This window comes from Alosa sapidissima, chromosome 1 (genome assembly GCF_018492685.1).
Source record: "Alosa sapidissima isolate fAloSap1 chromosome 1, fAloSap1.pri, whole genome shotgun sequence".
Lineage (NCBI taxonomy): Eukaryota > Metazoa > Chordata > Actinopteri > Clupeiformes > Clupeidae > Alosa > Alosa sapidissima.
This window is the reverse complement of record NC_055957.1, coordinates 31,748,282-31,892,460: the sequence shown is the minus strand read 5'-3', so window position 1 is coordinate 31,892,460 and position 144,179 is coordinate 31,748,282. Positions and strand designations below refer to the sequence as shown.

Sequence of the window (144,179 nt, the reverse complement as noted above, 5' to 3'; positions counted from 1 at the left end):
TGTTTGAGTGCACGTACCGACACGGGAGAGGTATGACTCAACTCGTGAAAGTTAAGGTAAGAACATATATTACTACTGACATTGGGTGGCGTGTTCCTTTAACAACCGACAGGTGAGCGTGCATTTTCTGGTGGCTGACATTGCTGATGAAGAGAGGCCCTCCTCGGCCATCCATTCCTCACTCCGGGCCAAGCACGCCTTGATTTTGGAAATAACCGCATCATACTGTTTGGAGAAGAGGTGCCATATTTCCACACAATGAGCAGACCAAGGATGAACGTGGAGAGAGTGGCCTGGACTGTGGTGGTTGAGGCTGGATTGGAGTATGTTGTAAGAGGTAACACCCATATAAAAAAGGAGCGGCTCCAGCTAGCCCAGCTGCTGCGCACCTACAGCATGTGTTCTCGACTGGACCCAGCGATCTTGACCGCACAAACCTGGTGCAATAGTGATGCGCAGGCTGACCCAGAACCCGCAGAGCGGAAAATGGAAAATGCGGGTAGCGGGCGGGTTGGGTCAAAATCGCAATAATCCCAGCTCTAATATGTATCCGTTCATTGGCTTGTCTTTAGTGTAAGGATAAAAGGTAATTTTCTCCCTCTCTTCCCTGCTCTGTCTCACATGCACAGCACACAGGCAGCACATCAGAAGTTATACAGCAGCGAGCTGTGAGCTATCACCCCTTGTCAATCATTTGTTTAGCGAAAATAATAGCCTGCTTCGCATCTCCTCACAATTATCCTGCATCTGTCTTTTACAACAAAGTGCAATAAACAAGTAAAACAGGATACAATTAGGTAGCCTAATACAGTGTTTCTCAAAGTGTGGTCCAGGGACCACTGGCGGTCCGCAAGCTATCCCAAGTGGTCCGCGAGCAGACATGGTAAAATATAGTATAGATGCAATATTGAACCAACTTGTAAATCCAAACAGTTCTGCAATATTGCCTATGTAAGCTATCCCAGTTTAAATCATATTAATCCTCTGACACAATAAGCAAGGTGCAAAGACAATAAGCAAGGTGTGTTCAGTGAGTAGGCCTATTGTGTAATATACTTTTGAAGTAGGTACTACTCTTTTTTTGGTCCGTGAGGGTTTTTTTTATTGGTTAAGTGGTCCATGGTCTGAAAAGGTTTGAGAAACAATGGCCTAATAGACTGTTTTCCCTCTCTCTTCCTCTCCCTCTCTCACAAGTGGGGTACAACCTGGATGATTAAAACAGGGACGAATGAAACATCCAGTTTTCTCCAAGTGTAACAACGATAGACAGACATCATTTGCAGAGGCGGACAGAGTACACCGCTTCATTACTTGAGTAAAAGTAAAAATACCCTTTGCAGTCAGATGTCTACTTAAGTAAAAGTACTGAAGTACTTGTTTTTAAAAGTACTTGAGTATCAAGAGTACAAGAGTACATTTTCTAAATATTGCATTACTACTGCCACAGTGCTTACATGTATGTACAGAAACGTCCTACATGGAGTTATATAAAAAAAATGTTCATGTTAATACCTTGGAGAATGTAAAAGGAATTGAAAGTAAAATCAAGTCATTTTCATCTTTTTACCATATTGCCAGGGATGGGCAGTATTTCTAATACATGTATTTAAAATACGTATTTCAAATACAAAATACTATTTTGTAATTGAAACACTTGAAGCGAACACCATCATTAACTTGTTCAGAAAATTGAAATAGTCTGGTGAGGTGGGGCCACGGGTTGGCACATTCCCGGGATGGACCTGCTGCGTCTTCATTGTTTCGTCCATGGTTTCGTCTCTTATCTAAATCTGACCATGGAGTTGACTTTGGCGGAAAGCTGAAGGTGATTGCTGATAGGCTGTCCCAATCAGTGGTGCCTGCACAATCCAATCATGTTTGAGAGGGAAACAACAAATTGAGGGTTTCCGAGATTTTTCTTTTTTCCTTTTTTTTTTTTTAGAAGAAGTAACGGGTACTCACGGTTATGGATAGAAATGTAGTGGAGTAAAGAGTACAATATTTGCCTCTTAAATGTACTTGAGTAAAGTCATGAGTACTCCCCAAAAATGATACTCGAGTAAAGTACAGATCCCTCAAAATTGTACTCAAGTACTGTACTCAAGTAAATGTACTCCGTTACTGTCCGGCTCTGATCATTTGGACAAAACTTAGAACATATTAACCTCCGTTGCTCAGCCAAATACCTTATCATTTGGACAAAGCATAGAACATATTAGGGACCGTTCGGTATTTATGGAATGGACCACCGGAGGAAAATAGGGGAGGGCCATGTCTTTATATGGCCTCGCACCTGGCCAAAGATGACAAAGTGTTAAAACAACGTTTGTCCTAAAACAGTCCTAAAAGTCCTAAAACAACGATCAGTGATCACATATTTCTCTCATATTGTTCCTAATGATCATTAAGAACCTTCAAAAAATCTAGCCCGAAGTTTTTTTTTCTTTTTGAGCACGTCTGAATCCCAGGACATAACGCACTGGACCAATAGGCTCGATATATAATTCCAAAGGGGACAGATAGGCTACTGCACAACTTACGTAAAAAGACTGAATGAACCTACCCGAATTTTGAAATTGCGATCAGTGACTGGCATTGGGTGAACAAAGCTTTTTGAAGTTGAATTGGCTATTAAAAACTATTTGCGCACCGTCACAGGAGAGATTGGGCTCGCCATTCTATGAATAAGAATGGCGAGAAAAGAGAGAAATAAGAAAGAGAGAGGCCCATGGGTAACAGGGGCGAGGAAAAACTCCCTAGAATTGGAGATATATATATATATATATATATATAGGAAGAAACCTCGAGCAGATCCACGACTCAAGGGCCTGACCCATCTGCCTAGGGTCAGTACAGGACAGTAAGGTCTGTATACATGACAAATGCATATGATAGTCAGGTGTAAAGAATAAGACATGGTGTTATAAGCACTTGAGCTGAAAGTTACAAGAGGTGGGATGATTACGTATCCGGTATGATTTAGTGACAGAAAGTTCAAATTTCAAAATTTCAGACCAGTTCCATAGTGCACATCTTATCAATAGTTTGAAGGTTGTGTGTTTCTGCACATTGACAAATAGCCTAGCGTTCAGCACAATGATTCACACTCAATTAATTACCCCTGTTAAAATCAGGGCTCCGAACCGGTTCAAGGAACAAAAATGAAAACCGAAAACGAACGGAATTTTACAGAATTTTACGAGGAGCAGAAACGGAAACGAAAACAAAATGGTCTTCAACTGTTCCGGAACAGAAACGTTATTCTGAAATCCACAAAACCGGTTAATAACGTTTTTTTTCGTTCTCTATATATTTTATACAATTTCACACAAGCATATCCTATGTCAGGGAGAATATTTCAGGTTGTGCGAAAAACAAGCCCGCCTATGCGTAAAAAATAGCCTATTTTTCCTGTCCACGCCTTGTCGTTTTAAAGTCGGAATTTGAAATGTTTGCGCAATTATAGCCTATTCTATGTAGAAGAGTTAAATGGGAAATTTGAGATAGGCCTTGTCAGCAACAGACAGGTTCGTTTATAAACAGGGTTGGAATTATAGCGCAAGCCTTTGAAGATCTCCATATGGATAAAACTTAGGCTACAACCAGGTAAGGAGTTTAGCACGTATCCAGAAATATTTTTGATAAGAAATTATTTATAGGCATAGGTTAGGCCTACAGGCTAATCTGTAGGCTATGGGATGGATAGCCCATCTGAATGTTTTTGGATGCCGCCTGTGATTTATTATTTTTAGGCATAGCTACGGTATCTAGGCTAAATCAAAGGGAAATAATGAGTAAGTCTATTCTAAGGTAAAGTCCACAAAAATAGACTTGAAAGGCCCGCCAAACACTGCCGGATCTTTAAGAACGAACGATATTTTGCGTTCCGAACCGGTTCAGGACCGATATGTTGGTGGCGGAACGCATGCAAGAACGAAAACGTTAAACATAGGCCTACCTGAACCGTTCGGAACGGAACGTTTGAAAAATAATTTCGTTTTCAAGCCCTGGTTAAAATGTTCGCCTTTGTTACACTAGTTTGGTTTCGTGATGTAGCTAAACGGCTTATGGCCAAATATGTGACTCAGCTAATAGGCTATAGCCTACAATTTTCCGTCTTAAAGACAAGGTGGTGTAGCCTATTAGCCTCCTATTAAAATGCACCGACAGTAGGCTACGTGTAGGCTATCCCATGATTTCATGCACCTAAGTGAAAAGGGCCTCGCACCTGTCAAGTTCGCACAGGGCCTCGCACCCCCTTGACAGCGGGAAAAGACAGCCAGAAAAAGTTAAAATAGTATGTGATAAACCCGGAAAAAGTTGACAGGTATGTTTCAGTCCCAGTGATTATTTGTAAAATTGTGCAAACGACAGCCTTTTCAAGGCATTTCAAAGAAGGAGTGGTAGCATGCAAGCTCCCAAACTGACCCAGTAGGTCTTCAGAAGGCATCAATAAATTGTTGGGGAGGGTCATGCGTTTTTTCTCAATCACTTTGGAGGGTCATAGAAAAATGTCTTGCTGCCGAGGGAGGGTCACGTCTTTTTTGACTAACGCTCCCAAAACTTCTCCGGTAGCCCCTTAAATAAATAACTAACAGTCCCTAAGGAGATCTGCAGATGCACAGAGAAGTTTGTGAGTTGTTATTGAGAGATATGAAACCTCATACCCTCAACCCAATCAAGAACATTATAGATCTATATGCACAAAATGTCATTGAATGACTTTTTTCAGTACAGATGGAATGTATTGAAGATGGTGCAGTTTTCACTCGAACAGGGGCAGGAGGGGGAGACTCAGTCAGTGATGCCTAATGTTCACCTCATCATAAGGACTCTCCTCAGTTACAGATGACTTTACATCCTGCACAGTGCAGTATATAAATGCTACTGGATCACAGTTGAGCAGAAGTCACCTGCCAACAGACACAGAAATACAGCAGCACTGTTACTGACCAAAAGAGAGTCAAAACAATGGAGCTAAAATCAGACAGTGCAGAGAGTCACTATGTGGATTAGTGTTGTCAAATTCTAGAGATATTGTATTTTGGGGAAGCAGTTTGATTACCGTGGTTTTTACAAAGTCTGTGTGAGCTCCACCTGTACAGAATGAGAACCGTAATCAGTTGTTTTTCCAGCCGTGGTGCTGTTACGTCATGTCTTGGTGAAAGTCATATGATGTTGATGTAATAGGAGTCTCTTTACCTGCTCCCATTTGTTTTCTTTTCCTGATGCACCAGAATAAACCAGCACAACAAGCACCGAAGCCACAATAGAGCCACACTATCCAAACTGGGTTTCCAACAATAGTGGACAGTGTGAGGATAAAGAAATAACAGCATTGTCATACACAAATGAAAAAACACACATACACTTTCCTTAGTTCAAATTCTTTTGACTCTAATACGTAAGGGATAATGTATAGAACGCCGGTCTTTATTGGGAAAATAAGTCCCGACAGGGCGAACCGGACCCCGACGCGCAGTGGAGGGGTCTTGTTCCGCCCTGAAGGGACTTATTTTTCCAATAATGACCGGCGTTCTATACATTATCCCGCTTATTACACGGCTACTTGCCAAAACGAAACAATAAACTCTCCACGATGTGACTCTTTAGCCTACATAGCCTAGGCTATAGCCTATTTGTTACCGTTTCATCGTGGCTTTTGGTGAGAAACAAATAGTTCGACAACAGCACACGCTGAACTTGAATCAAACATTCTTTAGAACACAGCTACTCAACCGTCTGCTTTCACTTTTGAATGAAGTTCCAGACCTTGCGCAGTAATATGAAAGACGTGAAATAGAAGCACAAAGCCCATTTTCCTTGACAGCGGTCTGTTATACTTAGCAACGGTCTGTTATTTATAATTAGCAGACCGCCGAACGTTGGGAAGGCCCATTCAAGTGAATGGAGCATTCTGCAGCATTATGAAGAGCCGTGTAATAATACTTTAGATATTTACTGTCTCATGTGGTTAGTGACAGAGATAGCCAGGTTCACTTCACAATTAATATTAATCATCAATCAACCCAAATGTAATACTGTAACAATGGTGTGAGTTTGTAAGTGTCTGATTGTGAATTCTTCCCTTTCTTACCTAAATACAACGGACACAAGTGATTGATCTCCATGGTAACATTTCTCCAGCTGACTCGGTTCTTATGGTCACAGATAATTCTATCTCTGACAGAGAAGGTGAGGGTGGAGTCATTGAAGGCTCTTCGCTCTGGACAGCAGGTGATAGTGTTACAGGTGGAGTTTAGAGAGTGGTCACGACCTCTACAGATCACTGTCACATTACAGGAGTCACTGCTGGACCAGTTAGAGACAACAGACAGGACAGGGGCCTCTACAGGATCTGAAACACAAATACACACACACACACGTACACACATTGCACCTTTTGATAGAGTGGAGAGTGCTAGGCCTATTTGTCAGTATTAGAGTAAAGTAACTAAATATAATTGTAATTTGTGTATTATTTAATACAGCATCAGACACTCACCCAGAACAGACAGTATGTGCTCAATTTTAACGTCTGATCTCTCCTCTGTAGAGTCCACTGTCATTCTTCTGCAGGTTCTTCAGCTCCAGAGAGAAGGTCTCATTATTAAACTCCACTCTGCCTTTATGGGTGAATACTGTAACAGTGTCTTTGTGAGTAACATATTTCATTATTTTATGTTGGCCAAAGTACCACTGGATGAGATCCATACTCCCTCTCCAGCTGCTGGTGTTGTTGGAACTCAGGGGCGCCTGCAGAAATTAATGCTATGGTACGTGCACCCTTTTGTATGCACATCGTTGCTGAGAGGACAGCACCTCTGACACACCCACTATACAGTAGAACATATATCCCAAAGCCTGTTCCATCATACAATAGAACATATATCCCAAAGCCTGTTACACCATACGATAGAACATATCCTAAGCCACACAATATCCTACCAAACATGTTATGCAACCTGGAAAGCATAGCAAAACACTGTGAAATGTTTTGTGTTCTCACAGTGCTCAGAGTGTGTTATATGATTTTTTTACTGAACCTAATCAGGATCGAGTTAAATTAAAAGTCTAAAAGTAAGCAAATGAGGGACCTGCTGTATATTTTATCTGATCTATTGTTGGAGTACAATTGCTCCAGTTCATGCAAATTAAGTCAAAGTCCAAGTCAAAGAAATAAAATTGAACATTACATTTCTATAATACTGAGAACTTCTGACCACTTATTGTCACCAGAGGGAGCTATTTCATGAGTACTTTTAGTGACATTTTCTTGTGTGATGTAATGCAGCGTATGTTATGTAATTAGGGCCTGAGCACTGGAGGTTGATACTGTTATTATTTGTTGTTTTTCTGTCAGACATTGACTTTTTAGATGCCGAAATCTCTTGAAATGTTGCATCACCCCTTACACTCATTACTCACTCAGGGACAAAGGCTTGGCTGCAGGATGTTGCCCAGGGACTAGTGTCCCCTTATATTACCGAGTCTCGTGGGAGACATGCTATTTCATTGTAAATACATACACACTTGCAAATATTTAAAAAATGGATTACACTTTCCTTGAAGGTATCTACATAAGAGTGACATGACAGTCATGAACGTGTCATAAACATTATAAATAAGTCATAAACATTTATGACATAGCGCTTGTAACTCGCTTCTGTCCAGTGTCATTCGGTTTTTGTCATGACAAGTTAGGGTTATGGTTAGTATTAGGGTTATGACAGCCTACACAATAGGCCTACTCACTGAACCACCTTGCTTATTGTCTTTGCACTTTGCTTATTGTGTCCCAAGAGGATTCATATGATTTAAACTGGCATATCTTACATAGACAGTGTTGCAGAACTGTTTGGATTTACATACAAGTTGGTTCAATATTGCAAACAACTCATCTATATCATATTTTACCACGTCTGCTCGCGGACTACTTGGGATAGCTTGCGGACCACCAGTGGTCCCCGGACCACACTTTGAGAAACACTGCACTAGAGGTTCACTATCACTCAAGTGCTGCAGCACACACACACACACACACACACACACACACACACACACACACACACACACACACATTTGTGTAATTAATATAGGCTTATGGAAAGGGAGATGTGTAAACAATATAGGCTTACTGTATGGAAACAGAGATGTGTAAATAATATAGGCTTATGGAAAGGGAGATGTGTAAATAATATAGGCTTATCATGGAAAGGGAGATGTGTAAATAATATTAATCAGATAAGGTTGTTGCTGCACCGTCTCCGATTTTGTTCAGACCTTGTCTATATCAAGAATGGTTCCCAAAACCAAGTCCTGTAAAATATTTCTATGTCTTCATATTATTTCCAGCCCTTGGAATTACTTCAGTTTTGCAGCCTGTATCACATTATCTGGGAAGCAATGTTTGGGCATTACAATAATGAAAAGTATCATTCAAAGGCAGCCCAAAATTTAAAGGTGGAAGACAAACATGTTCTCAGTATGACTGAACCATTACCAGTTTGTACACCATGCTCATTGATTTTCTACAAGGCCATAGACTTGGAAAAAAAGTGCAAAAACAGTGACATTAAGGGTAGTATAAACTTGTTTGTGTACGCATTTGGTATCAATCATTTTTTTCTTTACATACTGTATTTCATTAATGTTGTGCCAATATCTGAGCTCTCCACATAGGACTTGACAATTTTAAGGATTGAACAAGGGAAGGTTGTGTTTTTTTGTCATTTTCATAAGATTAAAAGTAGGGTAGCTTGTAGGCACTTGCAAATGTAGGTGAAAGTAGCTCAGTGTATAGACATATAGTGTTGATGTGGATACAATTTTAATTAGTTTATAAGACCCTCAAACATCACCAGTATCACCAGTTTTGCACTATATTCCATATCTAGGGCCTTATATAAAACTAATGGGCAAGCAGTACCATTTTTTAATCCGATCTCACCTTACTGAGAACATGTCTATCTTCATCCTACAAAGTTTGTGCAGGCTAGGGAGATATTAATGCCCAAACATGGCCTCCAAGATAAGGTATTTCTTGAGTGTAAAAATGCTACAAACAAGGGCCTAAATATTAGGTAGACAAAGTTGAGCAGAATCTGTGACGGTGCAGGAATTTTCATTGCATGGATCGACAAAGCATGCCACAGAGCCTAGCTCAACGATGAACACTTGAGCTCTGTCCTACGAATTGGCAAAACTAAAATGACTTTTTTTTACTTTTTAAGAAATAGATTTCACATATAATAGAGGCCTATTTCAGTTTTTTTTGTGTGTGCCTCATCTACTAGTGGCCCAGTCCATCTGTCAATTTTTAAATCCCAATGTGGCCCTTGAGCCAAAATGGTTGCCCACCCCTGCTCTAGCAAATCAAAATAACTCCTACCTGTCTGGAGGAGTTTGACCAGGATGAGTAGCACAACAGAGACACATCTTGATCTCACTGAGTGACAATCGACTTACTCGATGTAAGACAGACAGACACTACTCTAATCTCTAACTTACTGTTTCACCGCAAAAGAGGAACAACACATGATCACCAGATGACTTCATCATCTTCTTGTTGTTTTGTCTTTAGAGAGAAGAAAACACATAAAAAGTAATGCAATATCCCAATGTTTGAAATTGCTATTGAACTGATCAGTTTTATTTTTCTCCATTCAGAAAAAGTGTAGTGTTATTTTGCACATACATACATACATACATACTGTACTGACATACATACATACATACACAAACATATGAAAACAGACAAAAGAGTACATAAGTTCTAACCATCTGAACTGTATAGAATGATATTAGTCATTGGAATCGAGTAGAGTTGAGTAGCCAAACAGCTAATGGCTGCCCCCAGCGTATCTGTGCAGCAGAAGCTCCTGGGGAGGCGGATACTGCAGTGATGAGTGATCAGGGCTTCAATTTGGGTCTGGTTCATATCACTTACACCACACTGAATATCTAGACTGCACATCCACACTGAATATCCAGCACATTCATACTGAATATCTAGACTTCACATCCACACTGAATATCTAGACAGCACATCCACACTGAATATCTAGACTGCACATCCATACTGAATATCCATACAGCACATCCACACTAAATATCTAGACAGCACATCCATACTGAATATCTAGACTGCACATCTACACTGAATATCTAGACTGCACATCCATACTGAATATCCATACAGCACATCCACACTAAATATCTAGACAGCACATCCATACTGAATATCTAGACTGCACATCTACACTGAATATCTAGACTGCACATCCATACTGAATATCCATACAGCACATCCACACTAAATATCTAGACAGCACATCCACACTGAATATCTAGACAGCACATCCAGACAATACATCCTCGCTTTCTGAAAATACTTCATATCCGTCTATATCTATTCATTCACAGGGTTCAAAGCAGGAGATCTCAATCATAACTGAGGTTTAGGTCTACATATCCATGCATGTGTGTGTGTGTGTGTGTATGTGTGTCCTTGTTGTGTGTGTATGTGTGTCCTTGTTGTGTGTGTATGTGTGTCCTTGTTGTGTGTGTGTGTATTGTGTGTCCTTGTTGTGTGTGCGTGTATGTGTGTCCTTGTTGTGTGTGCGTGTATGTGTGTCCTTGTTGTGTGTGTGTGTGTATGTGTGTCCTTGTTGTGTGTGTGTGTGTGTGTGTGTCCTTGTTGTGTGTGCGTGTGTTGTGTGTATCAGCAATGTAATGACTTGATTTGCTTCACCTGAGCTTGATGATGGTTGGTAAAGGCACAAGGTCTAAACACACACACACATACAAACAAAAAGTCTACAGCTCCAGGTGTAGACTATGCAAACAGCAGCACTAGTACCAGGCACACAGACAGAGTGCCCATCGTCGCCGCCCTGGTGTTGGGTCTGAGCTGCGCCCCCGAGACCCCCGCTGTCCTGCTCAGGTTCCGGGGCTGCTGCGGCATGCTGGGAAACAGAGTCTTTAGGTCCTGTGAGGCCCAGAGAGCGGCCCTGGAGAAGCCTGAGTCTGCCGAGGCCTGCAGGTCGAACACACACGCCTGGAAGTAGAAGTCCTCTCGGGGCAACAGCAGGCTGCACTCCAGCCTGGCCCTCTCAGTGCTGTAGCCCCGCTCTGGAGTGGCTGGACGGGGCAGGAGGGGTACTAGAGTGCTGGGGTTGCCCCCCCTGCCTCCGTGACCCCCCCAGACGTACTCCTGCAGCAGCTCGGCGCGAGGGCATCCGTGCAGGCAGAGCTGCATCCCCCCCGCCGCCTCCTCCCCCAGCTCCCCCCGCCGCTCCTGCCCCAGCGAAGACTCAGGGAGGCGGGCGGAGAACCCCAGCGACCGGCCCGTCCGGCGCACCAGGATGGACGCTCCGGCGTGGGTCGCCCGCAACTGAACCACATGGACGGGGCCGTCGCCGGGGGAAGTTGCTGCGTCGACACGTAGGCTGTGGCCATCTGTGCTGGAGCGGCTGCCGTCGGTGAAGGCGAGGGGGAGGTCATCTCCGTCTGCGTCCACGTCTGCGGTGGCCTGGTAGACCTTCTGTTCCGTGCAGCCGCTGAAAGCCTTAAAGATCACCGTGATCTGGACCACAGAGGAAACAAACACACAACATCAGTAAGGCCACAGCATCCTGACACAGCAGATTGTGACACAGAACAGCCGTTCTAAAGGATATCATTAGAACCTCGACTCTAACCTCCACTTTGGCTAAAAACAATGTGCTTCACAAATGGATATTACTTATTACCATAATAATAGGATTAGAACTCATTAATTTCAAATAGTCCTTCAAAATGTTCTGGCCAGCCTGTGCAGAAGCACAGAAGCCTCACAATGCCCTGACACATGCACTGGCCACAGACTCTACAGTAGCCACCTCATGATGCCCTGAGAGACGCTCTGGCCACAGAATCTAGCCACCTGTGACGCTCTGGACACAGACTCTAGCCACCTCATGATACCCTGAGAGACACACAGGACACAGACTCTGGCCACCTGTGACGCACTCGAGCCACCTGTGACACTCTCGAGCCACCTCTGACGCACTCGAGCCACCTGTGACGCACTGGCCACCTGTGACACTCTCGAGCCACCTGTGACGCACTGGCCACCTGTGACGCTCTCGAGCCACCTGTGACGGTCTCGAGCCACCTGTGATGCACTGGCCACCTGTGACGCTCTCGAGCCACCTGTGACGCACTGGCCACCTGTGATGCTCTGGCCACAGACTCTGGCCACAGACTCTAGCCACCTGTGCGTTTTAGAAGCCTCATGATGCCCTGAGAGACACGCAGGCTGAACCACACAGTCAAACACAACGCAAGTCACACACAGAAAACATTTATTTTCTTTTGCCAACAGATCCATCAAGGTGCCAGACTGTGAGGGTGAGCTGGAGGGCTTGAAGTCTGCATGCCCTCAGAACCACATACCCTCATGTTTTCACTTCCTTAGCCTTGTATCAAAGATCCTTCTTGACCTCAAGACAAGACAAGGCAAGTGGGACGCTTCCCTTCATCAGAGCCATTTCATTTTAGAGCATAACACAAGAAGACATACACACTGGTAGGGGTGGAAATCCAGAACTGAGAATTGAGCTCAACCGGTTCCAAAATGTTCAATTCATCTGAATCGTACGCCTCCAGAGTTATCAATTCTTCTTATCAATGCTGACATGTGTTGCAGTTAAGCTATATTTGCTGAACTTAGTAGGCTGGAATACAACTATCAAGCTGAGGGGTGAACAAGAGTAGGCTACTAATGCAGGCCATGCTGCCAGGTATACATGTCTACTTTTAAAGATAAAGTGTTACTTTACTAATCCGCTTTGTAACTCTTTTCCAAGCTAACTGACACAAGGCAAAGGCACACAGGAATCAACAATCCAGCACCTCAGGTCGATGCCATCACACTAACTACAGAGATGCAGTAGCACGAAATCACCAGCAGGTGGAGACATTGTACAGCTTGTAGGACAGTATAGTAATCTATTCTATAGTATAAATTATAACCTCAGTCACATAAAATTAAAACGTTTTTCAGAGATCAGAATATCACATTGAACTGGGCGATGTCCACTTAATTAGCATTTGACGATCATGACGGTAGTCTCACTTACGGCTCCCACACACAGCTGCGTTCCGTCAACGCATTCCAGTGGGTGTTCCCGACGGTAGCTATGCAAATGACGAAGTAAAACAGTAATGTGATTGGTTGGTGCCGTCCGTAGTTTGGCTTGATTGGCCGGTGCCGTCTGTCGGTGCAGCAACAGCTGAACTCCTCAACGCGAGCAGCGGGAGAAACGCGACGCGACGGACCCACAATTCAGTTCGGCAACGGATCACGTGAGCCCATTTAAAGTGAATGGGATGCGTCTCCAGCAACGCGATGCACGCAGCTGTGTGTAGGAGCCGATAGACTAATAAACCTTTTATTTTTGCACTGTTTGGCTGGAAGCCTCTAAAGTACCCTACACATGCATCAGTTCTAGGCTCAATTTCATTTCAGCAGGAATTAGTGCCTGGCATGTGGGGGCGTGGCATCACGATGGTTGTTTCCCATCGTGATGTCTGTCAACCATCACGATAGGCGATGATATCGTCCATCGGCACAACCCTACCTGAAATTCCTCCTTTTGACAATACTGTACAAAGACATGTTATTTGTTTATCTATCTATTATATTGGAAATATTTTTGTAAACTGGTCAATAAAGAATTTAAATTTCAATCAATGCACAAAAAAGATATCACCACACCACCACACTTCGTCACCACTCGTTACCTTGGTGAGGCCAGTGGGGCCCAGGCCCCGTAGCACAGGTGTGTTGGTCACCTGGACGGTCAGGTACGGGTTATCCAGGAGAGGCCAAGCCCCTTCCACTTTACAGGTCTGGAACTGGTCCCTGACGGTGCGCAGGTGAGGGTCCCCAAACATCCCACAGTGGACGTTCATCCCTGTGTAGCCCTCAGCGTCCGGCCTGACTGAGTGGACATCACCCTCCACTCGCCTCCAGTAGTCACATAGGGTAGCGCCCCCTGGAGGCCCTAGGGGTGAGTTGCGGCTGGGGTCCGCCCCAGGAGGAGGGGGAGGGGGGTACCCGGGACCCTCCCTGGAGCAGTTGAGCTGGGAGAACAGCTCCCGGATGCGGTACAGCGCCGAGTGGAACAGCAGGTTTCCACGGCATCTGCGAGCCGTGCGCTTGGTGCAGTCCGAGTAACCGCGCAGAACCTCACACGCGTCCAGCAGGGGGAGTAGGGGGGCCGTGGGACCCCAGTGGGCGGCGGTGGAGGAGGAGGAGGAAGGTGGTGGTGAAGACAAGGCCAGGTACTCAGCATTGCAGTGTTGGATCTGGCAGGGCTGCTGACACTGGGCTGCGCTCAGAGGAGACACTGGGGTTAGACAAGACCACTACAGCCGCTACAAGACCACTAGTGCACAACAAGACCACTACAGCCACAACAAGACCACTACAGCCACAACACGACCACTACAGCCACAACAAGGCCACTACAAGATCACTACAGCCACAAGAGTGGCTCCTTCACAGCAAGCGCGCACACACACACACACGTGCACATACTCGCACACGTACTCGCGCGCACACACACAAGCACACACAGGTTAGTGTTGAAGGTCTTGTAAGATCTTCATGCCTAAAATTACCATTCTGAAAATGTGGTTTTATCATGAGCAAATTATACTGTAATTTCAAATCTCTGAGAAAGGACTTTTTTCACATTTTGGAAATGTAACAAAACAATGCACAGCACAATACCATCACTTCATGGAAAGAATCTGGGTAAACAGTGGGGCCAAATTCAAACAGCCGTCATGCTATCCAACATTTCTTTCTTCAGTCACCGTTAGTCTTTGATTTACAGTGTTCATTAACTACCATTCAGTCTGTGTCATGCTGTCAATCATTTTACTTTGATAATACACAATTCCAAATGCAAAGACCTACAGAAAGAATAAGCCAAATCTATGGAATGGATTTTGAGAACATTATAACGTTATAATACACACTTTATAATGACGTTATATGATTTCCTTATAATGAGGTTTGGGGCAGAGTTGTAATTGGGAGAACTATGTGCCCACTGCTGGCATGCTCCCAAACATCAGGATGTCCATGTTGTCTCACTCAGAGCCAGACGGTGGTCAACAGTGAGAGGAAGAGGTGAGAGGAGTGCAGCCCTCATGGGGACATGGCAGACTCTGAGTGGTAAAGCACAGATATCCCGCTGATTTGCAGCATGTCAGCAATGGACAGGTAGTTCTCCCAATTACAGATGTAGGCTACCTCTAATCTATTTTATTCTATTATATTCTTAGTGTGGTTCGATATGAATAGTCCATGAGCCAGCAGAGAAGTCGGTTCCAAAAGAGGGCATCAAACCAAATCTTCTATTCTTTGTTTGTCTATGCCCCACATGACAAAAATGTGTGATGGACTTTCCAAACTCACAGCTGAAGATTTCTACAGCCTCTTGGAAGCAAATTTCCCATTGAAATGAATGAGATTGTATCAATTTAGGTGTAAAAAGTGTACACCTAATACATTTTGCTCTGTACCATGAAGGAAAGGAAAAATGATTCAACCATATAAACTATTATTTTCTGAAAGTGTATACCCTTAGGATTATAACATCTAATCCTGTGTATTAATGTAATGACATGAGACATGTCCCACCCTCTTCATTAGTATGCTGCCCATGCATAACACTTTGGGTATTGGTAAATAGAGTATATAGCTGATACCTTTTTGGGATGTACCATTTAGGGAAAACTGATTCAACCACCTAAAGCATATATTTTCTAAAAGCATATACCCTCAGGATGTGATCAAACATAGGTTTTGACATTTCTGACCCTGCCCTTTACTTTGCTGCCCCTTCATAATACATATGGTATGAATAAATCAGGAATTTGGCTGATACCTTTGGGTCTGTGCCTTTAAGAGAAAACTAGTTCAACCACCCAAACCATATTCTGAAAGCGTATAACTTCAGGATGAGATCTAACATGGGTTTTGACATGTCCCACTGCCAATGCATAAAACATTGTATTAGTAGGCCTACATCAAACATATTAGTGAATCAAGTGTATGGCTGATACATTTTGGGCTGTACCAGGGAAAACTAAAAAATCAACTTAACCTATGAACTGACATGGGTTTTGACATGTCCCACCCTCATCATGACTTTTCTGCCCATGCATAATACATACAGGCATACATTTTAGCCATTTTTGTCATACATTAACTCTATATTGAATTGCTCTACTAAGCCTCAGCTGGCACCGATCGGCCCAAAATGGGTCATTCAGATCAACTCAAAATCAACAGGTTTCCTGGGTGCTGACGTATGGGGTATCATAATAAATGGAAAACTAATTGGCGAGAGAAGAAATGATTTAGATTGTAGCAGAGACGGCTGATAAAGTGTTCTAAAGGATATTTGATTGTAGCGCACCAGCACAGTGAGATGTGTTTTGCTATTCCAGGATCAAATGAGTTTGCAAAAATAGATATTTTTGTCACGTCTTTATGAACATTACAAACAAATTCCTTACTTTCTTTGCCTATGTTAAGAAGCATTAGACTTTTGACAATCATAGCCTATAGTCGCTAGAACAAGGTATAGTTTTTAATCAACCACTTGCTTGAGATCACTTTAGAAAAGATGTTTCCTGGGTGCTGCTAACATGATTAGGGCTAATTGATACATAATTGGAAAATGACAATATTAGAGGAAAATGAGCTCACAAAGAACATCAGCATGTCAGTGAGGTAATCAAATTTAACCGTTTAATTCTAGTTTTCAATAATATTTTTATGAATATCTGCCGATTGCTGCTGCCGCTGCTGTGGTGAACACAGCGCCTCTACACGCAGATTTAGAAACCAGTTGGCGTAGAAATCAGAGGGCACACAACACCGCTTAAATTACCCAGGTCCAAATTTGTATTCTTATTCAGCAAAATGTCCGTTCTTCCAAGACTGGATCACGGCCATCCACCCACCCCGTCATAAAATGCCCTGCTAGTATCCCATCCACCCAACTCTGTTGGTATCCCTGCATGCCTTCGGAACGTTGTCCATGACTGAACATTGATTGTTTTACACGCGAAGGCAGAGACTTCACTTCACGTAGTGCCAAAAGTTTGTAAACAGTTACCGCATTCGAATTTGTAACCTGCAATTATGACTTATTTTGCATTGAAAAGAGACACATAAATCAACATTACTTTTTACACTTGGCATAATGAGTTAGCAAGTCAGCTAACACCATAAACAAAGAAATGGGGCAACTTCAGCTAGCTAGTAGCATATTCAGACGCACTCACCTTGTCGCGTAAAGCTGGCAGTGAGCATGATAACGAAGATGCACCATAGCTGTTGTTTAGCCAGGTTTGTAAATAGACTTTCCCCCATGCCAATCCATTAAGGTGATCTATTTTGAGCTAAAACCGAAGATCTCTTAGGGTATTCCATGGATGCTACTCACTACTCTTTGCAGTCGAAGGCAGCATTCTTCGGAGTTGAGTTTGCACAAAAGCGCCTTCTGTGGAGGCAGCGGAGTTGCGCAACCGCCTAAGCACGCGCTGAAACGCAATGAGCGATTTCCCATAGTAAGGTTTTTCATCATACAGAGCGAATGTAGCGGTGTGGGTCTATAGACTGACATACGAAAATGGTGCGATATGCTTTTCAAAGTTTCTTCGTTTATTTTACCAGTAAGAAAACATCCATATACCCTACAAAATGACTGCTGTCATGGGACAAAAAGCCTAGTAGCCTAGGCCAGGGGTTCCCAAACTTTTCCACGACAAGGCCCCCCAAATACCACTAGATTCTGGCCAAGGACCCCCTTGATGTGTTATTAAACCCATCGACAACACTACGGCAAAAACACATTAAGCTAATCCTAATAATTATTTTAGCCACAAGCACTTCGCAATGGAGCGTACAGTGTGAAAAAACTGCATTTGGGGCTTTCTGCTATATGAGAGCTATCACTCTACTATTATTCTCAGTCATTATCATGGAAAATATAATGTTCAGATATGCCAGACATTATTTTAATGGCATTGTATAACAACCCTCATAGTAATAGGTATATTTAAACAATTTCAAATGTATTTATTTGTTGCTTTTATTTTTCCTTCCAACTTGCTGAGGCCCCCCCATGACACCCCCACCCGGCCCCCACTTTGAAAACCACTGGCCTAGGCTATAGGCCTATTGCAGAGTTCTGAAGTATGGTCTACAATAATTTCATGTCCAGAGAATATTGAATTTCTACAGGGAAGTGTAGAACAACTATGTAGTGTAATTATTTTGTCATTTCCTGCACATGAACTGCAAATAATTCCTGCAGTTTTTTGTAAGGGATATGTTGTGACTAATCAGATTTTCTTTGTATTTTGATTTCGTGCTCTAATGTAGCCTAACTTTTTTATGTTGCTAATTGCCCTTAATTCAGCCTTCATTTTAATGTTTGTGAATGTATAATGTTGAGATGGGCTACCGCATGGTAAAAACAGTGCTTCAAACAATTTCCTGTAAAATAGTTTGTGTGAGAAACAGGCCTGCATGTTTGCAGTCAATGGTGGAGTAAGATAGTGACCAATGACAACAATGACAACATCTACCCCTAAACATTTTCCGAATTACATTCTCAGCCTCCACTGGTACTCTACACACACACACACACACACACACACACAGAGAGAGAGAGAGATAGGGAGAAAAACAGAGAGAGAAAGCCCTCATAAAGGCTGTAGGCTTCTTAAAGGCTGCAGAATGAGCCTGTGTGTGTGCCTGGGCTGCTCTCAGTGTGTGCAGGCATGCTCAGTCTGCACAAGGGATGTAAAACAGCCATTCTGTCTGTTTTTACAGCTGCCACACTCAACGAGTAAACCCTAATACCTTTCCCACCTGTTAGAGCTGTCTGTGTGTGTATGTGTGTGTGTGTGTGTGAGAGAGAGAGAGAGAGAGAGAGAGAGAGAGAGAGAGAGAAAGGAATTGGGGGAAAGTGAGACTTAAGGCAAGTTTGTGGAAGAGTTTGTGGAAGAGAGAGAGAGTCTTTTCAACAAACTACTAGAAGGGAGTATAGGAGTTGGTGTGAGTGTGCATATCATGTTGATGTATGATAGATTGTATGTGTGTGTACGTGTGTGTGTGTTGAGGATTAAAACATACACACACACACTCCTTAAACACCACACACACACACACACACACACACACACACACACACACACACACACACACACAATGTTCTCCTGAATACCACACACATATATATACGATGATACAGATATACAAATAAAGAGAGACATTCTGTCTCACACACACACAGAGAGAGAGAGAAAGAGAGAGAGAGAGACAGACAGAGGCAGACAGCTAAAGAAAAACACATCCACACTCAGACGACATCAAAGGTGTTGCCTGTGAAAAAACTCTCTCATCCATCAGCTCGGCATGATTGAAGTGACAGATTAATAGCCAGCACATGGATCCTGCTGGATGTTTGGGGAGCCACGTCACTGGTGCTGCTCTCCAGCCTCTCCCTCTCCACAGCAGCAGGAGAGCTCATTCTTTTCTCATTCTTCTCCAATCACACACTTCTCATCTGCGGGCTTTCTCTGGAAAAGGACAGGCTGTGTGAGGGATTATTTGTATACGCGCAGGCAGATGTAGGCACACCATAAGCCTGAAAGAGCAGTGAGTCGACAAAGCAAATCTGATCCTGCTTTATTAAAAGGTTAGGGATTTGGAAATGAAAAGCCCTGATTATCTTGCCATATGTGAAACATCTTCACTGCTCGGGTTGAACATGAGCAGTTGAACATGCAACCCTAGCATGATAGCAACAAGGCTAAAACTCTCCCTGCCACAACACTGGAGGCTATGGTCGAGTGAGGTGTAGCTTACACAGTATGCATTTATATGTTAACTAGAAAAGCATTTCCTGAAGGAAATACAGTGCATGAAAATGCAAAAATATGATGTAAAATATCATACAGAGTAAAAACAAACTATATTGGTTGCTAGGTAGATGAGGTTTAATATAGTTGGAATGACTGAACAGTTAAATAAGTGGATAGTTTAAATGGTTAAATTATTTAGGTAGATAGTTGACGATAACTGACACTTGGAATGGCTCTAATATTTGCTAGCAGTTATGCTAACTATGTTAACAAAGATAATAATGTTAACCAAGTATGCTAACTAGCATGCTAACAATGTTAAAATGCTAAGTATGCTAACCATGTGACTTAGCTAACTTAGCTAATCATTTTTAGCAGTTATGCTAACTATGCTAACTAGGATGCTAACATGTTAGCATGCTAACTTTGTTAACCATGTGACTTAGCTTACTTAGCTAATCATTATAAGTAGTTTTGCGAAAAATGCTAACTAACATGCTAACATGCTAACTATGCTAACCATGTGACTTAGCTAACTTAGCTAATCATTTTTAGCAGTTTTGCTTAAAATGCTAACTAGCATGGTAACATGCTAACTATGTTAACCATGTTACTTAGCTGACTTAGCTCATCATTTTAAGCAGTTTTGCTAAAAATGCTAACTAGCATGCTAACATGCTAGCATGCTAACTATGCTAACCATGTGACTTAGCTAACTTAGCTAATCATTTTTAGCAGTTTTGCTAAAAATGCTAACTAACATGCTAACATGCTAGCATGCTAACTATGCTAACCATGTGACTTAGCTAACTTAGCTAATCATTTTTAGCAGTTTTGCTAAAAATGCTAACTAGCATGCTAACATGCTAGCATGCTAACTATGCTAACAATGTTACTTAGCTAACTTAGCTAACTAGCTACAGTGGGTAGGAGTCATAGTTGATGACAAGTAACAGTTACAATGGCTGAACAGTTAAAAAGTTCAGTAGTTTAAAGGGTTAAATTGTTTAACAGTGAAATATTGTAGTGAGGACTTTTATTTTGAAACAGTTTTTGGCAGAGGAAGCAGTTGAACAGGATGTGTAGTCTTAATAGGGCCAGTTTGTATGCTTAAAGCCTGAGACTGGCAGTTGGTCCAAGTGGCCCGAACACCTGCCATAGGATTCTAATTGCTTAACGGCCGTATTGTGATGTCATAATCATAATGTTAAGTCAATGGGGAAATTTTGATAGTTTTTAATTAATAGTTTAAAAAGTATAAAAGTTACAAAGCTGAAAAATACATAGCACCCATGTCCTAAGTAAGACCTACGTAACATAGTTTGAATGAAGTTTCTACGTTAAACGGTTGAAGCTGCATTAAGTGCGTTAGAAGAAGAAGAATAACTAGAAAAGCATTTCCTGAAGGAAATACAGTGCATGAAAATGCAAAAATATGATGTAAAATATCATACAGAGTAAAAACAAACTATATTGGTTGCTAAGTAGATGAGGTTTAATATAGTTGGAATGACTGAACAGTTAAATAGGTGGATAGTTTAAATGGTTAAATTATTTAGGTAGATAGTTGACGATAACTGACAGTTGGAATGGCTCTAATGTTTGCTAGCAGTTATGCTAACTATGTTAACAAAGTTACTATGCTAACTAGCATGCTAACTATGTTAACCATGTTACTTAGCTAATCGTTTTTAGCAATTTTGCTAAAAATGCTAACTAGCATGCTAACATGCTAGCGCTAGCATGCTAACTATGCTAACCACGTTACTTAGCTGACTTAGCTAATCGTTTTTAGTAGTTTTGCTAAAAATGCTAATTAGCATGCTAACATGCTAACTATGCTAACCATGTGACTTAGCTAACTTAGCTAATCATTTTTAGCAGTTTTGCTTAAAATGCTAACTAACATGCTAACATGCTAGCATGCTAACTATGCTAACCATGTGACTTAGCTAATCATTTTTAGCAGTTTTGCTTAAAATGCTAACTAGCATGCTAACATGCTAGCATGCTAACTATGCTAACCATGTGACTTAGCTAACTTAGCTAATCATTTTTAGCAGTTTTGTTAAAAATGCTAACTAGCATGCTAACATGCTAGCATGCTAACTATGCTAACCACGTGACTTAGCTGACTTAGCTAATCGTTTTTAGTAGTTTTGCTAAAAATGCTAATTAACATGCTAGCATGCTAACTATGCTAACCATGTGACTTAGCTAACTTAGCTAATTGTTTTTAGCAGTTATGCTAACTATGCTAACTAACATGCTAACTATGCTAACCATGTGACTTAGCTAACTTAGCTAATCATTTTAAGCAGTTTTGCTAAAAAATGCTAACTAGCATGCTAACATGCTAGCATGCTAACTATGCTAACCATGTGACTTAGCTAACTTAGCTAATCATTTTAAGCAGTTTTGCTAAAAATGCTAACTAGCATGCTAACATGCTAGCATGCTAACTATGCTAACCATGTGACTTAGCTAACTAGCTACAGTGGGTAGGAGTCATAGTTGATGACAAGTAACAGTTACAATGGCTAAACAGTTAAAAAGTTCAGTAGTTTAAAGGGTTAAATTGTTTAACAGTAAAATATTATAGTGAGGACTTTTATTTTGAAACAGTTTTTGGCAGAGGAAGCAGTTGAACAGGATGTGTAGTCTTAATAGGGCCAGTTTGTATGCTTAAAGCCTGAGACTGGCAGTTGGTCCAGGTGGCCCGAACACCTGCCATAGGATTCTAATTGCTTAACGGCTCTATTGTGATGTCATCAGCCCATGTTAAGTCTATGGGGAAATTTTGACTAGTTTTTAATTAATAGTTTAAAAAGTATAAAAGTTACAAAGTTGAAAAATACAAAGCCCACATGTCCTAAGTAAGACCTACGTAACATAGTTTGAATGAAGTTTCTACGTTAAACGGTTTAAGCTGCATTAACTGCGTTAGAAGAAGAAGAATAAGAAGAAGAAAAAGCCTTGGAAGAACAGTACAGTGCATTTTCATGCACTGTAAAAAGCCTTGGAAGAACAGTACAGTGCATTTTCATGCACTGTAATAAGAACTAGAAAAGCATTTCCTGAAGGAAATACAGTGCATGAAAATGCAAAAATATGATGTAAAATATCATACAGAGTAAAAACAAACTATATTGGTTGCTAAGTAGATGAGGTTTAATATAGTTGGAATGACTGAACAGTTAAATAAGTGGATAGTTTAAATGGTTAAATTATTTAGGTAGATAGTTGACGATAACTGACAGTTGGAATGGCTCTAATGTTTGCTAGCAGTTATGCTAACTATGTTAACAAAGATAATAATGTTAACAAAGTTACTATGCTAACTAGCATGCTAACTATGCTAACCATGTTACTTAGCTAACTTAGCTAATCATTTTAAGCAATTTTGCTAAAAATGCTAACTAGCATGCTAACATGCTAGCATGCTAACTATGCTAACCACGTTACTTAGCTAACTTAGCTAATCATTTTAAGCAATTTTGCTAAAAATGCTAACTAGCATGCTAACATGCTAACTATGCTAACCATGTTACTTAGCTAACTTAGCTAATCATTTTTAGCAGTTTTGCTAAAAATGCTAACTAGCATGCTAACATGCTAGCATGCTAACTATGCTAACCATGTGACTTAGCTAACTTAGCTAATCATTTTAAGCAGTTTTGCTAAAAATGCTAATTAGCATGCTAACTATGCTAGCATGCTAACTATGCTAACCATGCTACTTAGCTAACTAGCTACAGTGGGTAGGAGTCATAGTTGATGACAAGTAACAGTTACAATGGCTGAACAGTTAAAAAGTTCAGTAGTTTAAAGGGTTAAATTGTTTAACAGTAAAATATTATAGTGAGGACTTTTATTTTGAAACAGTTTTTGGCAGAGGAAGCAGTTGAACAGGATGTGTAGTCTTAATAGGGCCAGTTTGTATGCTTAAAGCCTGAGACTGGCAGTTGGTCCAGGTGGCCCGAACACCTGCCATAGGATTCTAATTGCTTAACGGCTCTATTGTGATGTCATCAGCCCATGTTAAGTCTATGGGGAAATTTTGAACAGTTTTTAATTAATAGTTTAAAAAGTATAAAAGTTACAAAGCTGAAAAATACATAGCACCCATGTCCCAAGTAAGACCTACGTAACATAGTTTGAATGAAGTTTCTACGTTAAACGGTTGAAGCTGCATTAAATGCGTTAGCGGAAGAATAAGAATAAGAAGCCTAGGAAGAACAGTACAGTGCATTTTCATGCACTGTAATAAGAACTAGAAAAGCATTTCCTGAAGGAAATACAGTGCATGAAAATGCAAAAATATGATGTAAAATATCATACAGAGTAAAAACAAACTATATTGGTTGCTAAGTAGATGAGGTTTAATATAGTTGGAATGACTGAACAGTTAAATAGGTGGATAGTTTAAATGGTTAAATTATTTAGGTAGATAGTTGACGATAACTGACAGTTGGAATGGCTCTAATGTTTGCTAGCAGTTATGCTAACTATGTTAACAAAGATAATAATGTTAACAAAGTTACTATGCTAACTAGCATGCTAACATTCTAGCATGCTAACTATGCTAACCATGTTACTTAGCTGACTTAGCTAATCGTTTTTAGCGGTTTTGCTAAAAATGCTAACTAGCATGCTAACATGCTAGTGCTAGCATGCTAACTATGCTAACCACGTTACTTAGCTGACTTAGCTAATCGTTTTTAGCGGTTTTGCTAAAAATGCTAACTAGCATGCTAGCATGCTAACTATGCTAACCACGTTACTTAGCTGACTTAGCTAATCGTTTTTAGCAGTTTTGCTAAAAATGCTAACTAGCATGCTAACATGCTAACTATGCTAACCATGTGACTTAGCTAACTTAGCTAATCATTTTAAGCAGTTTTGTTAAAAATGCTAACTAGCATGCTAACATGCTAGCATGCTGACTATGCTAACCATGTGACTTAGCTAACTTAGCTAATCATTTTAAGCAGTTTTGCTAAAAATGCTAACTAGCATGTTAACATGCTAGCATGCTAACTATGCTAACCATGTTACTTAGCTAACTTAGCTAACTAGCTACAGTGGGTAGGAGTCATAGTTGATGACAAGTAACAGTTACAATGGCTGAACAGTTAAAAAGTTCAGTAGTTTAAAGGGTTGAATTGTTTAACAGTGAAAAAGTTTTTGGCAGAGGAAGCAGTTGAACAGGATGTGTAGTCTTAATAGGGCCAGTTTGTATGCTTAAAGCCTGAGACTAGCAGTTGGTCTAGGTGGCCCGAACACCTGCCATAGGATTCTAATTGCTTAACGGCCGTATTGTGATGTCATAATCATAATGTTAAGTCAATGGGGAAATTTTGATTAGTTTTTAATTAATAGTTTAAAAAGTATAAAAGTTACAAAGTTGAAAAATACATAGCACCCATGTCCTAAGTAAGACCTACGTAACATAGTTTGAATGAAGTTTCTACGTTAAACGGTTGAAGCTGCATTAAATGCGTTAGAAGAAGAAGAAGAACTAGAAAAGCATTTCCTGAAGGAAATACAGTGCATGAAAATGCAAAAAATATGATGTAAAATATCATACAGAGTAAAAACAAACTATATTGGTTGCTAAGTAGATGAGGTTTAATATAGTTGGAATGACTGAACAGTTAAATAGGTGGATAGTTTAAATGGTTAAATTATTTAGGTAGATAGTTGACGATAACTGACAGTTGGAATGGCTCTAATGTTTGCTAGCAGTTATGCTAACTATGTTAACAAAGATAATAATGTTAACAAAGTTACTATGCTAACTAGCATGCTAACATGCTAGCATGCTAACTATGCTAACCATGTTACTTAGCTAATCGTTTTTAGTAGTTTTGCTAAAAATGCTAACTAGCATGCTAACATGCTAGCGCTAGCATGCTAACTATGCTAACCACGTTACTTAGCTGACTTAGCTAATCGTTTTTAGCGGTTTTGCTAAAAATGCTAACTAGCATGCTAGCATGCTAACTATGCTAACCACGTTACTTAGCTGACTTAGCTAATCGTTTTTAGCAGTTTTGCTAAAAATGCTAACTAGCATGCTAACATGCTAGCATGCTAACTATGCTAACCATGTGACTTAGCTAACTTTAACAAAGATAATAATGTTAACCAAGTTACTATGCTAACTAGCATGCTAACAATGTTAAAATGCTAAGTATGTTAACCATGTTACTTAGCTGACTTAGCTCATCATTTTAAGCAGTTTTGCTAAAAATGCTAACTAGCATGCTAACATGCTAACTATGCTAACCATGTTACTTAGCTAATCATTTTAAGCAGTTTTGCTTAAAATGCTAACTAGCATGCTAACATGCTAGCATGCTAACTATGCTAACCATGTGACTTAGCTAACTTAGCTAATCATTTTTAGCAGTTTTGCTAAAAATGCTAACTAGCATGCTAACATGCTAGCATGCTAACTATGCTAACCATGTGACTTAGCTAACTTAGCTAATCATTTTTAGCAGTTTTGCTAAAAATGCTAACTAGCATGCTAACTATGCTAACCATGTGACTTAGCTAACTTAGCTAACTAGCTACAGTGGGTAGGAGTCATAGTTGATGACAAGTAACAGTTACAATGGCTGAACAGTTAAAAAGTTCAGTAGTTTAAAGGGTTAAATTGTTTAACAGTAAAATATTATAGTGAGGACTTTTATTTTGAAACAGTTTTTGGCAGAGGAAGCTGTTCAACAGGATGTGTAGTCTTAATAGGGCCAGTTTGTATGCTTAAAGCCTGAGAGTGGCAGTTGGTCCAGGTGGCCCGAACACCTGCCATAGGATTCTAATTGCTTAACGGCCGTATTGTGATGTCATAATCATAATGTTAAGTCAATGGGGAAATTTTGATAGTTTTTAATTAATAGTTTAAAAAGTATAAAAGTTACAAAGCTGAAAAATACATAGCACCCATGTCCTAAGTAAGACCTACGTAACATAGTTTGAATGAAGTTTCTACGTTAAACGGTTGAAGCTGCATTAAATGCGTTAGAAGAAGAATAAGAACTAGAAAAGCATTTCCTGAAGGAAATACAGTGCATGAAAATGCAAAAATATGATGTAAAATATCATACAGAGTAAAAACAAACTATATTGGTTGCTAGGTAGATGAGGTTTAATATAGTTGGAATGACTGAACAGTTAAATAAGTGGATAGTTTAAATGGTTAAATTCTTTAGGTAGATAGTTGACGATAACTGACACTTGGAATGGCTCTAATGTTTGCTAGCAGTTATGCTAACTATATTAACAAAGATAATAATGCTAACCAAGTTACTATGCTAACTAGCATGCTAACAATGTTAAAATGCTTAGTATGCTAACCATGTGACTTAGCTAACTTAGTTAATCATGTTTAGCAGTTATGCTAACTATGCTAACTAACATGCTAACAATGTTAACCATGTTACTTAGCTGACTTAGCTCATCATTTTAAGCAGTTTTGCTAAAAATACTAACTAGCATGCTAACATGCTAGCATGCTAACCATGTGACTTAGCTAACTTAGCTAATCATTTTAAGCAGTTTTGCTAAAAATGCTAACTAGCATGCTAACATGCTAGCATGCTAACTATGCTAACCATGTGACTTAGCTAACTTAGCTAATCATTTTTAGCAGTTTTGCTAAAAATGCTAACTAGCATGCTAACATGCTAGCATGCTAACTATGCTAACCATGTGACTTAGCTAACTTAGCTAATCATTTTTAGCAGTTTTGCTAAAAATGCTAACTAGCATGCTAACTATGCTAACCATGTGACTTAGCTAACTTAGCTAACTAGCTACAGTGGGTAGGAGTCATAGTTGATGACAAGTAACAGTTACAATGGCTGAACAGTTAAAAAGTTCAGTAGTTTAAAGGGTTAAATTGTTTAACAGTAAAATATTATAGTGAGGACTTTTATTTTGAAACAGTTTTTGGCAGAGGAAGCTGTTCAACAGGATGTGTAGTCTTAATAGGGCCAGTTTGTATGCTTAAAGCCTGAGAGTGGCAGTTGGTCCAGGTGGCCCGAACACCTGCCATAGGATTCTAATTGCTTAACGGCCGTATTGTGATGTCATAATCATAATGTTAAGTCAATGGGGAAATTTTGATAGTTTTTAATTAATAGTTTAAAAAGTATAAAAGTTACAAAGCTGAAAAATACATAGCACCCATGTCCTAAGTAAGACCTACGTAACATAGTTTGAATGAAGTTTCTACGTTAAACGGTTGAAGCTGCATTAAATGCGTTAGAAGAAGAATAAGAACTAGAAAAGCATTTCCTGAAGGAAATACAGTGCATGAAAATGCAAAAATATGATGTAAAATATCATACAGAGTAAAAACAAACTATATTGGTTGCTAGGTAGATGAGGTTTAATATAGTTGGAATGACTGAACAGTTAAATAAGTGGATAGTTTAAATGGTTAAATTCTTTAGGTAGATAGTTGACGATAACTGACACTTGGAATGGCTCTAATGTTTGCTAGCAGTTATGCTAACTATATTAACAAAGATAATAATGCTAACCAAGTTACTATGCTAACTAGCATGCTAACAATGTTAAAATGCTTAGTATGCTAACCATGTGACTTAGCTAACTTAGTTAATCATGTTTAGCAGTTATGCTAACTATGCTAACTAACATGCTAACAATGTTAACCATGTTACTTAGCTGACTTAGCTCATCATTTTAAGCAGTTTTGCTAAAAATACTAACTAGCATGCTAACATGCTAGCATGCTAACCATGTGACTTAGCTAACTTAGCTAATCATTTTAAGCAGTTTTGCTAAAAATGCTAACTAGCATGCTAACATGCTAGCATGCTAACTATGCTAACCATGTGACTTAGCTAACTTAGCTAATCATTTTAAGCAGTTTTGCTAAAAATGCTAACTAGCATGCTAACATGCTAGCATGCTAACTATGCTAACCATGTTACTTAGCTAACTTAGCTAACTAGCTACAGTGGGTAGGAGTCATAGTTGATGACAAGTAACAGTTACAATGGCTGAACAGTTAAAAAGTTCAGTAGTTTAAAGGGTTGAATTGTTTAACAGTGAAATATTGTAGTGAGGACTTTTATTTTGAAACAGTTTTTGGCAGAGGAAGCAGTTGAACAGGATGTGTAGTCTTAATAGGGCCAGTTTGTATGCTTAAAGCCTGAGACTGGCAGTTGGTCCAGGTGGCCCGAACACCTGCCATAGGATTCGAATTGCTTAACGGCCGTATTGTGATGTCATAATCATAATGTTAAGTCAATGGGGAAATTTTGATTAGTTTTTAATTAATAGTTTAAAAAGTATAAAAGTTACAAAGTTGAAAAATACATAGCACCCATGTCCTAAGTAAGACCTACGTAACATAGTTTGAATGAAGTTTCTACGTTAAACGGTTGAAGCTGCATTAAATGCGTTAGAAGAAGAAGAAGAACTAGAAAAGCATTTCCTGAAGGAAATACAGTGCATGAAAATGCAAAAATATGATGTAAAATATCATACAGAGTAAAAGCAAACTATATTGGTTGCTAGGTAGATGAGGTTTAATATAGTTGGAATGACTGAACAGTTAAATAAGTGGATAGTTTAAATGGTTAAATTATTTAGGTAGATAGTTGACGATAACTGACACTTGGAATGGCTCTAATGTTTGCTAGCAGTTATGCTAACTATGTTAACAAAGATAATAATGTTAACCAAGTATGCTAACTAGCATGCTAACAATGTTAAAATGCTAAGTATGCTAACCATGTGACTTAGCTAACTTAGCTAATCATTTTTAGCAGTTTTGCTAAAAATGCTAACTAGCATGCTAACATGCCAACTTTGCTAACCATGTGACTTAGCTAACTTAGCTAATCATTATAAGTAGTTTTGCTAAAAATGCTAACTAGCATGCTAACATGCTATCATGCTAACTATGCTAACCATGTGACTTAGCTAACTTAGCTAATCATTTTAAGCAGTTTTGCTAAAAATGCTAACTAGCATGCTAACATGTTAGCATGCTAACTATGCTAACCACGTTACTTAGCTAACTTAGCTAATTGTTTTTAGCAGTTATGCTAACTATGTTAACTAGCATGCTAACTATGCTAACCATGTGACTTAGCTAACTTAGCTAATCATTTTAAGCAGTTTTGCTAAAAATGCTAACATGCTAGCATGCTAACTATGTTAACCATGTGACTTAGCTAACTTAGCTAACTAGCTACAGTAGGTAGGAGTCATAGTTGATGACAAGTAACAGTTACAATGGCTAAACAGTTAAAAAGTTCAGTAGTTTAAAGGGTTAAATTGTTTAACAGTAAAATATTATAGTGAGGACTTTTATTTTGAAACAGTTTTTGGCAGAGGAAGCAGTTGAACAGGATGTGTAGTCTTAATAGGGCCAGTTTGTATGCTTAAAGCCTGAGACTGGCAGTTGATCCAGGTGGCCCGAACACCTGCCATAGGATTCTAATTGCTTAACGGCTCTATTGTGATGTCATCAGCCCATGTTAAGTCTATGGGGAAATTTTGACTAGTTTTTAATTAATAGTTTAAAAAGTATAAAAGTTACAAAGCTGAAAAATACATAGCACCCATGTCCTAAGTAAGACCTACGTAACATAGTTTGAATGAAGTTTCTACGTTAAACGGTTGAAGCTGCATTAAACGCGTTAGAAGAAGAAGAAGAACTAGAAAAGCATTTCCTGAAGGAAATACAGTGCATGAAAATGCAAAAAATATGATGTAAAATATCATACAGAGTAAAAGCAAACTATATTGGTTGCTAGGTAGATGAGGTTTAATATAGTTGGAATGACTGAACAGTTAAATAAGTGGATAGTTTATATAGTTAAATGATTTGCTTGGTAGATAAGGTTTAATATAGTTGGAATGATTGAACAGTTAAACAGGTGGATAATTTAAATGGTTAAATTATTTAGGTAGATAATTGACGATAACTGACAGTTGGAATGGCTCTAATGTTTGCTAGCAGTTATGCTAACCATGTTATCAAAGATAATATTGTTAACTAAGTTACTTAACTTAGTTAACTTAGCTAATGTTTTCATTTTTAGCAGTTATGCTAACTATGCTAACTAGCAAGCTAGCATGCTAACTATGCTAACCATGTTACTTAGCTAACTTAGCTAATCGTTTTTAGCAGTTTTGCTAAAAATGCTAACTAGCATGCTAACATGCTAGCATGCTAACTATGCTAACCATGTTACTTAGCTAACTTAGCTAACTAGCTACAGTGGGTAGGAGTCATAGTTGATGACAAGTAACAGTTACAATGGCTGAACAGTTAAAAAGTTCTGTAGTTTAAAGGGTTAAATTGTTTAACAGTGAAATATTGTAGTGAGGACTTTTATTTTGAAACAGTTTTTGGCAGAGGAAGCAGTTGAACAGGATGTGTAGTCTTAATAGGGCCAGTTTGTATGCTTAAAGCCTGAGACTGGCAGTTGATCCAGGTGGCCTGAACACCTGCCATAGGATTCTAATTGCTGTGATGTCATAAAGGCCCAATGTTAAGTCAATGGGGAAATTTTGAGTAGTTTTTAATTAATAGTTTAAAAAGTATAAAAGTTACAAAGGTGAAAAATACAAAGCCCACATGTCATAAGTAAGACCTACGTAACATAGTTTGAATGAAGTTTCTACGTTAAACGGTTGAAGCTGCATTAAGTGCGTTAGAAGAAGAATAATAAGAAGAAGAAGCCTAGGAAGAACAGTACAGTGCATTTCCATGCACTGTAATAAGAAGAAGCCTAGGAAGAACAGTACAGTGCATTTTCATGCACTGTAATAAGCAGAAGAATAAGAAGCCTAGGAAGAACAGTACAGTGCATTTTCATGCACTGTAATAAGAAGAAGCCTAGGAAGAACAGTACAGTGCATTTTCATGCACTGTAATTACAGTGCATGAAAATGCACTGTTCTGTTATCCGAAGTCTTCTTCTTCTTCTTCTTCCCACCAAATTTCTGCGTCTAATTCAGCTTCAACCGTTTAACGTAGAAACTTCGTTCAAACTTTGAAACGTAGGTCTTGAAAAGGACACTTGAGGAATGTATTTTTCACTTTTGTAAACTTTATACTTTTTGAGATATTAACAAAAAACAAGCTTATTTTTCCTCATAGACTTTACAGTAGCACTATGACATCACAATGGACTAATTAACTTGATTTGCACCTGTATCAACTTCCAGCTGCTCAACTAGGACCCATCAAAGGGCCAGTTAAACTGATTGCACTTGTATCAACTGCTTTCTGCTTAACTAGGCCAACTCTCTGTGTCTCCCCATTCTACAAGGATATAAGGCACATTCCATCCAACTTTCTATCCATTCATCCTCTTCAAACCGTTCACTCATCTACCCATTAAACTATCCATCAACATCCATTAAACAATCTGCCTATCAACATCCATTCAACTTTCTGTCTATCAACATCCATTACACTATCTACATTCAACTTTTAAACTATATACTCTGTCTCAGGCTTTAAGCATACAATCTGGCTCTCTTAAGACTACTATTTCCTCTGCCCACAACTGTTTCAAAATAAATGTCCTCACTACAATAATTCACTATTAAATAATTTAACTATTTAAACTACTCAACTATTTAACTGTTCAGCCATTTCAACTGTCAGTTGTTATCAACTATGACTCCTGCCAACTGTTTCCAAATAAAAGTTTGTTTGGCATTTTATGTTAATATACAGTATGTTTATATTTTCATGCACTGGTAATTTCCTCGAAATTACATTTTCTAGTTTAAATTTGTATTCTCTACACTTGCATTATATTAGAGACCTGGCTAGTTTGCTGTTTGTAACATAACAGAGAAGGTCCGCACATTGCTCTCCATTTACTTTAATTTATTTGAGAGCAAGAGAACAGAGAGCAAGAGAACAAGAGAACAGAGAGCAAGAGAACAGAGAGCAAGAGAACAAGAGAACAGAGAGCAAGAGAGCAAGAGAACAGAGAGCAAGAGAACAGAGAGCAAGCGAGCAAGAGAACAGAGAGCAAGAGAACAGAGAGCAAGAGAGCAAGAGAACAGAGAGCAAGCGAGCAAGAGAACAGAGAGCAAGAGAACAGAGAGCAAGCGAGCAAGAGAACAGAGAGCAAGAGAACAGAGAGCAAGAGAGCAAGAGAACAGAGAGCAAGAGAACAGAGAGCAAGAGAACAGAGAGCAAGAGAACGAAAAGTGAAAGATGGAGAAACATGGAGAAACATGGAAGAATCTGAAAGAACGAAACTGAAAGATGGAGAAACATGGAAGAATTACTTTGAAAAACTTTACAGCAAAATCCCATCAAATAACCTTACAATTGGCCAACAAGTCATTCAAAAGTTATACTCCCTTGAAAAAATCATAAAAGACAGTCAAAACCCACTTGACTATGAAATCACTCAGGAAGAATTAACACTCACACTCCACAAACCAAAAAAAGCATGTGAACCTGACAGCATCAGGACTGAAATGCTGAAACACAGCACCCCTGAGCTGGAAAAGGCCCTTTTAAAGCTGTTCAATCTCATTCTTCAAGCTGGCTGCTTTCCTGAAGTCTGGAACAGGGGGCTTATATCCCCTATCTTTAAGAGTGGACACAAATTCGATCCCAATAACTATCAAGGCATCTGTGTGAACAGTAACCTGGGGAAGGTCTTCTGCTGTATTCTAAACGCCCGTCTACAGGCCTTCCTTACCGAACACAATGTCTTGAGTAAAGGTCAGATTGGCAAAAACAAAGATTGTAATCTTCCAAAAGAAAGCCAGATCCCAGGCAACCAGACACCTTTTCACTCTAGGAAACACCGCTCCAGAGCACTCACAATGTTACGATTACCTAGGCCTGAAACTCAGTGCCTCATGAAGCTTTGACTTTGCAGTGAATGCGCTAAAAGATAAAGCTCGCAGAGCTCTCTATGCCATCAAAAATAATTTTAATAAAATACAAATTCCAATTAACATCTGGTGCAAAATCTTTGACAGTGTCATCATGCCAATTGCACTGTATGGATGTATGCATCACTGTAATCCCTGCATGCAGAATTTATTCAGAATATTCTCAGGGTCCAAAGGAAAACACCCACAAATGCATGCAGGGCAGAATTAGGCAGATTCCCATTAGCTTTAAATGTACAAAAAGATCACTAAAATTCTGGATACATCTGAAATCTAGCCCAGAAAATACCATAAAGTTTCAAGCAATCAAAACCCAAGAGGTCAGCCCTGAAACCAGTCCCCTCTGTCAGTTGGTTCTGAAGTTAACTAATACACTAACCCATCAATCTCAGACCAGCACTGCTTTTCAAAATCAGATCAAAGTAAAAGAAATAATGAATCAAAGTAAGAAAAAATATCTGGAACATTGGGATGATCAAACAAAATCACAATCCAAATTAGAATGTTACTTGTCACTAAAACGAGATTATGAATTGGCAGAGTACCTCTCCACCGTCAGAGATACAAAGCAGAGACAGATTCTTACCAAGTACAGGCTAAGTGACCACAGCCTTGCCATAGAGAAAGGCCGGTACAAACAAGTATGGCTTCCTAAAGAGCAGCGGCTCTGTGGTCACTGTACGACTGGTGAGGTTGAGACAGAGATGCACTTTCTCCTACACTGTCCAAAGTTTGAACAAATTAGAAAAAGATATTTTTTACAATTCTCAAAGAAACCTTGCTATAATGCCCAACTTAATGTCTGTACTTAATCCAATGTGTTATAATGTGTATGCTGTCTGTGTGTGTGTGTGTGTGTGTGGGTGCAGTATGTGTGTGTGTGTGACCACATGCCTACGTGTGTGTGCGTGTGCGTGTGTGTGAAAGAGAGAGAAAGTGAGGGTATACACATAATTTTTCATGTTACATGTTACTGTTTCCCTTAATGCTGTCAATGTTCTAATTGTTATGCTGTTTTAATTGTGCTTTGGCAACACTGTACTTACAGTCATGCTAATAAAGCAACCTTGAATTGAAATTGAATTGAATTGAGAACAGAGAGCAAGAAAGCAAGAGAACAGAGAGCAAGAGAACAGAGAGCAAGAGAACAGAGAGCAAGTGTGCGGACCTTCTCTGTTATGTTGGATCTTTGACTTTTAGCTCCTGCACCTTAATTTGGATGTGCACACGTTCCCAAACTAAAATAGTTTGCTGTTTGTGAAATGTTCATGCATTGATTTCTTGGAAATTGCAAAGAGATATGTGTGCAGCTTCAACTTCTTCAGCTGTGCTACAGAATGTCTGGGACACTTCCTGGTCCCCATGCCCGTTGCCATAGCACATGTTGGCGTGCTGGTGGTCTGTGTGGGCATGTGTGTGTGTGTGAGGAGGGGCGGGAGGGGAGAGAGATCTCAAGAGAGCGCAGCCACAGTGTCCTACAGAGTGACTCATGAGGGGGAAAAAAGTTTGTGTGTGTGTGAGAGAGAGAGCGCATGTGAGTGAGTGAAAGAGTGTGTGTGTGTGTGTGTGTGTGTGAGAGAGAGAGAGAGAGCGCATGTGAGTGAGTGAGAGTGTGTGTGTGTGAGAGAGAGAGAGAGCGCATGTGAGTGAGTGAGAGTGTGTGTGTGTGTGTGAGAGAGAGAGCGCATGTGAGTGAGTGAAAGAGTGTGTGTGTGTGAGAGAGAGAGAGAGCGCATGTGAGTGAGTGAGAGTGTGTGTGTGTGAGAGAGAGAGAGAGCGCATGTGAGCGAGTGAGAGAGTGTGTGTGTGTGTATGTGAGAGAGACAGATAGTTCAAGCAGATGATGACTTGTTAGTCTGGGTTTGAACTATCCCTTCACTCTCTGGACTCAAGCCAAATGTGAACAGTTATCAGGGCATCAGTGGACCAACATTCAGACTGTTTTAGTCTGTATGTGGTGACACCGGAGTAGGCAACCGCTCTAAAACGCACCGGACAAATTCCGGTTCTGGCACTCTCCGAGCCAAGATCGCCCGCTGTTGCTCCAATTCAAAGGTGCCTTTCTTTCCATTTATCTCTGTCTCTTCTTCTCTCTCTCTCTCTAGTGGCTGTGCTGTCCTCTCTGAGATGTGGGGTGTGTGCTATATACAAGGCCTATGTTCTCACTGTTGTCTGTTATCAGAAGTGACGGGTGTATGTGTATTGTGTGATACGTGGTTGTGACTTTGGCAGAATGTCCTGTTGTGTATGTGTGTAAATGTTTACCATGTTGCTTGTTGGTTGTTTATGCATCATTGTGTGATGTGGTTAAAAAGAAGCCATCTACCAGGCCTAAAGTCTGTCAGTTATACACAGACCACCATCTTGTGGACAGAACGGGAATTGCAACTTAATTAGGCCTATATGTCGGTAAAACACTGGGTTTTATTAAAACAGCACCTATTGACAATACACAATTAATATACAATGTTTTAAAATGTGTAAAGCAAAATCTTGAGGTCTGAGTGTACATAGCATGACACCAAATGATAAACACTCTGGAACTTGACCCGTGTTCCAGTTGGTCCAGGAAAAATGTGACAGCCCTGTGACCTGTGTGACATGTGACCTGTCTTAACCTCTCTAGGTTGAGCAGACTGAGGGAAAAGAGTTCCTGCTGCTGCCGCAGTGCAATGGCTGCACATTAACTCACAGCGGTAAAAACACTTCTTATTTCAGGAACCGCCCCCTTCAGAGCCTTCTAGGGATGATGGTTGTTGTTATATTGAAAGTAATTCTGCTCATCCATGGCTAAATGTTTCATTCTGTGGATTTCTACACTGAAAGGTGTGTGTGTGTGTGTGTGTGTGTGTGTGTGTGTGTGTGTGTGTGTCAAGCAATTAGCCTAGTCTGTTAAATGGTCCACCTCTGCAGTAAAGCAGCCTACATAAACATGTACACTTATAGTACTGTTCAAAAGTTTGGGGTCACTTATAAATGTCCTTGTTTTCATCATTAATGTTGTAAATGACTGTTGTAGAAAGAAATGGCTGATCTTTAATGCAATATCTACATAAGTATATAGATGCCCATTATCAGCAACCATTCATCCAATGTTTCAGACACATTCTGTTTACTAATCTGATATCATTTTAAAAGGCTAACTGAGAAGACATTGGAGAACCCTTTTGCAATTATGTAAGCACGTGTAAGCACAATGTAATCTGAAAACTGCTGCCCTGATTAAAAAAACAATACAACTGATCTCAGCTGGTATACTGTCTATAATGTAGTGGAATGGACATTTCTAACTGACCCCAAACTTTTGAACGGCAGTGTATAAGATCTGAAAGGTCACTGAGTTGAATTTAAGGGTCATTTGAGAAGTCCTGGGAAAGTTCTGAGATGTGGTCCATGTTTGAAACGTTTTGAGATGTGGTCCGTGTTTGAAACGTTTTGAGATGTGGTCCGTGTTTGAAACGTTTTGAGATGTGGTCTGTGTCAGTGGGTGGGGATGGTGAAGGAGCTCTGGATGCAGATGTCCCTGAAGTAGGGGAACCAGTCGCGGAAGAAGCAGGTGAACCAGTGGAACCATGGGAAATGAGACTCCTTCTGACGCGTGGCTCCGGCCTTGATGATGTGCAGCGCCGCGTCACTCGCCGGGTAAGGAGTGACATTGGTATAACCCCTGGAGGTAAACAATAAATAAACAAACAAACAAACAAACTAACAAACAAACAAAAAACATTACACTGATAAATGGATGCTGGTCAGCTGATTTGGAAAAAAAAATAGTCGTATTTCTGTTAAACAAGTGTTGGTAATTTGATCTCAGTGGACGTGCTGGCTGCAAGTGAGGTATTTATGGTGTGCCATAACACACATGCACCAGAATCAGATAATCTCTGGACAGCTCCTGCTTCAGCTCTGTGTGCTGCTTTGGCATTCTTCCTGAATGCAGATCACTGCAATCAACCCTGGGCGTCTCTGACCCAAATTTGCCTCAGACCTGGGTCTGATAAAACTCGGTTCTGGGTTCCTGTTGCTGGATTATTAGATTGGCTGAGGTTGTGAATGTCGGTTAGAACGGCTGATGTTATTTTAGTGTTAATTGATGGTGAACCATATACGCAGGATTAGCGGCTGCCAAAAACAAAAAAACTATCCTGAAACACTGATCTGGCCCTCAACTACTCATGGCATTCTGACTTTAAAACCGTTCTATTACAAGAACACTCTTAAGCCAGAATCAAAAGTCTAAAAATCACAGAATCATAGAAGAGAAGCTGATGTTGCATGTCTGTTTAACCATATGGACTACAGGGGCTCTGGGCTGTGGGTCTGTAACACAATCTGCAATCTGCAGGTTTTAAACATAATAATCCTGCCAACGTAATAATTTCCCACCAACGTAATAACTGTTGCCTGCTGCCAACGTAATAACCCAATTTCCCACCAATGTAATCATTTGCAAGATTTTATTACATTGGTGGGAAGGATAAAAAATATATTACATTAACTTCCAAGCAATGTAATAAATCACTGATTTAGTCATATTATATCTATTTTATCAGTTGTAAGGGAATAGTTGTCAAAAAATGTCACCATCTAAACCATCTTATGACCATAAAACAAAACACAATGCCAGAGCAACTTTGCATAAAGTGTCTGGGACCTGTCCCTATAAATATATACTAAATTTTAAACTATATGGTTCTAGGGCTGCCACAGACTGCATAATGGCATTTATTTAAGTGAAATAATAACAAAAGAACACAAGGGGTGTCTATGTTGCTTTGCTTGGCTCCTGGTAAAGGTGATGCATAATACGTAAAGGTATAAGTATGTGAGAGGGAGGGATTATTTATTACGTTTAAAACCTGTAGATTTTGTGCAGATTTTTATTACATTGGTGGTTTATTATGTTGGTGGAAAGGAAAGTTATTCCATTGGTGGTGTTCCATGGGTCTGTCTCTGTTCTCACCTTATCTTGTCCAAGGCGGTGGGCGTGTCGATGAGGCCCAGGACACTGATGGTGATGGACACGTTGCTGCCCTGCATGGCCAGCTCATGCTGCAACGTTCCGAAGAAGCCATGCAGGGCAAACTTGGTGGAGGCGTAGGCTGCTGCAAATGGCGTGGTCATCTTACCTGGGGTTAGATAGAGGTCGAAATTGATGTCAATCAGTGTTTCTGAAAGCCCAAGATTCCTCAAATGCCTTGTTTAATCCACACTCTATTTACTTTACTGTGTTAGAGGAGTAAGTAAAGCTGAAATATTCAACCTTAAAGGCTCGTTATCATAGTAAGCACATTCAAAATCCATTTTACACCGGATTTCCCCTTTAAGAAGCTGCATGAGAATTTTGAATAAATTCCTCAGTAGAGACGACACCACCAGAACAGCCCCTACATTCTGCTCCAGCGCAGGTACTCACCCAGGAGAGAGGACACCACCACTACAACCTCCCCACTCACCGAGGAGAGAGGACACCACCACTACCCCCCCCCACTCACCGAGGAGAGAGGACACCACCACTACCCCCCCCCCCCCCCCCCCACTCACCCAGGAGAGAGGACACCACCACTACAACCCCCCCCTCCACTCACCCAGGAGAGAGGACACCACCACTACAACCCCCCCCCTCCACTCACCCAGGAGAGAGGACACCACCACAACAGCCCCTCCACTCTGCTCCAGTGTAGGTAGAGCAGTGGCAGCCATCTGCACGTAGCTCACATAGTTTATCTGCAGACGAGAGTTGCACCATAAACATACAGATACAACATACAGGTGTGCATTATACCTGGATAAGTGTCCTCAATACAGGTGTGTGCACTATACCTGAATAAGTGTCCTGAATACAGGTGTGCACTATACCTGGATAAGTGACGGACTGGTAATCTGGAATTTGGGCGGATGCCAGAAGGCCCAAGGTCCCTCGTGGGCTGTTTAGGCCGTCCGGCCAATCAGAGTGTGGTATGATTGACCTTATGACTCCTTAAGTGTAATCAACGGGCCCAAGATAATTTCTCTCAGCCCCCTTCCAAGCATCAATAATGTATGATAGTCAAGTGTTAGCCAATCTTCTCTAAATCAAACTTCTCTAAATCCTTCACACGTATGAGATAAGGAATCTGATCAGTATTTATACCACACAAGTCTTTATATTACAGTCATGGTTACCCTCTACTGTCTACAGTCGCACACTTTTACATCAGTCTGCATTGTTTCATAGCGAAAATGTCTCATTCAGATGTTCAAAAACTTGCATGGTTTGAAATAAAACAAATCCACATTAATTTTTTATTTGATTATTTGTTGCAAAAGTTTAAATGAAGCAATGCCTTTTGGGAATTTCAAGAGAGAATTCAGTAGAACCTGTCTGCGTCTGTGTGGTTGTTGGAAGTTAAAAATTAGAAGTTGGAAATTGGAAGCTATACTGTTGACTGAGATTAGCAACAAAACAAATGAATGGAGGCATCATGCGACACAAGGGGGGAGCGGAGAAAAAGGGAGAGAAATCTAAGAATGCACTTTTGACTGACGGTGAAAAATGCGGCAAACTGACTGATTTGTTTTTAAAATCAAGTGCAGATTCAGCTAGCACTAGCACTGATACTGATACTCAAGGATAATTTGGAGGCTCTAATGCTGATGGCGACAGGGAAAGAGGTCCTAATGAACTTGGATTCAGATGACGTAATAGACAGGGTTGCGGAGAAAAACAAACTCCTTCGTACATTGTTAAAGGGATATTCCACCATTTGGGAAAATACACTCGTTTTCCACCTCCCCTTGAGTTAACAATTGAGTTTTACCTTTCCCCAATTCATCCAGCCGTTCTCTGAGTCTGACAGTAGCACTTTTAGCTCCAGCTCATTGAATCAGATTAGACCGTTAGCATCTCTCCTATAAGCTAACGGTCTAATCTGATTCAATTAGCTGGAGCTAAAAGTGTTACTGTCAGACTCAGAGAGGTGGGAAACGAGTGTATTTCCCCAAATGGTGGAATATCCCTTTAACTGCATGATGATAAGACATGTTTTTATTATGGAGCGGCTGGCTCTGGTGATTTATTCATTTTTTATGCATTGGGGTTGTGCATTGATGTGTCCATGTTTTGGTACAGTTGTTTCCCGTTCACTATCACGTTCAAGTTCACCATTACTGGCTGGGGCTATCAAATGTGCGTGTTCTTTCCGTGTGTCAAAAGTCCTATCTACTAGTTGCTGTTGTTTATGGCATGGCAGTTTACGTTCACCATCATTGGGGCTATCAAAAGTGTGTGTTATTTCCTATACCTGCATGAGTGTCCTGATGCATAGGTGTGCGCTATACCTGCATGAGCGTCCTGATGTACTCCACATCCCTGTCCCACAGCCCATAGGGGCTGTTCCCAATGTGGTTCAGCACCAGGTAGTCTAGGCCTCCTGCAGAGAGGGCAATGGTCATCGCAGGTCAAAAGCTCACCTAACTACGACCCCAAATCAGAAAAAATTGGGACGTCTGCAAAACTTGTAAACTCATATGTAGTTGCCAAAAGGACACAGAAACATATCAAATATTGAAAATGACAAATTTTACTATTTCATGGAAAATAGTATGTTAATTTTGAATTTGATACCAGCAACACGTTTCAAAAAAAGTTGGGACGGGGGTGACAAAATGCTGAAAAAGTTGTGTAATGATTATGGTTGGGCACCGAAACACGGTTCTAATATGGCACCGGTGCCGACACAAACGGTAGTAACTACATCAAATAACAACATGGATTTCGGTGCCTCATTTCGGTGCTTAAATAGCGTTTTTTTTATTTATTTTTTTTATACGAGGCATCACTGCATGTCATGCGCCATCTCTAACGTCTTGCTCTGATAGCAACACATCCAGATACAGTTAGCTAACATATTGTAACAAACTGCACAGTTGTCTCAGAATGGTTTTTATTGGTTACGCACCAAAACACACGAACACATAATTCCGGGCCAGACCTGGCCCTTATGCTCCAGCACTAAACATCTATATGAGGCTGTATCTAAAACACACACCAATCAACCCTAGATATGAACACTGAAACCAGCTGCAAACCTAAACACAACAGACAGGACATACAACGTTGTCAACCAACATGGTTTAGAACATGAACATTACACACATACACACACTGCACATCATCATGGGAGCACAGTCATGAACAGCTAGGCTCAGATCATTACAATATGATAAACACTGGATAGAGGGGTGCACCACATAGGCGAGTGGACGGTGTTTGACAGCTTGCGTGAGCCCAAATAGCTTACTTTAAAGCGATATTGCTAGCTTCTGTCAAAATCTAGCATTGGGCCTAACTACACACAAGCAAAAGGCTATGAAACAACATCAACAGTAGGCTAGCCTATACGTTACACAATATCCTTGCTAATACGCTAACTGACATTTATTTGAAATGTTATCAGCAAAGTTGTAAGGTGAAAACTTTATTTCACGGTGTTAAACAACATAATGGCATGATATTAATCTTTCATGTGCATGAGGCCCATATAGCATCACAATGAATATGAAGATCATGTTAAAAGTTAGCTGGCAAAAACATAAATATGTAGGTTACAGCTGTCAAAGAGGCTTTGAAACCATCTTAGTACGTTATCGCTAATTAAACTCATCTGACTGGTGTTAGCACATAGCCATAGTTGCTGTTAAAATGCCTACTAGGCTAGTGCTGGGAATCTAAACACTTCAACACCGACATGTAGCCTAACATGTTCAAAACTACTGCCTGTTATGGGTTAAGACATGAAATTTCTTGAAGCATTTGGGAACACACTGAATTAACTGGAAAGTAGAGTCCCTGTTAGATTAGCTTGCTTGCAAATGCCTTTGTCCATGACCTGGCAGTTTTATGGCAAGCGGTTTTAACATTGCCTACCGTATGGCAAACCGCCTACACTGGGTAAACTTGAAAGCAGAGCTTACCATTGTGTGTGCATGCATGGCAAGCTGTTTTAACATTTAAATGTATTATTCGTAGTAGCAATGAGATATTGATAGTAAATTGAATATAACAGTTCAATTTCATGTTCAAATTTGTTCCATCAATTAAAAAAAAGCAATTCATGCTTTAGACCATTTTAATTTAAAACATTTTAAAAACAAGGCACCGGCACCGTTGTAAAAGTATCAATTTAGCACCGGTATCGGATAAAACCCAAACGATACCCAACCCTAGTAATGATAAAGAAAACAAAAGAAGGAATGTTTCACAACTAATTAGGGTAACTGGCAACATGATTGGGTATGAAAAAGAGCATCCCAAAAAGGCAGAGTCTCTTAGAAGTAAAGATGTGGCGGTATTCATCGCTTTGTGTAAACCTGTGTGGACAAATGATGAAGCAATGTCATTTCAATGCTTCTTAACGTGAAATTTTGAAGTATTTGGGGAGTTCATCATCTACAGTACATAATATCATTAAAATATTCAGAGAATCCAGAGAAATCTTTGTAAACTAGGGATAGAGTTGAAAAACAATATTGGATGGCTGTGGTCCTTTTGGACCTCAGATGGCACTGCATTAAAACCAGACCTGTTTCTGTAAAGAAAATCATTATATGGGCTCAGGAAAACCTCTGATAACCATTGTCTATGAGCATAGTTTGACACTCAATTCATGAATGCTAGTGTAAACTTTACCATGCAACAGCCAAAACTGTATTTAGACATGACACAGAAACCACCGTCTTATCTAGGCCTGAGATTGTTTAAAATAAACTGATGTAACATGGAAAAAGGTCCTGTGGTTAGACCAATCAAAATGTGCAATTATTTTTGGAAATCATGGACTGATATGGGCTAAAGAGGAGAGGGCCTATCCAAGTATCCAACCTATCCAGCTCAGTTTGAAACCCAACATCTATGACGGTGTAGAGGTGCATTTGTGCCTACAGCATGGGCATCTTGCCAGGGGAGCTGCTAGATAATTTGGGCCCTATGACAGACAATAATTCTGGGCCCCCTGATAATATATAGTATTATTGGGGGACTCTTTAGAGGCCCCCTGTCAGTGCTGGACCCTTAGAATCATCCTAACACCCTTTAAGTGTGTGTCGCAGATATCAGTCCTGTGTGTGTGTGTGTGTGTGTGTGTTATGGATATCAGTCCTCTGTGTGTGTGTGCGCGCATGCTCCTACCCAGCAGGTCCACGGCCTGTCTGAGGACTCTCTCGGGGTCTGCGGGGTCCGACATGTCTCCCACCACGTACAGCGCCTTCTGGGCCCCAAGCTCCACACAGCGCTCCACCACCTGACAGGTAGTAAACACACACAGAGAGTAAACACCACCACAACAACAACATCAACATACTACATCATTCATTCAGGTCAACAACAACAACAAACTATCGGAACTCCCCCTATTACCGTCGGTCCCGTATTTCCGCCATCTTGTGTATGTGTCACCTAATATCCATTTCTATACAAACCAAGATGGCTGATTCCTAAAGAAACGCAAGCACCCACACCAGGTGTATCTAAATTAGCTATGTACCAAAAATTACATTTTACCGTGACTCGAAGAGCTGTAAACAGTGTTGTAAGGCCGCGTGTACACATCCGCTTGGAGTTCCAGTGGAATTTTAATTTCATGACGAGAATTCTCGGTTCATGTGCCGTTGAAACGGCATAAATAGGCGACCCATCAGGCCAGCACTATAACTCCGAGCGTGGTAAACAAAATCGGATATTTCAGGCAGTAAATGCTCGTGTTAAGAACCAAACCAGATTTTGTTCAAATCTACACACCTATGGCTACTGAAAAATGTAAGGTTCATTTAGCAAATGTTATTTTGAAGTGTTAAAAAACATCGTTGTTTTACAATTTCTGAACAAAAGTGGTGATAATTGGGGGTGTTACGATACAGCATTCATTCAGGTAAACATCACCACCATCACCAAAACAACAACAAAACAACTACATTAACATACTACAGCATTCATTGAGGTAAACACCTCCTTCACCGACCACCACCACAACAACATTAGCATACTACGGCATTCGGGTAACATTTTATTTTAAGGTGTCCTTATTCCTCTAGGCCTACATAATGAAGAACAGTCTAACAACCTATGTAATAGTATGTAATATCACATACTTGTTGTCCAGACATTATGTATTTTTTGTACCTACTGATCATTAGTACACGTGTAATAAAAAGTGATTGTTACGATACTTTGCCAAAGTGGCCTTTTACTTTCTGAAGCTAGACTTTCCACTTCTGCCACCACCACCACAACAACAGTCACATACTTAAGCATTAATTCAGGTAAACACCACAACAACAACATTAACATTCGGTTGGGCACCGAAACACGGTTCTAATATGGCACCGGTGCCGACACAAACGGTAGTAACTACATCGAATAACAACGTGGATTTCGGTGCCTCATTTCGGTGCTTAAATAGCGTTTTTTTTTTTTTTTATGCGAGGCATCACTGCATGTCATGCGCCATCTCTAACGTCTTGCTCTGATAGCAACACATCCAGATACAGTTAGCTAACATATGATAAACACTGGATAAACCAGAGGGGTGCACCACATAGGCGAGTGGACAGTGTTTGACAGCTTGCGTGAGCCAAAATAGCTTACTTTAAAGCGATATCGCGAGCTCCTGTCAAAATCTAGCAGTGGGCCTAACTACACACAAGCAAAAGGCTATGAAACAACATCAACAGTAGGCTAGCCTATACGTTACACAATATCCTTGCTAATACGCTAACTGACATTTATTTGAAATGTTATCAGCAAAGTTGTAAGGTGAAAACTTTATTTCACGGTGTTAAACAACATAATGGCGTGATATTAATCTTTCATGTGCATGAGGCCCATATAGCATCACAATGAATATGAAGATCATGTTAAAAGTTAGCTGGCAAAAACATAAATATGTAGGTTACAGCTGTCAAAGAGGCTACGAAACCATCTCAGTACGTTATCGCTAAGCATTTGGGAACACACTGAATTAACTGGAAAGTAGAGTCCCTGTTAGATTAGCTTGCTTGCAAATGCCGTTGTCCATGACCTGGCAGTTTTATGGCAAGCGGTTTTAACATAGCCTACCTTATGGCAAATCGCCTATGTAACGGATGCCAGCTAGCTTAGCTGTGCTTGTGGAACGTTGGTAAACCTCACTCCCCGATGCCTCAAGAGTGCTGCTGGCATGCGAGCCAGTAGCCTGGGCTATTGGCTCAATTGTTAGCGCGCTCGCCTCCCGATCCGAGGTGCTGCTGTTTCGCAGTATATTAGACGAAACAGTGCATGGCAGACACATTTAGAATGACAGCAAAGTGCATACAGGGGGTAGTTTTTAGGCTACCCAAACAAAATACATGGCAAACTACATAAAAGTTAGTCAACTTTGCAGCATGAGGATCTGTGCTGAATTGTATCGTCTGTTTTGGCGAAAGCAGTTCAAATTTAGTGACTGTGGGAGGGGCCAAGGGAGGAGAAATGATCATATGAGGAAAACGCCGTCTTCGACGCCGCTTTGTGCACACAAATACGGCGTAAAAGACGGCGTAATGAATGCACACAACAGCGTATTATACGGCACTCTTGAATAGCTTCAGAACGGCGTAAAAAGCGGCGCATTTTCACGCATTTTACGGCGCATTTCACGGCGTCACCTCCAATCGCGCCGTAAAAAGTGGCGTAAAAGCTGTAAAAACGCCGTTATTAACGCCATTTGTGTCTTAAAACGTGCAAGAACCAGACGTAATTGTGGCACTCTTGGCTTGCCATAGAATCGTGCAGGTTCAACACAACGCAGGTTACACTAGTGCCGTTTGACCCTTCGTCAGTTCAGCTGTAGCCGAACAACGGGGTTGCTTCATGTGACGCCCCAACTGGACCGGACCTCTTGCTGCTGTGCTGCTGCCTCTGTCTGCGATCGTCGGCTGTTTTTGCCTTTATCATCGGAAACGTCAGTGTCGTCTGACGTGTATCTTTTGCTACTGTCCTGAGGCAGAGGAGCTGTGACGCGACTGGCTCGCTCCCTGCCTGATTTGTGTTTGTTTTGTCATATATTTCAGAGAGCAATAAACAGTAAAATCAAGGTTGGTTGTGGCGTCCATCCTTTATACACAACGCAGAGTGATCGAGGGAGGGGAGAGACGACCTCTGTTACACCTACACTGGGTAAACTTGAAAGCAGAGCTTACCATTGTGTGTGCATGCATGGCAAGCTGTTTTAACATTTAAATGTATTATTCGTAGTAGCAATGAGATATTGATAGTAAATTGAATATAACAGTTCAATTTCATGTTCAAATTTGTTCAATCAATTAAAAAAAAGCAATTCATGCTTTAGACCATTTTAATTTAAAACATTTTAAAAACAAAGTACCGGTTCAGGCACTGTTTCGGCACCAGCACCATTTTAAAAGTATAAATTTAGCACCGATATCGGATAAAACCCAAACGATACCCAACCCTAATTAACATCAACATAAACAGCATTAGTTTACTGACCTCTGTAATATGTTGTGACACTACAGGTGAATGGGGTAAAAAAAATAAATAGATATCACCATGAAACGTTATCAGTTGATTACTCATGTCAAGCTAAGAAAAAAAATATTGAAAGTTTTATATATTTTAATGTTTAAATATGCAAATTAGGCCTTATCTCATTAAAAATGCACTAATTTGCATACATTTTAAAAAACAAAATCAGATTGTCTGATAAAGTCAGGCTCAAAATATGTTTTTCATTTTGTTGTCATATGAGATGGGAAAAGAATTACTGAGGGGTTTATGGACTTCTACTTCTATTATCCTCTAATTCACCTGTACCTCTGTGATATGAAATTTCTAGGCCCGAAATTAGAAATGGTTGTATCTTAGGATCTAAATGTGATAGAAATGTAAACTAAATATGTTTTTCCATGTTTCTGGGCATGAGGAACTCATATAATGAGAAGGCCTAATTTGCATATTTAAACATTAAAATATAAAAAGTTTTCAATAATTTTTTTTCTTAGCATAACATGAGTAATCAACTGAGAAAGTTTCATGGTGATATCTATTATTTAAATTTTTTTACCCCATTCACCTGTAGTGTCACAACATATTACAGAGGTCAATGACCTTTATCTGACCTCAGAGGTCAAACTGAGAATGCCTCCAGATCTAAAATTAAAGCTTAGGTCATCAAGAACAAACCCTGAAAGTTTCATGCTTCTTTCATAAAAAGCAAGATTGCTGAGCTTAACAGCACCACTAGTGTGCGTTGATGAACAAAGTAAGTTAGCCGTAAACCTGTTAATAACGTACAGTAGGCTTACCAGTTGTACTTCAATGAAGAGTTTAATGTTCCTGCCAACGAGGTAAGGGAATGAATGTTAGCATACGTTTACTTCGTTTTTTGCCTGCTGGAAGCTATGTCTGACAACAAACTTTTTTCTTTAGTTTCCACTATGTATTTGATACCCAGTATGATTGTCAGTATAGCGGTGAATATTGATATCAGGTTATAGTTTATTTAGTATGTTTCTATGCATGTTAATGTCATTAGGAGTTAACTATCTCCTAGTGGGCATTGGACTTGGGAGAAGGATGTCCCCCCACTTGGAGCATTGTTTTGACCATTTGAATAGGCGTTTAATAATAGGCTATAATAAGCGTTGTTACCAGTGATAACAAGTGCATGCATCACGCAAATATCTCCAATTAGGCCTCTTTGTCATACAAGTTGTTACAAGATTGACCGTCATGCTGTAGCACTCCACCATGCATTAGGAAACTATGCAGCTCATCGTTTCACGTTACCCGTGGCTAGAATAGATTATGCCTGTATCCGAAGCTAGCAAGCATCTTCATGGCCCAAGACTGTTGCAATTCCATCAATTGTGTTTTGCAGAAAGCAGGAAGGCTAGTCCAGTAGTCAAAATGACTAAATGATTAAAAATGATTAAATATCTAAAATTGTATTAGGCCTATTTGTAATGGAAATGACTGACATATAGTTGGCTAAACCTATATAAGTAATATGGCTATTTAACCATAAGTAATGACCAACGGTGAACCTGCGCACGAAACAACTTTAAGAAAAACTTAGATTGGTGCGCTACTTTCATCCAAACAAAGAACTTTTCAAAGACAGCAATAACTGGCACTTGCCTGCCTAATGTATTTCTTTCTTTTATTTTTGTTTTGTTTTATTGACTCTGCACCTCTGCTTTTTAATAATAAGCAATGACATTGATATGACGCCCCCTCAAATTGAGCTACACTGCCCACAGCATATTGAACGCTGCTATTCTTATTGCCACGATTTACGTGTGGTAATAAATAACGCCATGCCACATGTTATGCGTCAATGAGATTAGACTAGATTACATAGGCAACTCTACATTATGGTTTGTCTGTTCATTGTATGATACAACAACATGAAAAGCTACAGGGCCAATATTCATGAACTATGGCTGTAAAGTGTAGTTTGGGTGAAGACATTACATTTTGAAGCTAATCCAAATCATTGAATGGATTTGTGAATTCCGTTTCATGTTCACAAAAGCTGGTAACATTTTGGCTTTGGCCTTACGGCCTCAGCCAAGGGTCCCTTGAGCTGAAAAACCGCTTGGAATACATCAACGAGCTTATACTTATGAAATCTTTGAGCAAATGTGAATAAAAGGCGCAAATAAGGTTGGTGTGAGTTATTTTAGCTCTTTCTAGTTTAGCCTATTAACAGGAGTGTCACGAACTAAGTCACAGTGGAGTAGGATTTTATATCGTCAGCTAAACTTTAGCCATAGATTGTCACTTGAACAGTGAGCAGAAAAAACAAGTGAGTTGTTCAAAACCTTTCTTTTAGTAAACTCTGTGTACACCAACAATGTTCTCAATGCTCGAGTTCATGTGTAGAGACATTGATGATACTTCGATCAAAGTTTCATGTTGTGTCGAGCCTTTGTAGTGTTTGAAAAATAGCGATTTTGACGCGATTGTATCAAAAAAGTAGTGGCCCTATAGGATTCCCATTCAAAAGGTCATTTCGCCCGAAAACGACAACGCATACAAGCTTAAAAGTGGCGCTTTGGACGTACTTTATGCATTTATATGAAAGTTTGACTTGAGTACATTCACAAAACACTATATGATGCATTTTCATGTAGTTCATATCTCAGGAACGCTTTCACGTATCGAAACCAAACTTGGTACATAGACTCGGGACCCCATCCTGAGGACGCACGATACATTTGGTGTATTTTGACCACTAGGAGGCGTTATAATCACAGGAAGTAGGCTCATATCTAAGCAACACTTTCATTTTTCAAAACAAAACTTGGTAGAGGGACTTGGGACATTGTGAGGCCACACATATAATTTGGTGCCCTTTGACCTAGTGGTCGCTGAAACTATCAAAAATGTGTTTTGGCATTTTGGATGTATGTTAATGTACGTAACCTTTGACCTCTACGCCACTGTTAGAATTCTTTGATCACGCCAGGTTCATCGTAGCATATTCCACTGTCTGCTCACGTTAGTGACCGCACTAGAGCATGCACACTTTCTCAGTTCCTCGGAAATGCATTCTAGGCCCCAGACTGGCTGGGGCACCTGCACCGTACGCCGGCGACCCAGGTTCGATATTCCCGCCCCGTGGTCCTTTCCGGATCCCACCCCGACTCTCTCTCTCATTCACTTCCTGTCATTATCCTATCTGCAATAAAGGCATAAAAGCCCCAAAAATATATACTTTAAGGAAATGCATTCTAGTTTAGGTTGATATCAAAACGTGGAATGTGGACTTTCTCATTGACCTTCTGAATGCCATTTAAATCCAGAAAGAACACAAACCAGTCTTTGATTTTGAAAACGTAAGCATGGTGAGGTGAATAGCGAAGGCCTACTGTAAAATTGTGTGCCAACACATAGCCTAACATACGGAGCCCCTAAGGGGACATGAGCAAAAAAAATCTAAAGTTTAGTTTCATGTGCTCCCGCGAAACTTTCAGTGCGCACGTGAAACTTTCATGTGAGCACATGAAAGTTCTGTGTGCGCACGCAAAACCTTTTCACATGAAACTTTCACTTTACATTCATGTGCGCACATAAAACTTTTGCGTGCGCACATGAAAGTTTCACGTGAGCACATGAAACTAAACTTTAGATTTTATTTTGCTCATGACCCTTAGGGGCTCCGTACTAACAAAAAATTTACTTCAAGAAATTTCACTTTTGCTTTGAGGTTCAGGACGTGGTTGAGGCATGTAGATCCATAAAAAACTCACTGTTGAAAGAAAGTAAAATCTCACTGTTGAAAAAAAGTTTCAATGGCAGCTGATTCTCATAATATCAATTTATCTATGCTAACCATGCTGTAGACTGACACCTGCAGTTTCGAATACAGTATAACAATACCAGCCTCTATTACCATTGAATCAAGAGACAGGCGAATATAAACGCTGCTCAACAATAGTGCAGACGTCTGTGCAAATGTATGGATGACTTCAGTGAAATTGAAAAGAAATGGACAGATTCGAACGAAGTAGGCTATGGGATTATGACTTCACGTCAAACTGAAGATGCACAGTTGGTAAGCTAAGCTTCAATATCCAAAGTTGGTGATTGTAACAGGTTTTTTACTGTTTAACAATGTAGCCTCATGGATAAGGTAATGTCGGGGAGTATGCCACTGTGTGACACTGTAATGGGGAAAACATAAAGTTAAGCACCAAAATTGATACTGTAATGTTAATTTGTAACATTCTGTGTAACCTACATGTATTTAGAACTACCGGCATCGAGCAATATGCTGTTTCACCTTATAGTGACGCTTGACATTAATACAGCCCTCCGGAGCGCGTAGCTGGAAAGGTGCTTAAGTCAGTGGCAGAATGCGCGCAAGAGTTGTATATATTTGGGAGAATTCGCGCAGAGTGAAATGTGTGTATTTCCGTTTCCGCTTATTTACTTATACGCACCCTGACACACATGGGAGAATTCCCCCCATTGACCCCAGGCCCCAGGCAGTAGTGGTCGAATAAAGTAGTCCTTGAGCTAGACCCCCTAATTTTGGTTAATCTATACCTTTCAAGAGGAATAATAGTGAATTTTGACAAGGTACCACCCTAGAATTAGAAAATATGTGACAGCATTGCATTTAGGGTAGCTTTTTGTGTTTTATCAGCTGGTTTATGTCCATTGTATGACTATGGAGGAATTTCTTACTGGTGAATGGGCTAAAAAAAAAAAAATCCAATGTTAGGATTTCTGTACTTGAAATGTAGGCAAATTATTGCATATTTCTAGCCCGGTTGAAACCAGACCCTTATCAGCCGTAACTGAGAGTGGGTCTGGGGAAGGTTCGTTCACAACCCATTTCCAAAGGGCGTTCCCTAGGGATGGGAAGTCTGACACCAAGGCACCGAAGCTCGTATCACTTCCGCGAAGCAATCTGCTTCGGCACAATGTATCGGAGCGCGTATCAAAGTTGTAAGGTCACGTGACTGATGACGTAGGAAGCTTCGGACGTCACTGAAAAGTTTAAATGGGACATTTAACACAGGGGCACCGGTGCTTGTATCAAGCCCCTAAAGCGTTACGAGTTCGATAAACACATATGTTTTGTTGCACAAGCACCCTTCTAAAATTGTAGCCCTACACAAGCACTTCACAATCCCCACTGTACACAATGTCCCATGTTTTCACAATGCCCTTTATATGTTTTCTGTTATCTGACACTGCTGTGGTCATCTGCAGCAATTAGCCTACATTATTTTGCCATTAGTTTTTGCAAAACAAATGAAGTCTTAAACACAACCACTATAGAGAAGCATGCAATATCAAATAATGCTAACTCATGGCAATTATGAACATGGCGGGATTTGAACCGCAGTCGCGCGCGCGGTATACGAACACGCCACCCTCCCAAGGCCATTTTAAGATATTCACGGAAACATAGCATTTTTTAAAACCAAGCGCATTACATTTTCAATTCGAATTATTAGAAGCATATCAAAAGGCCTAATAGTTTTTACTCACAAGGGAACAGAACAGTTTGTGACGTCTGTGATTGTTTAATCGCTAATGAGAGCCGCCGTTATGTCTGCTAACCACCAGATGTCACTGTTTTGTATTCGATGCTTTGACACTTCGAAACACCAGAGCCCGTCTACGGAGAGCCTGGCCACTCTGTATTAAGTCCCATTGTACCGAATTTTGGTTGCAGTTCCACCAGATTTCCACTGGGGGCGATCACCATGCGTGCAGAATGAATGGGAGTCAATGGAGCTATACGGCTAAATTTGTCTCTTTCACCTGATTGTCGTTGACAAATCTCAGATTTGATTGTAGTTTGTATAACTTCAACATGGGTTATAGGTCAAAAGTTGAATGAACGAGTACTTATGTCCTTTTGTTTTCTTACAGGTTGGGTCGTTGTTGCCCATAACACGCTAGCATTGTTCTAATGAGTGACGTCATTGACATGTTTGAAAGGCTTTTTAGAACAATTAAGTGACTTTAAAAAATATAATACTCAACCAAGTGTATTTTCCATGTCTCCCCTTTCGAATACAATATTCAAATGACTTGAAAAATTATATCCCGAGAAAAGTGGATTTTGAGGGGTACCGCTCCATAGACCTCCATGCATTCTGCAATCGTGGACGAGTGCCCTCATGTGGAACCACAGAAGGAACTGCAACCAGTTCAGAAACCGGAAGTTTTCCGAGAGTGGCAGTTCTCCCCTTATTAGACATTCTCTGGAAACACTTACGATACAATCAGGAAGAATCTTCCAAAGCCTCATGGGGCTTCATTCGCCCAACCCTAGCGTTCCCATTTGAATTATTAGAAGCATATCAAAACGCCGATCAAAATGCCTCGGACGCAGTAGGAGAGGCCAAAAACCAGAGCAACGAAAGAAGCAGGAAGAATTAACCACTTTTTAATTAAACTTAAACTAATTTACAAAGACATCGTGCCACACTGAAAGCTAATATTTTGTCACTAGAAATTTACATCTGTCCTCGGTCAAACACAATTGCATTTTCAGCTCTGAACAAAACCGTTCACGTTCAAACGAGCATTTTGTTTCATTTGTCCTTTCTGGCTGACCGGGACATATAAAGCAGGAATGGGGGACAAGAGACTGAAACGTTCAAAGCAATTATGCCCGAATTGTTTCAAGGCAAACACTGAAGTGTTAGCCTGGGTGTTCCCAAGCTGCCTTGCGCGCGATTTGATTCACGCTGCTAAGGCAGCCTGGAGACCATGGAGCAAATTTTCGCCTGAGATAGGGAACCAATCACAGAACAGGTGGGAAAGCAAGACGATGATGAGCTATGCACAGACGCATTTGATAGACATCCGTGGCACCCAATAATCGGATCTGGGCATTTTTTTCAAATACGAGAAAATGAACGTTTGGTTCCCAGACCACGTCTCATTGAGAAGTGGTGGCGCTAGCCAGGCTACTGAACTGTAGCATTCGAGTTATGCTCGCATAGCACACCAATTCCAAAGTAGCCTATGTGTTTTCTGTCGGCTACATGTCCAGCTACTGTAGGCCTACATGAACAGAATATCAAACCGTTTTCAGTAGCCTACCACTGTTGCAGATATCACATAGGTACCCTTTACATGTTTGTACAATGTTGCGTTATTCCAACATAGAGAAGCAGTTCAGAAACGTCTAACTCCCTGTCTTAAACCAACGTGATAGCAGCTTCAAACAAGCGGCAGCAGCCATCGTTGAAGTTATTTTTTAAAAACCACGGCTTCTTCAACATGGTGCGCTATCGTCATCGTGTAAAGCCCGCCTCAAGGGTTCTGATTGGTGCCTAGATCTAGGAAAATTGGAAATGGTCTAGAATGGGTTCTACTGTCTATGGTTCTTGGCCAGACGGACTTTTAGAGTGAATCTCGAATTTGCCGGAAGTACGTCTGGGTTTTTCCCAGGCTAGCATATTTCATTAGATAATAGCTAACTTACATATGCCTACATAATATTCCAGAAAACATCCAATACCAAAAAGTATTGACATAATGTAAATAATCATCTACGGAAGTTTTGTGGGGATATCTATAAGTTAAGATGTTTGGCCTACTCACCTGTAACATATCCCCTCATAAATGGGTGGTTGACGTTTTAGGCCGAAAAAAAGTTTTTGAAAAAAAAAAAAACCAGATATTAGGCATGGAAATCACTTAGTCCTGTTGTACTGACCCTTCCATTCCCAAAAATATGTATGGTCTTTTAGATTTTGTGTTGAAATTCATATTTATTCACTAATTAGTTGTGGTAGTGACTAAAATTGTCATATGGTGTGACATGAAAGTTATTGTTTGTAAAATTACAATGGGGCATTTTGTTTTTATTATGAGCAATGTATTATAATCTTCTATCATTACTTCATCAAGATCTAGGATTTCCTTGCGCAAATGTATTACATTTTACACTATATTTCTTATCAATACACAGAGTAAGGCATATGTCCTCAATCTTTTAATAAACGTCATATTCATTTTGACATACCTTGATATAAAAGAAAGAAAATGCTTGTGACTTTTGCTGACCCCATTTTCTATCTGTTGATATTTGTATGATTTAGACCCCAAAAGCCTTTTTATTTTCATAATTTCTTGATGTCACACCAAATGATATGGTGTCACGCCATATGATAAATAACACCACAAAACAATCTGTTAATACAAAAATGTGTATTATATGTATTTATTATATGTGTTTATTATATGTATACAAGCAACAAAAGACAGTTTAAGACAGGCATATCATGTAAAGATTCACTTTTAGAAATCACAACTATGCAAAACAGAATGCCACCAAATATTGTATAGCTCTTGGGTTCCCTGAGTTTTTCTCTTCTCAATAGTGGGCTTCAATCTGAATGTTTGTAGTTCCCCTTTGAGTTTATTCTCTTTATATCTGTTAAAAGACAAATTCAACAATTTATTCAGATAATTTAAAAAGTTTTTCTGCATTATAATCAGATTAAATTGTTGCAATTTCTTATAGTGCTAAAGACAACATTAATATTACTGTTTTCTTTAACACCAGAATTTATTTTCTCAGACTACTATTGATATTTAGAATGTAAAATATGTATATTTTGTATCCAAGGCTGTAGAGTGAGTGAGTGAGTGTGTGTGGGGGTGATTTCTGTATTTTATGTGTGTGTGATTCGCAATACATTCAATATTTGCACATCTTAAATAATAAATGTTAAATCATGTTAAATATGTCAAAATATATATTACACTTAATTATGAGTTAAACATATGTATGAAAAAAAACATTATTTATGCAGGAAAATGCAGTTTCTATCATACAGTGTGACAAATAAATCATATGGTGTGACGAGAAAACCCGGTCACACTATATGATATGGGGTCACACCATATGAGGTTTCATGTAGCCTACTTAGCATGACATTAAGCAATTTGCTTTTATGCCAACATCCTAAAAACATGCTAACTGCAATATGACAATATAGTTTTAAAGGTAATATTGACTGAAAAGTAATTTTATTTGGGCATTTTTGCGTAAAATGCGTCACACCAAAAGACAGTGCAAAAGGGAACTGAAGCAGGAGTGCCGGATATACTTGATTTTTTTGAAAACATGAAGAGAGAAAACTCACCTTGTAACTTTCAGTGTCCTTCTGAGGTGCTGTTCTTCCTCCTGAAAGAAGGAGGACCCCTACTCCCCAAAGGTCTCCAAACAATTGCCCGTTTAAAAAAAGTAATATTGCGTCACACCATATGATATCCATTTCTAGGACAAAGTGTTTTAGTTAAGGGTGGCTTCACAATATTATGCCTGAACTTTTAGTCAAGCAGACTCACAAGTAGGCATCTGGGTTATCAATATATGATTGAATAAACAGAAAATAAATAAATTTTCTTGTTTTTATTCAAAATCAAAATTTGTGAAATGTGACTGGGACAGTCACGCCATATGAGCTTTTTCTGGTTTGGCTGAAAATTGTGAAAAAATGGAAGATTAATCCCATGAATGCTCTGCATGTTCATATAAAACAGCATTTTCTGAACAATATCACCATAGTTTTTGATATATTTTTTTTATAATTTACCTATCTTTGACACATTGGACCAAAAAAAGGCCATGTCATGTCAACCACCCACATGCATAATAGACACAAACAGGGTGATAACACAAAGCTACTACCAATGCTATCACTTATTTTCTAATTCAAGGGTGCAATACCTTGCCAAAAATTAATATGAGACTTAATTCCCCTCTGATCGTACCAATCTGTCTCTCTGGCTCAAGGAGTGTGTGTGTGTGTGTGTGTGTGTGTTCACACTGACTTTCTGTAAGGCACTCTCTCTCCTGGCAGTGATGATGAGCTGGGCACCCAAGCGGGCGTAGTGGTACGCCATTTGCTCACCAATGCCCATACTGGCGCCAGTCACCAACACTCTGGCCCCCCGCACACTCTCTGCAACACACACACACACACACACACACAGCTTAATAATTTGCATTGAGACCAGCATATAATGACTTGAGTTGGTAACTTTTAGTAGGTCATTGAGACAGGACGTAGTAGTTCACCCAGATAGGACGAAGGAGAAAGAACTCCAGAGAATATGCCGAGGGCAGGCATAGGTTGAACCTTTGTAAACTTTGTTAACCTTTCTGCCATTTTGCACTGGAATAAACCACTTGCTGTATCAATCCAAAGAAGAGAAAACCTTTCCTATTTTTTCTTACAGTGTAATGAGCTTACACAAGTCACATACTTTCACATGATTAAAAACCATTGGCAGTTATGTAAATAATAGTGCATATGTAGGCTACAATCACATATTGCACAATCGTCATTAAAACATTGTAGGCCTAAAACATCACACCATGCAACCATGACCAACAGGCCCTAAAGGCTTTAGTTACCTGATACCTTGAGACACACCCTGTTCTGTTATCTGTTGCCATTCATCTGTCATCACTGTTGTTTATCAACAGTCTAATAAACCAATTAGCATCAGCTAACGCTTCAGCACTGGAGTCTTCATCAAGATGTGATGCCTATAGCCTACCGTGTGTTTGTTAATCACCTCATTCTCATTATGCTGCAACCATTTTAACAAAATACTGTACATTATACAGGAACAGCAAGCTTTACTTAACCCTTACAAAAATGAAAGTCATCCCTAGCCTACCACCACCACCACTCCTAATCGTATTGAACTCAATGGCACCTATGATAAACCTTAAAGCAACACCAAAGAACTTTTCCTCTGTCGCACGCACGCTATTTGTTTATCCAGCAGCGGCTTTGCAAATAAAGATGTCCACAGACAAGGTAGAATATGTTGCATGATTTTATGAAAGTACGATGTATTGCGACATCATGCAAGTCAAATTTGTAGTTTCTTTTGTCTCATTCCATCGAACTACAGATCCGCTACCCGATCTGACAAACTTACATAGTGCGGTTCGATAAAGGGCTGCGAAGCGAGTGCAGAAGTGCCGTTCACCCTGTTAAGAGTTGATGAACCACTGAAACAATTTTGGAAAAATCGTTTTAAGGTACAAAAAAAAAATGTATTGAAAGATCCAGCCAGATCTGCGCAACACTGCAAGGTTACACTTTAAATGTTTCAGTTTGCTCAAATGTTTTTACTTCATTGAACATGCCTGGGTTGGGTAGACTGAGTACAGTTGAGACACTTTTTGCCCACACAAAATCAAACAAAAAATAGATACTAAAAAGAAGTGATTTTCCACATGACATTCCACATGCCATTTCCTTAGCTTGTAGACTAAAATATTATCAATCAATAATACCCATAAGTAGTTTATATTTTCCACAATTAGCTCATAAACATAAGGTGTATTTTTGTCTTGACTGTGTCTCAACTGTACCCTATAGAGTACAGTTGAGACACCTACCTGGTACAGTTGAGACACCTATTTTTAATGATGTATAGTTAACTAACCGTTCGTTGGAAAGTTGAATAAATAAAAACATAGCAATTGCAGTATTGTAGTTCAAATTCATTAATTTCATTTAAATTAGCGTTGGTTAAAAGGAATACATCATGAACAAAATGTGACACAGGAACAGATATGGCGAACAGTAACCTAGCCTACAAATGGAATGTTCAAGTAATAACACAATCCAATGTGTGTCTCAACTGTCCCCCGCTGACCACCTCACAGATTTCTCTAGATTTTGCAACAACCTTACATGACACAATGCCATAAAATATTGGCCATGCCATAAAATATGGGATGGGAGATACTTGTGTCGTTCAAATTTTCCATGATCAAAGAGGGCACTAATATGCATGTGCATAGCAAAAATCACAACTTGGGCTTGCTGTGCAAGCAAGATACTGTATGTACTCAGTCTACATGATAGAGTTGTGTAAAGCTTTCCGTTGTGCAAGTAAGTAATACAGTTATGCAATGCTTTAGGGTGTGCAAGTTAGAGCATGCATTTGATCTCATTCACATGTTACATGCATCCGTTCACTCTCTTTGATAAAAATGAGCTCACACCTACCAGGGTCAAACGTGTCTCTCCATATGTACGCCGTCACCACCGCAGTCAGCACAGCCAGCTTCACCTTCAACATGATGGCAGCTGTAACTAATCACGTATGCGGCTACCGGATGCCGTGCTTAGCCTTTTCCCTGTTAAAGAAATGTCAGAGAATGGGGAAGCTGACCTACTTGTTGGACGTGTAGCCTAGTCCTGCGAGCCCAGATATGCCCCTCTGGCGTGAGTTTTATAGGCTGAAGAGGGAGGGGCATTGAAGAGAGATAAAACAATGGACCCTGGCCTGAACACATCAAATAGCAGGCCAAGTGCCTCATGCACATCTGGACCGTGACCTACTGGTTAGGGAAGCGGACTTGAATCCGAAGGGTGGCCACTTAATTCCCTGACTGTAAACCACTTGCTGTATCAATCCAAAGAAGAGAAAACCTTTCCTATTTTTTCTTACAGTGTAATGAGCTTACACAAGTCACATACTTTCACATGATTAAAAACCATTGGCAGTTATGTAAATAATAGTGCATATGTAGGCTACAATCACATATTGCACAATCGTCATTAAAACATTGTAGGCCTAAAACATCACACCATGCAACCATGACCAACAGGCCCTAAAGGCTTTAGTTACCTGATACCTTGAGACACACCCTGTTCTGTTATCTGTTGCCATTCATCTGTTATCACTGTTGTTTATCAACAGTCTAATAAACCAATTAGCATCAGCTAACGCTTCAGCACTGGAGTCTTCATCAAGATGTGATGCCTATAGCCTACCGTGTGTTTGTTAATCACCTCATTCTCATTATGCTGCAACCATTTTAACAAAATACTGTACATTATACAGGAACAGCAAGCTTTACTTAACCCTTACAAAAATGAAAGTCATCCCTAGCCTACCACCACCACCACTCCTAATCGTATTGAACTCAATGGCACCTATGATAAACCTTAAAGCAACACCAAAGAACTTTTCCTCTGTCGCACGCACGCTATTTGTTTATCCAGCAGCGGCTTTGCAAATAACGATGTCCACAGACAAGGTAGAATATGTTGCATGATTTTATGAAAGTACGATGTATTGCGACATCATGCAAGTCAAATTTGTAGTTTCTTTTGTCTCATTCCATCGAACTACAGATCCGCTACCCGATCTGACAAACTTACATAGTGCGGTTCAATAAAGGGCTGCGAAGCGAGTGCAGAAGTGCCGTTCACCCTGTTAAGAGTTGATGAACCACTGAAACAATTTTGGAAACATCGTTTTAAGGTACAAAAAAAAATGTATTGAAAGATTCAGCCAGATCTGCGCAACACTGCAAGGTTACACTTTAAATGTTTCAGTTTGCTCAAATGTTTTTACTTCATTGAACATGCCTGGGTTGGGTAGACTGAGTACAGTTGAGACACTTTGTGCCCACACAAAATCAAACAAAAAATAGATACTAAAAATAAGTGATTTTCCACATGACATTCCACATGCCATTTCCTTAGCTTGTAGACTAAAATATTATCAATCAATAATACCCATAAGTAGTTTATATTTTCCACAATTAGCTCATAAACATAAGGTGTATTTTTGTCTTGACTGTGTCTCAACTGTACCCTAGAGTACAGTTGAGACACCTACCTGGTACAGTTGAGACACCTATTTTTTAATGATGTATAGTTAACTAACCGTTCGTTGGAAAGTTGAATAAATAAAAACATAGCAATTGCAGTATTGTAGTTCAAATTCATTAATTTCATTTAAATTAGCGTTGGTTAAAAGGAATACATCCTGAACAAAATGTGACACAGGAACAGATATGGCGAACAGTAACCTAGCCTACAAATGGAATGTTCAAGTAATAACACAATCCAATGTGTGTCTCAACTGTCCCCCGCTGACCACCTCACAGATTTCTCTAGATTTTGCAACAACCTTACATGACACAATGCCATAAAATATTGGCCATGCCATAAAATATGGGATGGGAGATACTTGTGTCGTTCAAATTTTCCATGATCAAAGAGGGCACTAATATGCATGTGCATAGCAAAAATCACAACTTGGGCTTGCTGTGCAAGCAATATATGTACCCAGTCTACATGATAGAGTTGTGTAAAGCTTTCCGTTGTGCAAGTAAGTAATAAAGTTATGCAATGCTTTAGGGTGTGCAAGTTAGAGCATGCATTTGATCTCATTCACATGTTACATGCATCCTTTCACTCTCTTTGATAAAAATGAGCTCACACCTACCAGGGTCAAACGTGTCTCTCCATATGTACGCTGTCACCACCGCAGTCAGCACAGCCAGCTTCACCTTCAACATCATGGCAGCTGTAACTAAACACGTATGCGGCTACCAGATGCCGTGCTTAGCCTTTTCCCTGTTAAAGAAATGTCAGAGAATGGGGAAGCTGACCTACTTGTTGGACGTGTAGCCTAGTCCTGCGAGCCCAGATATGCCCCTCTGGCGTGAGTTTTATAGGCTGAAGAGGGAGGGGCATTGAAGAGAGATAAAACAATGGACCCTGGCCTGAACACATCAAATAGCAGGCCAAGTGCCTCATGCACATCTGGACCGTGACCTACTGGTTAGGGAAGCGGACTTGAATCCGAAGGGTGGCCACTTAATTCCCTGACTGGTAGGATAAATGAGTGGGGGAGTAACTAAACGGCACTCTACCATCAACGGGTGAGGTGCCCACCTAACCCCCTGCTCCTGAGCTCTGCTTCTAGTGTGTCTGTGTGTGTGTACACTAATTCCGCATGGGTTAAATGCAGAGGACATATTTCCTTCAAGGAGAAATAAAGTCACTTAACATCTCTAAGTTGCACGCTCTGTATAGCTATTTGCAATGCAAAGTGGTGACTGGGTACAGCTGTAACATCTTTTGCCTTTTAGTATTTTCTCCTCTCTTAATTTCACCTTTAATTCTAACATGTGCACTAAACCAATTCTTTCCTCTGTATTTACTTCAAACAGATATGCTTTACTTTTTCTGCCATTTTCATTTGCAGCGAGTGTTTCGTGGGACAGTTGTCAGTAAACATGCTTTCTCCCGACCACAATGGTGAAGTTTAAGGCGGCTGTAAGTTGTAGTCTTCACAGTATTTGATTTCAGGATTCCAGAAAGATAATAGTTTACGCTAACATAGTTGCAACCAACTGCAATGTGTTTAACTTTAACCAATTTGTAATATTTACACCAGATAACAAAAATAGAGAACAACAGAAAAGTTAAAAGTTACTGTCTACCAAAATCAGTGATGATAACGATGTGTTGCTTATGTTCCTGTCAAGTCCCATCAAGACTGTAGTCAAAATCTTAACAACTAGCAGAGGATGAGAGTTTAGAAGTTTAAGTACTAGTCAAATGAATTGCAGGAGATGGCAGTGGAGGGAGAATGAGGTTGAGGTTGAGGAAGTTAAGTCTATGGTAATTGGTAAGTGCATGTTAAGTGCATGTTGTGTTGGATTGTTAGAAGTGTGAGGAGGTACACTTGTACTCTTCTTGTTTATTAATTTCATTCATTCACATTTGATCAACTCTGTGCAAATGCACAGTGTAGTGGTAAAGACAGCAGGTTTTATCAGAACATCTGCAAACAGTTAAACACATTTGTCACCAGTGCAAAAAAATATCGTCTTTATTTTATTTCATGGTAGCATTGTTACAGAAACATGATGGGTGTGGATTTGACACTCCTTGATGTAGTCGCCTACAGAAAAGTGAACTTTGGTAATAAGCAGCGAAAATGGATTCAAACACACAAGCACAAGTGTGTCATCAACGTATACATGGGCAGCTGTGCATTACCAGAAGCCAGCAGACGGCACAAGAGTAAACACAAACAAACAAACACACAGGAGCAAGAGAGAGAGTTATTCACAAAGGAGCCGTGTGGCTAAACAAACCGCCAATCAAAAGAGTACAACATAGGTAAGCCTATGCCATCAATCTCTGCTTTGACAGCCAAGGAGAAAACTAAATAGCTCAAAGACGTCCTCAAATTTAAGCATTGGCTTGGTTTGTTTGGAACAATAGAACATCTTCAGGAACTTAAGAGTCTGTCTTTTTGGGGGGGAAAAATATTGTGTGCTTTTAAAGAAGGAAAAACATTTTTGTACAGACCTTGATGATATATCTGTATTTATTACAAACATGGTCATTTTGATTCAAAGGGGATAAGTGCAATATATAGTTTCCATGAGCTTCACCCAAGATCCAGGGTCACTCACAGTTTATATCTCACTTATTAATATCTTAAAACACAGTTTTTAACTCCTGGTTTAAAACCCAAAACTGAACCATACAAGTTCATTACAAGTACAACTCTAGTGCAGGTCTTAGCCAAGCCAAGTTAGCAGGAGGTGCTGGTGTGCTGGCAGCGTTCTCTAAAAGTAGGCTACCACCTGGACAAGTGCTGGCAGCTTTAAAGTTCCTTCCCCGATTTCACAGCTGTGCTGTATCAGGACTGAATTATTACTTAATATTACACCTAGCGACTGGGCTTCCCAGTCTAAAAAATATCACATCAGTACAGCCAAATGGTGGATTGTGTCCAGTCAAGCACAACACACACACACACACACACACTCCTCTGGTGTGTTTTTAAGACTACCCTGCCCTGCACGCTCGTTGGCACTCCTGTGGTAAGAGCTTGGCCACGGCCGGTTCTGGGCCAGCAGAGGCTCCCAATCAGAACCAGAACCAGACACAGGCCTGTTCCACTCGCAGCTCCTGCCTGGCTAAGACCCGCTCCAGCACCTTGGCACTTATGCAGACACTCCTCCACAACTTCAGACAGACAGACAGACAGACAGATAGGCATGCAGAGCCAGAAGAGGCAGCGGAACCCTAACAGGGCAGAGACCAATAAGGAGAATGTCCCCCACTGGTCAAATCTGTACAGTGTACACACACAGGACAACAGCAACACTGGGAATATATAGACTCAAAGACGTGTGTCCAGAATAAGAAGAAGGAAGAAGAAGAAAAAAGCCAGCAAAGAAGTATGAGACAAAGTCTTGGGGTCTGTACAATTCACAAGCCCACACAGCAGCTGGATAAAACTGATTCAAGCCAAATCAGAGCCAGGTTGGCATGAACAGGGCCAGTTGCTGTTAGGGCTGCTTCACATCTGTCTGTCTCTCTAGGAGAAGTCATCCTTTTCAATGGGGTGTTTTAACACCAGGTCCCTGGGTCGCCCTCAGCTACTGTGCATGAAGGGCAACCAGAGAAACCCGAGGATTTCACTGAGGGAGGGGATACACTTCACCATTCAAAGTTGTGGCGACAATCTCCGCAGCACAAGACAAATAACTCCGTAACAAACTGTGACACATTCTTATTCTAAATTTCCTTTTGCTTTTTTTTCCCAGACTGATGTTTTCTACAATACAACTCAGTCATCAATTAATCTGATCTATGCTCCGCCAATTAGCATGATGATGCTAAGCTACTTCAGCATGCACTCTGGCTTGAGTGTGTGGGATTAGGCCAAGAGTCTGTTTAAGAAGAGCAAGAGAGAACCAAAGCCCAGAATTAAAGTGCATTTGCTACAAGTGTAATAGGCCAAATCATTACGTCACTACTAATCCCCTTACCTACCCATCCCTCCCTCAACAACAAAAAAAGTCATCAGTTCAAGCTTTTATTTTTGTTTGCAATATTTACAACAAACCAGGAAAGTTTGAGCAGAGTCTAAACATATGGGGGCGAGGCTGCCACGATAGCACAACTCCCAGAGCAGAGCCGAGCTAAGCTAACATGGCGTAACTGTCGGAGGGAGAGGGACACGCATGCCCAACTCCTCCAATCACGGTGAAGAACACAGCCTGGCCTAACTAACGGCACAGCTGAAACAGAACATGAATGTCCCAGTCCAATTCGGTAAAGCTGTGTAGCACTTTGAGGGAAAATGCCATGAGTTAATTTCGAGTTGATGCTCAAATGATCATCAAAAGCCACACCTTAAATTATCATATATCAAGTACAATAATGTGTCCGAATTTTATTTTTTTATTTTTATTTTTTTTATTTTTTAGGAACCAGCAGCAGTGCCAGCCTGCTGGAAGACCACATCTTAGATGCTTTAGTCGCCCAAATCTAAAACCATGTGCTTCTCTAGGTGGCCAAGAGCGTTAGCTACAGCGCTATATGTTAGCTTCAGCTTTTCGATGGCTTTTGAATTTAACTACTATTAGCTTTATTTTGGCGTAAATAGGAGACTTAAATGGGGACTATGCTACGTTAAGAAGCCAGTAAGTACTTGTTTAAAAGTGCATTGTTATCGGTCAGATGAATTGGAGATAAATTAATGTTAGGAGCCCTGTAGCTTCATTCTTAGCCGTTTCACAGCTATGCTACATAGACACACATTAGGAAAATTTTTCAATAATTACAAACGATCTCATTCATGTTCCAAGATTCACGGCAGATTCACACTGCCATTCCCCCCCCCCCCCCCCCCCCCCCACCACCACATGTCGTATAATATACTGGTAATGTAGATATTCTCCATACGTGTGCTTCCCTCAGGTGATTTCTGTAGATTTCACTGAACAAGGCAGACAGTTATGATGCCATAGTAACGAAATGGCTTGACTGTACGTACAGCTGAGTGACTGCTTGCCACTGACTGGAAACATCTTAGCTCAAGATCCAGCTAAAACCATCTCACTTAGTTTTAATTGCTTTCTGCTGGCTGTCTCATTCCAGCCAGGCTCTGATTCATTAGGGAAACCTGTCTATGAGTGTATTTCTAATTGTATCTCTTTAGTAACTGTATGCAGTTTAATAACTTATGTGTGTGATTAGTGCCATGACAGCCTGATAATATAAGGTTGTGTTGAGATCTGAATGTGAAGTTCATGTTTTCTTTGTGTAGTTGACACCTTAAAAGAAAAAGGTGCGGCAAAGCACGATGAACATCATTAACGAAAACGAATCAGGGTGGTCAGTCATTTCAAACCCTGCCCAAAACAATTAGCAAAACACACTGGTAGAAATATATTTTGAAATACACATACGAATCACAAATTTGACCTAATCAAAGCACAAACTCATATTGAACAAACACAAGTATTCACACGATCAGTTGTTCCCCAACATATAACTACTCATGAACATGTGAGCTGAACCACCCCCCCCACCACCACTTGGTTTAGTCCTTGTATGTGTGTGTGTATGTATGTATATGTGTGTGTGTGTGTGTGTGTATATATATATATATATATATATATATATATCTGTGTGTGGTGGTACGCTAACTGAAGCCGGCTACACTACGCTGGAGAACACGATTACAGCTGACAGACAAGTTGGGGGCGCTATGGAGCTGTGGGGGCGAGTTTGAATTTGAGTCATCATAAATACATTACTTTTAGTTTTTTCCATTTTCATGTTGTTGTTGTTGTTGATGTTGATGATGTTGTTGTTGCTGTTGTTGTTGTTGTGATGTGTCTTCATTGACTGGCCTTAGGTGGTCTTGACAAGGTCATAGACGTGGATGTGGAAGTCGTCGTCATACTTGATGTAGTAGACCGAGGGTTTGGCGGGCACCTGGTAGATGACCAGGCCCGTGCGCTTCACGCCCTTATCTGTCACATACTCCACCTGCTTCCCCACCAGGCTCTCCGACTCTTCCCCTGGCTTCCTGTCCGCAGGCAGCAGGTGCTTATTCTCTATGGAGGGAAAGAGAGAGAGTTATTATTGTTATTATTAGAGAGAGGGAGTTATTATTTTAGTCTATCTAGTTATTATTATCTAATAACTACTTTGGCAATATGAGTGACCTTGTCATGCCAATAAAGCAATAAAGAAGAGAGATGGATGAAAAAGGAGAGAAAGAGAGAGAGAGAGAGTCTACAGATATACATTGTACAACAATTGCTCCGTTGCTAGCTTAGCTGCTTTTAAGCCCCATTACTACGTCACTGGGGTTTACCCTTACAGCTGTGGTTTAGCTTGATCTCAGTTGCTGAGAGATGGAGACAGAGATAGTCTGTACACACACACACTGACATTTAGATTTCTTGTTCCTTTAGTGGGAGGACAAGCCAGATACCCACAGTCATATTCCCCAACTTAACACTAAATCATACTATGTTAAGTCCTAATTATTGATCTTGTGTCTCTTAATCATGGTGATAACTATACACACTGAGGTCAGAATACAGTAATACAGCCATTATTTGGGAGATGCCAAAATACTTTCACTGTACTGGGCCATATGATTATTCTAGTGAACTAGTAAGCAGCCACTAGACTTCACAAAGAGCTAGCACTAGGCTTCACAAATTTCGACTCATGATCTTGGATCGTGGTACACCAGTTATCTTCCAGTCCCAAGCACATTATCTGTGGTAAAGACAAGATGTGCTGTGTCCCTTGACCACCTACAGATGATCTTGACTCCTCATTCCTGCCTTATGTGAATGTGTGGTGTGTGTGTGTCTATAAGTAGCAGTGTTGGGGAAGTTACTTTTAAAAAGTAGGGTTTGCTCGTTACTCGTTACTTCTCAAAAAAGTAACCCGTTACTTCACTTAGTTACCCTCTATGGAAAGTAACTTATTACGTTACTCGTTACTTTTACGTTACTTTTGTTGCTCGACTTTGGGCAGAACCCAATATCTGTTCCTAAATGTGTAGGCCTACATAAAGTTCTACTATGGAGGACATAACAGGTATTTATTTTGTGCTCTTTATTATAAAAAATGCCACAAACAGAGCACAAGAAAACATTGGGCTTATAGGCTTCAACACCACCACTAAAGCCCTATGAAACAATATCAAATAACATAGCCTCGCTACATCTTGGGCATATAGGTGAACACAAAATATATGAGGGCTTATTTTATAGCCTTATACTCCTTCATTAAACAGGCGCTCCTCCGAAATTTGGTGCAAAGCTTGTGCAAATCGTATCAATAGGCTGGCAGTTGAGTTAACGGCAGTAGACAAAATCAAGGGACAGGCTAGGCTACAACTAACACTCACATTCCTCCCCTTAGTTTCAATGAGTTCGAAGTACTAGGCTACCTCCATCCCTCAGAAGTTAGCGTTGGCTGCGTCTCGCTTGCTATGATTGCTCTTCATTGCCACCAGCCTGTCACGTACCGTGTGGAGCTATAATTGCACTTCATGCTACCAGCCTCTGTCACGTAGGCTGCCATGTGGAGCTAGTGCCTATTGCGCAAGCGGGCAAACTGAGAAAGCAGCGTTGCTGTCAAATCTGTCCCTGGGAAAAGTAACGTTGCGCCGATATGAAAAAGGAACTACGTTAAGTTAACAAATTTTCAGTAGTAACGCGTTACACTACTTTTTACTCAAAAAAGTAGTTATGTTACTGTAACTTGTTACTTTGTAACTCGTTACACACAACACTGATAAGTAGTAAGTATAAGTATATAAGTATACTCTTTTGATCCTGTGAGGGAAATTTGGTCTGCATTTATCCCAATCTGAATTAATGAAACACATACAGCACACAGTGAACACACAGTGAGGTGAAGCACACACTAACCCGGAGCAGTGAGCTGCCTGCTACAGTGGCGCTCGGGGAGTAGTGAGGGGTTAGGTGCCTTGCTCAAGGGCACTTCAGCCGTGGATGTGGGCATGGGAGAGCAGTGCTCAACCACTTCCCCCGCCCACATTTTTCCTACTGGTCAGGGATCGAACCGTCAACCCTTCGATTACAGGCCCGAAGCCCTAACCAGTAGGCCACGGCTGTCTCTACGGCTCACGGCTATATCTACTGTATACGTAACACTTGACAACTTCTATCAGGATGAGTATCTGGACTTTACCCTGGGCTTGTTTCCTGTCTGTTCCGTCCTGCACACACCTGATATGGGAGGCCTCAGCGCATACAGTAGCCTCGGCAGCAGTGTGTGTGTGAGTGTGTGTGTCAGAGAGTATGTGTGAGAGAGTGTGTGTGCGCGCGTGTGTGCATGTGTGTCTCAGTAGAGGCATCAGCTCTACAAGTCTTCATCACTTCCTCAGGGCACCGGTCACATACACTTGACCTCGGAGATGCATTAAGACTTATCACAGCCAACATCACATCATAGACTTCTGCTTCACAGAGCGCAGATGACAGGAGATCAACATTGTACAATAATTCCCACTGCAAGTCAACATTCCACATTCTAGAGCAGTGCTAGTGCCACACATGCACAAATGGACAGAGGTCTGGCCAGCAGCTAACATCACATCCTAGACTAGATGATTGGTGATCATCATTTCACAGTGAGTCCCATTAGAAGTCTGCATTCTACATTCTAGAAAAAGACATTTTGGGCCAGACAGAAACTGTATGATTTTTCTCATTTGTGTATGACATGGTAACTGGCACTACATTTTTCAATCGTTCACCGTTGCTCTTGCTCTGCTAACACTGCAAGTTCGAACAGCTCACACTAAAAGACCAACAGAAATGTCTGACATGCCAGAAATCTGATCAGATCGGACCAGAGCTGGAATGGTGATTGTTACACGTTCTACTTGGGCATCCTGAGCCTGCTCAAACTACATGACAAATAAGAAGAGAATTTTTCCAATTCTTAAGTTAGTCTGGTCCGACTGAATCGGGGCTAAAATCGAGCCAAGCTTCAAATATGCTATAACATAGCCAAATGAGCTCTAGAACATTGCTGAAGTACACTGAAGTACAACCACTCCACCCAACAGAGATAACATGACTAACCATAACAATTTTTGAATACTAGCATCCTCTAACCGTCAAATGATACACACTCACTGCCAATTTTCTCTCATTACATACATCTGCTTGCAATTTTCATTAGTTGACTGTCCAACTCAGAGTAAATAAGAACAAAATAAACAACCATTCGAAGCAAGCCTCTCTTCAGAAGAAAGCCCTCCAATCTCAGCCGTATCAGCCCAGCTCAACTTCTATCAGTGCAGGGCAGGACACCACTCGCTCACTACCAATCACACAGAGTGACCGTCGCCTTCACTAGAAATCACACAGAGTGAATGAATGCCAAGGCCAGCTCACGGTCTCGACCTCCATAAAGGACCGCCTTAGGCCTCCATAACGGCCACTCGGACAGCCTGGTCTCGGCCTCCATAACGGACAGCCTTAGCTTCCATAATAATAATAATAATAATAATAATAAGAAGAAGAATCTTTATTTGTATAGCACCTTTCATACACAGAATGCAGCTCAAATAGCTTTACATTTGGAACATTCATACAACACAAACACAATAATAGAGAAGAAAATAATAATAACAATAATACATTTTGAGGCTAACGCAGCAAGTTGTTGTGGTAGCATATATATAGGCTTTGCTAACAAATGCTCAGGCTAACAAATGTTTAGGCCATAAAGGACAGCCCACGGTCTCGGCCTCCATAAAGGACAGCCCAAGGTCTCGGCATCCATAAAGGACAGTCATCAGCCTCCATAATGGACAGCTCACTTACTCTGCCTCCATAACGAACAACCCAATGTCTCGGCCTCCATATAGGACAGCTCAGAACTAGAGATGCACCGATTACAATTTTCCAGGCCAATTCCGATTTCCGATTTTTCATTGAGTGTGACCTGCTGATACCGATTTTAGCCGATTTCATTTTTTCTAACCACTTTACAGCACACAAAGATTTTTTTTTTTTTATCTTTTCTTTAATAGAATATTTTTGAACAGATAATCGCTATCGCTATAAAAATAGAACTATATAAATTATTCCTGGTGTGGGAAGTTCACACACATCTAAAGTGCAGTGTTATGGAAGAACCATTTTCTTCTTTTCATATCAATATCCAACTAAAAAAATATGTGATCTATTTAGCAAACTAAACTTCTGTATGAAAACAGGGAAAACAGGTAATGTCAATAAAATAATACATAAATAACAAATAAAAAATTAAATAAATATAGCCTTGCAATATAAAGATTCTTTATAAAAACACACACACACAAATCTATTGCAATCACATCAATGGCAAGTTTTTCTTCGCAAACAGAAGCATTTCTGCTTTGTCACCAGCTAGTCTGTTTCTTCTCTCATCTACCACATGTTCTGCCAGGCTAAACAAACGCTCACTGTCAACGCTTGTAGATGGTGCAGATAGGTAAGCTCGGGCAAGTGGAGCAAGTGCAGGGAAACGATCTTTGTTGTCCTCCAGTAGGTCATTTTCTTGTCTTCAGGTTGTGTTCTGAGTAGAGATGCACCGATTTATCAATGCATATTTTCACTTCTGCCAATGGGCGCCTCTGACAGGTAGCTCTGTACCTGCACAGACAAGGGGCTGGCCAGTTGTTGCTCCACCTCAGTATTTTCCTTAAGGATTACGTCATGAACTGAAAACAGTAAGCTACGTGGCTTTTTGGCTGCAGATGCTTCCTCTGGGTCAGGTCCACGAGCCGTGGATGCCTCAGCAGCTGGTTCCTCTGGTGGGCATCTGGTCTACCTCTGCAGTGCAGTCTGAAGCTCCTGTTTTACTGGATCTTTCACTTCATCGGAAAAGTAGCGATTCTTGTACCTTTTGCACAAACAAAAAAAATAAGGATTTAAGAAAGTATTGTTTCAGAATCAGATATTAACAGGCTATATGATAGGCCTATGTATATTCATTCATTCATTAATTCATTAATAAAATAGTCTAAATAAATACATAAATAATTGTTAATTAATAATAACCAACCAACCAACCTCGGGTCAAGAACTGTTGCCAACGCGTAAAGGGGCTCCTTCTCAACGTCACTAAACCTTCTCTGAACTGCCTCCAAAAACGTGGCTTTTGTAGTGCCCACTCCGAAGTCAGCTCTTTTCTCCAAAAGCCGTTTCAGCACGGTGATGGCTGGAATGACATCTGCAGCTGTTGCTGTCGATGAGCTTATTTCTTTTGTAAGTAGGGTTGGGCACCGAAACACGGTTCTAATATTGGCACCCGTGCCGACACAAACGGTAGTAACTGCATCGAATAATAACGTGGATTTCGGTGCCTCATTTCAGTGCTTAAATAGCGTTTTTTAATTTATTTATTTTTTATACGAGGCATCACTGCATGTCATGTGCCTTCTCTAACGTCTTGCCCAGATACAGTTAGCCAAAGTCCTTTTAGGCAAGTCCCTCCACTCGGCGGCCATATACCAACATTTTATGGGCACTCATCGGGCACAGTCTTTGGGTCGAACTGCGCATGCGCAAGGCTTCACGACACCAATCTTGCTCCAGCGGCGAGATCACAACACATGATTGGCACGATGTCTTCACAACACACCATATGATTGGCTCAATGTATTCACATGTCGACGTTTTGCCGAGGAAGGGGTGGGATATGTGTAGACAACGGCCATATTGGCGTGACAAACTAGCCCCATGCATTTCTATGGAGTATTTTTTGAGTGCTGTGTCTCTTCATTAGAAAGTCTCTGAGTTAGCTAACATATGATAAACACTGGATAAACCAGAGGGGTGCACCACATAGGCGAGTGGACAGTGTTTGACAGCTTGCGTGAGCCCAAATAGCTTACTTTAAAGCGATATCGCGAGCTCCTGTCAAAATCTAGCAGTGGGCCTAACTACACACAAGCAAAAGGCTATGAAACAACATCAACAATAGGCTAGCCTATACGTTACACAATATCCTTGCTAATACGCTAACTGACATTTATTTGAAATGTTATCAGCAAAGTTGTAAGGTAAAAACTTTATTTCACGGTGTTAAACAACATAATGGCATGATATTAATCTTTCATGTGCATGAGGCCCATATAGCATCACAATAAATATGAAGATCATGTTAAAAGTTAGCTGGCAAAAACATAAATATGTAGGTTACAGCTGTCAAAGAGGCTGCGAAACCATCTCAGTACGTTATCGCTAATTAAACTCAGCTGAATGGTGTTAGCACATAGCCATAGTTGCTGTTAAAATGCTTACTAGGCTAGTGCTGGGAATCTAAACACTTCAACACCGACATGTAGCCTAACATGTTCAAAACTACTGCGTGTTATGGGTTAAGACATGAAATTTCTTGAAGCATTTGGGAACACACTGAATTAACTGGAAAGTAGAGTCCCTGTTAGATTAGCTTGCTTGCAAATGCCGTTGTCCATGACCTGGCAGTTTTATGGCAAGCGGTTTTAACATAGCCTACCTTATGCAAACCGCCTACACTGGGGAAACTTGAAAGCAGAGCTTACCATTGTGTGTGCATGCATGGCAAGCTGTTTTAACATTTAAATGTATTATTCGTAGTAGCAATGAGATATTGATAGTAAATTGAATATAACAGTTCAATTTCATGTTCAAATTTGTTCCATCAATTAAAAAAAAAAGCAATTTATGCTTTAGACCATTTTAATTTAAAACATTTTAAAAACAAAGTACCGGTTCAGGCACCGGCACCGTTTTAAAAGTATCAATTTAGCACCGGTATCGGATAAAACCCAAACGATACCCAACCCTATTTGTAAGTTATTCGAAAAGAAGTGAGAAGAGTGAGCACATTCTCAATTAACCCCCACTGGTACATAGTGAGAGTGACCGGTAGGTCATTCGCCTTAGCGAATGCCCCAAGCGCACCTCTCTGCTCAATCAGCGATTCTAGCATGTAGAAAGTACTGTTCCATCTTGTGATGACATCTTGCTGCAGGCACTTGGTTGGCCGAGCTGTTCGTGGATGTTACAGCACCTGGATATTCCTGGATATCGCGAGTAGGCCTGTGGTGAGTGTTTAAAATGTCCAACAATTTTCCTCCCAGTTTTCACCATGTCAATGATGCTTCGTTGGGATAGCAGACCCTCATTCACTGCCAACTGTAATGTGTGCGCCATGCAGGGCAAACTAGCCAAGTTGGCATCATTCAGTGCTTTCACCATGTTCCTTGCATTGTCTCGCAACACTACATGCACCCTACTCCTGTCGATTCTCCAATGTTGTAACATTCTCTCGAATGTAAAGGCCAGATTGGCAGCAGTGTGGGACCTCTTGACATTGTGACATGACTCGGTGTAGTTAGAAAGTCATCATCCACCCACTGTGCATTTTGGCTTAGCACGGACATCAAGCTCAAATTTGACGTCCAAATGTCAGTTGTAAAACTAATCGCTGCATTGGAATTGGCATGTAAGATGCTGCGAGTGTGTTTTGACACATTGTCAAACATTTCTTTTAGTGCAAAATCTGAGAAATACCGTCGACTTGGTATGACATATTTTGGGCTCAGATAGTTTTTGAGATTTCTGAAACCTAGATTTTCCACCTCAGAATATGGCTGGTCATCCAGCACAATGAATTCCATGATCTTTCCAGTTATGCCTTTACTCTTTTCCTTGGTAAACAAAGCTAACAGAGGTTGCGGATTTGTGGATGCCCCAGTGCTAGTTCGAGCTAGATGTTTTTTACCTTTAGCCCCTGAGTGTTGGCCTTTGCTAGCTTCGTCAAACTTTGCAAATTCAGCTACGAATACTACGAATACGAATACTTTACTTTATTGTCCACAAAGTGGAAATTTGTCTTCAGTTTCACCACAGACATATAAACATAAACAATAATCCCACAGTACACAATCAAGCATTCAAGCACTGCACTTGTACAAAGCAGAAGAGGAGAACACTAAGTTATGATAAAAAATCAATTTAAAATAGCCTACTAAGTTAATATGAAAGTACATTAGCACCCAGTAGAGTGTTTAGATTAATAAAGTAGCTGAGGAGTAGTAAATATAACACAATACAATACAATAATAAATAAAATAAGTAATAAGACCAATAAAGAACTGGGGGTGGATTAAGTGTAGAATCCTGTATTATTAATCGCCCTTATTCCTTTAGGGACAAAGGAATTCTTAAAGATGTTTTTAATAGCGTTGGGCACCCTAAAACGCCTCCCAGAGGGTAGGAGCTCAAATTCACAGTACAGAGGATGGGAGGGGTCATTTATGATTTTCCTGGTTTTATTTAAAATCTGTTCATCATACATCACACTTAGTTGGTTTTGCTGCTTTCCTATGATCTTTGAGGCCATGTTCACTATTCTCTGTAATTTATTTTTTCGCTGCATGTTCAGGTTGCCATACCACATTATCATATTAAATGATAAAATGCTTTCGACAAGATTTTTATACACTGTTTGCAGGATGTCCCTGTTCACGCCAAAGTTTCTGAGTCTACGTAGAAGGTAAAGCCGTTGTGAGCACTTTTTATAAATCAAATCTGTGTTTTTTTTTTAAAGCTGAGGTTGCTGTCTAAAAGAGTGCCAAGATATTTAAAAACATTTACCACTTCCACTCTCTGTCCCTTTATAATTATTGGCGGTAACAGGTCCATATCATTCTGAATGATAAGTTCTTTCGTCTTACATTCATTTCTAAGAAGCTATTTTGGCACCATTGCTGAAGAGATGATGTGTGGCCGGCATAGGCATGTTCTCTTTCCACATCACCTTTCTGCATTAAACCAACCAGGGCCATGTCATCAGCATATTTAAGTAAACTAAAATGTTGTTCTTGAATTTTAAATTCGTTCGTGTATATAGAGAACAGTAAGGGAGATAAAATGGTACCCTGCGGTGCTCCAGTGTTTAGCACAGTGGGCTCTGACTTGATGTTCCCCAAAACAACCTGTTGAGGGCGGTCTGAGAGAAAATACCTAACCCAATGAATTACCCCACCATTAACCCCTAAATCAAGTCTTTGCAGCAGTACATGAATTTGCATAGAATTAAAAGCAGATGCAAAATCTATGAACAAAACTCTAGCATAATGAGAGGGAACCTGTAGATGTTTGGCTAAGACATTGAACAGTGTTGTAGTTGCATCATCTGTACCCCTTTGACATTTATATGCAAATTGAAGTTGGTCTAAGGTGTTGGACACACTGGATGTTATATGTTTACTCACTACTCTCTCCATGCATTTGCATAGAAAGGAAGTGAGAGCAATGGGTCTAAAGTCATTCAGTTCAGTTGCACCAGGTTTTTTTGGAACTGGCACAATATTTGACTGCTTCCATGTATTGGGAACTGTGGATGTCTGCAGCAGAATCTGAAACAAGTTGGTGAGCACACCCTTTAGCTGGTGAGAGCAAAACTTGAGGACTTTACCACTTAAGCCATCAGGCTTAATGATGTCGACATGATGATGTCACAAGTGTCATCCCTCCACGCCCTACTTTTTCCTTACATGTGTTTTGTTATTTTCTTCACACACGCTAAAGAATTTCCAAACAGCTGACATCCGGAGAGGTCACACCCAACACCTGCCACTGACCATCGACAGTGCTGTGGTGGAGAGAGTGAGCAGCACCAAATTCCTGGGGGGGCTGCACTGAATACAACAGGAAAGCCCTGCAGCGCATAGTGAACACAGCTGGAAGGATTATTGGAGCTTCACTCCCCTCCCTGAAGGACATTTACACCACCCACCTCACCCGCAAGGCGACCACAATTGTGAGTGATGCAAGTCACCCCGCTCACAATTTGTTTGATCTACTGCCCTCTGGGAAGAGGTACAGAAGCCTGCGCTCCCGCACCACCAGACTCACCAACAGCTTCATACACCAGGCTGTTAGGATGCTGAATTCTCTCCCCCCTCTCCCCCTCCACCCTCAGCTACATAACATCCTGGACTTTGCACCCACAATGGCTGCCTTGCACTACTCCACTTGTACACTTTACAACTTGTTGTTGTTGTCCTGTTGTCCTAAAAACACTTCTGAACACACTTCTGCTGCTCTTACATAACGTGCACCACTATGCCACTTTCATACTTAGGTCAAACAGAACTACCTCAGCCATTTATTGGCCTGACTTTTGCACTATTATGCTGACTGTCTACTGTATGCACAATTGCACAATTTCAACCCAAATTTTGCTGCTCTTATTTCTTCATTGTATGTGCCTTCTTATTTACTTTTTATATTGTTTACTTGAATGTTATGTTTGTCTGTGGACTATGTCTTGTCTCCACCGTGGGATAGTGGGAAACGTAATTTCGATCTCTTTGTATGTCTTGACATGTGAAGAAATTGACAATAAAGCAGACTTTGACATGTTAATTCGCAAAGTTTCCTACATGTGCGTTTCGTACGTGCACGTGTGATGCTGATGTTGCGCAATGTTAATCATGCGGCGCCCAAGTGCATTCAGGGTTCTTGCAGGTTTCAGTAAGTCAAATTTAAGACCTTTTTAAGACATTTTAAGACCATAAAGATTGAAATTTAAGACCTACACAACGGATTACCAAAAAATATTCAAATCAAAGAAATTCCGAAAAAATCATTGAAAAGTCATTGAAAAAGCATTAATTTAATTTACAGATAAAGCAATTACAGTAGTAACCTTCCACACCCAACTGCTTTTGACATTGCTCACTTGTAGTATACTCAAGAAAAAAATATCCGTGTCACGTGCCAAATGCCCTAAACCTTAAGCCCTAGATTACAAGTTACTTTATTAGTTACTTTCAGCAGCTGCCGACACCCCCCGCAGCCTCAACATAAAAATGACAACCGGTTTTGCCAATATTCACTTTATTGGAAATGCATTTTAACAGTAATGTCAACAATGTATAGCAGACATCCCAACCTGAAAAAAAGTAAATTTTAGGGAGGTAGCCCTTTAGCCTACTTAGATACTGAAATTCAGATGTTTGTTCAATAATGTCTAGTCAGTACACAAAATAAGGAAGGCCTATAGATAGAAATTGTGATGATAAAATATGTAGATTTTGGTAGTTTGGGCTTTTCATTTTCAACAAGAGAACAAACAGGAGAGCACGGTGTTTGCAAAGAAAAGGCTTTTCATGTAGCCTTGGCAACTAGCGATCTAGTATAGGCCTGATATAGCAAATTAAATGACACTTGTTAAACTCACCTCAACAAGTCTTTTGCAGCCATGGGCAATGCTACAAACAGTGCAGTGTGCAAAAATATCATTATGTTTTACTCTTACTGTATGAGACAAGGGTACACTTTTGTGTAGTCTGATGTGAAATGGGTCAATGTTCCTTTTTGGGGGCCACTGACTCTGCCATGACGCTCCTGTTCCTAGATACACTGAACTGATTCATTTAGTTCGGGAGAAAAAAGATAAAAGCCCACCTACACTGAAAATTGATTGGTTGATTTAGCAAAACAGGCCAGGATGCTCTCTGTCTTGGATGCGTTTCAGGCACACACGCACCACCCAGCTCATCCAACTCAGATGCACACACGATTTGAATTCCCGGTCTGGCTTGCGCGCTCTTGTTCGTTCTAGATTCCGGGAGATTTTATCTGATTTGCGGGCGTCAGGAAGCCGCTATCGGGAGACTCCCAGAACTTCGGGAGACTTGGGATGTCTAGCTAGACAGCACTTTGTCACCAGCACAGAGTGTACAACATACCTTGATGTTATCATGTTTAGCAGACACAAACTCAAAATAATGACTGTACAGCTAAAATGCGCATCCTCCCTCTATTGTTGTTTATGTTTGTGTTGCTGCGTGGTATTACACGTGAGTCATCATGCTGAAAACGTGAGCTTTAATCCCCGAGACAAGAAAAAAGCAAAGAATATATATTTTACTAAGATAAATGACAAAAATAGTAGGCCTAATGCACAGTGACTTGGATAGGTAACTTTAATCTGATTGCTAGAAATAGTAGCGCGTTAGACTCGTTACCGAAAAAAGTGGACAAAATAGAGTAACGCGTTATTGGCATCACTGGATCTAGCCATGTCTCGTTGGAAGTAGGCCTACACTTTCCCATTTTCCATACGTAGCCGAACTTGAACAAATTCTGAGGAGACGCAGACGTATTTTGCGGGCAGGTATTGCATTTATCACAGGATTTGTAGATTTATCACTGCCTAGGCTACGTACCAACACCAATATCCCCCAGAAAGAACTACAACACACTGAACCAATGTTTTGAGAGCAGCATTCTGCTGGTTTTGTTACAATTGTAGCAAAGACGCTAGAGCTCTGCTTTGCAAGCTACGACTCAATACTTTTTTGCTATTTTGTAATAACTTTCTGCGGCCAGCGTTTCTGGAAATGAACGATGGTAAAATATTTTTTAGACCTGACTAAATTAATTTTAAGACCTTGGAATGAAAATCTGACCGTTTTTAAGATGTTTTAAGGCCTTAAATTTAAAGTTCTGAATTTTAGGCTTTTTAAGACCCCGCGGAAACCCTGTGCATTTAACCGGCATAAAATCGGCATATGTCAGACTGACCGGCCGTTCTCCGGTCATGGCCAATCAAGTGAAAATCGGCCGATTCTGGTCACCAGCCGATAAATCGGTGCATCTCTACTCCGAACACAACCTGAAGACAAGTCTGCAAAACTCAGCTTGTGTGTCAGTGACATGACTGTCATGTCTTCTGTGTGGATTAGTGGACATATGTGTTTACGTAAGTATGTGTATATGGTTTAACTCAGCACTCAGGGTGTGTGTGTGATTGGGTGTGTGGTTTGCCGTCTCTCTTACTCTCTTGTCTGTGTTATTCCCCTCCACAGGAATTTGTACTGGAAATGATTATCCCCTGGGGACATTAAGGAATCTATCTAGTCATCTATCCATCTAGACACAGGCATGCTAGCTCCATCAACTATAACAGTGACCAGTGTGTGCAGAAGGAAGCTGCACACACACACACACTCTGCTCCCTCACACTAATAAACACACACAACAAGGAAGTGTAATGACAGGGCCTCACACAGCTGAGACTCCTCCACAGCCCAGACTGGAAACTGCTAACTGACGCAGAGAAAATACAACTGGCAACAGAAAATAATATATGAAAATAAGTTCTGGGCTCCAGACTAACTCTTTTTCCACTAGAAGCACAGTGGCCCCCAACGGAAAATTTTAGGGGTGCAATCACCGTAAATCAACATGCTAACCAAATATTGTTTGTCACATTTTTATTGTGCACTTTTTTAACATGTCACAGCATACTCTCTTCTTGAGACTACGATTCTGTTTAACTAGTATATTGTGTTTAAACTGCGAAGTGCCTGCCCTGTTGGCAAACTTTGTGTTGCCCGCAGTTCTGGGATAGCAACTGCAACATCGCAGTTCATTGAGTTTGTCTCCTTACAGTACCTTAACCAGCTGAATTCTCGCAGCCAGTCATCATCCAACTGTGATACTGAGTGTAGACTCTGGTACTAGCACACTAGCCGTAGGTCGGAAGAATGAGTCAATAGTTTGCTTGCTCATTGTTAAAACGCACGTACAGTAGCAGGTTGTGATGTCTTTCTCCTTGCCACAGACGTTTACGTGCACTCAATTATCTCTAGAACCCTCCCCCTCCACACATTAGCCACTTACAGTGACCATTCCCTATCCTTCTCACACTCATTGGCCTGCCACAGATTCCAGATTCATTGACGCGCCCCTTCCACGTTTAACGTGTAAAAAAAGGGGGCAAATTTACTGGTCACATGTGTGTGCGACTGGATGTAAAATGCAGTCGCTCACTCTCAAATTTTGGTCGCAGTCTGAAGCCCTGAAGTCGTCACAACATACAGAAATATGCCAATGAAAAAGTGTGTGAAACTACTTCACTGCCATGCAGTAAAACAAATAATCTAGCCTTGAGCTGAACCTCACCTGCATCAGATAGAATGCACACATGTCCCAACCTCTCCTGATTCACTTAGGTCTCCCTCCTTCCCTATCTCACCTGCTTCAGGTAGGATGCATAGGTGTCTCACCTGCTTCAGGTAGGATGCATAGGTGTCTCACCTGCTTCAGGTAGGATGTGTACATCTCCCCATTCCCTATCTCACCTGCTTCAGGTAGGATGCGTAGGTGTCTCACCTGCTTCAGGTAGGATGTGTACATCTCCCCATTCCCCCTTCCCTATCTCACCTGCTTCAGGTAGGATGCGTAGGTGTCTCACCTGCTTCAGGTAGGATGCGTAGGTCCCCATCCTTGTAGTCGTCCCAGAGCTGATACATGTAGAGCACGGGGTCCTTCTCGTAGGTGATGTAGTACCAGTTGGTCATGATGGGCGCACGGGAGAGCACCATGCCGCGCCACTCGTTCTTCTCGCCGTCCTCCTTCTCAAACAGGTGCTCCACGGCCTTCCCCACCAGCTCCTCCGCATCATGAGGCACCTTGATCTTATTATTCACTACAGGGACACACGGACCAGTGTTACATAGGAACAACTATACATCACAGCTTCATCACTGTCTAACATACACAATGATGACATCATAACTACAGTATATAAACTAGGTATAGGAGCTGTGCAAATTTGTTCAAAACCGCTGCATTGAAGTTAACTCTGCTAAGGTCTTATCACAACATAGTAGGCTACATTGAGGAGACTAAACTAAGTTAAGTTATGCAATCAAGCAGCATCTCAAAGCTAATGTTCGAATACTGTTTGGATGTCGAATTTAGCATGCTTAGCCTACTTACAGCTGCTTGTCAATTTCGTTGAAGGGCTCATTTTATTGACTCTGACACTGAATGTTTGCAAAATCCCCATGTAAATGGAAAAGTGTTTTCCAAAATTGCTTGTCCCAAGGAGAAGTACGAACCTTTATTTTAACTAACTATGTAGAAAACGTTATGAATTGCATCCACACATCAGCAGCCCTTTAAAGCAACACCAAAGAACTTTCCTCTGTCGCACGCACGCTGTACGCACGCTATTTGTTTATCCAGCACTGGCTTTTCAAATAACGATGTCCACAGACAAGGTAGTCCAAGTTGTCCCCCGTTGTCCAAGTCAGCTACCGCCACAAATTGAATCCAATTCTGTGGGAAACACTGTACTTGCTTCTAGACTTACATATGCCCACTACTCGCTGAACACACAACACTGCACTCTTTTCGCTGCATAGTCTGTAGTCTTCCTTCATCATCACTGCCTGTAAACTGTGCCGAAGATCCGACAAATCCTCTGTGACCTCAGACGACCCCGCAGGCACTAGCCCGTCATGGCCATTGCATCCACACACACTGATGGCCGCCTGTGTCTTCAGCTTAAAAAGCAATCTCCTCGCATCCACAGCCATGGAGCCAGATTAGCACATCTGAGAGGTGCGAGGGTTCAGTGCAGCATTTGTCTGCTATGCAGTGTAGGCACTGGAGCATAACAAGCTACGCCATTTGCATGGAGAGGTAGACAGGGAGTTTTGTCCACCTCCATAAAAAATGCTATGTTATTTAGTATTTAGTCAGTTATGCTTGAATTCTCCATCCAGTGCCATGTCACTGTTCCCCGAGTCCTCTGCATCTTTCTGTATCCAACCAAACTTCTCACACATAATCATCTTTTTCTCCTGAAATATATTATGTGTATGACCCATGTATGATTAATCATCACTGTGGTTTACACACAACAACGCAATTTTAGTTGCACTTGAGTTGTTCAGTGCTAGAGGAATTAATTTTTCATAAATTAGTAATAGTAAAAGAGCAAATTTGTTCTAGAGACACGACACCTTTTTTTCTCAAATGTTGTACACAAATTTGTTCAAATCCGTGTTAGTGGGCAATTTACCCTTGCCAAGATAATACAGCACCTAACAGATGTGGCATATCAAAAGATGATGATCAAATAGCATGATCAAGGATGCAAAGAGGTAAGGGGTGAATAAGGAGAGGAGGAGAGGATGGGGATGCAAAGAGGTAAGGGGTGAATAAGGAGAGGAGGAGAGGATGGGGATGCAAAGAGGTAAGGGGTGAATAAGGAGAGGATGGTGAGGCCGGAGCACAGTGGTAGCGTTGGTGTTCCTACTGGGAAGCTTTGGATCTTTGCAAAACAAATAGCAGGCTCTAGGTGGAGGTAGAAGTGCGGGTTTTTTTCTAAAACCGGCTGATTTATGTTGCTCTGTCGGCATAGTGTCGGTTTCAGTGAATATGATCAAAAAAACCTTGCCAACTGCAGCTTTAAAGGAGATTTGGCTTAATGAAGTTTGAATAAATTGGGGGGGGGGGGGGGGTGACTTTGAATTAATGTGTCTCCCTCAATTTTAGTCACAGACAAATGGTTTTCACATCGTTGTAAAGCTCTTTTCCAGCTTTACATTTAATGGAAATGCTAGAAAATATAAATAAATGAAAATAAAGGGGTATCACAACATGCCTGAATCTTAAAGAAAGTGGTTCTTAATAAACACAAGGAGGAACAGGGGAAGCAATGACCAGACTAATAATCAGATTCAGGTGAGGGGTGGAGACAGAGACACAAGGAACAGAAAGACATGGCTATGTAAACACAACAGCACATGGTATAACTAAACAAAAAGTCAAAAGCAACCATGCGAAAGAAAACAATCACCCAGCCATGAAAACCATAAGTAGTGATATATCGGCAATAAAACGAAAACCAAAGACCAAACTTTCTGGAGATGTTGATGATAGTACAAACTAACCTAAAATATATTTTTTTTTGCTATTGAATTTGTAAACTTATAATCACTTATAATATGGTATGGTTACTGTTAATTTTTGGTAAACATAGAATTTCCATTAAGTTTGCATGGATTCCAGTTGCTGCTACTGGAAGATGTCAGGGCCCTCGGAAGTCTACCAATGAAGTGTGGAGCTACTTTGAGCCTCGTGCATGGCTAGGCCGATGCCCGAGGCTCCCCCTTTAAAAACCTGTTGGTAGCATCGGCTAACTAGCACCAGTTTTCAGAGTGCAGGGGACAAGCCGAGATGAGCTATGAGACATATGTTCACACTCAGTATCATGTTTCAACACACTTTAGGTCAATATCACACCGGAATTCTCCTTTAATATTGATCCAAAACACATGCAATTTCATTTTCATGGCTTTCTTATATGTCCGAATCAGCATTCCAAGTTTCATTCAAATCCGTGGCAATGCGGTCCAAAAGTGTGATTTCACACAGAATGACCCGTGTGTGTGTGTGTGTCCACATATGTGTGTGTGTGTGTGTGTGTGTGTGTTTTACACCTCATCTTTAACTGTCCATTTCTCTTTCTGCTCTGAGCTCACTAGCACCATTCTCATTGTGAACCTGTTGCCATGCCAATATCATGCAGTGACATCAGCACCCTAGCATAGGTGAGAAAATAGAACCACTTCCTGTTTACACACCGTAGCGTTACACTGTGCGGTGGGGAAGCCAGTAGAGTGTCAAAGTCTACATGTAGATCTTGTACCCAGGGTTACAACTGTTTGACCATTAACCTCAAAACTGGACTCATTCCAACACTGCAAACTACAGTAATGCTACCCCCGGTGCCTAGACAGGAAGTTAATACTACTAAATATGGAGTTGGGAGACAACGCACCATGTCCTGCCCAGAGAGAGTCCGTGAATCCCCCCCCCCGACCTTATGTCCTTCTATAGAAGAGAGTCTCAACCCTGACCTCACCCAAATTGGATAGCAGGGCAAGATGGCTGCTATGGAAAATCAACAAAACCTTGTTGAACCAGCATATTCTAAAGACATTTCGTCACATCCCAAGATAGAACCCCTTCTCAGTGAACACTTTGAACACTACTCTTTGCAGCCATCTACAACCATGTCCCTAACCCTCAGAACCATGTTCCTAAACCTCAGAACCATGCCCCTAAACCTCAGAACCATGTCCCTAACCCCTTAAGAACCATGTTCCTAAACCTCAGGACCATGCATGCCCCAAAACCTCAGAGCCACGCTCATAAACCTCAGAACCATGCTTATAAACCTCACTGTTAGAACCATCTAAAACAATTTACAAGAGACAATCTGATTGCCCTCTGGCTGGATATTTCCTTCCTCTTTTGCATAGGACTTCACCATCACTGCTGCCTGTTACCAACAGAAAGGTGGTTGCCTGTTACCACAGAACTTAGCTTCGCTGGAATAAATCCAAACTGTAACTGTCTGAGGGAAGTTTCTCCCTCTCTCTGTTGCCCGCATTTTTGTTGCTGTTTAATGTCTTTTACTGACACTTTTATCCAAAGTGACCTACAGAGACCAATTGCAGGGACAGTCCCAGTGGGCCGTCACGTTTTAAGTGCCTTGCTCAAGGACACAACAGTGGCAGCTCCTAGCCCAGCTCCTTAGGCATCCGCACTGCATGCTAACCCAGCTCCTTAGTCATCTGAGCTGCATGCTAACCCAGCTCCTTAGGCATCCGCGCTGCATGCTAGCCCAGCTCCTTAGGCATCCGCGCTGCATGCTAGCCCAGCTCCTTAGGCATCCGCGCTGCATGCTAACCCAGCTCCTTAGTCATCCGCGCTGCATGCTAACCCAGCTCCTTAGGCATCAGCGCTGCATGCTAACCCAGCTCCTTAGGCATCCGCGCTGCATGCTAACCCAGCTCCTTAGGCATCCGCGCTGCATGCTAACCCAGCTCCTTAGTCATCTGCGCTGCATGCTAACCCAGCTCCTTAGGCATCCGCGCTGTGTTCCAGTGTGCTCACTCACCCACTTTCTCGGTGAGGACCTGGAGGTTGGACACCCTGTCGTCCTTGAAGAGCTCAATTCCGTAGACACAGTCAAAGCCGTCATATTTGACCATGAAGAGTGAAGGGTTGACGCTGAGGCGGTCCAGTACTGTGCCTTTCCACTTGGTGAGCGCGCCCTTCTCACGCCAGCTGTGCTGGATGCGCTTGCCCAGCAGGCTGCTGGGGTCTGGGGACAGGCCGTCGCTCAGCTCCCCGCTGCTACGCTTCCTACCGGGGCGGGTAGGGTGAGCGTGAGGAGAGGGAGAGGAAAGAGGAGGGGAGGAAAAGAGAAGAAAAGAGAAGTGGTGAGGAGACAGGGGGAAAGATAAGGCAAGGAGGAGAATGGAGCAGAGGGAAATGAAGAGGGAGAAGAGAGGAGGAGAGATGAGGGGAGAAGAGAGGAGGAGAGAAGAGAGGAGGAGAGAGGAGAGGAGGGGAGAGGAGAGGAGGAGAGAGGAGAGGAGGAGAGAGGAGGGGAGAGGAGAGGAGGAGAGATGAGGGGAGAGGAGAGGAAATGGAGGGGAGAGGGAGAAAAGGGGGAGCAGTAGGGGGGATTGTAGGGGGGTAGTGTTTAATAGAGGAGGACCATGGATGAGGGGAAAGCATCAGAGGAATTAGAGAGATGGATAAAGGGTGGAGGAATTGGTGAGATGGAGAAAGGGTGGAGGAATTGGTGAGATGGAGAAAAGCATGTGATGAGCAGCAGAGGGAGCGGTGGGAGAATGAGAAAATAATGTCTGAATTAGAGAAGGCAACTAACAAGACGAGCCCTGGCCATTCTAATTAGGTTGTGGCATGACGCACGCATAGGCCTATGTACTACCACTAACCTACATAACTCACAGTTTGTGAATATCTACCTGTGTGCACTTTGATGGCATGGTCATACTCAGATTTGATCACATGCTGGTCCACAAAACAACACTTCAATTAGGCAGCAGCATCTTACTTGCTTAACCATGGCATCTTTATACCTAGCCTACCACTAGGCTATATCATGACAACTGCTCTAGAATAAGGATACGATTTTAATGTGTGGATAAGGTGATAAAGAGATAGGCTGTGTCTCCCAAAGCTACTAATGTTACTATTAAACAGTCCATCTCATAATTTACTGCAGCTTTTCTAAGAGTCAGACAGACAGATTTGTAGGCTACACAGATGTGGGTGGCGTAATGTTAAGGAATTGACACCTACCTCCCCCTTTTTTTGGACATCTTTCCATCAATTCAAAACCTGGGGTGAGAGGAAAAGAGAAAGGTAAACATTCTGATTACGAGCTAGGTTTTTACTCTAAAACAGTGAGGCAGCTTCAGATGGTAGTAATTAGGGATTGCTGCAAATCTGCTGCCAATGGCATGGCAGCTACAGATCTTAGCAAACATGATCATCATTTTAAGAAACAAACTGGGACAAATGCTGGTGAAAAGCGGCATGAGAAGGTCTTAACAAAGCATTTCCGAACATGTGACAGAAGGCATACAGAAACGCGAATCAGTTAGCTAGGGCCTAGGCTAGGACTAGGGAGACCCCGGGACACAGCTTGGCATTGAGAGGAATTTACTGCTGTCACTGCTGCGCTGAATGCTTCAACTAGCCACGCTGGCTAACGTTGCAGGACTATTGTATGATTGGTAGTGGCAGCGTACTAACCCCGCTCTCTGCTGCTTTGTCAACAACAACTGCTCCCGTTTATATAACCAGTCTTTATAATATAGTCCTAGTCGCAGATTTCAAAAATACATGTCCATGTCACGTTTCTGCCTTTCTACTTTATTCTGCGCTCAAGGAAGTGACATCCGTAATGTTGCGGCATTCTTGTGGCTAGCTAGTCTTTTTCCAGAAATGAAGGTGTCTTCTTGCATGCCTGCGAACAGGGTTGTAACGTTAGCAGACTATCCTCCCCGAAACATCGATTTTACCTTTATTTGTTTCTCACCATACAATTGACACCCCTTTAAACGTTCACTGCCATGTAATCGAGATAAATCGCAGTTAATGTTACCAATACATCAGTAAACGTCAACGACAACCAGAATATTGCAGCCGTATTGTGTCAATTCCAGACATAAAACGACTAACCTAACGCAGCTAATGCTGTCCTTGCATTATAGTAGCATGCGCGCAACAGGCAAAACGGTATTTTTTAAAGGACTCGGTGTTGATTGACAATCATTATCTTCATATGCAAACTGTTAGACAGGAAATCTTTACAAAATGAAAATTACCTGGCTAATATTTTCATGTCTAAGGTGCACTTCCCCCTGCAAAGAATTGTCTACCTCATGGACTGTGTAGGCTCCGAGACGTAATGAAGGAAACAGTGAAGCTACATAAGAACTACAAGTTCCAGAGCCCTATAAAACAAAGGGTAATTCTAGAGTGCGCAATCTTATTCGTAAGTCTGACTGGGAAATGTAGTTCACGATGTATCAGTCCCTCTATTTAAAGCTACCGTAGATGATGGGTGTGTGAACTTGAGAATGCGTGGTTCGTGTTGTTGTGTTTTTTGGTGTAGGTTATTTTACCGACATGGTATGGTTGTGCACTCTATGCGTAATAGTGAATATCATTACAATAAACCTAAAGCAAATTACTCCACTATGAGACTTTTATTTGTGTTAATATATTAGGCTATATTGTGTCAATCATGTTGTCAATTCAATACGCCTACATTTCCCAGATGGCATTGTAGAACGAGTGTAGCCTATACTGTTTGTGACTGTAAATGCAAAGGGCCAAGAAAGGTCATAGTGTCAAATCTCCTGGACTTTTCAGAACATCTCTTTTTCAGTTGTTTTGTTATGTTATTTTTTGACATGGAGTATCTAATACCTATCTAAAGCTTATCTAGGCCTACATGGAAACCACCAGAGTGGGAATGGTCTGCATCGTTTAGCAACCAACCAGAAGTTGGCAGTGGCATATAGTAGGCTACTGTGATGAATTCATATGATACTGTTACAAACAGTCAGTTTCAGACAATAGAAGGCAAGTTAGGCTAGACTTGTGTATGTGGAGGCAGCTGTATTCTCTTGCTGGTGTTTGGTTGTTTTAAAATACTGGGATGAAAGCACTCACAACAGTTTGTAAAGTGACACTCTTCCGCTTAATTTTCTTGTGACTCGGTTCGGACTCACTCGAACTGGGCACACCGGTCAGACTAGATTGTTGACTGACTGACACCTGCCAATCATTCAGGTACTGAATCCAGCACCTGATAGAAATTAACAGGGTCGCCATTCCACACGTGGAGCAAGCCTGGCTCAGATTTGACTCTATATTGTATGAGCTTCCAACTTGAAATCTTCAGTTAGTGAGGCCTCTTTCTTTCTTTCTTTCTTTCTAAACATATAGGATTGTAGCCAATGAATTGCTTGAAATGGGAGGAAGTTACATTTAGCCCAATGTGTTAGCCATGCACAGTAAAGTTTATTATGACCATTTTATTTTATTTTATCTGAGGCTAGCATGCAACTCAGTTAAACCAACAAAAGGCCATTTGTGTGTTGTTTGCACCTTTCACCACAAGGTGGCAGACGCTGCCTCTTGTTGTGTTAGGAAGCTGTATAATATAAGGTATGTAGGATTGCTGCTGCTCTCTTCATTCTTAAAAAAACATTTTTGGGAACTGAACTCTCTGAACTTGTCATCTTTCACTTATTAACTCTCATGCTTTTCTCTGCTATGCTTTGCTGCATTTCTCAGATCAGAATTGAAATTCTCAAACTTGTTCAAACACATCGTCCTACACATCATCTAGTCAAAGCAATTTCTCATATTTCAGACAACAAAATGATTTTGCACATCCATGCAATTGACTGTGCACAATGCCTGCTCTTTTTTACATTATCAGTATCTCATGTCATGTTGGTTTTGCATTATTGGTTTTCCGCTGAATAGTCCTACCCGTCTTAGCATTTGTTCATAGCTTGAGTCATTACATGCAATAGTGTTGAAACAGTTGTCATATGCAATCTGTCAAGTTAATATAAAAGATAATGGCGAAAAGACTATAACTACTACTAATTGCTACTGCTACTACTAACATGTTCATTGGCATAAATACTTTCGATACATATGTAATCTAAGCATGTTGAGCATGTTATGAGCTTGCAGGTAATCCATTGTGTGGTGCAGTAAAAATAGTTTTGAGAGAAGTTGTGCAAATGGTAATGAAATTATATGAAATTTATCATGGTGTCTGATAAAAACTGGGCTCAGGGACGGAGGAAGCTCCATGGTTGAAAGCGATATATATATATATATATATATATATATATATATATACAGAGAGAGAGAGAGAGAGAGAGAGAGAGAGACGTACAGAACAAGGAATTATACATTCGGGATGAGCAATCTGATGTGCGGTGCTGACGCCAGGAGTTTCTGACCGCCGCATGACTGCTGGGATTAGGTTTCACCTGGGCACTCCACACGGACATGAAGCTGCGTTATAGTCCATGGGCCAGATGAGATGTCGGTACCACTCAAGGTGGCAAAGGTTGCTTATACTTTTTGAAAAGATACATGTCTGTAGTTAGATTTTTTGTCTGATAACCCTTCTGGAGTCACAGCTAAATTAGTGTTATCAGCTGTTAAAGTTACCCTCCCCCATTGAAAAAACACATTTTTGATGCAGGTGCCTATCTTGCTATTGGCCTTTGTTAAAGACATATTTGCATATTTGATTTTGTTATGTTTGGTAACATTTTAAAGGGGACAACAACTGAGCTTTCATTCAAGCCCTTTTGTGAACATTTTGGACAAATACAGCCGACCCTGGAGCTCTTCAGACTTTTAATCACACAATTTTTTTTTAAATCATCTTTTTTCTTTTAATCCTGTGGCATCGGGGAGCATCAGAGATACAACATACAAACACTGCATTACTGGCATAACTCTAAGGATTCAGAAAATGTATAATTTACCCATATTATCTCATTCTGAGGTGGTGATTTTCAGCTTTATATCAGGCATGCCGTTTTTTCGAAGAAAGATAGTTTTGCCAACCTCTGAGGTTTCCTTTGCTATTGGACTCTGACTTTAATTTATACTCAACCATCTTCTGGGCTTTGTGATTTTGTAGTTTATTTTGCTATTCCTGTCCTGTCCGTACTGTCTGACCACTTCTATTTGATTTGACCTTCAGACAGTGACAAATGTATGCTTGTTTGTGCGAGGCCAAAACAAGTGCTTGAACATAATTTCTTGTCCATGAAGGAGTTGAGACCAGACCAGGGTCAAACTTGAAACCAAATCTGATCGGGCCAATGAGGGGCTATCAGAATCACCATGATGGAGTGGCATAATGCTGTCCAGAAAATAGCCGACCTGGAAAGACGAAGACATCACGGAGCTACATGAGGGCAGACAGCGTCGCGATAGAATACATTAAGGGAACGGCAAGAGACACGTTGATGTAGGCCTACAACCGCATCGCAAGGCCAAAGGAATTCAAAAGACCGAATCATCATAAGCAGAAGGCGTTGAAAAGGCAGTACAACGACTTCATTGATGACAATAACAGTATTACAGTAAAATATAAGAGTATTTAATAAATTGTTAGCCAACACGGTCGGTTTTCTGTTCATTGATAGCCTTCTCATGACCTCACTGCTGAGCCCAATATTTGTTGAGAATGAATAATGCCTAGCTAGAGAAAATGAAAAGAAGAAAACCCAACTTTATTCCAAGCTCCTTACGTAAATGCAATAGACACAGAGTCATGCGAGTATTGTAGTGTTTGTATTTTGTATCTCTGATTCTGATTCAGATTAAAAGAAAAAAGATGATTTAGGCGGAAATGGCAGGAAAATGTGTGTGATTAAAAGTTTGAAGAGCTCAAGGGCGGCTGTATTTGTCCAAAGTGTTCACAAAAGGACTTGAATGAAAGCTCAGATTGTCTGACTGACCAAACATAATAAAATCAAATATGCTTTAACAAAGGCCAATAGCAAGATAGGCACTTGCATCGAAAATGTGTTTGGGAGGGTAACTTTAACAGCTGATAACACTAATTTAGCTGTGACTCCAGAAGGGTTATCATACAAAAATGCAAACTACAGACATGTATCTTTTCAAAAAGTATAAGCAACCTTTGCCACCTTGAGTTACCGACATCTCATCTGGCCCATGGACTATTAGAGTTGGATGCCTGACACAGATCCAAAATGGAGTTCCAAAGTTCAAAGGGCAGGTCATGATGATCAGCTGTCACATATTACTTGTATCTTGTATCACTAAGGACAACCTTCTCTATACTCTTCATTAATGCACCCAACACACACACACACACACACACACACAGAGAGAGACATAAGCATTTCCACATATACTGAGTGCACACACAGACGAGTGGACAGACTCACAGAAATATGCGGTAACTGCGTAGCTCAGACTGCTGAATGAAAGAGGTGGAGGAAATGAGAGAGCAAATATCACAAAAGGGAAAAAGCTTGGTACTTCTTCCTGTGACTCATGGCCTCAGTGTGTGTGTCTGTGTGTGTGTGTGTTAGTCTGAGTCTGTGTGTGTTAGTTTGTGTGTGTGTTTCTGCTTTGTGTGAGTATGTGTCTGTGTGTGTGTGTGTGTGTGTGTGTGTGTGTGTGTGTGTTTTCAAGGACAGCCGTCACAGTTGTCACAGCAACGTCATTGTGAAGGGTGGGAGATTGTGCATTGTTCGTCCCCGCTGACAGGAGAGAAATAAATGTCAGAAGAAAGTTTCTGAAGGCCTGATGGGGCCACAACTCATTTCCGCCCAAATCACTGGGCTCCTCACTGTGCCTCAATGGGCACGTCGTTCAACAGCCTCCGGCTCGGGGAACACAAAGGGCCTCCTGTGCTTCAGGCTCTCTCACTGGCCACAAGGCACCGGCTTCTTACACAGTACAGGGCTGCACACATGTGGGAAATGACAGTAGACATATCAAATACAGTATTACAATACAATACACAATATATAGATTACAGTGCTGTACAGCTGTCACACTAGCAGGCCATGTGCTTGAGCTCTAAGATTTAGTTTAATGGTGTTAAATTATCTTTGTCATTGTTATCTGCCAATGTCTTAGTTGCAGGTACAGGAATGCCTCATTAAAGACTGTAACAGCCTTGTGACTGTATGACTGGACCATTCAGAGGTCACTAGTGCTGATTCTGACTCAGATGAGTCCTTGTCCAGTCCAGAAGCTGACTAATCCTGCCAATATCTTCTCCTAACACTTCTAACAACCTCACACACCTAACATGCACTTCCTGCTCTTCCCTCCTCCTCCTCACTAACATGCACTTCCTGCTCTTCCCTCCTCCTCCTCACTAACATGCACTTCCTCTCTTCCTCCTCCACCTCACTAACATGCACTTCCTCTCTTCCTCCTCCTCACTAACATGCACTTCCTGCTCTTCCCTCCTCCTCCTCACTAACATGCACTTCCTCTCTTCTCTCCTCCTCCTCCTCCTCACTAACATGCACTTCTTCTCTTCCCTCCTCCACCTACTTCTTACGTACTTAAAACTTCTGCACGCTCATCCTCTGCTGATTGTATTGATGGGTGTTGTGTTAAGGTATCTGCATAATTGCTTGAATGTAATTCTTCATTTTTGTAAGTTGCTTTGGATAAAAGTGTTTGCTAAATGTTTAAATGTAAATGTAAATATCCAAGCACACGGTCTGCTGTGGTCCTGAGCTCTGTGTTAGGGGAGGATGATGTTTCATTTACTCTCTTATTCCTCTCTCTGTCCCTTCTTCACTCTCTCTCTTTCCTTCACCTGTCTCTCTGCCCCCCCCCCCTCTCTCTTCTTCACCTGTCCCTTCTCCCCTCTCTCGCACTCTCTTTTCTTCACCTGTCTTTCTGTCCCTTCTCCCTTCACTTTTTTCTCTCTTTCCTTCCTTCTCTCTATTCTTGGTCCCAACCCTCATTCTTGCTAACTCTCACACTCTTTCTTCCTCTAGCTGTCTCTCTTCTCATTCCTCTATCACTCTCTTTCCTTTCTCTCCTCTCTTCCTCCTCTCCTCCTCCTTCTCTCATCTGTCAGTTTTAGTAATGGGTAGAGGTGAAGCCTGTTGCCAGTTCCCTCCTGCCAGTCAACATTCAGCGTGGGCTTCATGGGGGACTTAAGCGCAAGCTAGATTGGCTTCACTGTCAAGTTAAGTCGCATTTAACTTTAGACACGTTCAAAAATAACTGACATTGATTAATCAAAGGCTTCGAAGAGCTGCATCATGGGTAAAAGAGAATAGGGCTTACAAGCAACACTCTAAACATATAAACAGACAATCTGTTATTATCAAACTCAAAGGAATTCTGGCTCAAAAAACTCATTAAAAATGCATTGTTTAAAAAGGTGTTCTTTTCTGCAGGCTACTGAATTGAATTGAGGAAATGGAAGAATTGATAAAATACTAAAATGCACTTGAGGTTTAGCTGATAAGTGTAGTACTGCCCACCACAGTCTCACAGAGCTGGATGCTCTGCTGACTAGACACATTTCCTCTATGGTACACGGACTGAGGCACAACTGGAATTAAAGGAAAAATCCAGCAAGTTATCACATAGATCTCCTGAGCGTCCCTGCAGCCTTAAAGCTGCAGGGCATAGCTTTGAGTCTCACTAAAGCATGCTGTAATGTGCTAACATGCTGATGTGTCTACGAATCCCCACTGGCTTTAGTGAAGCAGACTCATTGACCACACTGGGCAGTTAGTAAATGTCATTGACCAGACAGGCATTGGGTAGCACCACAGTGAGGGAGGCTCATTGACCATACTGGGCAGTGCGGCACTGGGCAAAGCGAATTAAGCAATAAGCCCCGAGAGGCCGTAGGTTACACTGATTCTACAACAGCTAGAGTGCCTAACAACGCCCCTTAGCTGTTGTAGAATCAGTGTAGGCCTAACCTACGGCCTCTCGGGGCTTATTGCTTTTCTAAAACTGCTATAAATACCTGGCAAAGTTTCATAAAGTAAAGGCAAAGCAACGAGAAATGTAGCGATTTATTCATAGATAATCATTCTTCCGCCAAGAAATATATGTCCTCTATCTGAATGGTTGCTAAGCAACATTGAGACACTATACTTTAACTTTTGTATCAAGTTATGGTAGCGCAGTAATATAGAACGGAATGCGATCAAGGTGGATGTTTGTGCTGGATTTTACAACGGCATCGAACGTGATTCAGCCAATCACAATAAAGGACCGGAACTATCAGTTTTAGAATCCTCAGTCAGTGAGCCTCTGCTCTTGACCCTCTCAAATGAGGGGAACTCACTGGGCGCTGCAGAGCAAGACTAAACGAGACGGATCAGAAAATCATTGACATTCAGACACTTCAGAAGACATAAAATGTGACAGTCTGAAGTTGTCAGGTTCTTAGGTGACGGTCAGCTTCTTAGGTTCTTTGTCAGGTTGTCCAAGGTTTTTATGCTGCTATTAGACTGAACTCAGCAGCCAATCAAAATGCATCACACAAATAATTCAAACATTTAGTGCACATATCCATGTTCTTACTTGTCTTCTTTTAATCAAGTGTACAAAATATTAAAAATGTACAGATATAAAAGAAATAACTCAAACTTCCATAGAAATATGATTCACACAAGCATATTCAATTACTCCATAGAAATAGCTCTAAAAAATACACAGTATTTTTTTATCTCTTTAATAAGGTTGGTAAGGTTGGTATCAAAGGGATCAAATAATAGGTGGATATTTGGAAATAGGTAAGAAAGACATAACACACACTCCTGACACATGCACATCAGTAACAGGTGGCAACTTGCTCCTCCTCAATCTCAGCATGGCTGACTGCATGTCCTGTATCTCCTCTGGCCTTACAACTGAGAGCCTCTGCAGTAACTGTATACAAGGTGAGGACGCTAGGGCTGTTAAGACTCCTGAGCTGATGACCACATCGACTACCTGCTATTAAGCTCGTCACCACCGGTCATCCTCTATCTACAACAGCATCTCTGCCCTCGCCTGTGCGTTGCAGCCATCAGTCTTGGCACGTGATAACTCACGCGCGGGGGGGGGGGCCGATAACGCAAGGCAGTGCTGTTCCGGAAGTCTCCACGCTGGTCAGCCCCTACAAGGTCACAGTGGGGCAGATAGATAGCCATTGATCGCCTGTATTATTAGCGCACAGCTCAGAAACATGAGCCAGCCAGGGACATGGGTATGTATGTATGTGTATATGTGTGTGTGTGTACAGTGCTGTGCAAAGGTCTTAGTGCATCCATTAGATTACAGTGTTTCCCCTAGAATTTTTTCCAGCAGCGGTGCTGTTGATCGTAGGAAGCACCACCCCCCCCCCCCCCCATTTGAAAAAATTACTCCTTAAATGGTGACTTCTGGTGGATTTTGTGAAACAAATGGACAGATTAAGTTACAAATTATGACATTATGACATAACCATCAACACAAGCATGATTATTGCAGTACTTGAACAGGATTATTCATGTTTTTCTTTCACCTTTTTCATTTACATTATTAGTATTAGCCACTGTACAACTGTACACTGTAGGCCACTGTACAAACTATATACTATTTAGAATATACAGTGCTGTGCATAAGTTAAGACATTTATATATAATGTATTTATTTACGATACATGATGCATTAAAAAATAATTGATGTCCTATTTCTTTTTTAATTAAGGCATTAAGACAAAAGGCAAAATATGTTTTTTATTCCTCCCTTTAGTCAATTTCAGCATGGGGGTCTTAACTTTTGCACAGCACTATATAAACTATATAGACTTCTCTTTCATGCCATTATACTGTATTGGTGCTGTGCAAGTCGAATTGAGTGCCTGTCACTTTAATGCCGTGACAGCCCGTGACGCTGGCTTGATTCTCACGGTTTTAAGCACAGTGTTTATGTTTAGGAGAGATGGCACAGTGTTTATCCTATGAGATCGATGGCACAGTGTTTATCCTATGTGAAAGATGGCACAGTGTTTATCCTATGGGAGAGATGGCACAGTGTTTATCCTATGAGATCGATGGCACAGTGTTTATCCTATGTGAGAGATGGCACAGTGTTTATCCTATGGGAGAGATGGCACAGTGTTTATCCTATGGGAGAGATGGCACAGTGTTTATCCTATGAGAGCAATAGCACAGTGTTTATCCTATGGGAGAGATGACACAGTGTTTATCCTATGAGATCGATGGCACAGTGTTTATCCTATGAGAGCAATAGCACAGTGTTTATCCTATGTGAGAGATGGCACAGTGTTTATCCTATGGGAGAGATGGCACAGTGTTTATCCTATGAGATCGATGGCACAGTGTTTATCCTATGGGAGAGATGGCACAGTGTTTATCCTATGAGAGCAATAGCACAGTGTTTATCCTATGGGAGAGATGGCACAGTTAGTTATCTGGTCAGTGCACTGAAGTGTAGGTGGCCCATCAGGACACAATGAATGGTCATTAATCCAGCAGGGCCACACATTTAGCACCCATGAAGAAGATTGTCCCTCCGCTAGAGTTGATTAAACTCCACCACTCTCATCTATCACACAGGTGCAGCTACCAGATTCTCTCTCTCTCTCTGTGTGTGTGTGAGTGAGAGAGTTTGTGAGAGAAAGAGAGAGTGTCTGAGAGAGAGTGTGTGTGTGCATCGTTTTGGCAGTAAAAGTGCTGTATCATCTTTCTGCAGAGTACATGTGTATGTCATCTCACAAACACAGCATGCACATGTGAGCTAGCAAGTGAGCCAGTATGTGTGTGTGTGTGTGTGTGTGTGTTTGTGCCACTCTCTGCTGAGTAATCTGACTCTGCCCACCCTATCTCTTTCCTCTCTCTCTCCATCCCTCCTGGATGTGATGCTGCTAAAATGGGATGTGCTGATTATTTTTTTTCACTCGCACTAATCACAAGGCGTTCTCTGAGACAAATGTTGCACCTCTTTTTTAGAAGGTGTCCGTACATGTGTGTGTGTGTGTGTGTGTGTATACACTTGGCAAACCTGTATCACACCTGTATCAAGATATATTTTGACTGGGCCCATATTTGGAGTATGTAGAGATGCCCAAATTTGGAGTATGTAGAGATGTCGATTACGAATTTGGCGAGGTGAGATGATGACTAAAATAAAAAAGGCAGATTTGAGAGTGTGTGTTGCAGGTTTTTTGTCTGAACAGAGCTCTCTACAGATGTCTGTGCCAAACTAACTATAGCCTCCCATATCACAAGATAGAGTGCTCGATAAAGGCATCATTGTCTGTTTCGAAACTAATAGGAACAGGCAGGCTCATCATGAAAAGGGATATATATAATTAATTTTCTTTTCATTTTCATGGTTTTCATTCATTTTGTTACCTCATATGACTCATGCAATAGCATTCGTCTGCCAAAATGCACACACTCACACAGCAGAAGTCATCTCACACGTTTCATTGGGTTCACACATTTCTCACACCCTTTTGCAAAACAGTTAACACAGATGTCATTCAAAGACCCCAAACGTAACTATTGGTTTCCCCGTGCTAAACAAAAGGAAAACATCTATTCACAGGTGGTAGAGATTCCTTGCATAAGTCTGAATCTTTACATCTGTGTGAAACTCCTTTGCACAATTATTCAATCAGCAATGATTCATTATACATAAGAGATACTGTCTGTTCTGTGTTGCTATTTGCAAGTATGGATCAAAGGCACATTTAGAGAAAGTACTGTATTTGGTGAAGAAAACAGTACAAAAGATGTTTACTCTAGGTCTATTTCCATGAAAAATGACAAGTTGTAGTTCAGTGAAATTTGTCTTGTCTGCTTACTGAAGGTTGAAACTCCTCAGTTTGAGAACTATATTTTGCATTTTGCTGTCCAGTGTGTAATGATTGTGATTTGACTACAAGATGTGTTGATTTACTTTTGCTGCATGTTTTAAATGTTTTGAGTGAGCCTTTTGCAAGCAAAATGTCATTTTGGCCAGAGTGCTTTTGTTTAGACCTGCGTGTTAACTGTTTTGAACTGTTTTGTCAGAGTTGACACAAGCATTAAAGCAATCCAGAAAAACTGTATGAGTGTAACAAATGTTTTTCTAAACCAATGCTAAAATGATGTCATAAGTATGTGACTTTCAGTCGCACAGGAGAGAAGTAATCGCCTTTTCTGAATAAGAAACTCGAAGGCAGTCTGAGGGAGGGTCCACGGGAACACTATAGAGGACAGCATATAAAAAACAATGAAGAGATGTTTTGTTGTGTTTACACTATGTTGGAACACCTACCAAAAGCTACACTCAAACTCAAAGCACTCGATGTTAGCATGACTACATGTTATAGCATTGGCAGACGAGTTACACTGTTTCAGTCCATTGCTTAACATCACATGCCTGTCACTTAACAGACTCTGAGGATGGGCAGTATAATAACTGGTTCATATTGGCTTCACATATGGAGTGGATCTGTCCATTTCTTTTACTCTCAAGCCCCCCCCCCCCAACAAGTCCACCTTCTCATTGCCTCTCTATCCCCCTCTCTCTATCCCTTTCTCTCCCTCCTCCCTTCCTCAGATCTCCCTCTCTCTCTCCTCCCTTCTCTGTCCCTGCTCCGTCCTTATGGACCTCTCGGTTCTGCTTGGCTGCATTGCACTCAACTAAGTGGCTCTGGTGACCTTGACTCAGTTGTACCCCCGTACACATGCACACACACACACACTCCCTAGTGGGCTACAGGCCAAACAGCAGCTGCCTGTCACAGACTGTTATTAGCTGCCTCTGGTCAGGCAATGCGCATGGGAAATGTAGTCACCCTGAGTTATGGGTCTTTGGTTGAGGAGATGGAAGCATGAAGAAAACACATGCACAACTCTCTCTCTCTCTTACACACACAAAAACACACACATAAAAACAAACATACTCTCACCCACATATACAGGCAAGGCAAGGCAAGGCCAGTCGAGGCAAGGCGAGTGTATAAAACACATGTTGTACACATTGGTGATTCCCTGAAGAATTGTGTGCGTTGTGTTGTGACCAGGGTTCTAAATTAACACCCGCCAAATGTGGGTTAAAGTTCATTTTGGTGGGTGTTAATAAAAACTTACTAGCCAGTTTGACCGGTGATGCATAAGTCATTAGGGCCTGTGTCCACCAATCGCGTTTTTTGCGCAACGGCGGCTATTTTCTATACAAATCCTATGAAGTTCAGCATTCACAGTGCTCAGCCCCCTTGGCGGAAAAAAGCCCTCGGCACTGACCGTTTTTTTTTTAAACTTTTAGAACAGCATGCATGATACATAAGGCTCTGTTCTCGGTCATTTATTCTGATGGCACCTCTGACGAAGACAAGCTCTGAAGACATGTGATTCAAATTATAGATAGATAGATAGCTAGATCACAAACTTGAAATGAAATGTTTGCACTTTCTGTGTATATTTTGTTGTATGTATTGTACTTTATATGTGTTTTTTATTCCAACAATGTTAATAAAAGGATTAAATGCATTCGGTGGCACTCATAATTTCTCTTGTTTGGAATTGGAATTGGAATTGGAAAAATTTGGCTAGTGGAAATTCTGACCAGCCAGATAGGTTGGTGATCAAAAATTTTAATTTAGAACCCTGGTTGCGACACACTGCAACATGACCCCAGCCAGATGGCCTTCCTCTTGTCCACGCCTTCAGTACGTCCCCTCCCCCTAGTCCACAGAAACAGAGCCACTCATTTGAAAACGGGTTGTGTTAATCTATGTGATTGGGACCCAGCACCATGTTCAAACAGGAATTAGGAATTAGTCCATTCAGCCGGCCATAGCCATGCCATAGGTGAGGACCGGACGGCGCCCAGCGCTGCAGTGGTAATCAGAGGCATCCTTTGCGGCCTGTGTTCAGAGAGGAGATTAAATTTATTACTTCACTTCGGCGCTCAAACCTCTATTTGTGCACATAATTGACCTGTAACCAAAGCCCAGCCTTCATCTCTGAGTAAAACACTAATTAAACAGAGAGGGGATTATTTTAATGTGTTTGTGAGTGTGTGTGTGGGGGAGAGTGAGTAAGTGTGTGTATTTGTGTGTGTGCGTATATTGTATGTGTGTAGTATGTGTGTGCATGTGTATATGTGTGTATACAGTATATATTGTATATATAGAAAGAGAGATATTTTAGCTAGGATCTCCCTCATTCTTTCATATAACAGATCTGCAGCTCTTTAACCAGAAACGGCTGTTGTGTTGACCGATACATGGACCGATAAATGGTGATGATCCAGGGCCACACAGTGAGTGATGATGGTGTTGCTGACGTCTGCTGTTTGTAGGGCATGTTGGGTCCACCTCCTCCTACCCACTCTGATCTACTGCTAGCACTGGCAGGTCAGGGTCATATCCTTTCATATGTGGGTCAGGGACATCTCTTGGAGCTCTCACAATGCATATGGGCAGACCACATGCTCTGTCGTCTTCCCTGGTGAACATCTCCTGTGGTAACATCAACCCTTTACCCCCATTTCTTACATTCTTCCTATATCAGAAAAGCTGGCTAAGCAGTCCCTCTCTCTTTCTCTCTCTGCATCCCTCTATCTCTCCCTCTCCCTCTGCATCCCTCTCTCTCTCTGTCTTTCTCTTTGCATCACTTTCTCTCCCCCTCTCCACGTTCATGCTGCTCTTACTAGCGGGTAACAGTAGCCCCCCTGACACTTGATACACTCGGCCTCACCTGGAGATGGTCAGCAGAGCGGGCCACAGTTCCACTCTCGGCCACAGGAGGGAAGTGCTGAGCCAGACTGAGTCCTGGCTTATCGATTGCTGAGATGGGGGATCTGAGAGTTCTGCTCTCCCACACCGGTGAGTAAAAAGCACACACACACCACACAAAGACACACTGAGGCACGCATGCTCACACACTTGCAGACATACACACACACACTTAACCTCTGGCACCTGCAAATCTTCCTCCTCAATCAGAGAATGCTCCAATGTATGTGTGTGTCTGTGGGTGTGGGAGTGTGACGTATGTGATCATGGAACGTCACATGTGCCCCACCCAGTCTTTGTCACACCCTCAGCATCAGAGAACTGTAAATCACAAATCACCTCCACCACACGCACACACACACTCAATGTCAGGGGAAGGATGTCCTAGGGCCAGTACACACACACACACACACACTCGTGACACAGGACATTGAGACAGGGTGTTGCTGGTATTTCCATTCTATTGATAGAACCCAAAAGCCTTTTTATTTTCATAATTTCTTGATGTCACACCATATGATATGGTGTCACGCCATATGATAAATAACACCACAAAACAATCTGTTAATACAAAAATGTGCTCAGCGTCATATCTAGATGTTGTCTTTGGAAAATAGACGTATGAGTGCTGCCAGCATTGCTGCAGAGGTTGAAGGGGTGGGGGGTCATCCTGTCAGTGCTCAGACCATTGTGCCGCAGGCTGCATCAAATTGGTCTGCATGGCTGTCGTCCCAGAAGGAAGCCTCTTCTAAAGATGATGCACAAGAAAGCCTGCAAACAGTTTGCTTAAGACAAGCAGACTAAGGACATGGATAACTGGAACCATGTCCTGTGGTCTGATGAGACCAAGATAAACTTATTTGGTTCAGATGGCGTCAAGTGTGTGTGGCGGGAACCAGGTGAGGAGTACAAAGACAAGTGTGTCTTGTCTACAGTCAAGCATGGTGGTGGGAGTGTTATGTTCGGGGGTTGCATGAGTGCTGCACTGGGGAGCTACAGTTCATTGGGGGCAGCCGTGGCCTACTGGTTAGCGCTTTGGACTTGTAACCGGTTCAAACCCCGACCAGTAGAAACGGCTGAAGTGCCCTTGAGCAAGGCACCTAACCAAGGCACCTAACCCCTCACTGCTCCCCGAGCGCCGCTGTAGCAGGCAGCTCACTGCGCCGGGATTAGTGTGTGCTTCACTGTGTGCTGTGTGTGTTTCACTAATTCACGGATTGGGATGAATGCAGAGACCAAATTTCCCTCACGGGATCAAAAGAGTCACTGAATTGTTAATATTTTCACAAATTGAGGGACTTGTATGTGCCTCAATTTGTGAATCTGCAATGCTGTTGGTATTGAGTGGCACCAATCTCCAGTTTACACAGTATGCAGGTGCTTGTATATAGAAAGATGTGCACAAACACCCAAGCACACACACGCAGGCTTTTTCCGGAGCTGACAGTGTTAAAGACAGATTTATCCAGGTCAAGCAGCTCCCCCATCAGTCATTCCCCACACCCTTCACTGGAGTTTCAACTGTGTGTGTGTGTGTGTGTGTGTGTGTGTGTGTGTGTGTGTGTGCAGTTTTGATAACTTGACTCGGAAGCAGAGTGCGGTTCACTCAGGAGCTCCAAGTGAATGTTCTCTCCTGCTGTGATGAAACCAACCCCCCGCTCTGCAGTTTAACTGTCCTGACATGTATAATACATTTCATTACATTATAGACCCAATGTGGGTCAGTGTGCATGAACACCTTACTTACCGAAGAACCAATCAGCTATTGAGCTACTCAATAAAATGTAATATAAAAAATATAAATATAGGAAACATATTTATTTATTTAAATCCAGTTGCCATAATGTAGATGTTGGCAGATGGTGAGCTACTGAATCAAATGTGAGCACAGAGGACCACGAGGGCTCCAGGTCAGCCTACTCTCTGCCCAAACACTGCCCTGGTCCTGGCAGGACTGGAGAGGAGTGTGTGTGTGTGTGTGTGTAAGGAGAGGATTTACAGTAGAGTCAGCAGATGAAGTCCCAGCTGTCTATCTGACGACCTGCTGGATCAATGCGCTCTGATTGAGAAGGTCTTAACGTCCCTCTAACAGCATCCGGAAGAATAAACTAGGCACACCAGGGGAGACTCTCCTAAAGAATGTGTGTGTGTGTGTGTGAATTAGAGAAAGAGGGGATAAAACAGGAAATGAAGGTTGAATACCCTGGCCTCTCTGGACTGCTCATCTCTTTTCTCAGAGACTCAACGGCCTCTGTGCATTTGCAGTGTGTGTGTGCTTGTGTGTATGTGTGTTTGTCTTGTGTGTGTGACTCAGAGTAAAGGAGATGAGAATCCACAAACACCACCCTTCCCAAACTCCATGCTGGCATTTAACATATACTGCTCTCTTTGTCCTATGTGTGTTAAGCACATGTGTCGGTTTCCGAACGCGCACGCTATCTCCCTCTCTGAATGTAGGAGTGTGCGCACCTCGTCTGAAGTCAGTGTAGGTTTTCATTTTACTCTGCTGAGCTGACACTCTCTGTGACAGGGCCGCATTATCATTAGAGGAGGACACTAGTGGCAGAATATTTAGGCGAGTACGCATCTTTCTCCCAATGAGCAATTCAAAAGGAGAAATCCCAGTAGTTGAATGGGAAGTAGAGCGATACACCTGAAGGAATTCATTGACAGTGTTTTTCCAGGGTTTCCTCTCTAGGATGGCAGATTGAATGCAGCTTTTAAGCACACGGTGGAAACACTCAATAGCACCATTTCAGCAGGGTGATAGACCGATGTGTGTATGTGCTGTATGTCTCTGAATTTCATAAATGTAGCGAACTCTGCAGACGTGAATTGGCTTCCGTTATCTGTCACTATGCTACTGGGGTTTCCAAATCTGCTTAAGACTGATGTGAGGAATGTTATCACATTGTCAGACGTAACAGTGGCAGTAAAAGACACTTCTGGCCATTTGCTATGATAGTCGGTTAATGTGATGGCATATTTGCAGTCCCATGGAGCGACTTCAAACGGCCCGACTATATCAATAGCCAACTTCTCCCATGGCTGAGATGGAAACGGTACCGGCTGTAGTGGGGCAGCGGCAGGGGTAGCGGTCTTGTCGCATGACTGGCATAACTGGCATCCCTTGATTTGTTGCGTGACTTGATCATCCATGCCTGGCCACCAATATAGGTCACAGAGTCTCTGTTTCGTCCTAACTATTCCTTGATGGCCCTAGTGCGCCAAAGTGACCAGTGTGTTATGCAGAGAGAGTGGAGCAACAAGGTGAGTGCGAGGCCAGCCTTTAGCAATCTGTAATCGTAGGGCAGTAAGTTCTGGACAAGAAGCAGATGCAGATGAAAATTCATTGGGTGATACAGCATGCATAGCAGTAGACAACATTGCAACAAACTCTGGCTCAGTGCCACGCAACCATCAGCAACGGCAGGGAGCGGCAAGCGTGACAAGCAGTCTGCAGTGCTGTTCTGAGAACCAGGCCTGTATACCACATCATAGGTAAAACATAGTAGACGCGCAGCCCAGCGCACGATTCTCATGCCTGCGCGATCAGTCCCTTTTGAAGTGAGCAGCGTAGTTAATGCCTGATGATCTGTGCGCAATGTAAATTTACGTCCCCACAAGTATGGTCTCCACTTTTCCACGGCCCATACGCATCCGAGAGCCTCCTTTTCAATAGTGGAATACTTGCGTTCAGCGGACGACAATGTTCTCTAGGCAAAGACAACAACGCATTCTGTATGGCCGTGCATTTGGGTCAGGACAGCACCTAATCCATAGTTGGACGCATCAGTTGAAACGATCGTAGGCAGGTCAGGATCAAATAAAGCCAGAGCTGGACTGTCTACCAGCAGCGTTTTGACAGCCTCGAAACTGCACTGAGCCTCCTCTGTCCACTTAAACTCTGCATCTTGACGGATGCAAACGCGCAGGGGTTCGACGACTGTGGCGAAATTTGGAATGAATTTGCTATACCAAGATAACAGTCCGAGGAAGGAACGTAGAGTGTGTGCATCAGGAGGAGGTGATGCGTGCAGGATGGCTGAGAGATGGTCGTCAGTTGGTTGAATCCCTTGCGGTGTAACTGTGTGCCCTAGGAAGCGCAAGGTGGTTTTGTGAAACTGACATTTGTCTCTGTTAAGGTGTAGACCGGCCTCCTGTAAGCGCTGTAGAACAGAGGCAAGAGTGGCATTGTGGGCAGCTTGTGTTTTTCCCCAAAGGATTATGTCGTCTAAATAATGGGCTACATTAGGCAAACCCTCCAGCACTGTAGCCAGCATTTTTCGGAATGCTGATGGGGCTGAGGCTAACCCATATGGGACTCGGCAAAATCTGAACAGCCCATCGTGCGTAATAAAAGCGGTCAGGTCACGACTCTCTTCGTGTAAAGGCAATTGAAAGTATGCTGCTTCCAAGTCAATGGTAGAAAAGACAGTAGCGCCTTTGAGCAGTGGCAGCAACTCGTCAATATGTGGAAGGGGGTAACTATCAGTAACAACAGCCTTATTCGGCTGTTGCAAATCCACGCACATTCTAATGCCTCCTGACTTTTTTAAATGACCACAATTGGGGAAACCCACGGTGAAGCGTCGATTCTCTCTATTATTCCTTCTTTGAGAAGTCTGTCGATTTGTTTACTCACTGAATCTCGCACTGACAGCGGCAAGCGACGCAGCTTCTGTCTCACTGGAGTAACTGCACTCGAGACTTATCCTTTGTGGACGAACCGTTTTGCGCAGCCATATGCCGATGGCATTGGGGGAGTGGTGGACAGACGCATCACAGGAGCAGATGTAGTAGGCCTCTGTGCGTCCTGTACTGCAGTGCCATTGAAGTCCCTTTATGATATCCATCCCAAGTAGCGCAGTCCCTGATTCAACAACGAACAGCTTTGTAGAGCAAGAGGCATCCATACGCGACACTAAGGCAGGTAGACACCCAAGCACAGGGATTGGAGAGCGGGAGTAGGTGACTAGATTGACAATAGGGGCCTGCAGGGTAGCATGGCTGAATTTAGCCTTATAGAGCGGTTTCGGTATTATGGAAACTGATGAACCGGAGTCTCAGTCTCTGGCCCTCTGTTCCTAGACTATGCAGTACTATGCAATCAGGAACCTCGTCGCCAATTTGTTAAGTATTGTAGAATGTAAATGAAGAGGCTGTGTAATAGTATTTTATAACTTTACTAAAGTCATCGTGAACAATGCGTACAGCATCACATGTACTCGAACTTCACTTCTTCTCTACCCTCTTACACCCATTACCCACAGTATCAGATTCATAGTAGTCTGACCCCTAGTGGCATAGAATTCAACAATGTGGCAGCCATCAACCACTATTAAAGTTTGGTCTTATCGATCATTAACTAAACCCATGTAGAATGACTATAGCCTAAAGCGTCCGACGTATAATTTCGAAAATGTGTGCGTGCGAGTGTCAGTCAATCGTAACAGTCTGCATAATTTTTGCAGCCAACCTTACAGTGTATCTCTGCAATGCCTTGTCATATATACCTCATTTTAACGGTTAGGACAATGCAGAAGAGAAAGTCATGATTCTCAAAATAACCTATGGCTGTGAATTTTGTTTTCAGATGTTTTCATGCACATCTGGATAATGGGTGGGGAATGTTTAGGAGACAGACTATCGTAAATCCTCAAATTATGGCTGGGGTCTTTTATTTACTTAATTAACTACGGAAAATACGGTAGGTTTATCGGTGTTCATGTAAACGACATATTTCGAATGTGACTGAAATCAGGATAAGCCTCATAACCGGGATACTGATGTGCATATAGATGCAGTCAATGAATGTCAACGTTTTGTTGTCACGCCTACGCCACTGGTTAGTAGCCTGGAAAATCCAGACCCTGATAATCTAGAAAGATTAAGGGTCTGGCCAAGAACAATGTAATGGCCCAACATGAGGGGCGGCAACAAGCATGCATTTAAAAATCTCACTGCACGCAATCGGATAACACTATGACCAATCTGTACTGTCCTCCAATGTTGCAGCACTGTCTTCATCAGTTTAGCTGTGGTTCCCCGGAATGTTGGGGTAAAAGTAATGTGCATTATTGCTCATTATACAACAATTGGGTTCTATGGAACTATTTATTTGTTTCTGATTGGCCGAGAGACGTTCCATGAGTTGGAATATCCCTGGACATTTCAACTCAGACTTTGCACAGCTAATAATAAATCACTCCGCGATACAATGCGAAGATTTGACACAATGTTCTCATCCCAGCTCTCCACTATTTTAAGCAATGGGTTACTCCTTAGCAAACCATAACGAAACAGTGCTTCACCACATCTGTGGATTAAGCTACACAGTCAACTCAATGTAAGTAAGATAAACGAGGATGCTAATTGTTCTCAGCATTGCCAGCATGATGTAGGGCCTATAATATGATTGTCACTTGGAGGAGACTTGTAGATAACTAACGTTAGCATAGTTAGCTAACCGCTGCTAACGTGCTAGCATCGTGTCAGAAAAACATATGGGGCTATGCACAGTAGTGTAACATTTATTCACCATAAATTAATAAAGTTGAGTGGTTCTGCAATGTAGGCTATGTTTCCGCTTTTTTGCAGTACCATGTCCCTTACATAACATGGCCCAGTGTCCTTGTAACATGCATGCAGCAAAGCTAGATATGAATGTGATTTCAGCCCGACTTTCAACATTTCTTTCAAGAAGACACGTAAACCACAAAGACCCGTAAAGAGGGATCTGGAATGTTGGTTACCTAGCAACCAAGACGCTGTCTATTGAAAAGGGAACTGTTTTTTGATGCGTAAGAACGATGTCGAAATTAACATTTTTAAACAATATTGGGGTGTTTTCAGATTATTTAGTTTGTGGTAGAATTGTTGTATAAAAGCAATATAGCACTCTTGATCGTGGGATTGGTCATGGATATTCCCACGGCTGTTGTTGCCTGCGCCACTCGGCCTCCGGCCTCGTGGCTACGGCCTAACAACACCCGTGGGAATATCCATGACCAACCCCACTCTCACTCGTGCTATATTGCTTAATTGCCAGAGTGTCTCGCAGAGACAATTCCATTGTGCTCTTGCGAGAACTCTGGATTTCCAGGGTAACTGGTTAGTGGAACACTATCAATCCGTGAACACTGAGCAAGTAAAGACAGCCTGAGGGGATGCCCTCATTACGTCCCTCATGTGGGAAACACACTTTGGGAACCAACTGGGAGAGTTGTGGATGATTGCATCTGATATGGAGACAGGTCTGATGTAGCCACTCATTCTGAAATAGAGAAACAAGTGGCATCATCCAACTGCTGGTGATCCTGAAGGAAATTACTGATATTGAGGGGAGCCATATCTCTATGACTGAATAACCTGATTGATATTCAGCGGAGGCAGCTTAATTCTGAAACAATAAACAACTGACATTCTCTAGACACTCCCTGCTTGAGGAATGTCTCTGTCTTTTTGTCCCAACACACTCTGGTTTGGTTGTCCCTCCCACTGCAGCAACACCCACCCACCTGAGTAGAGGTGTCCGGTGGTGTCTCTGTGGCAGCTGTTGTTGCCATGGTGATGGATTGTTGGGTGACGACCCGGAGCCTTGCCGCAGTGGTGGGTGTGAGAGAGAGAGCATCTGCAGATACCGGCCCGGAACTCAGGAACCTCCCTGCAGAGACCCTCGGACATCCCCACTCCATGGCCTCTGCCCATGGAGTGACAAGTGGCGGCATACAGTAGAGGAAGTGACATGGAGGAACTGACATAGTGATACACTTCAGCTCAAAGATGAGGAAGCTATACACAGCCAAACCTTAGAGAGGCCAAATCATGCCGAATCAAGACAAGATTCATTAGACTTCTATAGTTCTATCCCATAATAAACAACCTCTTTTATATGTTTGAGCTGCATGGAGAAAGCCGGCTGGGACTAAAGAATGTGAACTAGACTCTGTGTGAGTAATAGTATACAGGGGGTCATTGATCTGGACGTTATTTATGATTAAATCTTTCTATTCCAGTCCTATTGGCATCAACAAACATTCAGGTGAGCAACCTTCTACAAGCACTCGGACAGAATATACAGTATGTATAAAAAGAGGCAGAGATCCTGTTCTCTCCTTTTGCACCACTGTTTTTCTCTCTACTCCCCCTGTCCTCAACCCTTCTCTCTCCTAATTCCTTCCTCTCCCCACCCCTTCTTTCTCTTTCTATCCCTCCCTCTCTGACAGTGTCTGTCTTTCTCTCTCTCTCCCTCTCTGTCCCAGTCTCTCCCATTCTCTAACCTTCTCGCTCTTTCTGTCCGTGTTACTGTAGTCCAGTCTGTTGCCTGTTTGAAGCCCCGATGGAGAGAGAGAGAGAGAAATGGGCAGAGAAAGAGAAATGGAGAGAATGAGTGAGAGAGATGGAAAGAGAGAGCAGGGGAGACTCACATCAAGGGAAGCAGGAAAACAAACAGAGAGGAGACAAAGGGGAGATGAAAAAGAGAGCAGGTGGAAATAGAAATGAGGATAGAGGAGGGTGTGTGTCTGTGTGTGCACGCGCTGTGTGGCTGTGTGTGTATATATATGTGTGTGTGTGTGTGTGCATCCAAGTGTGTGTGTGTATGTGTGTGAGGGAGAGGGGTAGAGAGAAATACAGGAGACAGGGAAGACAGATGTGGAGCAGAGTGAAAGATTGAAAATATAGAGAGGTGTGTGTGTGCGCTGTGTGTGTGCGCTGTGTGTGTGCGATGAGAATCCACAAACACCATCCTTCCCAAACTCCATGATGCCGTTTGACATCCACTGCTGTGGATGTGTGTCTATGTTGTGCCCTATAACCTGTTTGTTTCTGTGTTGATTCTGGGAAATCCCACCCTGTCCCATCTCATCACCTGATTACTCATGCCCTCTCTGTTTAATCTAAATAAACTGCTCTCTCTCTCTCACACACAAACACATCTCTTCTCTCACCTGAGCAGAAGATTCACAAGCAGCCTGACACCCTCATGCAAAAACAAATCCCCTCCAAACACACATGCACACACACCCACTTCAGCTCAGTGCATATTTAGGTCAGTATGAGTGCGGTTGCATTTCACACCTCTCTGCTCCTGGAGATCACTCAGCACCTGTAGGGGCAGGTAACCCACTCACACACTACTGAGGGAGGGTCAGAACACCAACAGCGTCCTACCGGTGCAGCAAGGATTTTTGCCAAGATCTCTCTGGACATTTGACCATTGTTATCTTCTACACCAGGGGTCACCAAATGGCGGACCGCGGTCCGAGTCCGGACCCTGACGTGATCCTATTCGGACCCAGACCATAATAGCCTAATTTCGATTTTCACGTAAGATTTCAAAGCTGCGTTAAATGTTTCGTTGGTTAGGATAACAGCATTTACTTCAGGAGCTTCAGGAAGCATAATTTCGCTTGCTGCTACTCAGCCAGTGAAATCTGTGAATTCTGATAATAAAAGCAGGACAGATGCATATACCATGCATTTTGTTAACTGTGAAACAGATATTGATGTCAGCTCCAGGGGTAAGAGTGCCATAGAGAGGCACACACTCTCACAGGCAGGCACAAAGAGAAAGCCAGAAATCCTCTGTGGCATCGTTTTTGCTCTAGCAACACAGCTGCAGAGCTCACAAGTTATTAAAGGAGAATTCTGATGTGATATTGACCTAAAGTGTGTTGAAACATGATACCGAGTGTGAACGTATGTCTCATAGCTCATCTCGGCTTGTCCCCTGCACTCAGAAATCTGGCGCTAGTTAGCCGATGCTACCAACAGTTTTTCGATGGGGGTGCCTCGGGCATCGGCCTAGCCATGCAAATAAATCACTGTTTTACGCCATTTACGAGGCTCAAAGTAGCTCCATACTTTATTGGTAGACTTCCGAGGGCCTTGACATTTACTAGATACTTTTAAATAGATACTTTTTTCTTGATCAGAACATTAAGGAAACACTATGCAACACTTTTAGCAAAAATGACTTTAATTATGCAGGTTGAGAGTCGTTCTGATGGTTCTACAACACTTTCTGGGTCGTTTGGTGGGTGCTTCGTCTCCTCCTATCGCTTCTCCCCGGAAAAAACGAATATGCAACTTTCTGGACCCGGTCCGGGTAAATCCGGATGTGACTCAGCGGTATCCAATCGTGCCTCGAAAATGTAGTCAGATTGTAGTTTCGAAAATACTTTACGAGTGAACATAGGGCGAGCTTTAGAGGAATGGCGTCAAGTGAGAGACTCTGAAGACTGCAAAACGGACACCGACTTGGCTTTGTTGCTGTTGAAATTGTAAGTAGCCTACCCTTGGGTGAACTTTGTCTTTGTAATGTGGTTTGATAGTTTTATTGTGAGCCCTGTATGTGTTTTAGGGATGTTAACCGATGACCGTTTGACAGATGGTTGACCGTATCATTGTTAACCGATCAAAGGTGTTGGCAGTCGGAAAGAAAAGTGATCTCTAAATTAGGCTATTATAGACAGTGGACTAAACGCTACTACAGTTAGCCATCTCATTCGGGGCCCTATCATGACATTCTAAAGTGCATTGTCACTCGTCAAAAGTCTATTCAAATTTAGTAGGTTTTTTTTAATCAGTCATATGGGTGTGTTTGGAGCGTAACATCATTTTAAACCAATGAGAATGACATCTGTCATTCCCTTTAACGGCGCAACACGCGATATGTCAAATAAATGCATCGGTATTTTGGCATTCAACAGCGCATTTGAAGGAGGCTGCTTGCGAGACCGTATGGAATAGTCATTCTTAAACCATGCTTTACTAAAACCTAGCATAGCCTTCACGCATTTGCACTCGTCTATTATTAGTTAGTGAAACTAACTTCACCAAGGAGTCAGTCAACGACAAGACAGTTATATGCAGTTACTTTCACTATTGACTGACAATGGGTTACCACCGAAAACATAGGCTGGAAAAAGCAACACTTACCCTAATGTTGCTCAAATGACTGAATAAAGGCCCCAGCTGTGGCGCAACTGGCTGGGGCACCTGTGCCGTACACTGGCGACCCGGGTTCGATTCCCGCCCTGTGGTCCTTTCCGGATCCCACCCCTGCTCTCTCTCCCATTCACTTCCTGTCACTCTCCACTGTCCTATAATTAAAGGCATAAAAAGCCCCCCCAAAAAATATATATAAAATGACTGAATAAAACAACATTTATCCTGCAGAGGAGTTGCTTATATCTCGTGACAGTGCGTCTTCAGCTGTGCTCCATACGTGTCTCTCGCCTCTCCCCTAATCACTTTTAACAGTCATTACCAATTTGCAAATAATGGTGAATAACTACTCATCATGAGATGTACAGTATTTCATAATATCTTTATTCTAATTATGTTTCCCATTGTAATCGTGCAATTTGTAATGCTTTACATGGACGTGCGCAGGTGTGCGTTCATGAACGATAGAAGGATGGTGCGTGCACTTAACCTGACTCTCGCCAGATGAATTTTGTTCCGCCTAGCTCCACTCATCCATCTGGGACCAATCCATTGGAGTGTTGCTTCAGTGATGCTGATAACAGTCTCACAGTCGCTTCTACGCTATGTCACATCTATGAAACTCCCGCCCTGCGTCCTGATTGGCTGTACCATAAAATCGGTTGCAGAAATCACTCTCAATGGAAGAGGTCCCAGATGGATGTGAGTGAAGCTAGGCGGAGCTAAGCGGAACGAGTCAGGTTAGCGTGCACCTGCCAATATGACATGCGCTCTTAAAATAGCATATGAACAACTCGCCATTGACTTCTGACCAGGTTTAGGTGGTGTATGATAGCAATTTTTAGACAACGCGTCAGGCCCCTCCCTATTGCCACACCCCTGGGCGCAATGCTTGAAATATATACGTGCAAAATACCGAATACAACTTTGCGCGGGTGAATAACGAACTTTACGCCATGCGCTGGTACCCAAAATACAGCCCTCGATCTTTTTGTGTGAAGTGAACAAATTATCCCTCACACTCAATTTTTCATAACTCGCTAGCCCGGTTGAAACCAGACCCTTCTCAGTCGTAACTGAGAGTGGGTCTTGGAAAGGTTCGTTCACAGCCCATTTCCAAAGGGCGTTTCCAAACGGACGCCGATCAAAATGCCTCGGACGCAATAGGAGAGGCCAAAAACCAATCAGAGCAACGAAAGAGACAGAGTGACGGAAACACACAATTTGCAACAGTCTGGTTATAGGGAGAAGCAGGAAGAATTAACCACTTTTTAATTAAACGTAGGCTAATTTACAAAGACATCATACCACACTGAAAGCTAATATTTTGTCACTAGGAATTTACATCTGCCCTCTGTCAAACACAATTGCATTTTCAGCTCTGAACAAAACCGTTCACGTTCAAACAAGCATTTTGTTTCATTCAAAAGTATGTGTTTTCTGTCGGCTACGTGTCCAGGTACTGTAGGCCTAGGCCTATAAATGAACAGAATATCAAACCGTTTTTAGTAGGCTAGCCTACGACTATTGCAGATATCACATAGGTATCCCTTACATGTTTGTACAATGTTGCATATTCCAACATAAGGAAGCAGTTGCGAAACTTCTAACTCCCTGTCTTAAACCAACGTGATAGCAGCTTCAAACAAGAGGCAGCAGCCATCGTTGATGTCTTTTTTTAAAAACCCCGGCTTCTTCAACAGGGTGCTCTATCGTCATCGTGTAAAGCCCGCCTCAAGGGTTCTGATTGGTGCCTAGATCTTGGAAAATTGGAAATGGGCTACAGTAGAATGGGTTCTTGGCCAGACGGACTTTCAGAACGAATCTCGAATTTGCCGGAAGTACGTCTGGGTTTTTCCCAGGCTAATAACTCGCCTGTTTGAAGAGTTTAGATTCTCTGCCCGAGCCCAAGCTCGAATTTGAGCCGAGTCGGGTCCTTGATCAAGCATTTTTTTTTTTTTTTTAATCATTAGCCTACTTGGGTGGGGAGCTAAAGCTATGCCATAGTCAGACTCAGAAATATTATATATTTATCAAAGTAGGCCTAAGTAACAAGTGTATACAACGTTATACAAGTTAGGCTCAGAGTTACAAAATGTCATTTGTAATGTCATCGGCACAACACGTGTCATGCGCAGCTTCTCCACTCGCACGCATCACACCGGGCCTGCTGTGCTGTAAGGCCTATTGTGTAGCTTAAGTGCAACGTGAAGCTTGAAGATGTAGATGAACTTCTCCAAGCATACACCTGAGAGCGAGGCAAGCCCTCACAGAGAAATGCGTTGAGTTTTGCTGCAGGGACATAATTTTACGTTGTAAGTGACGTTTCTTCATTCAGATTAATTTGCAATCCATTCCATTTTGAATAAACAAACATAGTTTAGCCTACATTCTTCATCTTCCGTTGCATTATTCATTAATATAATTCTAAACGGATTTCTGTAACTCAAACAGCTCGGAATTGTAGTTGAGAACGTCAGTTATAATGGCCCACGTATTTAAAAAATGTCGGGTTTAAATCGGGCTCGGGCTCATAATTACAGTTAATGTGTCGGGCCGGGTCGGGCTCGGGCACAATGTGCACGGGCTCGGGTAGGGTCGGGCTTGATTGTTTTGGGCCCGATCTAAGCTCTACCTGTTTGTACTTAATAAACCAATAAAAACATTTGGCGCGAGGTCACAGCGTCTGGGTTCGTACGCTCACAAGGTTTGCGAAAAGTAAAGGCTACAGGCTAAAACACTCGAGGTTAGAGCCATGCAGGGCAGATGACAGGATGAAGCGTGCAAAGAAAAGTAGTGTGTGTGGGACCATTTCACCAAAAAGAATGACACAGATATAAGTTGCAACTTAGTAGCACATCATCTATTATGTATCGTCTGAAAACGCGACACCCGCAAGCTTCTTCGGGTGAGAAAGGTAGCCAAAGCCAACCTATCGTGTCATCTATGCTAGCTGGTAGGAAATGTGACACAGGGTTCCTCGGTATGGAAAAACTGGAAAAGTATGGAAAAAGAAAAAAAGGGTATGGATATTTGTGTTTCCAGACTTTCTACCATACATTGCACTCTAAAATATAAAGTTCAGCCAAAATGCTTAGGCCAGGGAGATTTGCATTTTCAGCAAGACAAAAGACGTACCGCGATTTAGAGAAATCTATGCCGTTTTAACAAAGGGTGTATTTTGCGTAGCTCTTAAATTCACTACCAATATCATATCAGGTTCCGTAGAGTAAACTGTAACGTTAGTTCGTTCAGAAAAATAGGCTACAGTATTTACCTTGGTCTTTTTCGTATAGCTTTGTTACTGTGATAAAAAATATGCATGAAGTGGGATGATTAGAGAAGTCTACGAGCAGTAATCTGACTTGTCTTGACTTGACTCGTTGGGCTACACATGCAACATTACTTTTTAGCTACGCAGACCTATAATGGGCGCACACACAATTCTCCACAGAGCTTCCTTGGTGAATGTCATCCGACAATGGGCAAGTGCAAGTTTTCTGAGAGCTGGTTACTTAATCCAAAATATGAAGCCTGGTTGACCAAGGACAAATGGCTTAACCAAAGCTAGGTGCAAGATTTGTACGAAATCGTTTGACATCTCGAACATGGGGGAGGCGGGGATTATTAGCCATATGCAAGGGCAAAAGCATAATCGTCTTGTTGCTGCATCTTCAGCAACCAAAGTCATGCTTTTGTCTCAATCCAACGTGGGACCAAAAACGACCAATGCAAGCAACGTCCACACAGCAAATGATGAAAGGTGAGAATTTTAGCTTGTCACTATACTCTTCAAATGACTAGCATCATCTGGAAATGTATAAAGCTAACTTCAGCTAATCACAGCCACCGCTCTCATTTACGTTTTGAATGCCTGTGTTAACTGTTCTTATACCATGGTCTAGGTTGAAAAGGGTGTCGTTTAAAAAGTGATATACTACACCTATAAAAAGACGTTCTGGTCGAATTGCCTGATGACAGTTCTAAATCACTGCGCTGGCTCAAACGCTAGTTGGTAACCAAGGCAACGGAGACTAAATACGTTACAACTTATTTATTACAACGGCAAGAAAGACAGGCAAAAAGAAAACGAGTGATTTTGTAACTTCTTTTAACATATTTTGCGAGTATGGTAACTTAACTAAAGCCTGGGATAAAGCAGAAGAAAGAATATGAAAAGAAAAATGAAAATCGACACAAGGAGGCGACACGGGAGGAACTGGATAAATTATATGAGACAAGAAGGAGGAGATTAGAGGTTGTATCAGCGATAGCGGGGATACGTCACTTCTGTTGATATTCAAACAAAACAGAGAGCTAGCTCACTACTCCCTCCCCCTCCCTCCCGTGCAATTAAAACTCTCCTAAATGCGCATCTCGTCGGCTATTGGTTGAAACACTTTATTTTGCTTTTGAGTGGGTTGCCAACCCTTGTTGGTAGCAATTGTTTTTGTGTAGAGATCTCGGAGCCTAGGGTGCCTACAGAGACGCAGTTTTTAGCGGATCGTTAGGAAAGATTAGATGAATGTGATAAAAAAATGTTGGGCCTGAAATCGCTGATAGAACCTTTAACACAAAAAAAGTGTCTATTCGTACCCCTGGTACGAATAGCCTTGGCCACACAACTGGGCTATTCACACCCTGTTACATACCAACAAAAACATGTTGGTCGTGTGCCCAAAAAAACATGGCCGACATTCGTTTTTTCGTCAGCAGAAAGTGAAGAATTCTGAACGGTTTCAGCACTAATATCTGTTCAAATTAAAGTTGAGATGAAAAAGTTGTGTTTTATTTTCATAATCTTTGTTCAGTGAACACATACAACCGTCAGTTTGTTAGCTAACAGAAATTTCGTGAATATGACGTTCAGGCCTATAAACTATAAGTTTACCTGCAAACCTCAACTTCTTGTTGAAGCAGATAGTGCAGTGGTCACAGGCAAGGGCTGGCACGCGGGAGACCGGGGTTCGATTCCCATGAGACGGTTTTGGCAGAGTGAGTGTGCATGTGTACCAACGTCTCTGGAGAGAAAGCACGCAATTTGAACAAGAAATCGGTTCTCAAACGGACACCTGGGTACGAACAAACGGACACCTGGGTACGAATAGCATCCACTTCAAACTGTACATTGATGCAAACAGCATACCTTATTCAGAGTGTCTATTACACAGCTGAGCTATTCACACTCAGTTATGTAACAAAAAAAACATGTTGCTTGTTTTTTAAAAAAAAAAATTATATATATTATTACATTGTGTGATCAATATGCCAGATTAAATGCACAGGGGTGTAAATAGCATACACTGATATTTGTACCAGACAAGGAACTAATAGAACACATTGCTGTGTGCACCGGGGTACGAATAGCATACATTGATATTTGTACCAGACGGGGTACTAATAGGACACATTGCTGTGTGCACCGGGGTACGAATAGCATACATTGATATTCGTACCAGACGGGGTACTAATAGAACACATTGCTGTGTGCACCGGTGTACGAATAGAATTCACTTCTTATTGCACCAGGGTACGAATAGCATACACTGCTAATTGTACCAGGGGTGCAAATAGCCTTACCCAAAAAATGACAAAATGGGCAGTGAAAACATTCAGAGACTTCCTGGCTGACAAAAACATGGACATCAACTTTGAAAGGTACACTGCCCCTACTCTCAATGACGTTTTGCGACTGTTTTATGTGTCTGTCCGGTCGACCAAGGAAGGGGGAGAATACAGTGTTGCCAGTATGAGGAGTCTGAGAGCCGGTATTCAACGCCATGTATGTCATGTCAACATCATTAGTGACAATGAGTTCAAGACCAAGTTTTTAAGGCGATACTGAAGCGTTACAGAAAGAGTGGGAAAGACACCAGCTTCCACCATCCTTGCATCCCTGAATCAGTCCTTCAAAAAATCAGATGTTCACCTGTGCTGTCTCCCGATACGCCCCTCGGCCTCGTCAAAAAGGTGTGGTTTGATATCCAGCTGTCTTTTGCTCGGCGTGGCAGGGAGGGGAGCCGTGAGCTGACCATGACATCCTTCATCATCCAAAGAGACGAGGATGGCGTTGAATATGTCAGCCTACCCCATAATCCTCATACAAAGAACCATAAGGATCTGAACGACCCACACAAGGAAAACCTAAGAGGGTTCATGTTAGCCAGGGCCAGGGATCCTCTGTGTACAGTAAAAAGTACATCTCCAAGTGTCCACCAGATTCAAAATCGTTGTATCTCCACCCGAAGCGCTTCATCACCGTGGCACCTGATGATGTGTGGTACTCCAGGGAGCCAATGGGTGTCCACTACCTGAGGAACATGCTGAAAAAAAATCAGCGAAGAGGTAGGAATACATTCAAATAATAATGTAGCCGTATAACCCTCTTCTGTCCTCAATAATGTAGCAGTATGTCCTAATGTTTATTATTGTTTTTTTTCAGGTGGGTCTGTCGCGGGTTTACGCCAACCACAGCCTCCGGAGCAAGGCTGTCGGTCTCTCTGACGCTGGGCTGGAAACTCGCCAGATCATGTCGGTGACGGGGCATCGTTGTGAGAGCAGTCTGGAGGCTTACTGGGCTCCGTCAGTACAGGGAAGACGACAATGGAGCAACATTTTGTCATCTCCCAATGTCCCAAGCAGTGGTCAGGGTAGTAGCAAGCCACAAACTTTAAATATCCGTCCTGCAACGATGATGGACATGCCAGTAACTCTTTCAAAATGTACAATCAATGAAAATGTAGCATTTCATTTTAAATAGTTTGATGATCAGAGTACTGCTGTAGCCTAATAAAAACGATTGATGAATATCTGTGGACTTTCTTTGAAACAAGATTTCGCATCCTCCTGGACACGGTAAGCTAGTGCGCTGGCCTTCTGAAATGATAGCCTAGCCTAGGCTACTTTGTATCATGTGACGTTGCTTGACAACGCCTGAGTCAGTCCGCTCAGCTGTGACTTATCAACATTCCACAGCGTTGCGATAAACAGCTGAAACGATTTTAGCTCTAAAACTCATTTAGTATTAATAATTGATTTCATATTTATTTATTTCGTAAGTGACCATGGTATAAACGGGATAATGCCCTTCGATGCGTCCATTATCAGGAATAAATGGACTTCGCGTTCACGCCTCCGCATCGTCCATTTTTTTCTGATAATGGACACTTCGTCGGGCATTATCCCTTACATGTAACACAATAGTGAGTAACCACATTAAATTACATTAGAAGGTGTTGTGCAGTCATTGCAAAGGGAAATGTGTAGTATTTGCTGCAACAGTGGTAATTGTAATGAGATCAGGAGCTTAATGGCTTTTTTAGTCAAATTAATTAGCTTAACTGAAGTCAGTCACTGCCACTTCATTTGTGGTGATATCGCCACTCTTTGGTGTCAATGTGCTATAACTTCTAGATTTAAATGCATTACAGATTACGGTATGTTCCTTAGAAAAAAAGTGACATGTTTAAGTACACAGAGTTGTTACGAATTCACTTCAAACCATATGAAAAGGTAACATAAATAAGTCACAGGCTTCGGTGTTAACGGGAAAAGTATTTATTTCTCTATATGCTTTGATGGTATACGCATAAGAGGGATTTTCCCGGTGATAAAGCGTATGGGTCACAAAACAAACATGAGACGGTTGCAAAATAGACAGAACAGGAAAAGTCAAAAAGAAAACTCCAATCTTTCTTACTGGTGGAAAAGGGTGTTTGCCTGCTTCCCGTTCCTGGGGCACAGGCCGCTCCCAAGAAAAGAAAGACGTGAGTCTTCCGGAAAACTAACTTACCTATACTCCCTAAACCTATAACTAAAAACGTGCAGGAAAGTTTACAACCGCTCAACTAAGAGTTACAATACCAAAACTATTAACAATGTGCTTTAAACTATAATTTAACAAAGTTTAACTAAGAGAAGGAGTAAACTAAAAAAAAGTGCCAGCCACCGTCCGTCAGGAGCGAGGACGAGAGAGAGAGAGAGTCATCTTGGAAGTGGGCCGGTTTTTATACCAGTGGGCCGGCCCTCAGACAGGCAGTCATCCGTGTGTCAATAGACCACCTACATAAATGATAGGGACAGAGCAGACCAAGAGAAGCACAAAACTTCAACCACGTAACAAGAGTGTACTGAGATAATTAATGTTAGTAATGTCTTATTCACTTTTAAACTTGATGCTAGCAGGCGAGATGCTAATGGTCTAATCTGATTTAATGATCTATGCTAGGCTGGAGCTAAAAGTGGTATCACCAGACTCGGAGAACGGCTGGATGAACTGGAGAAAGGTAAAAATAAATTGTTTAAAACAGTGGTCCCCAAACTTTTTCTTCCGAGGGCCAGCTCACTATGCCTGGCTCTAAGAGAGGGCCAGAGATTCGGAGTATATTAGTAAACATAAATAGCTTAGTGCTGTGAACAACAGCTGTCTACCTTAGTTGAATATTCCATTACATTTAATCATAGGCTACTGCAATTTAATACCATTATTAGCTGTGTTTATATTGCCATCATGCCATATCAGTGTAAAATGTAGCTCAAATGAAATAATACTAATAAAAAGACTTTAACATTCCCAAAAGTATTAGCAGGGAGTCCCAAAAGTGTATTTTATCCAAAATGTGTGAACTCTGAACTCTGTGTATTTGCATACACAGCTCAAGTTGTGAACAAGCAATATCCTACAAATAATTTGAAGTTCTCAAACTATGAGAGTTTTATGAAGTGCAGGCAAAAACATCTGAAATGACCACTTTCACTCACCTGATGAGAACTTGTGAATTTGTATGAACATTTGAATGAGTGAATAAAAATAGAAATAATTATCCCAGAAAGTCCCAGAAATATGACTTGACTTAGTTAGTTATTAAAAATTAATTGATACACTTCTAGAATATTTTGAGCACTACAGTTTTTCTCGATCGTTTTGATACCTGTGTCAACTCTGACGTTCTCAAAACAGTTAACACCCGTGTCTGAACAAAAGCACTCTGGACAAAATGACACATTTTGCTGGCAAAAGGCTGTTACTCTCTCAAAACACTTAAAACATGCCGCAAAAGCAAATCTTGGGGAGACGAAGATGGGGTTGATTTAGGAGGACCAAGGAGGGAACTCTTGAGGCTACTAATGGAGGTCATTGCCAGGTCACCTTATTTGAGGGAGCAAGAACTTGGGTCTTGACTACTGGTAAAATCTTGTTTTTCCAAAATTGGTAATGTAAACCATTCTACTATTTAACGAAATGTAAATGGAACCTTTAGCCTTTGAGCTGCTAAGCAATTGAATAGTACTACATATTTCATCTTACTTGTTAATATGTTAATGTGAAATGAGTTTGTAAGTATGTATTGATCAATACTGTCTGTCTGTGTGCACCTGTGCGTGTGAGTAAATGTGTGTGTCAGTCAGTGGCAGATCCTCATAGGGGCTATGGGCAACCGCATGTTCAGGGAGGGCGGCACGAACATTCACAATGATTACAATGATACACGTGTGCATGTGTGTGCGAGTGTGTTAGAGTATATGTGTGTGTGCGTGCAAGTAAATGATAAATGGAACTAGAGGAAGTGTGGCCTTGTCTGAGAGCAGACTGTCTGGGGAGGTACAAAGACACACAGTCTCACAATCACACAGCCTGCAGATGCAGAGCTTCTCTTTCCTCATCTATCAATCTCTCACTCAGTATCTCCCACCTCTCTCACTCGGTCTTCTCTTTCAGTCCCCCCTCTCTCTTTCTCCAACAGGCAGTGTTCCTCTATTGTTAGTCGTCCACCTCTCAGTACAGTGAACATGGTGTTTTGAGAGAACTTCTTAGTCTTTACAAACAGAAACATAACATCAACAGAGCAAAATTCACACACACAGAGACTGTTTTGGGGGGTACTATCATTGCACACACACACTATTCATGTTTCAGAGGTACTCTTCCTCACGTATTGTGAAATGAATAAATGAATAGCCCTGATTGATATAGATTCCACCAGGAGAAGTGAGTGACAGCTGATTAAATCATTCTGCTACAGAAATCTCCTTTTTTCTTTCTCTCTTTATCATTTTCCCTCTCTCTTTTCCTCTCAGTTGATCCCTCCTCCCCTACCATGTTGCTTAAAAAAACTCTTGGCTGGTCTCATCGTATGGTCACTCATACAGTCTCCTGTGCAAAACAGACTCCTCAGATGGGTTAGCTTGACCAGTGCACTCCCTCTAAAGTAAGTAAAATTTATTTATAAGGCACATATAAAATACAGTTTACACTGACCACAGTGCTGTACAAAATGCAAGTTTAAAAAAGCGAGAAGAGGTGTGTTTTGAGTCTAGATTTAAAAATAGTGATAGAGGGGGCATCTGATGGAAGGCGGCAGCTGATTCCACAGGCGTGGTGCAGCTACCACAAAAGCTCTATTGCCTCTTTGCTTGAGTCTGGAGCGTGGGACATGCAAAAGACCCATGCTGCAGGATCTGAGGGACCTGGAGGTTGAGTGGTGGGTCTGATATGTAGGAAGGTGCCAGATTGTGTAGGGCTTTAAAAACCATCAATAAAATCTTAAAATGGATTCTGTGCTGGATGGGTAGCCAGTGGAGAGAGGCTAGGATGGGGTGATATGCTCCCGTTTTTTTAGAACCGGTCAGCAATTTTGCTGTCGTATTCTGGACCAGCTGGAGGCGTGAGATAAGTGACAAAGCAGTGAGCGAAGTCTCCAGCTGATCAGGCTCTTCTGCTTAACAATAGTGCTGTGGAGTGGGTGACACTCATTGTCCAAGATGTTGATCAGTTTGTTCAGGGTCCTTTTGTCAGATAGTGAAGTGATGCACTCCAGTTCAGCTCCCACTACAGAGCCAGCTTTCCTTACCAGCCTGTCATTTCACCCCGCATCCTTCTTCCTTGTGCTTCCTCCCCAACATACTACTGCATAGAAGAGGACGCTGGCAACAACAGACTGGTAGAACATCCTGAGGAGCTTACTGCACACATTGAAGGACCGCAGCCTCCTCAGGAAGTACAGCCCGCTCTGCCCTTTCTTGTAGAGTGCATTAGTGTTGGCTGACCAGTCCAGTTTATTGTCCATGTGAAGACCCAGATACTTGTAGGTGCTAACCACCTCCACATTGACCCCATCAATGTGGACTGGTAGCAGAGTGGGCTTAGACCTGCGGAAATCCACCACCATCTCCTTGATCTTTGAAGTGTTAAGTTGAAGGTGATTGAGTTTGCACCATTGCACAAAGTCCTCCACCAGGCTCCTGTACTCCACCTCCTGCCCGTTCCTGATACACCCCACAATTGCAGTATCATCAGAAAACTTCTGCATGTGGCATGACTCGGTGTTGTAGCAGAAGTCAGATGTGTACAGGGTGAACAGGACTGGAGAGAGCACAGTTCCCTGTGGCGCTCCGGTGCTGCAGATCACAGTGTCAGAGAGACAGTTCTTCAGTCTGACAAACTGTGGTCGTTCGGTCAGGTAATCTGTAATCCAGGTTACCAGGTGAGCGTCCACACCCATCTGCAAGAGCTTGTTTCCCAATCTGAGGGGCTGGATGGTGTTAAAAGCACTTGAGAAATCAAAGAACATGATTCTTACAGCACTTTTCCCCTTGTCCAGGTGGGAATGTGTCCTGTGTAGAAGATAAGTGATGGCATCGTCCATGCCCACTTTCTCCTGGTATGCAAACTGTAACGGCTCTAGTGCATGGCGTACCTGGGGTCTGAGCATACCTAAGACCAATCGCTCCATTGTCTTCATCACATGTGATGTGAGAGCGACAGGTCTGTAGTCATTAAGCTCACTAGGGTGTGGCTTCTTAGGGACAGGGGTAAGACATGATGTCTTCCACAGTGTTGGAACTTGTCCAAGGCGTAGGCTCAAATTGAAGATGTGCTTCAGTGGCTCCCCCAGTTCAGCAGCACAGCCTTGAGTAGCCTTGGACACAGTCTGTCAGGCCCCGCTGCTTTATTGCTGCGCAATCTCTTTAGTTGGACTGTCACTTGATCTGTTGTAATGGTGAGGGGTGTAAGGGGAGGGGAGGGGGAGGGGTGCATCTGGGATATGTGTGTCTGATGGCTGTTGACTGAGGTTGTTGTCACCTCATTGTTCGTGATCGCCATGTGGGGGAGGGGTGCAAAATCCAGTGATGGTAGGGGTGAGTGTTGCGCTGGTATTGAGGGGGTGTGGGGCTGGGGGATGGTGAACAGACCACCGCCATTGGAGCTGGAGCAGGGCAGTCAAACCTGTTGTAGAAGTGGTTCAACTGGTTCGCCCTGTCCAGGTCCCCCTCCACAGAGCTGCTGTTGTTCTTCAGGCCAGTGATAACCTTCATGCAGTCCCATGTCTCCTTCAAGTTGTTTTCCTGCAGCTTCTGTTCCACCTTCTTTCTGTAATCCTCCTTAGCCTCTTTCAGCTTGACTTTGAGTTCCCCTTGCACGCGCCTCAGCTCTGCCATGTCCCCCTCTCTGAACGTCTTTTTCCTGTTAAGAAGGGTCTTGACATTGCTGGTTATCCAAGGCTTGTTGTTGGGAAAGCAGTGTACAGTTCTGGTGGGAACAACAATGTCCATGCAGAAGTTCAGGTAGTCAGTTGTGCACTGTGTGACCTCCTCTAAGTCCTCTCCATTCTGTAGCACACTCCACTCGAAGCAGTCTCTCAGAGCCTCATCCACTTCGGGTGTCCACTTCCTGAAGGTGCGTGTGGCAACTGGTAGCCTCTGTACATTGGCTGGAGATGAATGAGGTTGTGGTCTGACTTTCCCAGTGGGGGGAGGGGGTTTGCACTGTATGCATCCCTCACGTTTGCATACATGAGGTCTATTGTCTTGTTTTTCCTTGTAGGGCAGTCAACATACTGGTAAAAATTTGTGAGTGTGGAATCCAGTGTTATGTGATTGAAGTCGCCAGAGATCACATGGGGGGAGAGAACACCCAGGTTAGGCACGGGGGAAACTTTAGATTTAGAGGGACCAAAAACAATGACTTTGGTTTTGTCATTATTCAATTAGAGGAAGTTATTACCCATCCATACTTTGATCTCCTTCCAGACCCAGATCGGAGTGGCAGGTAGAGTTGGGAATCATCTGCATAGAGGTGAAAGGATATGTTTTATTTTGAGATTATGTTACCTAAAGGGAGCATATACAGGGAGAAGAGGACTGGACCTAATATGGACCCCTGAGGGACCCCACATGACAGAGAGTCGGATGTTGAGGAGAACTGACCAATGGATACTGAGAAAGATGTATTGCTGAGATATGAGGCGAACCATTTAAGAGCTGAACCTCTTAACCCTTACAAGCCCGACCGTTTTAATTTTGTCACAATTTTAACGATGACCAATCATCTAATATCTCAGCTGTCCAATGACTGATTTTATTTCTGAAATCTTCAATTTGATATGATTGGTTAAGGGGTTTATGGCGCGAAATGGTTTTGGATACTTGAAGATGAGTCATGAAAAAATATTTTCACTTCAGTCGTACATTTGACATGGACAGCCAGATGCCACCTGCGCTTCGTTGGAGTTTACCTCGACTGGAAACCACACAACTGGATAAACTGAGGTAATATATGTTTTTACATCGGTTCTAGTTATGGTTTATCATAATTTGTAGTATTTAAGTTATTTGACAGAAATATGCTTTCTCATCAGCGGCATAGCGGGGCCTAGTGCATCGTCATGTAACTTTAGCTAGAAGCTAGCTGCATTACTCTAAACTGCTTACAGTATTCTCATTTGCTTTTGATGTCAGTTATTTTCATTTGATAATTTCATTTAAAAACCTGTTAGTATATATAACCTGTAAGTAAGTTTGTTTTCTAGTACCAATTTGCTTGTTAGGTAAGCATTATATTGGCAAGTCAGTATAGCATACCAAAGCTGAATAAATCAATGGGCGCTGCATTTCTAAGTTGCGTTGTTACGTTCATGAAATAAGTTCAGCGATGTGATCCTCTTAATATGTAGTTAAAAACAAGATGTGAAATCACAGATTTTGTCAGAAATGTAAATAATTTATTGCCTTTCCTCGGGTTGTTACCTCGCTAGGCAATTTGTAGAGAACTATTTTAGCTTGCTAACTTCTAAATGACTTGATATCTACTCCTCTCAATATTATGTAGTTATAGAAAACATGACATAAAATCACATATTCTGTCAGAAATGTCATTATTGCATTTCAGCAGTTAGTTACTAGGTGAAATGTAATCTGTCTTTATCTTGATGCCAGCCAGGCAACCAGATTTAGGGTAGCTAAACCCATGAAAATTACTTTTCATACTTCTAAATATTTTTGAGTTACTTAGAATGCTTCAATAGTTTAGGCAGGCTGGGTGTGTGGAATTGTTGCATTTCTGTGTTTAGATGCATGTGCTTTGTTTAGTTATTCAGTTTAAACATAAGTATATTATAATATTTTTATCACCCGGAGAGAAGAAATGCTTTGTTCTGATTGGCTGGCGGGGTGGCCTTTAATTCTGAATAACGGGGCACCTATGAAGTAGATCTGGTAAAAAAAAGTTCCATATCAATGCTTATGAATGGTAACTACTGTATAACAACCATAGTAAATGACAGTTGGTTTGACGGTTGATTGACAACTGATTGACAGTTTAACAGCTTGCGTTAACAAAATAACGATAAAACTCGCAAAAATGGAAGATCTTCTTCTTGGTGTAAACTTTGTCACGACATGATAAGCAGTTCTGGCGCTTAAAAACACAATGTTCCATTCAGTCATAAATCATTCAAGCGTAGTGCTCGTCATGAAAAGAAAACAGCAGCTTAATATTTTTCAGGTGTTTAACAGTAATAGGCGCACTGTTCTTAGCAGTTATGCTGAAGGCAGTGAAATTACATATAGCAATTGCATTCTACAGTCATTCTGTTTGGAACATCGCAGTTCAGGCTTCAAGATTGATAAGGTTCAGTTAATGCATAGAGTATGGATCGTCTCAAAATTTGGGACAGAAAAACAGCAGTGTAAGCAAATCCTTATTGTAAGGTTACCATAGCTATCTTTTCTCTAGGCCTATCGCAAATCGCGACATAAGCTCATTGGTTTCTTTTTTTCTTTTCTTCCCCTTGTCCGCGTGTTGGGTAGTGAAGCGATAATGCTCTTAAAGCAATGTTCACGTCATGTGAGCCAGAGCCGATATGGCCAGAGCTGCTTGCTCTGTAAAGGTATTTTTCGCAGCAGAGAGGGAAACCAGGAGCTCACAATGCAGTCATTCATCGTCAAGGTTGACGAAAATGGAGTATGAGTATGTCACATTTGGATACAACCCTGACACCAAAAACCACAAGGGTCCATGCGAGCAACAAAAAGAGCTTCTGCGAGGTTTCATGTATGCAAATGATGATCAATTATGTCCGGTGCGGAGTTTTAAAAAATATATGTCAAAGTGTCCAGCAGATGCCACCGCCTTCTATCTTCACCCAAAGCGGCTTCCACAAGATGTAGGCCACTGATTCTTGAGATAAGGGACAAAACATGTCCCCCATCAAAATGTTGCAATTTCCTTTAAAAAACAATAAATTATCTAATTTAAAAAGGCTTTAAAAGTTGGATATGAAAGTATTGCGTATGTTTAGACTTTTAGTTTTGGCTATATTTATATTATTTCATAGTAATTTCATAAAATACCGGCACTGTACTATGAAAGCCCATGCAAATGAACTCGTCCTCCGCAGAGGTTACAGTAAGGTTCAAACTGCAAAAATAAAGTGCCCAAAATGCACAAATATGATTATGAGGTTAATTGGATGGCTTAATAAAATATTACAAAATACTTAACGTGAACATTGCATTATTTTATATATTAACAACAGCCTTTCAAAATCTGTCCTCAATTCATGTTAACTCCATCAGATATTTTTCAAATTCGAAATAAATCAGGCATATTTTGGTCAGCTTTAACCCTGAGGACCCCCTTTGACTTCTTTCTGTTTATGGATGCAGCAGTCCAACACATGGTCTCATAAGTGTTTTTAAAAAAATAAATATTCAGCGTTGAAAGTTGAAATCCATGTGGTCACAGCTTTTATGTGTCAACACTGTCTTCAAAGTAGAGCTGAATTCAATCAAGAAGTTTGAAATAAAAGTTTGGTTTAGTTTAGTGGCAGCTGGCAACTGAGGAAAATCAAAATGGCTACCATCTACTACACATGAAACGTAAAAAAAAAACATGTTGTTTTGTCAACTCCGTCAGACGTCAACTCTGTCAGATATTTTGTCTGACGGTGTTGACATGTAAGCTGACGGAGTGGAAAAGTGCTCCCAAATACTCATTAAGTAATGTATAACAACTACATAACATGATAATATGATCTAAGTATGCATGTTGATTGACTTAAAACATCTTAATATACCCAAATGCCAAATAACTTATAATAATAACTCTAATAACTAAAAAAGTATTGTTTTTATCTGTAATCTAGGCAGACAGGAGCAAAAACAAAGAAACAGTACCAGAGAAAAGGGAGAGAAAGATTTAACAGTGACCTAGAAGCAGAAGACAGTAAACAGCAGTTAGAAAAGGAGAGGAAGGACAGGGTCCAAAACAAAAAAGTAAAACAAGTAGGAGAATTAGGACCCAGAGCAAAAAGGCACCGCAATAAGTATTGGAGGAAAGTAAAGAAAAGGTCCAGAGCTATGCAGAATAGATGGCTAAATTAAATAGACACCCCACTAGAATGTCCTCTGGACCAGGCTGTTGAGGAGCCTACGCAAGGGAGATAAAAGCATTGAAAGAAAAGGTTAAGAAATTAACAAAAGAGCAACACAAACTAAGAAAGCAGGAATGGCGGAAAAAGAAGGCTCAAATAGAAAAGTCCAATGTCAAACTAAAAGATTATTGTAGATTCTCCATGAACAGAAACAGAGAGGATGATAACGGGAAGCCAACATTGGAACCCCAACATTGGGAGATATCTTATTTTCCACAAGAGCTGAGAAGGAATTATACAACTTATGTGGCACAGAAACAAGCCAATTTGTCTGCCAGTGCGTTAGGTAAATTTGTCTTGATAAGACTCCTTAAAATAAGTCAAAGTCTTCTTAAATTAAGTCAAAATGACCTTTCAAGAGGTAAGTCTTTTCATACTAGAAACAATACCAAATAGATTTTTTGATGTTATTATAAGATTAGATTTCATTTTTTGCAGTGTATCAGGCAAGGTTCTAAAGAAGTATCGGCTTCTCCATAGGCTTCGCCAGTTTGGTGTTAGCTACAGACAACTATCATGCTCTTGCAGTGCTATTGAATTGCCAATGCTTTCCCCCAGCTACTCTTTGTATAAGAGACTGCTCAGAGGAGCAGCAGACTGATGCAAGGGCCAGGAAGAGCCGTCCATGTTGATAGAGGAGATGGAAGAGGAGTTGGGAGAAGAAGGGGATTCGGTCGATGAAATGTAAGATTTGGTGGATGAAATAGAAGAGGAGCCATTGAAAGATCCTGGGGGTGCTACTGTTGATATAATTATCAACAGTATTGAGACAGGAGATTGGCTGGCAGTGGTGTATGATGATCACTGGTGGTTAGGAAAGTCCATTGATGTAGATATAGAACACCAAGATGTGAAAGTTGAGTTTTTGCATCGTCGTGGTCCTACTGCCAATTTTCACCCTAAATATGGGAGGAGGGTAGCCTAGAAATCTAGACGTACCCTAGCAGCAGCAAATGTAATTTGCAGCCAGGGTAGTCTAGCAACTCTCTGTTGGCTTGTGAGCTGGAAAAATCAAACTTTGATCAGGCCAGTCATATTGTGTGTAGAGTCGGTGGGCGGGCTTAACATAATGACAGAGTTGCGACGGTTCCACGTGAATTCCCTGCTATTTGAAAACAAAAAAGATGGATGCTGTTGCTGGAAAACAGTGGTCTTTGAATCACGACGGGAGTTAAGCTTTTTTTTAAGTTGGCAAAAGTTTTATCAACTAGCCAACTAGCTTCACTGGTGGGAAAGTGCATGGGACTCATGAGATGTAGGCAGTGTTGGGAAGGATACTTTCAAAAAGTATTCTGTTACAGAATACAGAATACATGCCCAAAAATGTATTTTGTAACGTATTCAATCTGAGTAACATATTCTGAATACTTGGATTACTTCTGCATTGATTTGCAATGCAGCCATCAAAACCTGCTTACTAAAACAGGCCTATTCTGGTGTGTTCTTCTGTTTCAAATGGCTAAACCCTGCTGAAAAAAACAGCTAGAAACCAGCTTATGCTGGTAGCTGGTTTTAGCTGGTCTTTGCTGGTTTTCTTCCAGCTCTTGCTGGTCTTTGCTGGTGTAGCTGGTTGGGCCACCAGCTGGATATGCTGGTGTGACCATTTGAGGAAGCTGGTCATGCTGGTGTGACCAGCCTGTCTTGTGGGATACAGCTGGTGCAAGATGGTCATGCTGGTGACCAGCCTGTCAAGCTGGTCATGCTGGTTTGCTAGAATGACCAACATAAGCTGGCATGGCCAGTTAAACCAGCACTATAGACCAGAAACACCAGCTAAAATGACCAGCTTGAGGTGGTACGACAAGCAAAACCAGCTGAAGGTATGTTTTTGAAAGAGTTTTGCTGGTCTAGTAGGTCAACCATCATAATGTGGTCAAACAAGCTGGTCAACCAGCAGGGAAGTGTTAGGCCCATACAGGAGAATGTAAAGTCAACAAAACTACCAGATACAACTATAAAATAGCAAGGTGACCAGTAAAACTACAGCAGGCAACTAGGCTAGGAGGAGGGATGTCTGTTTCTGTCCAGTGAAAGATTTTGAAACTGACAGGGACAGCTTGTTCCCTGTTCAACACCTCTTGTCCAATGTCCAAGTCCCGCAGGTTAGACAAACTAAATATCTAATACTTGGCTCTACACCGAAGGCAGTAATGACAGATAAAACACTATATGTACTTACTTGCTGAGAAATTGGAGCAAATCATAGAACTTACTTGCCTGAGGTCCTGTAGAAACTATTTGTTTGAAGTTTGATACTCTTTCCCTTGATACTGCCATGTCAAAACTAGTCAAATATCTTTAATCAGTTTGATTCTCGATTAGTTTGTCAACACCGTCAATTGTGTGTCAACACCGTCAGTTGTGTGTCAACACCGTAAGATGGAGGTTTTTCATTTTTATAAAAAAATGTATATTTATTTTGTTCAATTGAGTGTGTTCATACATTAAAACACCAACTTATCTACATGCATCAGTGTCTTGTGAGCACAAAACCACTAATTGTATATATTAAAAATTAAAAAATAGTAAACTAAATTAAGGTAATTTAAAATGGCTTATTTCAAAACAATGTAAAATGATATTAAAAGTGTATATAATGCAATTTATCACTAAACCGTGCTAAGGCACACCATTTCTACACACTTAAAGACTTTAGAGTGTTGTTGAATTGATCAAACACACAAAAAAACATATTTTCATGTGTCCGACGGAGTTGACAAATGACAAGTTACTAAGTAAGTAAATGTCAATTTTTATAAAAAGTGGTTAATAAAAAACCTGTTCCTTTTCAGGCATGATAGATGAGATCTATGTTTATGATGATATCCAATTCAAATTAATGTAGTATTGATTACTTAGTATTGAGTCCTTATCTCAAGAATCAATGAGGCCTATGACACCCCAGAGAGCCCATGGGGGTCCATTACCTGGGCAGCATGCTTAAAACTATCTGCGAAGAGGTAAGACATTATAAATGATAACCATGTTTTAAACGTGTAATGTTAACATAGCCTGCAACATATTTTTTAACACTTGTAACCCGTTACTGTTATTTACCTTAGGTGGGGCTTCCTCCCTACACAAATCACTCCTTGCTAAGCACCGCTGTCCATCGTCTATCCAAGGCGGGCCTAGAAAGTCGACAAATGGCAGTCACTGGGCATCGCTGTGAGTCCAGCCTTCGGAGCTATTATACTCCAAGTCTGGAGGATAGGAAAGACTGGAGTAACATTCTCACTGCAAGTGGTCCGGCTAGCACTACTTCAGTGCCTCATTGAACTTTTCAATGTCAAACTTCACCATCAACGGGAATGTAGAATTTAACTTCAAATGATCTACATGTAATAATAAAACGTTAAGGAACAACCCTTTTGTTTGAGTGTTTTGCCATGAAAGCAATTATGCTAATGTTACAATGTTACAGAACAAAATGCAATGTTGCAACCGGGTGATAAGCGGGATAACGGCCTTCGAGGTTTGTCCTGTTATACGGAGTTCTTTGCCTCCCCCCTCGTCCATTAATTCCGTATAACAGGACACCTTGGCGGCCGTTATCCCTTACATAACACTAAATACTGACTATATTGGAATCTATGGGGATATATTTATATTGGTATATTATGTATGTAGCTATCAATATTGTTGTTTACACCATAGCCTTTCTATTCTACAGGTTTATAACCTGCTATTTGTGGACTAAGCAACTGTATTTGGAAATCAATCAGAGTAAATAAAAAAACTCAAAGAGTTATAACAACATGTCCTCTCCTGGCGCCCCTTTCGGTGGGGAAAATCTTAAAGAACCGAACATTGGGTGTGTAAGAAGATATTGTGACGGTCAGGCTGGGCTGAGAGTCAGAGATGACTAAAAGCTATAAAATTAATAAAAGTGGAGATTAGTTGCCTGACACCATTTCTGTTAGGGTGGAACCCATCCCTGTCAAATAGATCATTTCTGGTCCAAAAACAATCAAAGTTCTCGATAAAGTTGTAGCCAGCTGCAAGGCAAACATTTCGAAACCATTGATGAAGGCTTCAGAAGCGACTAAAACATTCAGACCCCCTAGGGCCTCCCTTGTTTGCAGTAACAGCCAAAAAAAATAAAAATGGGTCGGTAGGTAGGTCAATATTTTTTTTTTCAAGATTCAAAGTACAATTTTGGTCATGGTGATTACGTAGGAATGAATTTACACAAATGTGAATATTGTGACGTAACTGGCTGGGTCTTCAACCCGTGCCTTCAGGCGCACCATTGCAAACCCGCATACAGCCGGACACAACGGAGGGGGAGAACCCTCGTCAGAGTTCCAGTTTCTTCCAGTAGCAGCAACTGGAATCCATGCATTTCCACTGAATCATTTTTGGAATCTGATCCCTTATCATACCTGTTCATTCTTACTCATTGCTCGACTTATCGTGACTAAATTCAAGATGGCTGCAAACGCTAAACTTTGTGAAGATACTGTCTGTATAAATCGTCTTGTAAGTAAACTACCAGTGCTTTTTTGAGCCTCGTAAATGGGTGTAAAACAGTGATTTATTTGCATGGCTAGCCCGATGCCGAAGCACCACTATTGAAAAAGCTGTTGGTAGCATCGGCTAACTAGCGCCAGATTTTGGAGTGCAGGGGACAAGCCGAGATGGGCTATGAGACATACGTTCACACTCGGTATCATGTTTCAATACACTTTAGGTCAATATCACACCGGAATTCTCCTTTAATCGAGCCATTGTCTGTGTTCATAGCTATAACACAGAATATGCTGTGGCTGTACAAAAATCATCAACAATGGTCTAGATTGCTGGCACTCTAGGACAAAGCTCCCGAAAACAGCTTGGCATTCAATGAGTTAAACTTAACCTTCCTCTGATTTTAATCACCTCAGTTATCAATCAAAGCAAACAGGGAAAAGAAATAGCAACACAATCATGAAAAACACTTAAAAATTGTGCACATAAGTCTGAATGAGCAGCACTGGTTGAAGCCTGGAAATATTGTAAACAAAGTAATTTGCTAGTTTATCATAGTAAGTCTACTGTCTACAGTCTACAGCTACTAAGTCTACAGACTATTCAGTTTCCCCAAGTGTGTTTAAGTTTCAAATGAATACTTTTTCTCCATGGGACAGGCCCGTTTGAGTCTTGGAAAATACTTTTCCATTTGCATCGGGATTGAGTTAATTAGAATTTAGCAGTCAATTTGAATGCAACAGTTTTGAACAAATTCGTGCAGCGTGCTAATGATGCTAACCGGATTTAATAGCAATTCAGTCGTCTTGCACGATTGTGAATGTTTGGATTACATGCGCATGCTGAGGAGGGATGCACCTAGAGAGAGAGAGCGCGCGCGCACGGGGAAAGGACTCATTGAGAGTCTGTGTTGAGGTAGGCCTACTTCTATCGTCTACTCTGGTAGAGTTGCACATACTAGCTACAATGCAAGATATAATTTAGCCTATTTATTTATGGACAACATAAGGCGGGAGGTGTGTGTTGCTTTTAATTATCGAATGTTCTTCTATCGAACGCATTTTTATTGATATCGATTACATGTCTATTGCGATACAGTGTGGGTCAGCAGTGCTAGAAGAGTCGTGGCTCGCTGGACCCTCAGCACTGGAGTAGCCAGCCTGTTGTATGGAGTCCAGGCGGGAGAGCAATAGGGACTGCCGCTGGAGAACGTCATCCAGGAGGACCTCAATGGAGCGGAGTTCCATCCTCAGACTTAACACATCAGAGTCCAAGCGAGCTGGAGAGGAAGAGGCATCGGGTAGGCAAGCCTCGAACTCCATAGTCCACATTAAGGCTGGGGTAGAAGCCGGTTCGCGTTATTCAACGGTATTTTGCTAGTAGCGGAGCCTGCTACAGAGTTTCTCTATCAATTTCTGAGGGCCGAGGTTAGGCGGAGATAGGATGAGGGGGAAACCACACTGGAACTCAACTCTCTGCAGGCAGGCCTCTCATGAACATGCCCCCAGAGTGTCGTCTGCAACAACCAATTGATTTTGGGCTTTTTTTCATGCTGACAGTACTCGGTGACCTTGAGAAACTGAGATCTATGTGAAAAATCGCCCTCTAAAGCAGTGTGTCTCCACCTGTTTGGAGCCACAACCACCAGAATTATCAGGTTGGTGTTCATGACCCCCTCACTCCACCTCCAATTGCATGCTCCCCTTACATTTTTCCCACAGATAGAACAATAAATTGGGGGGTACTGCTCCTTCACTTCTTCTGACCATAATGGTCCATTACCATATCAATCCCCACCGTGATCGCCAAGTGCAACATTTGTTGTGCAACACACATACAAGGTCTAAACATGCGACAAACTGATAATCAGTAGGCTACAGAATATCTCATCGTTTTTATACTGTATATCCAAAAGAGAACTGTTTTGATCAACTCTGCCCTCTGCCCTCATCTTGTCTCCCTGCGGCCTGCTCACGGCTTTTATCCTGTGCCTCTCTTGTCTGCTGGTCCTTAACACATATGACACGAACAGTGTATAAAACCTAACTGCACCTACACTTTTAATGTAATTGTAGATAAAAAAAATAGTTTCATTAAGATAGTATCAGGGTTCTCAGATGAAACTACATTTATCAAACTAAAAATAGGAAATAATAGAATGTAAAAACAATACCAACCAATTAAAAACAAATTCAAATTCAAACAAATTCAAATTCAAATACAAGGGTCTTTTTATGTTTCCACAGGTTTCACTGATGTAGGCTTAGCTACATCAGACCCTCTTGTGCATACCGGTAATATAAAAACACAGGATCTGTGCCAAACTAATTTCAAAAGGGCACAATAATTTATTCAAGATATAATGAGAATAGATACCTAGGCTATGGAGTTCATCTCCTTGGAAATGACAATCGATTTTACCTCACCACAATGTAAAGGTTTATTTAAATAGAGAATTACCTTGCTAACTAACCTTGGTAACTAACCAAGGTACACTTGGTACTAGCCTCAGTGGGCAAGTAAGTAGCAGGTAAGTAGCCAGTAATTCAATGTATGAAGAGGTGACATGAGCTATGAAAGAACAAACACGTTTGTAAATGAAGGTTGTAAAATAACACATTTTCAACAAGCTAGACGTCAGTTAGCAACTTACATTTACCCATGCACGTCAGCAGCAAACAAATTTAGCCTACTGGAGGAATTTACCTAGCGTTTTGTCATTCAATGTTGACACTTGCTCATTTGCTTCTAGCGCCACGGTGGTTAAAAATGGTACGGTCCACAATACGGGTTTCGGAAATTGCTTTACATTAAAATGTTCCTACAGTGAAAACAGGAGTTGACTTGTATTGTAACTGTAATGATATTTTTCACAATATCAGAAAAATTATCTGACCCCCCCAAAACTGATATTTCTGTCTCTTTGGGGGGTACTGGGTCTTCATTGGGGGGTATAGTACCCCCTGTAATTCGAACTATGACTTTTTCTGAAAAGCCATCTCCATTGGTGGTGGATAAGGCTTCTTCTTTACCAAGTATCACAAGTGTTACGGATACATAGGACAATGTTATGCAATACCTCTTAAGTATAATATAATAAACTGCACTGCCACAGAGGACTTTATTATAATGACATCATTGCTGCAAAAATACTATTGCCAATGTACTGATGCTTAGCTAAGGGCATACTACCATTTCCGTGACCTTACTATGCACAGAGAATCATAGGCTCAGTCCCTGCCTCAGTCATTGCAAGCACCTCTGATTGATTAATCACCACTATGTGGATACTGTTTTTAGAATTGATTTAGATTAAGTGTTAGTTAGTATAATTTGTATTTTTGTAATTTGTATTTTAGTATATTTTTATATATTGTATTAAGTGTTAGTTAGTATAATTTGTATTTTAGTATATTTAGCATATTCTTTATCTTCTACCGTCCTTACTGCTTAGTTGTGTTTTTATATTATATACTTTAATTACTCTTTCTGCTGTTAAAGAATGTGTTTGTGTTGTATATATGCTGCTGAGACCTTGAATTTCCCCTGGGGATCAATACAGTATCTATCTATCTATCTAAATTTACACATCTATAAAGGTTTATAAAGGCCTTTGGGGTTAAGTTGTTTAAATAAGTGTTTTGCCTTTTGTTCTGTGGTGTGGCTTTACCACTGTTGTTTCAGCCTATACTGTAGTTGTGTTTTCCATTGAGGGTAATATAATTTGTGGTTGTTTTTATTTTGTTTCAGTTTATGGCTGTTTGTGGTTGTTTTGCCTTTGGGGTTTGATTATGTGGTGCTGTGACCTAGCCTCACCATTACAATGACACAGTGACCCACCCACACAAACAAACACACACACACACTGCAAATGCACAGAGGCCTTTGAGTCTCAGAACCGAGATGACCAGTCAGAGAGGCCAGAGTATTCAACCTTCATTTCCTGTTTTATCCTCTCTTTCTCTAATTCACACGTGCACACACACACACTCCTCTCCAGTCCTGCCAGGACCAGGGCAGTGTTTGGGCAGAGAGCAGGCTGACCTGGAGGCCTCGTGGTCCTCTGTGCTCACATTTGATTCAGTAGCTCACCATCTGCCAACATCTACATAGTGGAGACGCTCGATTATGGCAACTGTCCTTGCCAATCCTTTTTTTTTTTTAAACCAATATTTCCTATGATAAGAAATCCCCCTTATCCAAGAGCACCTGATACCGTGGATATACAGTACGTCTACAACTAGAGTTACCAGCCATCTGTCCTATATTTACATTTGTCAGAGTAGGTTGGGACCCAAATGCATGACAAGAGGCTTGAGAACACATCCAAACACGATTTTACTTTCCAGAATCCAGGAAACATGGGCAACATGACAAAAAAATAATGACGAAACAAAGACAACCACAAGACCTTAAATACACAGGAAGGTAATTAAAGGACACAGAGGATAGGGCAAAAACAAAGAGACACAGGTGAACATGGAACAAGGCACTAATTAGACTAATAACTTAACAAGATTCAGGTGAGGGGCGGAGACACGAGACAGGGAACAAAGCCACATGGCAATATAAACAAAGGGACACAGGAAGTAACAAAGACAACAGGACGTAAACGAGAACACAGCAAACTACAAACTAAGAGTCCCAAAAACCAAAACACAAACTCCAAACCGTGACAACATTTTATTGAGTAGCTTGATAGCTAATTGGTTCTTCGTGTTCATGCACACTGACCCACATTGGGTCTATAATGTACTGAAATGTCTTGCGATGAATGACATTTCAGGGCAGTTAAACTGCAGAGCGTGTGGTTGGTTTCAGGGTAACCACCATGCAAGTAGGTTTACCTGATCATCTCTCCATCACAGCAGGAGAGAACATTCACTCAGAGCTCCTGAGTGAACCGCACTCTGCTTCCGAGTCAAGTTATCAAAACTGCACACACACACACACACACACACACACACACACACACAGTTGAAACTCCAGTGAAGGCGCTTCAGGGGTTGTGGGGAATTACTGGTGGGGGAGCTGCTTGACCTGGATAAATCTGCCTTTAACACTAGATCCTCAGGAAAAAGCCTGTGTGTGTGTGCACATCTCTCTATATACGAGCACCTGCATACTGTGTATACTGGAGATTGGTGCCACTCAATACCAAGTCACTCAATTTGTGAAAGTATTAACAATTCAGTGTATGCAATCCCAGCAACACGCACAGAGACACACACACATGAAAAGCTCTGACACTTTAATCCTCATATCCCGCCGGCGGGACGGTTACCCCCCTCCCCCAAACATTTTAAATCAATTGTATGCACCATATTGCTAGCATAGTAATGTTATACACCATTTCAAAGCTTTGGCTCTTGGGAATCCAAAAATGACAACTTTTTTCATGTACAATCTGTATAGTGCTTTTCATTTTCAGATTAATTTTATTATGTCTCAATTAAATTTGATCCAAAATGCCCCCCTCCCCCTCCTCCGCTTTTGGTGCTACCCTGACTTCTGGCTGCAGTGTAGCTGCAGCACCATAAGTAGATGTAACATATTGGGTACTGAAATATTTACAAGAATCCATAGAAATTGAATCTTCATGTTGTATTTTACAATATTAGTTGTACAGATGTATAGTTTATCTTGAACCAACAAAGTAAATGCAAAAATAGAGACTTTTTTGTAATTATTCCATATTTTGTGTAGTCAGTCTATATCAGAACACCTGACATACAATCTAAATCAGGGGTCTCAAACACCCGGCCGCGTCCTGCCCAATTCCGGCCCGCGACGAATGACAAAATAATAATGTAATCCGGCCCTTGAGGCTATTAATTGCGACAAACAACGATACTGATTAAAATAGACGATAGATCCAGGTACGGTGACAAATCTCATTTGTAGGCCTACTCTGCTCCACTATGTGCAAGACATCCAGAACTTGATTCAAACCCAAAATCGCTGCGCAAAGTTTTCAGGAAATACTTGTATTAGGCCTACACGCGAGAAACACAAAGACGTGCATTTGTAATGACGCGGAAGCGATGCAGGCCATAGTGTTGCAGAAATTGAAGCAGAAATTAAGCAGAAATAGCCAGGCCTAGGCCTACACCAAATGTTGAAAAACGTTCATGTGTGATGAAGTCTTAGGTAAGCTATGTTATTCACCTATTCTAATTCTGAAGGAGAATATCCTTTTGGAGATTATGATCGATCGTCTATGACAGTGATAGTCACGGTGCGTCTGTGAATGGAGGTGCGTGTATACAACGGTGTCCACTAAGCATACCATGCTTGTTTCGACCCTCTGCCCAACATAGCTTGGAGGTTGCAGTGGTAATCGTGATGATAGTGTCCGTAATGGATGTGGTACGGACAGCAGGGCTAGGGCTCTAAAGAACTACAAAGTCACCCGCAATATGATGCGAACTTCTGGGTACTGCAGATTACCCGCGATAGGAACTATTTGACCAGAATACTTTATTGTAGGCCTATATTGTAGTAATCTATTACTAAGCCACAACATCTTAGGTGTTGGTATACATCTTAGGTGTTTTATGTTTTTCATTTATTTTATAATTTGTATTAATATTTATGTTATCATTATTTTATTTATAAGCTAAGGTTGCTAGCACAGGTGTCTAAAACTAGATAAAAACACTTGCACTTTCTGTTTGCAGTTTTGTGTGGTAGGCTATTTGAAAAAAAGAACATTGCATTTTCAGAAATAGCCGGCCCTCCAATCAGATGACGTTGGCAGAATTGGCCCCCAGCTCATTTGAGTTTGAGACCCCTGATCTAAATTGTCCACAAGAAACCTCAAAATATTACCTTTCATTTGAGACCAGGATTATGCTTCTACACAAAGGGGTTCATGTGCAGTAAGTATTTGCAATGCATTTTGGATAACGAAAAGTCCTATGGGGAGTTTCCATAGGCATTTTACAAAACGCATGAGCATACCTTGGCAAATAATGGTCTAAAGCACTCATATTTTCATTCCATATTGATCTACTTTTGCACACAGCCTCACACGACCTAGTGCTAGGGCTCAGTTGTGTTTCTAAGGGATATCAAGTGACCCAGAGGGCTGAGGGCTGTGGTCAGTTCAGAGATGTTTGTAATCCGGCAGAAAGAAAAAACTATATTCTAGCCTCTGTAACTCTGTGTGAGTACATCATAGTTATTTTGACTGTTTCCTACGAAAACTACAGGTTTTACAACTACACTCAGCTTTCTATAGAGGTCCAACATTTGATGGTAGGCCCCAAAAGAGGTGGGAACAATGCCCTTGTAAATAGGCACAGTGCAATTTCAGGCAAAAACTTGACTTTTGTATTGAGATCTTTAAGCAGTCCCAATCCAATGACTCTAGTTAAAAAACAGGTGTGTGTGGGTGTTTTGTGTCTTCAGCAGAGCCTCTTCCCAGCTGATACATTACACCACTCTCACACACAGAAGACAGAAGAGACAGTGACAAAGCAGGAGAGAGAGAAATGTGTCTGCAGCCAGACAGAGCCCATACATACACACGCCCACATATAAACACACAAACACACGCACACACCAAACAAATACACACACATCCTGCTTCCAATCCTCTCACTACCAGTAAAAAAAACGGGTGTGTGTTTTCTGTCTTCAGCAGAGCCTCTTCCTGGCTGATCATCACCCCATTCACACACAGAAGAGACAGTGACAAAGCAGGAGAGAGAGAAATGTGTCTGCAGCCAGACAGAGCCCATACACACAAACACATGCACACATACAAACCCCAAACAAATACATACACGCACATACAAACACCAAACGCAGACACACCACACACAAAAAGCGCACGTGTGTCACTAAAACATCTCCTAAGGCATGGGGAGGGAGCGGCTGGGTCAGGAAAGAGGGAGCAGGGGGCACATTGCTTCATTAATGAAAAGGAATGTTCATTTCACCATCAGGCTGCGGAGGATGCCCACACACACACATGCATAGACAAACAGTCACATGCAGACTCGCGTGTACACACACACTGTTACGGTCAGCTCGTTACCAAACCGAAACATAAAGAGGGACACGGACAACAGGTTACAGGTGCCCTACTGAGATGTCCTGAGGGGGGCACAAGTGGGCGTAACAACACACACACACATTCAGGGACGTGCACAGACATTTTGAGGGGCCATTGCTCTTACTTGAGAAAAAGGGCAACCCTCCCCCTTTTAAATGCACATAAAGAATTCATGACTGTTTCATGATACATGACTCAACATTCATACCAAACCTTTCATGAATCCGGAAGAAAGAATTGGGTTCTCAAGTCTCACGCAATGGGCGTGAGACACACGCAATTCAACAAGTTCACATGCTCACACGCCACACCTTGCATTTCTCGCGCAGAAAAATTACTAGGGATGTCAAGTGTAACCCAGACATCAGCAACGTTCATTTTACACGACCAAATCACTCTCGTGGCTGCCTGCACTTTCCCTTTTGTCTAGGCTGCAACTTTCACACTAGTTTGTGCTTTTTAGCGCCGTGTTCATCAGGTCCCGGGACACCCGTCTGAGCCTCCATGGACCATGTCAACAATGAATGAAAATTAGCTTATTATCAACGAGTGTTATCAATTTGAGCGAGTATGCTACACATATATTTTTTTCTAAAGATACAGGACTGCTGCAGACAATGACCTGCCAACCACCATAATGTAATAGCAACCCAAGATAATGAACTTGCTGTCCTTATAAAAAATAAATAAAAAATGGTCTCGGCATGCACATGCTTAGTCCAATGTTCCAGTGACAATATAGGCTAAGTGAATAAAGCAATTAGCCTAATAAATAAAATATTTGTCTCACTCAGTACATTTACATCTCATAAATTGGTGAGCCATATCCCAGCGTCACGATTATTATATTTCAAGATTCCAATCTATCCCACCTAAATATGGAAAGTTATTTCTACTGACATGATTATTCCCTTGATAAGGCTGACATAAGAGACATAGGCTATGCATTATACTTTCCCAGATGGGTATAAATCCCTGACTGTCCTGAAAAATGAACAAAAACAAGATATACTGTAGGATGTATAGATTACAATGACAGATTCAAGGTCTCAAAGGGTTAATGCTTACCAATTTTTTTTCAAAAAAAAAAATAGTGAGTGAGTATATCACAGTGAAAATACAGTAGGAGAGATATGTTTAGCATGTGACACTACTCCACCCAGCCACTCCTCCTCCCTGGACACCACCCATCAAAGCTTCAACTCCTCTACCACTCCACTCCTCCTCCCTGGACACCACCCATCAAAGGTTTCACCCCTCCATTCCTCCATCCGCCATGAACCGCTCTTCCTCCCTGCAGGCTTGTCATATCACTCTACTGTCACTGTCCATGATAAGTCTACTTACTGATTAATTCATCACGGGACACAATTTGATGGACTAATTAGCAATGTAGGCTTATTTAAAAGACTTTTGCTAGTTGCCTTTTAGAATACCATCTGTGTGTGTGTGCTTGTGTGTGTGTGTGCTAACATGTGCCACTCTTATCATACACAGTTTTGCACACTCACCCTGGGATTGGTCACCTCTGTACAGTACAGCAATGTCATGTCAGACATGGGTTAATTTCAGTAGTATGCATCTCGTCACGTCCCCCAGACCTGTCCAGTGTAGGAGCAAGAACCAAAGAAATGACATGGCTGACTCCACTGGGAAAAGAAACGGCAAGACATGGCCTGGTAAAATGTCAAATGTTTTCTGGAAGTGACAAGAAAACTGAGAGAAAACAAGAAAACTCTGAGACAACTCAGGCTGTATGTCCATAAAGAAATCCCATCTGTGAGCAGGTTGGTGAACAACATTGCTCCTGGAAGCTTGCCTCATGTCTCAGACTGGCACAGCTCAGCTTCTCACTCAGCATGTGGTTAGCATGGCTAAGACCATGAACTATGGTGTGGCAAAGTGTTGCATGGTGCCAACGCTGCTACAGATCTGGAATTAATTGATGAGGGCAAACATCCGGGAACTTTGCCATTATATTGTGGCTGCGCACACACACCAGGGTTTCTGTTGTCCGGTAATTACCGGACATTGGCCGAAAAAAAAAAATGAAATGTCTGACAAAATTAAATCTCTCCGGTCAAATTGTCCGATTGAAATTGGCTAATAATCCCATCCCCCTAACGCAATCTGAATTTGAGAATTAGCCTTAAAATGTAGCCTAAGCCTAAGCAATCCGTCCTCTGGCTATGTTTTTAAATGTACAGGCTCTACCATTTGAAAGCTGTTAAACAACACGCATAGCCTATGCTGCATTTCAAATAGGAAACATTTCAAATAGGAAGCGCACGCTTAAAACGTCCATGTTAAACAACGAACAAATGAGTGAGGCGGTTCAAACATGGCCAGGCCCAGGCAGACTAGCCTTCAAAAAAATTTCAGAGGCCAGACGCGATGGATGATGATAAATTGGTAACGCCTGAAGCCTCAGATGTCCGGTCAACTCCACCACCACCAGATAAAAAGCAGAA

General features: G+C 41.6%; 3 protein-coding genes and 2 long non-coding RNA genes across 9 annotated transcripts; 1 reads left to right on the top strand and 4 right to left on the bottom strand.

Annotated features, from left to right (window-relative positions):
* The first annotated feature begins 2,558 nt into the window (after positions 1–2,558).
* Positions 2,559–4,435, top strand: LOC121677951. Its single transcript, XR_006021116.1, has 3 exons — positions 2,559–2,651; positions 4,125–4,129; positions 4,408–4,435. It is a non-coding gene; the product is annotated as an uncharacterized LOC121677951 (long non-coding RNA).
* A 137-nt stretch (positions 4,436–4,572) lies between these two features.
* Positions 4,573–5,290, bottom strand: LOC121722916. Its single transcript, XR_006034892.1, has 3 exons — positions 5,203–5,290; positions 5,066–5,097; positions 4,573–4,913 (listed from the first exon to the last, which is right to left on the bottom strand). It is a non-coding gene; the product is annotated as an uncharacterized LOC121722916 (long non-coding RNA).
* Positions 5,291–10,588: 5,298 nt separating this feature from the next.
* Positions 10,589–17,764, bottom strand: LOC121721687 (repulsive guidance molecule A-like). Its single transcript, XM_042108577.1, has 3 exons — positions 17,356–17,764; positions 13,789–14,378; positions 10,589–11,587 (listed from the first exon to the last, which is right to left on the bottom strand). The coding sequence occupies exons 1-3, from the start codon at positions 17,441–17,443 to the stop codon at positions 10,838–10,840; spliced, it is 1,428 nt and encodes a 475-aa protein (XP_041964511.1). The 5' UTR covers positions 17,444–17,764; the 3' UTR covers positions 10,589–10,837.
* Positions 17,765–36,277: 18,513 nt separating this feature from the next.
* Positions 36,278–61,889, bottom strand: hsd11b1lb (hydroxysteroid (11-beta) dehydrogenase 1-like b). Of its 4 annotated transcripts, none has more exons than XM_042085141.1 (7): positions 61,652–61,889; positions 57,212–57,342; positions 44,042–44,153; positions 41,194–41,285; positions 39,507–39,600; positions 38,837–39,002; positions 36,278–37,540 (listed from the first exon to the last, which is right to left on the bottom strand). In XM_042085141.1, exons 1-7 carry the CDS (start codon positions 61,725–61,727, stop codon positions 37,354–37,356), a joined length of 858 nt encoding a protein of 285 aa, XP_041941075.1. In that variant the 5' UTR covers positions 61,728–61,889; the 3' UTR covers positions 36,278–37,353. The 4 variants fall into 4 exon arrangements, with proteins under 4 accessions (XP_041941075.1, XP_041941095.1, XP_041941087.1 ...); XM_042085161.1 differs by having other exon boundaries at positions 61,822–61,847; XM_042085153.1 differs by lacking the exon at positions 61,652–61,889 and adding an exon at positions 59,586–59,678.
* Positions 61,890–63,028: 1,139 nt separating this feature from the next.
* zmp:0000000521 (spindlin-1) lies at positions 63,029–88,156 on the bottom strand. 2 transcript variants are annotated; one of them, XM_042085177.1, is made up of 5 exons: positions 88,037–88,156; positions 87,006–87,044; positions 85,789–86,036; positions 81,283–81,516; positions 63,029–67,085 (listed from the first exon to the last, which is right to left on the bottom strand). In XM_042085177.1, exons 2-5 carry the CDS (start codon positions 87,023–87,025, stop codon positions 66,880–66,882), a joined length of 708 nt encoding a protein of 235 aa, XP_041941111.1. In that variant the 5' UTR covers positions 87,026–87,044; positions 88,037–88,156; the 3' UTR covers positions 63,029–66,879. The 2 variants fall into 2 exon arrangements, with proteins under 2 accessions (XP_041941111.1, XP_041941120.1); XM_042085186.1 differs by lacking the exon at positions 88,037–88,156 and adding an exon at positions 87,462–87,613.
* Positions 88,157–144,179: the final 56,023 nt, after the last annotated feature.

Excerpts from the sequence above, each read along its gene's own strand:
- LOC121721687 (XM_042108577.1), bottom strand. The coding sequence starts at position 17,443 with ATGGGGGAAAGTCTATTTACAAACCTGGCTAAACAACAGCTATGGTGC. Across the intron at positions 14,379-17,355 it reads TGCCAGCTTTACGCGACAAG|CCCAGTGTCAGCAGCCCTGC; the intron begins GTGAGTGCGTCT and ends CTCTGAGCGCAG. Across the intron at positions 11,588-13,788 it reads GCCCCACTGGCCTCACCAAG|ATCACGGTGATCTTTAAGGC; the intron begins GTAACGAGTGGT and ends TCTGTGGTCCAG.
- hsd11b1lb (XM_042085141.1), bottom strand. The coding sequence starts at position 61,727 with ATGATGTTGAAGGTGAAGCTGGCTGTGCTGACTGCGGTGGTGACAGCG. Across the intron at positions 41,286-44,041 it reads ACAGGCCGTGGACCTGCTGG|GAGGCCTAGACTACCTGGTG; the intron begins GTAGGAGCATGC and ends CCCTCTCTGCAG. Across the intron at positions 37,541-38,836 it reads ACCGCCTTGGACAAGATAAG|GGGTTATACCAATGTCACTC; the intron begins GTGAGAACAGAG and ends GTTTACCTCCAG.
- zmp:0000000521 (XM_042085177.1), bottom strand. The coding sequence starts at position 87,025 with ATGTCCAAAAAAAGGGGGAG. Across the intron at positions 81,517-85,788 it reads GGTCCTCACCGAGAAAGTGG|TGAATAATAAGATCAAGGTG; the intron begins GTGAGTGAGCAC and ends GTGTCCCTGTAG. Across the intron at positions 67,086-81,282 it reads ACGCATCCTACCTGAAGCAG|AGAATAAGCACCTGCTGCCT; the intron begins GTGAGACACCTA and ends TTCCCTCCATAG.